The sequence below is a fragment of the Chenopodium album genome, chromosome 10 (genome assembly GCF_948465745.1).
Source record: "Chenopodium album chromosome 10, dcCheAlbu1.1, whole genome shotgun sequence".
Taxonomy (NCBI): domain Eukaryota; kingdom Viridiplantae; phylum Streptophyta; class Magnoliopsida; order Caryophyllales; family Amaranthaceae; genus Chenopodium; species Chenopodium album.
The window spans coordinates 18,202,733-18,346,911 of NC_137843.1; the positions used below are offsets into that span (position 1 = coordinate 18,202,733).

The 144,179-nt window shown below is 36.5% G+C and overlaps 3 protein-coding genes, 2 long non-coding RNA genes and 1 pseudogene across 6 annotated transcripts; 4 read left to right on the forward strand and 2 right to left on the reverse strand.

Annotated features, from left to right (window-relative positions):
• Nucleotides 1-8,403: 8,403 nt before the first annotated feature.
• LOC145563742 (uncharacterized) lies at nucleotides 8,404-33,877 on the forward strand. Its single transcript, XR_014094590.1, has 3 exons — nucleotides 8,404-8,629; nucleotides 8,718-8,780; nucleotides 33,752-33,877. It is a non-coding gene; the product is annotated as an uncharacterized LOC145563742 (long non-coding RNA).
• Nucleotides 33,878-38,353: 4,476 nt separating this feature from the next.
• Nucleotides 38,354-40,453, forward strand: LOC145564981 (uncharacterized). The gene has a single exon (XM_081625118.1). The coding sequence runs from the start codon at nucleotides 38,354-38,356 to the stop codon at nucleotides 40,451-40,453; it is 2,100 nt and encodes a 699-aa protein (XP_081481244.1).
• A 2,022-nt stretch (nucleotides 40,454-42,475) lies between these two features.
• LOC145564982 (uncharacterized) lies at nucleotides 42,476-43,797 on the forward strand. Its single transcript, XM_081625119.1, has 4 exons — nucleotides 42,476-43,000; nucleotides 43,051-43,193; nucleotides 43,288-43,646; nucleotides 43,760-43,797. The coding sequence occupies exons 1-4, from the start codon at nucleotides 42,476-42,478 to the stop codon at nucleotides 43,795-43,797; spliced, it is 1,065 nt and encodes a 354-aa protein (XP_081481245.1).
• An 18,126-nt stretch (nucleotides 43,798-61,923) lies between these two features.
• On the forward strand, nucleotides 61,924-75,438 carry LOC145562319 (valine--tRNA ligase, mitochondrial 1-like; annotated as a pseudogene). Its single transcript, XR_014094320.1, has 10 exons — nucleotides 61,924-62,581; nucleotides 62,681-62,851; nucleotides 63,682-63,881; nucleotides 65,238-65,640; nucleotides 66,415-66,666; nucleotides 66,773-67,272; nucleotides 67,435-67,541; nucleotides 73,063-73,162; nucleotides 74,236-74,381; nucleotides 75,119-75,438. The product of XR_014094320.1 is annotated as a valine--tRNA ligase, mitochondrial 1-like (transcript).
• LOC145562321 (uncharacterized) lies at nucleotides 68,403-69,243 on the reverse strand. Its single transcript, XR_014094321.1, has 3 exons — nucleotides 69,046-69,243; nucleotides 68,900-68,935; nucleotides 68,403-68,757 (listed from the first exon to the last, which is right to left on the reverse strand). It is a non-coding gene; the product is annotated as an uncharacterized LOC145562321 (long non-coding RNA).
• A 1,118-nt stretch (nucleotides 75,439-76,556) lies between the features above and the next one.
• Nucleotides 76,557-81,924, reverse strand: LOC145562322 (uncharacterized). The gene is made up of 6 exons (XM_081622554.1): nucleotides 81,786-81,924; nucleotides 80,991-81,156; nucleotides 80,763-80,897; nucleotides 80,505-80,612; nucleotides 77,192-77,263; nucleotides 76,557-77,004 (listed from the first exon to the last, which is right to left on the reverse strand). Exons 2-6 carry the CDS (start codon nucleotides 81,132-81,134, stop codon nucleotides 76,840-76,842), a joined length of 624 nt encoding a protein of 207 aa, XP_081478680.1. The 5' UTR covers nucleotides 81,135-81,156; nucleotides 81,786-81,924; the 3' UTR covers nucleotides 76,557-76,839.
• Between the last annotated feature and the right edge of the window lie 62,255 nt (nucleotides 81,925-144,179).

The window sequence follows — 144,179 nt, forward strand, 5'->3', positions numbered from 1 at the left end:
AAAAACAGGTCAAATCAAAAAGAACGGAGGAAATATCATTTAACAATCTAATAAACACGGCTATTTAACTTAATATCAACACATCGAGGCAAATGTTAGTCCCCTTGCAAACAATATGAAAAAGTCAAATACAGTACAATTTAAGGAAAGCAAAAACCACGTAACCCACTAATTGTTTGTCATTGATGATTTTTGAAGGTTTTTTTGTAATATTTCTAGAACGATTTCCTTAGAAATTGTTTAAATTAAAATTAATTCCTACTTTGGGTCTTTTAAAAACAAATTCCCTAATAGTGTCCACGTAGGATCGGGTTACTAATTTTTTCAAACATTTTTTAAGAAGTAAAACCACTAGTGGCAATAACGGTTTAAATAATAAAACCGCAATCAATATTAGCGCTTTTATCATTAAAACTGCAATCAACATTGGCGGTTTTTTAGTATGAAACTAGTGGGTAGCCCGAGCATTGCCCCGGGTTACTACTTTTACTTGCAACTGCTAATTTTTAAGAGCATCTAATAGTTTGTATGTAGTATGTCTCTTCAATACTTTGTAGTATATTATTATTTATTGTGCAAGGTTAAAGCATAATTGATAGTTAGCGTAGATGGTTAAATAATAACCTTTCTTCAAAGAGGTTAAGTGTGTTGAACCTTCTCTTTTCAATATAGTTAAAGTGACATGAAGTACTGTTGGTAGTGTGGGTGACATGGCATATTAAGGAATTGAGTGGATGATGTAGCATAATAAGGAGTTGAGTGAGTGACGTAGCATAGTGCGAAAGTCTACATGGCGTAGAGACGTTTTTAGGAACGTCTTTTGATATATTAGTATAAATTTGATTTCTTAATTGTTCTACTTTTGAGAATTTTTGTCAAGGTGTATTGCATTTTCAGTTGGTTCGGTACAGGGGTACAGTTGGCTACTAATGGCATCATGCCTTATTCATCCCAATTCCTTATCTTAATTTTTTATTGGTTAATCCGTTAATAGCTTGCTACATCATTATGCTTTCAGGTTTGGAAGATATTATATAAGTGGGAGGTGGGACTATCAAAAAGTGATAAAAGTTGCAGTAAGAACCGCTAATACTGATGTTGGTTTTACGAATACAACCGCTACCAACAATTGCGGTTGTAAAATATAAAACCGCTACCATCAATTGCGGTTATATATGCAAATCGCCATCAATAATTGCGGTTTTACACTGAACCAAAAAAAAAAATAAAGGTAAAACCCGATCCTACGTGGACACCATTCAAGGAATTTGTTTTTAAAACGACCCAAAGTAGGAATTAGTTTGGATTTAAACAGTTTCTAGGGAAATCTTTCAATATTTCTAAATGAATTTGAGTCTTACAATAGAAATTGGTGGTTAGCTTTTCAATTATGTCTCAAAGCCGCCCCTTTTTTCTTTTTCTCTCTTCTCTCTCCTCTCTCTTCTAGGTTTTTAGTTTTCTTGGCCTTTTAGGCCGAAAATTAGACTATTTTCGACCCTTTTTCTTTAATTCAATTTAGTTTTTTGTTTTGTTTTATGTTTTGGTTTGTTTGTTTTGTTCTCTCCATCTGTGAGAGTCTGTCCCAAATTTCTAGGTTTTTCCCAATTTTTTGGGGTTTTGAATCTCATCCATGGATGGGAATTTTATTTTTAGGCTTCTTATAATAATTGTGAAGGTGATTTGGATTCCTATGGGTTTGAGATTTGTCATCAACTGGTCGATCAAAACATCAGCGCAGATTGCGGAGGTCTTAACTTGGAAAAATGCAAAAACATCAAAAATCATTGATCGCGTCAAGCTTGAAGCGGTGGAGTATGAGCTATGTCAAATATGCAAATTAGTTATGATTTTGATTGTAAAAGTTATGATATTTCAGCTTATTTTCAGTTCAGTTAAGCTCCAATAAGTTCAGTTCTGTTCAGTTCAGTTCTTATCTTAATTTCCTTCTCTCATATAATATTCAATTCAGTTTAGTTCAATTCAGCTCCAATAAGTTCAGTTCAGTTCAGCTCAGTTCAGTCAATCAGAACAGACCCTAAGTTTAATAGTGTTGGTGAAAGATTAGGGAGATAATGGAGAAGCATAGTAAAAGAATTTGAAGGAGAAAGAAAATGAGAAAAATAATTTATGGAGTATAATTTTTTTTTTTTAAATATATATATAACTAGTATTTAGCACGGGTTAAACTTGTTAGTTAAATATATATTTAATAATTTGATTAAAGTTTTTTTGTTTTGTATGCATACAAAGAGATTTGAACCCACAACCTCATTGAATGAAAACAACATGTATTACCATCTTAGCTAGAAATAAATCATGTTCTATTAATTCACATTTATATATAAATACAAGAATTAGAATGTAGAATAAAAACAAAATGAATTGGGATAGGAGTGAATTGTAACGCTTCATTGATATTAGGGAAAAGGCATGATCAATATATTGGAAAATTGGGATAGAAGGAAAAAGAGGATAAAAACAACGTCTGATTGAATTTTTTGGGAAAAAAAAAGTTATTAAAAAAACCAAAAAAAAAAAAAATTAAAATGGGAAAAATAGGAAGAGGACAAGTGTCCTTCCAACTTCCATATTTTCTTTATGCATCCAAAAACATCATTAAGTATAATTAAACACTAATACTTTCAATGTGTTTCTTTTTTTTTTTTTTTTTTTTTTTTTTTGAAAACTAATACTTTCAATTTTGATTATAGTGTTATTTTGAGAATGCAAAGGAACATACAATCATTTGTACATAAGCAATCATCTAAAAAATCTTAAAATTATTAGAATTTCTTCTCACAAAATTGATGTAGCTACCATCCAATATTCACCTGCAAAACACACAAAAACCATAATCTATAGTCTATCTATAATCAATACTAAAGTAATTACCGCTGACATCGCCACTATACATGTGTCACCTTCTTATAAAAAAATTTCCCTCTAAACTATTTGTGACATCATTTTTTTTCTTTTTTTTTCTTTTTTTTTTTCCTTTTCAAAATAAAGCTAATATTTGAAAATTATTGATTAATTATACATTTTTCTAAAAGCTTTTATGACTAAAATGACTAATTACACAATTCATTAGTGATAGTAGAGTTTGGATTATTTTTCCCACTTTATTAATTCTTTAAATTTTCTATAATGAATCAAAAACGAATGCTAACATTATAAAAAATTTATTATAACAATGAAGTTAATTAGAATGTTTTTTTAGCTTAATTAATCTAACTAAAGGGATCGATCACAATTTAATATGTTTTACTTAAAATATTTATATTATACACATACAGGTAAGTTTTTAATTATTTAAACCGTGCATCGCACGGGATTAACCTAGCTAATAAATAAAAAAATAATCAGTAATTAGAAGAAACACCAGAATGAAAAACATAAATTTAAAATAAAAAATTAAATTGAGTACATCAAAGACAAATAGTATCTTGTAGAGTACAATATCTAGTAATGTAGAATGTAGAAATTCACTAGTGGTTCTAAAGTAGAGGTTTAAATTTATAGAAGGACACATCAAATATTTTATTAAATAGTATCTGTTTCTAAAAAATTAAATTGAGAACATCTATTTCTAAAAAATTAAATAGTATCCCGGGCTACACACTAGTGAATTTCTTAAAACGTTGTACATTACACTCTGTAGTCCTTATGTATGCATGTCATACATTATGTTAAGAAACTAGATTATCCCCGTGTGATGCATGGTAATAACAATAGATTTGATTGCAATATCATTGGATTAAGTATGGATCAAAATGAAAGATTTTAAATACATATTTAAAGTTTTTTGTCAAAAAAAAAATAATACATATTTAAAGATCATAGTATACAAAATGCATAAGCTTATACACAAAATAACAAAAATTGTTGTGAAATATTAAATCCAATCCAAAATAGTGCCGACTTTAAATTGTGAAACTATCCATGTAAAGATGTAATCCTTCATTGGAGACTCCTTAGAAGTTTAAATGTAATACAAACTTCAATCCTCCAACATTTTAAGATTTTTACACACAACCGACAACTAATGCAATATATAAAACCTTTATAAAAAAAATGGAATAAACAAATTCCAATTTGAGGAACCAAACCCAACCATCAATTATTCCGAAAAAAATTACTTATCTTCGTTACAAAGTAAATCATCATATCAAATGTTAATCGTATTAAAATAGTTCATATTATCACCCCTCCCCCCAAAAAAAATGATGATATATTGATATGTCTACAAATAAAAATGATTATATGTTTTATTATTAAAAAAAAACCCGTAAAATCAACTCGTATAACAACTCATTATGTTGTTTATTTCTATAATAGATAGAGCTTTAAAAATATATTAGAGCTTTAAAAACATCATATACACAATACACCAATGGTTACCCTTCCCTAGTCCCCCATCTCAAATTTCATTTACTTGCCACTTTTTCCATCTCAGGATGTCTAAAATGATTTCATTCATTATTCTTTTTCCTTATAAAACAAAACAATTATAGTATAAAAAAATAGGCAATGTAAATAACTAAATTCCAAATTTCAATAAACCCGGTTGAGAAATAGTTGTGAATCTCAACATAAAATGTTGATTCATAAAAAAATAGATAAATTAAAATAAGCAAAGAAGAAAACAATAAAAAGGAAAGGGAAAGATACCAATTTCAAGGTCAGGCCAAGGTTCATCTCCTCTATAATCTACAATTATCATTATCATCTATAAAATACAATTTATTTACTTGTAACTAATCTATAAATATACTAAAATAACAACCGCTGATGTCATCATTGCCTACGTGTCACTTTTTATTAAATTTTTTCCCTCCAAAATGCAAGGATGATGTCATATTTTTTTTCCTTTTTAAGCTACCCTATTTAACATTGCTTTGAAAATTATATTCCATTTGAATTTTAAAATTTTAAAATTTGGGTGTTTTACATATTATGCTATTTAGTTATTTACGAGTTGTTAACAATAGTTAATAATATAATTTAATTGAAATTTTCTAATTAAATATGGAAATTATGCATTTTTGGGAATTGTATATTCATATTTGATTAGAAATTAGTTAGGAAAACCGAGGAAGTAGTTATTTTCTTTCATTATGTGTTAAAAGTCTACAATTTAATTCTTATTTTAAAACCGTGCATTGCACGGGGTTAACCTAGTACAAAACATTTTGATTGCCTTCATGGATCCACCGTACCTTCAACAACAATTATCGTTGTTAAAGTCGTCCCATCACTTTGACAGTTTTACCCATAAAAATGGCAAAACTAATTTTCTTGAAGCTATAAATTAAATGAACAACCTACAAAATGTGTAATACTCTTTGTACTCCATAAAAGAAAATCATCAAAAGATTAAAAACTAATAAGAATGAATTTATAGAAAATAAAAAATAAATCATGTTTTCATTTTCGCAATGAGGAGATGGAAGAGAAAGGGGTAAGCCATAATGTAATACCCCGTATTTTTATATGTATTTTATTTAAAATAAGTATTTTGAGAAGTATTTAAATAAATTGAAATGTTTTATTTATAGTATTTTAATTATTTGTTTTAATAAGTTTAGAAATATTTTATAAAAGGAAAGTTTATTTAATTTATTTTTATTATTTAAATTGGGAATTTATTTAAGAAAGTTTTAGTTTAGTAAAGTTTTATTAGGAAAGGGATTAGGAAAGATTAAAAAGGGAAAGTTTAGAAAGAAGGGTTTCTAGAGAAAGGGTATAAATATTCAACACTTGAGGCAAATCAAACTTTGTCCAGAGTGGAGAAAACCCAAGGTAAACTCTCTCGCTTCTTATTTTTCTTTTTCTTTTTCTTTCTTTTTCCCCTTCCCCTTTCTTTCGACTTCACCACCACCGGCCACCACCAACACCGATGGGCCGCCGGCCACTAGCAGCACCAGCCGCCAACAGCAGGCAGCCACCGGCCTGCTGTCGGCTGCCCGGAATTTCGAACAAAAAAAAAATTATTCTTTTGTTTTAAAAATCAATTTAATTCTAGAACTAATTATTAAATATGAGTTTTGTGAATAAATTATGATGTTTGATTATAAGTAGCATGTAATTTAATTTTCAGATTTTAATTCTAATTTAAAAAGCCCTAATTTTGAAACCCTAGATTCATAAATTATTAATTATTGAAGGATTATGATATAGGATGGTTTAAACCTTTGATTTAAGTGTTTTAAAGCCTAATTACAACAAGTTTTCATTAAAATATAATGCTGAAATTTTTGGTAGTGCATTAAAAAATCAAGTTTTTTAAGGAATTTTAATTACCCATTAATTGGGATTAAAGTATGATGTTTTAAATATAATTTCAGCTTATTTTAATTAAATTATGAGGGGTTTAATAATAGTATATATTGCTGAAAATTCTTGTAGAGAGGATTTTAATACTCTTCTATGATTTTAAATTGTAGGAGACTTCGAAGTGAGTTATTTCTATTAGTCGTGGCGATATTAAGATTGGTACGTTCGCGTACTTAGCATAATTTTATTGATATAGTAGCATTCTAAATGCGTTTAATTGATTACAAGTAGTATCATGCTAGATTTGGAATGGAAATTATGATTTGGTTGTTATTGGTGATTGAATATTGAGGCATGAATTATTTGTGATGGATTAATGGTTGGAAATAATAGTTTGGAATATTGTATATGAACCACACTTTTATTTATGGCATGATAGAGAGCATGTTTAATTAAACTAAATGCTTAATTTGGTTTGGAATATCAAAAGAGAATTTTATTATGGTTCATATAATTTTTATTAATGCTTTAAGCATGAGAAAGGAGCTATGTAAGTGTCTATGTACACGAGGAATAAATTTTATGTTGGTGCCTTAGTGCACTTAAGGTGTTTTTAACACCGAGAGATAGGATTTGTGGCGCTTTATGCGTTTAAGGTGTCATTGACACCGAGGTAGATTTAAAAAGGGTTCAACATTAAATATTATGTGGTCACTAATTATTCAAGAATTGAATTGGTATGTTTGATTGTTTGAATAATTATTGTTGATTGAATGATTATGGTTTGAGAGTCATCACCAAGTTTAATAATATGTAAATAACATAAAGTGAAAGAGATTACATACCAAAACTCTTAGAACGTATATACCTTGAGTATGAACATATGGGGGGAGTTATGGGGTTTTATATTTAACCATAACTTCTACTGGAGTACAGGACGTTGTACATTCCTTTTATTATTATTATGCGCAAGAATTTCGCCACTTACGAGTGGTTATTGATGCTGGCACGGTTAGCTCCCGTGTCAGTAACCTCATTTATTGGGGGAGGTTAGTTGGGAAACCCGTTCGATGCGTAATCAACGCTAAACAAATTATGTAGTTGTCTAGTTGAGAAGTTTTGTAAAATGTTGTGTGCTTGAAAAACAGGTGCAACAAGGTAAGTTGTGTGCTGATAGGTAAATGCATGTTAGTGTATTAAATACGCTTATGTACTCAGCTTTGCTGATTGTGTGTTTGTTGGCCTTGTCTTTATCTTGGCCCTATGATGACCCATTTTTAATGGAGAGTAGTGGAAACAAGTGAGAGAAGCTTTTCAGGTGATGAAGCACATCCATGATGGGCATGAGTGAAGAGCGAATCATGCTAGTTTCCATAAGTATATGATGTGTTATTGCTTTATTTATATTATGATATTTCTATTGCGAGACTAACGTAAAATTTTAAGTTGAATTGATGTGGTTTAATTAAGGGCTTACAGTGGTTCCAAGGTGTAGGTTGATTTTATTTTACTTCGTTTGACTTTGGTTTTGACTTTACTTTCATTGGTTGACCTTTCAAGTTGACTTGTTTGAATGGTTTTGAAATTAGTCTTCCGCCGTGTGTCTTTGATAGTTGCCTTAGCCGTTTTCACGGTGGCGGTAATATCTTAGATGTTCCTATCTAAAGTTTTAAACAGGGCAAAACAGGTATTTTAAAAGAAAGGAATTTCTAGGGTGTTACACATAAGATGCTGAACAAAATAGATTGATTTCAATAATAGAGAGAGAAGAAGAGCCATGGAAATCATGGATTAAATAGCAGACCGTATTTGATGATGAGATTATTTTTTTTACAATAGAGAGAGTAAATTATGCTTCATTTGTTACGGAGTACTGTAGTTTGATATTGGAGAAGGTGTTGGCTTAGGTCGCACAATACAAAGTTATCTATAATATAATTGCAGAGTCAGTGAATGAGGAGCCTCTAAAACCCCCATTCTTGATTCTCATGCATTCCTGCCTATACATCTAATCCCTCCCATCCTATCTAATTTAAATTTCAAAAAAAAAAAAAAAATCGCTCTAAAAAATAGCCTAGAACAGTTTCCTTCAAAAAAAAATAAATAAAATAAATAAAACCACGAACAGTTTATTCATGTCACTGTCTTCCTCTCTCATTCTCCCAACAATGGGTAACTGAAAAAATACTTGCCAACCATCTCCATTTCATCAATTGTTGGTGCGTCATCAGCCACCATTGTGCCTCCTGACTAAATCTGGTGATTTTCAAGTTGAAGGTCCCTCCTCCTGTATTTTTGTCAGTCCTGTCGAAACTGCCATCCCGAAAACCCTTGAAGCTCTCTTAATCGCCAGGTATCATCAGTTCATCACTATATATTGAAACATTGAAATTCATGGTTTTTAATCTTAATTTAAATTTGGGTTTATGTTGAATAAATAGGCGAAAGATTCGTGTTACTGTGGGAAATCGTTGACAATGGATGATATGTTTGATAGAGTTCAGGTAATTTGTTTAAAACTTAAAATGCTATCTATTCTTTTTTCATGAACCAATTTTGTTGCTTTGGTTTTAAATTGAAATTCCAAATAATTAATGATAAATTTGTGTTATTGGATGGTGGAACAATTGAAATTGAGGTGATGTTCTACCGATTCTATCTCAATTTGTGGGTAATTTGACACTTTGCTTTTCAACATCCAATATCAAATCATTTTTTAATGTTATACATATTCCTCTATATTTGGGATTTTTTTTTGTAAGTCCTCTTTTTCAGATGCAAGGAGATGGTAATGGAGGCTGTAATTAAGGATGAAAGAGTGGTAGTCCTGGCTGTTGCGGTGCAAAGAGTGAAAGAGGGTCCTTAGGCAGAGGCGCTTGCTGCGCAGCTCGAGATTGATCTTGCTAGAGCTGGGATACCATAGTGTGGAATTAGAATGTGACACTATGGAATTTTTAAGTGATACTTGCTCTAAGTCTCTAATGATTAGGGGGGAACTCCTATGTCCCTGATTGTGGATGACATTAAAGAGGTAAAGGGGTATTTGCTCATATTGCTTGCAATCACATTAAAAGGTGAGGCTCTACGAAAATGTTGCTGCACACTTTATGACTAGAGTTTCCCCTGTAGATGAAATTGAACATAGCTTTTTTGGGTCCTATCCGCAAGGTTTGATGAGCTTGGTGGAAATTGACAATTTGTAATTGTTCATTAATAATTAATAGAATTCCCATCTTTCTCTAGGGGAAAAAAAAGATTGAAATAGATGAATTCTCCTTTCATTTGAACTTGAATTCAGGTTTTAGTGACCTTCTCCAATTGTGAGACTTAAGGGAGTTTCTTTAGGAGAGAGAGAGTATTTTTTGCAAAGGATACCAATAAGTTGGTATCTAAATTTGGCAACTCCAAAAGAAAGTTGCTAAGTATAAATACTCAACTTTGAGTCTCATTTAACAAAAAGTGTGGGCCCTTATCAATATTATAATATTTTTTGTAATTTATTTAAGTTTTAATTTTATTTTTTCCTAAAAAAACTTATAATATGATTTGGTGGACCATAAATTGAAAGTGACATTAGTATACTTTAGAAAGTCTCACCATTGGAAATTAGACTTCACATGCGTTGCTAAATTAAGAAGTGGGTTGGGCGTCACCATTGGAGGTAAAAAAAAAAACTGTAGGGAATATTTCAAGCATCCCACACTTGAGCCCCACTGTGATCATACACTTAAGCATAGTGGCGTCTAAAGGGAAGGAAGCTAGAGCAAAAGAGTCGCCAACAAGTTTTAGGAACTTGTAAACCGTTCACAGGGTGAAGGTTACACCCCTTCACGATCCATGAGATCGCTAACTCCATAGGTCTGGAACCATGACTGGATATTCGGGGATGAAGGTACAAATCCAACCTAAAAGAGATTGAACCTGCCCTAAATAGGCCTCTACTTTATCCTTCTCGTATTGATGTACGCTTTCTGACTAACATACAATCAATAGGTTAACCCTAAACCTGTTTAGTCTATGTTGGTTGAATTTTAATGCACAAACAAAACTATTATTGGCGATCATTTGAATTATAATCATATTAGCCTAAACAAAATTATTAATTATCTTATTAAGCATGATTACAAGTACAAATTCCCTTTAAACCTGCAAGAGAGGGCGTGATCAAGCAATAACAACAATATATATCAAGCAACAATAACAATCATCATCTTCATAATAATATTCTCAATAAACCATAATAATAATAGCAAGATCCTAGGCATGATACTAACAAGATTAATAACAAATCCTAGCATGTCACTAAGCGTTAAAGATTAAAGCTTTATTCCTAGCATGATACTAACATGACATAAAGAAAAGAAATAGGAAGCATCATAAACATTCATAATATCAGAAATATTAGTTAACCCTAAACATGATACTAGGAAGCAATAAAACATCCTAACATGATACTAGGAATTAACAAAATAATCTAAGCATGATTTCTATAACAATTAAACTACTTACTTGGATGCCTCGTATCTCTTTCTAATAACAAAATACACGCGTTAGTAACTTCAAGGAAAATAATAAACAAACAATTAAATCAAATAATTGAAATAGAGATTTGGGACCAAACCCTAAGAAATTATAAACCTTTTACGTCTAGGGAGAAGGCAACTTCGAATTTGGCTAGGTGTGTCTAGAACTAATGTATGTGGAATTTTGTAAAAGGGAAGGTTTAGAAAAAGAATAGAGAGAAGAAGCTTCTAGCTTTAGAGAGAGAATAGAGAGATGATGATTGTGAATTGTTGATTATTATTATTGATGATGGAAAACAGGGAGATACGACCCCTATTTATAGAAAAATAGTCCGGAAACGATAGAAAATACTTCAAGTTCTATACGGAATAAAACTGGCATCTGTCGCTTCAGCGCCAGGCGACAGGATTAGCGCCAGGCGACAGATGTTAGCGCCAGGCGACAGACTATGTAGTTTGACGCTAATTAAAAGATAAAACGCGCTTGTACGCGGAATCCTCTTCTTAATATGATTAAGCAGCAAATTCCGTGTTTATCAAATTAAAATCAGGTTTATCATAAAACACTTATTTTATTCCAAATAAAACTCTTTAAAATATAATTATCAATCCTAACTCCATTAGAATTTAAAAGAACCTTCTAAATATTCTAGAAGATTAAAATCAATCCTAATAACTTTAGGAATAATAATTAATAGGCCCTCCTCTAAATCATTGGGCCGCATATAAAATTCATTTCGGGCCCAATTTAATATTTAGGCCATAACTTCCTCATCACTCATCGGAATTGGGCTTATATTATATCGCAGGAAAGCTCTTTTCGACCCAATCTAACTACACTATTATTGGACCCTTTTCATGGACCAAACTAAATTGGACTGACTATTTTTATAAATAGAGTAAGAAAAGAAATGTTTTCAAAAACAGAAAGAAAGATATTTTAATAAAAACAACCTTATCACTAGACTTTCCACACTTTCACTTCGTTCGATAATCAAATGACGTGAAAGGTATTCATCATTGGGTTTGATTTTTGGGAGACACATTTGGGTGTCTACAACAACTTATTTTGTATTTCAATACTCAAAGTTGAGTCTCACCATTGGAGATGTTATAGTGTTGTATTTTATGGAGTACTCCTTAGTAAATAAAGTATACCCCGTTTTTGATTTAGAAGCATGCTTTTTATGAGAGAAGGAAATTAGGAGCTGAAATGAACTGAATAGAACTGATTGGAGTTGAACTGAACTAAACTGAACTGAATTGATTGGAGCTGAACTGAATTGAACTGAAATTAAGCCGAAGTGAACAGGCCCTTAGTTAAATTTGACCCATTTGTTAATGATGTAGTTTGACCCTAAACATACAACTGTACATAATATAACAGAATTTGTGATTCCAAATCAAAGACATTGTGACTACTACAAAAAAATGTACTCAATTCATTTCTATTACTATATATTTTTTTCTTGTTATAATAAAAACTTTTTTAAAATAAATAAAAATAAAAAAGCAATAGGAGTACTATTATTAATCATACAATAAAAGAATTTTTCTTAAAATATAACACTACCCATTTTATTTTGTTGTCCTAATTAATAGTCCATCAAATTAATTTGGGAGGGAGCCCAGTTTTCTCAAAGAAACATGGGTGTTTATTACAGTGGCAATTTTCGTAAATAATAATTTGATGAAAACCTTGCCACGTCATGCTAGTTGATTCAATTATTGAAAAATAAAGGGAAACAAATTTTTTTTTATATTTTCTCGTCAATTTACGGCGTTACACCTGATTTAGACGGAGATATAACGATAAATTGGAAAAAAATGTCAGTATTGTCCATAACTTCAATTCCAGCTCAAACATCGATACTTCCAAAGCTCATACACCATGAAAATGAAGTTCTTATCCTATGATAATTCTGACCATGTAATCGCAAGGTGTAAGGCCAGGTCCATGACCTTGATTGATAACTGAATCGATTTTTCCTCCCATTGACGTGAATGCATGCATATTATTATAAGATCTTATGTTCTCCGAAAAAATTCCTTCTTTTAGGGTCCTTGTTCTTTAAAAATCCACTAAGTAGTGGTGATAGTTCTTTTGGTAGAGGTAATTTCACTTTTCCTTGCATACAACACTTTGAGTATTTTGGATTTGTTGAGTTTCGATGCTTCTCTAATCTTTTCTCATACCAAAATATTGCACCACAAAATTGACAAGTTTATGTCGGGTCTCCAATGTCCCAATATTATGATCAAACATAAAACAACGCAACATTTTAGTGGTGAAATTATTTTCTTAATAAGCTCCACAAATTACAAATAGCTTATAAATAATTTTTTTTTTCTTTTCAGAATTATTGGTGTTTAGCATTATAATTTTATAAGCTGAAGAAAGATAAAATCATAGCAGCACCAATAAATATACATAAGAGAAATCAACCTAAACTCTGTTATTTTTATAAATTATAGTAACATACCTTAATTTTCTTGAGTATCGTTGTGAAAATGTATATTATCCGGTGTCGAATCAGAGTGAATATCACCTGTTATTAAAATAAGTTCTATAAAAATTATAAAGCATAAAATTCATACATCTTAATCGTTCATAATTATGGACTTGCCAAAATGTAAATTTGTGTCCAGGTTTGATATGTTGCTTTTGAACTTTTTGGATACTTGTTCATAAGAATTGATTTCTTTTCCCGACGTTTGATCGGCAAACTTTGTCTTGGTTTGAGCATTACCACATAATTGGGATGTTTTCTTTTCTCCGTTTTGGTTATGAACATGCTTTGCTTTAGCAATAATGAATAGCTAATTGGTTAGATTGAATTCTCATACATGAAAAATATTTAGTAGGCAAAGGAATATCTATAGAGTATTAATACTATGCGTTATATTGTACAAGTATGTTTTTTCCAGGAAAAAATTGAATACATGGCTCAAAAGCTATCAAAAATCCAATCAAGTATAGACATGTTTAAAGCAACATCAGTCATTTTTTTTTCATATAGAGTAGTGTAGAGTGCTAATTAAATGATAGATGATAAGAACTAAAAAAACTGTTGTACAGTTAAAATACAAAGTGAATAAACCTGACCATTTGTAATGTCACCCATGGGGATTATATAACCAATGTTGGATGAATTTGATCCTCCACAACTTTTTAATTGTGTTTACTCTATGTTACATGTTTTCATATATACCCAAATCAAGTTTGACAAATTTTTAATTCAAATAAAAGATAAACACGTCTCAATGGAAAATGATACATTACCAAGATCATTAGTTCTCTTTTGTTGGGGCTTTTCCATGATAATAGCTTTTCTCTTTTGTCTTGCAAGCTTTGTAAAGTTTGGGATGGCTCCAAGTATTGATCTATTACAAATAAACAAACAATATATTTTAATGGTGATAAGAATAAATAATGTCATTAGCTTGTTAAATTAGATATATAAGTATATATATCGAGACAAATTTGGATAAACCTAACCATTTTGAATGTCTCTCGCAGGATATCTACTCCCAATGTTGAATGAATTTGATCCTCTTAGACATTCTCCTTGATTTTGCTCTGTGTTCCATACATCCATATATATTTGAATAAGGTTTCACATATTTTTAATACAAGTAAAAAAATGATTAATTGAAAAACGATAAATTACCGAGTTCATTAGTTTTCTGTCGTTGACGTTTCTCTATGAGAATAGCCTTTCTCATAAGTCTTGCAAACTTTGTGAAATATGGCTCCATGTGTAGATCTATCATAAACAAACAAACTTTGTGAAATATGGTTCCAAGTAAATTAGTATGTTTTATTTTAAATTATTTCATTAAAAGAACAAACATACCATGTATCTTAAGAAGCTAATATTGAGTTTAAAATGATTAGAAATCTCATATGCATCTTCATGAGTTATTCAATTTTTTTTAAGGTATGAAATAATTAAAATTTCTTTTCTATAAAGAATCAATAACAGTATGTATATAATTTCATACTTTATATGGATGCATCCCAATTTGTATAGTGAATATAAAATTTTTAACAGCTATCTACTTTACAATTTCTACCATATAATATTATAGATATTACATACATTTATATCATTGCATATTTATTAACTTAAGTGAAATATTTTAATTAAAATCCTCTACTGTTTATAATGTATGAATATTATATATTTTTTTCCGTATGAATATTTCTATAATGTGGATTGACAACTTACAAGGGGAGTACTAATAGATCTATTTACCATTTAAATTTTAAATCGTTTACCTTTATATAAACATTTGTAGGAAAGTTGCTCACAAACTTTGTTAGCTTTCTTAGCTTTAATTTCTTATTTGTAGCCTAAGTTTGGTGTAACTTTGTTAGCTTTCTTATTTTGCTCACAAAGTGAAGCTATTGTTCGTAAGAAACTTAACTAATTAATATATCTTTCTATATGATCAAAAAATTCATACAATAATTTATTTCTGCGTAAACAAAGTTGACAATAATATCAGCGTACATGAAATAGTGTTAGGGTAACTTTTAGCTAATTAGTGTAATTTTTTTGAGTAACTTTAAACCTGATTAATACGATTTTGTTAATAGGTAATGGAATAAATTTTGTAAAGGTAATATAAGTACTTGAACTTTTAATGTACCCCACTTGCTTTATGGTTTTAGTTGACACGTTTCTTTTTGGGTAACTTTTATATCTTGTTTTTTTAGTGTAACCCACTTGCGTTATCATTCTCTTTCCTCTCCTTTATATGTGTGCCTAAATTAAACGTGTCAATTAAATATAAAAGGAGGAAGTATGATTTTGTTAAATAGGTAATGGGCTTAGTTTTGTAAGGATAATATAAGTACGTAAACTAAGATTTGGCACATAGTAATAATGACAATATCCCTTCAATTTATTATTCAATGTAATAAACAATAATGACACAAAGTCTACTCTTAAAAAAAAAAAAATAAAGTACTCAACTTCAATAATTAAAATATTCTAATAGATTTGCCACATAGCAAATTTAAGCTTCATTACTCGTCTCACTTGTCATCCTTTTCTATCACTTAGTCATACATGGTAAATTTTTTAATTATATCTTCAGAAAATATATACAGTACTTACAAGATATATATGTATTCTTAGTTTATTAGTAAGAGAATGTTAGAATATAAGATAATTATATTCTGTATTTATGTATATCGCTTAGTTTGTTAAGTAAATATTCTTGTGCATAATTGTAGCTAATCAGATTAGTTTGTTAAAGAGCAACGGAAAGAAGAAAGAGGTGGGGAAGAAGATAGGCAAATTGTTAGGGATTTTAGGATCTAAAATAAAATAATACCATGAAAGAGTTTGAATCCTTGCCTTCTCATTAGGAACGTATGGATTATATACAAATTACAAGAGCATAATTAGCCTAAACTTAAGGAAACTGATTATAGCTAATATTATGCACAAGAATATTTACTTAACAAAACTAAGCGACATACATAAATACGGAATATAATTATCTTATATTCTAACAGAGAAGATATATTTTCAAATATTTATATATTGAGTATTAAAAAAAAAAAAAAAAAAAAAAAACTTAGACAAGGACACGTGGCAGCAATGGAACTAGTGTACCTTATTTTAGTATAGTATATAGATATAGATATGTACTCCGGGCGATGCACCGGGTTCCCTCCGCAAGATATATTTTTGTATTTTAAAAATCCTTGCATTAATTGACTACTTATAAAATAATTATAAAGTTATAATTATATTCTCAAATGCATATCACTAATGTATAAATCTATCCACGTTTGAAACATTTGTTGCTTTAAATGTTCATAATTGGATGAATGATTTAATGTTTCATTGACATTTAACAATTTGAACTCCTAGACTTTATTTAAATTCCTTTGTTCAAAATTAAGTCTTCGACTCCTATATTTTTAGATTTTTTTTTTGAAAGATGATTACCTATTTAGATACATATAGATATTTTTTTTTATATATCTATTTGCCAAATTTTAAAACATAATTCGGGTGAAAACAATGAGACCTTCGAACTGGTCCTTTCTAGTGGGCTGAAGACTGAACTTGGTCCAAGTGATGGCTGTGCCGAGGGTTTCCTGCACAGCAAACACACGTAAGCTGACCTCGAGGGTTGTGCCGAGGAAGGCCCCTCCAATGCCGAAGTCAGTACAGTGTTTTTAAAGAGAGAAAGCTATGCAAGAGTATTAATTGATTGAGACTTGAAGTGAATGAATGTAGAGAGATAATATTGATGGCTTTTATACCTTTGCATAATAGGAGAAATGGGCCTTGAGCCAAGTGAGCTTGCCATGTTGACTGGGCCTTTGACCTGACTTGACATGGATTGGAGAGCTAAACTTTGACCTTGGGCTTTGTAATTGAATCATTTATGGACTGGCCCAATTAGAGTAAATTGGACCCAAACAACTTGCCTCCCAGACCCGATTTGGAAGCATGACCGGTCGGGTTTCAACTTGCAAAATGGAGGAAAGTAAATGATTTAATTAAACAATTTGAATTTGGCAGTTATTAGTGAAATAGCGGCTGTTTAAAGAGTGATTAAGGAAGTTGGAAGGTTTAGTAGGAAGTTAATTGGAGGGAGTGTGTTTAACGGTTACTTTAAGGTGAGTTAGTGGGGGTTTTTAGAGGAGCGGACTACTAGAATTCCATTTCTGGAAATTTAAGCCACTTATCCCACTCTCTCTCCTCATTTCCTTATAAACCACACTCAAACTCGCGCAACCATCGTTACCCGATTTCCAATTTCCGTTTAATCTCTGAGATTTAGACCTCGAAACAAAAATTCGTTGCTCTGAACTTGTAGATCGGCAAATTCCGTTTCAGATAAAGGTAATTTTCTTCGAAATTTCTTTGGTTTTCTTTGATTTTTAGAGTACCCTTCTTTTTCCCGATTTTCACGAATTCTCCTGGTACGAGCATTTGTCCAAGAAGTCCGCTAGAGCTTGAGCCTTGATGGCTGCTCTTCGCTGGTAGCTGATGCTGAACCCTGTGAGCTCGAAGGCCCACTTCGCTAGCCTACCAGATTTTTCTACTTCGCTGAGGACTTTTTCCAGTAGTTGATCAGTTAGGACCACTATTTGATGGCAATCAAAGTATAGCCTCAGCTTCCGAGCGGCTACTACTACTGCATATGCAACTTTTTCGAGTAGGGGGTAGCGAGTCTCGGCATCCGTCAGAGTGTGGCTGACGAAATAGATCGGCTGCTGAACTTTTTCTTCTTCCCTTAGCAACACTGCGCTTATAGTGACTGGGCTGATCGCCACGTATAAGTACATAGTTTCTCCTTCGGCTGGACGAGCCAGTGTCGGGAATTGAGCTAGATGCTCCTGAAGCTGCTTGAAGGCTTCTATTTGCTCATCTTCCCAGATGAGCTCTTTTGTTTTTGGGAGCTTCAGCGCTTTGAAGAAGGGCAACCCTTTGTCCGAGGCTCTAGAGATGAACCTAAACAAGGCGACCATTCTCCCGGTGAGCCGTTGAACATCCCTCTTTATTTTCGGCTTGGGAAGATTGAGTGTTGCTTGCACTTTGGCGGGATTGGCATCAATCCCTCTTTTGCTGACCATGAAGCCAAGAAACTTTCCTGACTTCACGATGAACACACACTTCTTCGGATTCAGCTTCATTTGGTGCTTTCTTAAGGTGGCGAAGGTTTCGGCCAGGTCCGTGACATGGTCTTTGTCCTCTTTGCTTTTAACGAAGAATCGTCAATGTAGACTTCCATGTTACGACTTTTTTGCTCGGCGAAGACCTGATCTACCAGCCTTTGATATGTTGCCCCCGCATTTTTCAATCTGAAGGGCATCATTTTGTAATTGTACACCCCGGCGTTCGTAACGAATGCCGTTTTTTCTCGGTCGTCAAGGTGCATGAAGATCTAATAGTACCCCGAGAATGCGTCCATGAAACTAAGTAGAGCATGCCCACTTATCGAGTCGACTAGCTGATCGATCCTCGGTAGGGGTTAAAAGTCCTTCGAAGGTTTTATTTAGGTCCGTGAAGTCAACGCACATTCTCCAGGTGCCATTAGCCTTCTGAACCATCACCAGATTAGCCAACCACTTTGAATATTGATAGGGTTCGATGAAACCTGCGTCCAACAACTTTTTAACCTCGACTGCGATGTCTCAGTTTAGTTCCACTTCTTTTGCTTAACAGGCCGACAGGTAGGGTCGACGTTAAGCTTGTGAGAGATGAGGTTCGGGTTTATCCCGGGCATGTCTGCTGCCGAGAAAGCAAACACGTCTCTGTTGTTCCGAAGGAGTTGGATGAGCTTCACCCGGACATTCGGATCGAGATCCAGCCCGATGGTGACGCATTTTTAAGAGTCTCCTTCGGTCAACTCTATTTATTCAGTCTGCCGATCTAGCTCCATTGCCTCGCAGCCGAATTCTTCGCAATCAGGACTGCTGTCAATATGAGCAGGTCTCCTAGACTTTGGCTGGTTTTCTGAGTCTTTCGGCTCAGATCAGGGACCAACTTTCACTTTCCCTAGAGATTTTTCTTTTGCCGAGGTTCCTTGGGCTGAAGTACTTAGGCCTTTCAGCTTCTTTGCACTTCGTTCCATTTATTTTTCTTTCTCCTCCTCATCCTCGTCATTGTCAGGATGACTCGTGGATGGCTTGAGGTAGTTGCATTAGGCTTGGGAGTTTTGATTGTCAGTCCTTTTCCCTTTGCTATTTTCTTGGATTATGTTTTGGCTTTAACATTAAACTATTATACCATAGCTAGGTGGTTTAAAACAAGTATAAATTATTACAAACCAAAACTTAACATAAAACTTAAACCAAAAGTATATTAAGTGACGACAAGGAAAAATAGTCTTATTCTATGATACATCCTCACTCGAACCAACCCTTCTTACCAACCTACAAAATTAAATAGGAAACACAAGGAGAAACTCCAAAATCAGATAAACTGAGTAATTACGACTCCATCTCGTAAAATAAATAATTTTGTTTTGAAAACATTTTTGTACGTGAAATAATAAAATAAATTAATATAATCAAGTTAAGCACTCGCACAGGTAACAAATGACATAACCATGCAAATTTACTTATAACTTATATTTAAGAAAGGGAAAAAGAACGCTAGTAGGCCGAGACTAATCTCAGAGTAACCACCTACTTACAAGGGTTGTGCATCACCCTGTGTTGGCCAAGTATATGTCAACATAATGTCCCTAGTGTGCACACCCCTCACTAATCTAATGGGTAACCGCAATTTACTGTACACCAAAAGTATTAGGAGGAAGACTCATGAAAGGTAATCGATAGAAAGTGTAGTACTAAACCTACTAGAAGCCTATTGGGTATCCACATATGTGCACTAATAGAACAACATCTAGTAAGGCAACCTGTTCTTCACCCTTTTGGGGGTTTCATTTCCCTTCTTAAAATTATTATATTTTAAATTCTTGTAAATAAACACTTAGTCATAAAATTCACATATAATCCAAGATTATACTTATAAAAAAAATTATAATGCCCAAATCACTTTTAGAAGAAATCAAATATCATCGTATATTGTATAAAATCGTCGTATCAAACATCATATTCGAAACAACATACCCAAAGTATCAATACCAAAAAGAAATCAATATTATCATAAACGTATATAGTAGTAGTAGCTAGTAAAAGTGTTGTCATTCACTTTAATGAAAACCATTTATAAAGTTTATAGAATAAACTACATATATACTCATAATTTATTCATAGAACACGTCGTCTACCACATAATCGCATCAAAATGGTTTCCTAACGGGATTCTAAGTTCTTGATGGACATCGAAAATTACCTTGATAGCACATAATTTTGTCCTACTAATTTTCCGAGCAATCACCTATGTAGCCTTCGTCTATCAACAAGCGGATATATATAAAAAAAAACCTAAGTTAGTATGACCAATATATTAACTCGATCTTGTACACAATCTTAATGCAAAGGTAAGGAAAAGTAGGATGATAATAATAATAATAATAATAATAATAATAATAATAATAATAATAAAATAAAATAAAAAGAAGAAGGAAACAAGTACTGCGTACAAGTTTCCAAAACCAAAGAAAAAGAAAGAACAAAAATAGAAAAAAAAAACAAAAGAGGAGCTTTTATATTCCATTTTCACGAAAAAAAAAAACAAAGCACTTAACACAAAGGTTTTTTTTTTGTTTTTTTGTTTTTTTTTTTTTTTTTTTAACAAAATAAAAAGATACATAATCAAATCCCATGAAAACTTTAAGTTGCAGAATTAATTGAGGAAGAAGAGGAGTATGGAGAAAGAATTAGAAGAACAATAACAATAGCTTCAACAATAGATATGGCGACCTTGTAGAATTACGGCTCCAATAGTGACCTTTTCCTTAATTAATTAATCTTTTATTTATTCGAATTTTAGGCTTAGAGTAGGAAGGACTGATAGATTCTTACCAAGAATACGAGATCAGAACCCAGAATTTGGAGAAATTGAAAGTTTGATGTTGATGATAGAATAGGGGAGTATATATATATCAATGTAGAGGGGTTAGTGAAGAGTTTAGATTTAATGCTTGCTGATTTGGTACATTGTAACTGATGAATGTAAAGAGTCATTCATTCATAGGGGTGATTGAATTGTTAACCATCACTTGATGAGGGGAATAGCAAAGGTTGAGGATGATGACCGTAAATTTTTTTTTCCCTAATTAACTCACTCTTCCTTTTTTTTTTTATTTTAATAATAAGAGTTAAAAACATGTAAGAGATAATAGTAATAAAATCAGCTTAAGAAATAACTTCAAAGGCAAAGATAATAGTACTATTGATAGTAATTATGTCGTATGAAATGTCTTGTTATGAACATAATATATATATATGTAAATAATTTTTAAAATAATATACGTATATATATTTATAAAATTACGGGGTATTACATGTACTCCCCCTTAAAAACAAAGTTCGTCCTCGAACTTTACTGTTAGTTAATAACTTTAACTAGAACTCATAACAATAACGTGGGTAAAATGTTAGTAAAAGAAAGTATAGGATGTTAGTGTCGCATACTACCCCCCTCAAAGAAAAAGTTTCGTCCTCGAAACTTGACATACCTCACGAAATAGCTCAGGGTAACGCTTTCTCATGTCATCCTCAGCTTCCCAAGTTGCCTCCTCAGAAACTTGATTTGACCATAGGACCTTAACTAGCTTGACCACTTTGTTACGGGTACCTCTTGTCTTAGTGTCAAGGATTTTAATTGGATGCTCTTCAAAAGATAAGGTCCCATCTAACTCTATTGATTCAGGTTGAATAAACATGGGTAGGGTCATGAACATATTTTCGGAGTTGGGATACATGAAAAACGTTATGGACATTTGATAACTCCATAGGTAACGCTAATCGATAGACCACCTCTCCCACTCGTTCTAGTACCTCATACGGGCCAATATACCGTGGACTTAGCTTCCCTTTCCTCCCAAATCGCATGACCCCCTTTGTTGGTGAGACTTTTAGTAAAACTTTTTCTCCAACTTCAAATTCTAACACCCTTCTACTCTGATCTGCATATGATTTCTGTCGGTCTTGGGCTACTTTCATGTTTTCTTGAATGAGTCGCACTTGTTTCATAGTGTCTTCAATCATTTCCGGCCCTAAGGTCAATGATTCATTTATGTCACTCCAGCACAATGGGCTCCTACACTTCCTCCAAAGCTTAATAAGGTGCCATCCCTATACTAGCATGGTAGATGTTGTTATATGAGAATTCTATCATAGGAATATGCTTATCCCACGATCCACCAAAATCCATCACACATGCCCTTAACATATCTTCGAGAGTCTGAATTGTTCTCTCTGTTTGACCGTCAGTGGCAAGATGAAATGCAATACTAAACTTGAGTAAAGTCCCAAATGCCTCTTGAAGCTTTGCCGAAAAATTAGACAAAAATCTCGAATCCCTATCAGATACAATATCTTTAGGAACTCCATGCAGACGGACTATTTCCCTCACATAAGCATCTGCCAATTGTTGCAAACTCCAAGTATCCTTCATGGCTATAAATCTAGCTGTCTTAGTCAAACGATCCACTATAACCTATATGGTGTTCTTTGATGTCTTGGTAAGTGGTAATCCCATCACGAAATCCATGGAAATTGACTCCTATTTCCATCCAGGTACCTCCAAGGATTGTAATTTTCCTCTTGGTCTCATATGCTGAATCTTTACCTTCTGACAAGTCAAACACTTTGTAACAAAATCTGCTACTTCTCGCTTCATATTAGGCCACCAAAGTACTGCTTAAGATCCTTATAAAGCTTATCTCCTCCTGGGTGTACAAAATACGGTGTGTTGTGAGCCTCTTCTAAAATCTTTCGCTTTAGATTTTCATCCTTTGGGATACACAACCTTCCTTTGTACTTCACAGTTCCATTATCATCAATTACAAACTCAGTTGCTACCCCTTCTTCTTTCATTTTCTTCACCTTGGTCAACCATTCATCTGTTGTTTGTTTATCCCGAATTTCATCATATATGGTTGGTTCCACAGAGAGTGCATTCAGTTGGGCATCAACTTGTCCATGCTCTACTACTTCTAGGTTCAACTTCCAAAACTCCTCATAGAGCTCCTTGGTCAAAACCATCATGTTTACCGCATGGCTCGTCTTCCCACTCAAAGCATCAGCCACTTTGTTAGCTTTCCCTTCGTGATACAAGATCTCCAAATCATAGTCGTGTATAAACTCAAGCCATCTCCTTTGCCTCATGTTCAATTCCTGCTGTGTGAATATGTATCTTAAACTCTTATGGTCTGTGTAAACCTTACATCTCACACCATACAAGTAGTGTCGCCAGATTTTGAGAGCAAACACCACTGCTCCTAACTCCAAGTCATGAGTGGCATAATTTTGCTCATGTTTCACTACTACAAAATTGACCTTAGGTAACACCAAATGGTATCACTTTGAATGTTAGAACCTTAATTAATTTACAAGTAACACTTTTGTAACACATTGACATCATGTATCACTTGATTGTAACACATTGATATTAAGTAACACTTGATTGTAACACTTAGATATTAAGTAGCACTTGATTGTAACACATTGATATTAAGTAACACTTGATTGTAACACTTTGATATTAAGTAGCACTTTATTGTAACACTTTAATTTAAGGTACCACATGATTATAAACTATAATATTAGGAGTCATTATTAAACCGTAACACTATTATAATATAAATACTTTATAGCGATTGTAAGATTTATTTGTAATTAACATCGTACCACTAGTCCACTAGTAGAAAAACACAAATAAGCATTAAAAAAAAAAGAACATGTTCATAGGGGGAAGTGGGGAACCGGTACCCTTGTAAGTTAAGGGCAACGGTTTTCCCAAATCCCTAACCTGTAAAAGCCCCAACACCTAAATAAGGATTGCCTTTTTGTTACTCCCTTCGACCTTTTATTACATGCCTGTATTCCTTTTTTGGGTCATCAAAATTAAGTGTCTGTTTCTATTTATAGGTTGTACTTTTTTACAATATTATTATCTTTTTGATGATTTGTCATCCTTTTACTTTTTCTTTTTCTTTTTTGTACTTTAACATCAATTCCCAATACTTTCTCTCTCTTAATTCCCAACCACTTTTCTTTCTTTCTCTCTATCTCTATCTAACCCCACATGCATATTAATACTCTCAATTATTAGTTATAAGGAATCTTTAACTTTTTTAATTCCCGTGTAAAATGAGAAATAGGCATGTAATAAAAGGATAGAGGGAGTAATAAATTTCCTATCTACAGTGGTCGGACCTTTTTGCCCCTCAAATTGTTAAGACATTTCTAATCTACAGTTCTCGGACCTTTTTGACCCTCAAAAAGTGTAAATACAGCCCATTTTCTCGCTCCTAATCTCCTCCCTGAGCCATTGAGTTTTCAAGGTATACTGAGATTTATATCTCTTCTGATCCATTGGAGCGTGTTTCAAGTAGTCTCTCCTCATAAAGCATGCAAAGAACCAGCTTTTCCAATTGTATAATGGTTCTTGCCAATTCCCTTACCGTGTAAATTTTCCATTGAAGAGGCTTCACAACTTTAATCTCATAATCATTTCCCTTTAATTGCGGCTTCTGGGCTTTCTCTTCTCCATTGAAACGACTTTTGAGGTAAGGTTTTCTTTCTTGTAATTAATAATCGAATATCAATTTTAAAATCTAGGGTTTTTCAAAGTTTTCTTGTTAGTATAATCAATTTGCGGTTCTTCTAAACTATTAAACTATTGGTTATACTAACGACAGATTTTGTTGCTAAACTACTCTAATTCAGTTAATAATGTAGGAGTTTATAGGTACATATTGCGGAAACATGAATCATATACATATAGCACCTAATCCCAAGATCATGCATAACACATAAAAAATTAGAATGAATACCTTTGAAGCGTGATTCCACGTGCGATCGAGCAAGAATAAAGGGAGATAAAGAACCCCAAGCGTGATTCCTCTACTTGGTCCACGAGCACGGATCAAACCTCCACTAATGCTAGTTAGTCATGATCGAACACTTCAATCAACCTTTGACGGAGATGTGAGTCACGAGCACACCACGAACCACCCACGACACCACCACACGCGCCACCCAAGGAGGAGGGCCGTACGGACAGGGAGGAGAGAGAGAGGGCCGAATAGAAAGAGAGAGAATTAGGGTTTTTGGTCTTGGTTGCTTGATTCACAATTAACTGTTAATTGTTCTGTCATACAACCCTAGGCATGGATTATATTTATAGATCACATCTCTAAATAAATCCACGTCAAGCCCAAAACACATTAAGCCCTTCTAACTATTCTAGCCCAACAATCAATGTAGCATGTCATAAACTCATGAGACCCAATAATGGGCTTCTAACTTGTTTGACCCAATACTCTTGTGTGTGACCTCATAGGATCCATTCTATAAGGCTTTGGGTTACTCAACTAACCCAAAGATCAATTGTCATATCTAGCACCAAACATTGACGACCCTATAGAATGAACTAATTATCTCCATAATTGTGATCCTTGATATATCTAGTAATTGCACTTATCGAAGACATAACTCCTTCAATCTCCCACTTGTCTGAGACAAGTGCACAATATTCAAATTCCTTAAGTCAATGTGTGTCGATTTGATAATATGATTGCATCTCATGTCGTGATCATATCAATCTACAAATCTTTTCTTGAGAAACTGAGTTAGAATTACAAAACAAATGATTACTATGTAATCCATTTGAGCACGGCCATGCATTTTCTGAATTCTCCCTCCTCAAGGGGCCAAGATACATTCCTAATTAAATAGGTAGACTCAATCCAATCTTGCGGCAACCAAAGATCCCACTCAACTCATGAAGTAACCGGGAAACACACTTTATAATCTCCAGTTACGGGCAGACGTTTAAGTGTACTACTGTTAAATCAATCATTGAACGGAATCAGTGTTCCACTCATGTCAAAGGAATCCAATAATATATCCGGAAGCTCTATACTTGAGCTTCAAAGTAGGTCTATAGTTCGATCATGCATCATTCATGCATACCCATGTGATTGACCGAGCATCATCACTATGCCCCTATAGCCCATGAAACTACGCTATACAATCAATCTTACATGCTAGTCCATTTTAAAGAGATCATTTATGTCCACTTTAATGACTCCGGACTAGGAACTGGAATAATATATGGATTTTGTTCACCTATGGGGTTTCATTCACCAGGTCATTAACAAATTAACCTGATGAGCCCATCAATCCATAATTATTTTGGTCATTTTATTTATTATCATAAAACCATAATTAAAAAAGAGAAATGATGAATTTCTGATTAAACATAATTTTGCCAATGAATGTATTACATATGTAATAAGTTTTTCTCTAAAAACAAATACAACTTAAATTACATTATTAGCCTCAATCCAGTTGCATTAGCATGTTTCTCATGCTTAGGCAATGGAAGGGGTTTAGTAAGTGGATCAGCGATATTCTCATCCGTATGAACTTTGCACATCTTGACATTTCCTCTGCCAACGATTTCTCGAATGAGATGATACTTCCTCTCAACATGTTTGGATTTGAAGTGTGACCTAGGCTCCTTTGATTGAGCAATGGTGCCATTGCTGTCACAATACAACTCAATCCCTTTTTGAGCACTTGGTACAATGTCCATCTCAATAAGGAATTTCTTAATCCAAATAGCCTCCTTAGCTGCTTCAACAGCAGCTAAATACTTTGATTCTGTAGTAGAGTCTGCGACAGTGCTTTGCTTCGAACTCTTCCAACTCACTGCTCCTCCATTCAGACAAAAGATGTATCCAGGCTGGGATTTAAAATCATCTCTATCTGTTTGGAAACTCGCATCCGTATAACCTTTGACAACCAACTCATCTTCGCCGCCATATACTAGAAACATTCCTTTAGTCCTTCTCAAGTACTTAAGGATGTTCTTGGCAGCTGTCCAGTGTGCTTCTCCTGAATTCGCCTGAAATCTGCTACACATGCTTAGAGCATATGAAACATCCAGCCTTGTACATATCATAGCATACATGATTGACCCTATTGCCGAAGCATAAGGTTTATCAACAATACGTCTCATCTCTTCTGGCGTTTTAGGGCATTGAGATTTACTGAGCGTAATGCCATGAGACATGGGGAGAAATCCTCTCTTAGAGTCTTTCATTGAAAATTTGTCAAGAACCTTATCAACATAAGTCTCTTGAATCAATCCAATCATCCTTCGAGACTTGTCTCGATGGATCTTGATTCCCAGTATGTACTCGGCGTCACCCAAGTCTTTCATGGAGAAACAACTCTTCAACCATTCCTTGACTGACTCAAGCATTGGTATGTCGTTCCCCATGAGAAGTATGTCATGTACATACAAGACTAAGAAAACTATGCTGCTCCCACTGGACTTCTTGTATACACAAGGTTCCTCTTCGCTTTTGAGAAAACCAAAATGTTTGATTGCTTCATCAAAACGAAGGTTCCAACTCCTTGATGCTTGCTTCAATCCATAAATGGATTTCTGAAGATTGCATACCTTTCCAGGATTTTCTAGATCCTCAAAACCCTCAGGTTGTGTCATATACACTTCCTCCATCAAGAACCCATTCAAGAAGGCGGTTTTGACATCCATCTGCCAAATTTCGTAATCGAAAAATGCAGCAATCGCTAGAAGAATCCGAATGGACTTAAGCATTGCTACTGGAGAAAAGGTTTCATCATAGTCAATACCATGAATCTGTCTGTACCCTTTCGCAACCAGTCTTGCTTTATAGATGTAGGCATTTCCATCCTTGTCTGTTTTAATCTTGTAAACCCACTTGCAACCAATAGGCTTTACCCCATTAGGCAAGTCCACCAGGGTCCACACAACATTTTCAGACATCGATTCCATTTCAAATTTCATGGCCTCAAGCCATTCTTTTGAGTTGGGGCTCATCAAAGCTTGCTTGTAGGTTGTAGGTTCCTCATTCTCTAATAAGAAGATTTCAGAATCCTCAGTTAACAAAACTTCAACAAACTGTTTGTTTCTGATTCTGGCAGACCTATGTGGGGTAGGAGCAACAATAGAAATGTTCTCTTCAACTCTTTGAAGATTTTCGCAAGAATTAGATTCAAGTGGGACGATATGAGTCTCGCTAGTCGAATTAGCTTGCTCCAACGCATGATTATGCGCCCTCGCCTCTGATGTGGTGTTATCCACATCCATTTGTTGCTCGTCTCGAATTTCTTCGAGAACTACTTTACTCCCACTTGGCTTTCTAGAGAAGAATTCATTTTCTAGAAAGACACCATCACGAGCAACAAACACTTTGTCATCTTTGCGATTGTAGAAGTAATACCCTTTTGTTTCTTTGGGATAACCCACAAAGAAACATTTGTCTGATTTAGGGCCGAGTTTGTCACTTTGTAAACGTTTTACATAGACTTCATAACCCCAAACCTTGAGATAAGACAACTTTGGAACTTTTACAGTCCATAATTCATATGGTGTCTTCTCAACTGCTTTGGATGGGCTTTTGTTTAGTATGTTCGCAGCTGCTCCTAATGCATATCCCCAGAATGATATGTGAAGATCAGTAAAGCTCATTATGGACCGAACCATATCTAGTAAGGTCCTATTCCTCCTTTCTGACACACCATTCAACTGTGGTGTCCCTGGAGAAGTTAACTGTGAAAGAATTCCACAATTTATCAGATGTTCATCAAATTCTTGAGTCAAATATACACCACCACGATCAGATCGTAATGCTTTAATTGTTTTCCCAAGTTTTTTTTGTACCTCATTCTGGAATTCTTTGAACTTTTTAAAGGCTTTCAACTTCTGCTTCATTAAGTAAACATAACCAAATCTACTTAAATCATCAGTAAAAGTAATGAAGTATCTATATTGACCCCTAACTTTTGAACTCATTGGTCCACACACATCCGTATGTATGAGTCCCTAAAGGTCACCTGCTCTTTCACCTACACCCGTAAAAGGTGACTTAGTCATTTACCAAGCAAGCATGACTCACAATTTTCAAATGATTCATAATCAAATGTTGAAAGGAGTCCATCCTTATGTAATTTCTGGATGCGCTTTTGGTTAATATGTCCAAGCCTACAATGCCATAGGTAAGTTGGGTTTGATCCATCTGTTCTTTGCTTTTTATGATCTATGTTGTAGACATGAGTTGTATAATCTAAGACATACAAACCATTAATTAATTTAGCGTTAGCATATAACATATTCTCTTTAGAAATAAAACAACATTTGTCTCTTATTTCAAAAGAAAAACCTTCAGTATCTAAAACAGGAACTGAAATAATGTTTTTGGTAATAGTTGGAACATAATAACATTTATTAAGCACCAAAATAAGACCAGATGGAAGTCTCAAATGATAGTTTCCAATAGCAAGTGCAGCAACTTTTGCTCCATTTCCTACTCGAAGTGTGACTTCCCCTTTTTCTAACGTCCTACTCCCTCTAAGGCCCTGCATGTTATTAACAATGTGAGCACCACAACCGATATCGAATACCCAAGTTGAAGAATAAGTAAGATTAATTTCTACAACAAAAACATCAAGTAACTCCTTACCTTCTGTTTTCACTGGTGTATAATGGGGCACCCTGGTGTATGGCGAAGCCAATCACCACAATAGAAGCATTCGCTTTGTCTCCTTTTCAGGTACTCCTTAGCATGGTTGAGTAAAAGGTTGACTAATGTCACAGTCGAGCCTTCATCATTATGAGTGAGCCTGACTATATCAAATCCATCGTGGAGTGAGAACAAGATTATGTCATGCGCGGAGTCATCATCAAACGGTTTCCCAAGGACGTCCATCTGATTGAATAAATCAATCATTTCAGTGACATGGGTCCTTACTGACTGACCAGGCATGAGTTTCTTAGCCATTATCTTACAATGAACATTGTAAGCCTCATACCTTATGATGTCAGTCCAAGAGTAGTAAATCTGAGGGATCGAATTAACGACCTCTCTTACATTGTGGTCGTTGATGTTTCCACCTCCACTTCCTAATGCCCCAATGCCACCTCGACAGATGGCACGAAGACATTCCCACAAGTTGGTTAACTCATAGTGCCTGAACCTTCTTTTCAAACAATTTGGAATAGATTCTAAAATGAGATTCCTGACTTTCTCTGCATCCGAAACAATTTTCGCATGCCTTTCAGGATCATAACCTTTAGTATACTTGCCCTCAACAGGTATATATAAACGAGATTCAAGCTTTTGGCTTATGAGAACATTTCTCAACTCGTTCTCCCATTCCCCTGAAGTTTCTAAGATTCAACCTTAAATTTAGTTTCGTTGGCAAAATAGTGTTGTCATTATAGTTATTCATCTACAAACAAAAACAAAACGAGGCAAAGTTCATTAATTATGTTTAATAATTTTAAAGTACCATAAACGATTTAAATTGCTAACTTTAAAGCATTTATTCAATATTAAAATGATCCCTATTGAATTAAATGATTCCAAGACCCTTTATTTGTGTAATAATTGACTGGACTTTGGCCCTACCATCAACCATTACATTTTAAAGGTGAGTAAACTCTTTACTGATTACAACTCTTGTAATTCTTGGTTGAATAATTACTCATCACATGTTAAATTATTACCCTTGCTTCAAGGTTCTAAACTCTTTAGGTAACCTTGTTGAGTATAACCAATTAAAATGTAAAACTTGATTTACCCCAACTTTCCCAAGATATAATATGACACCTACCTTTGGCATGACCCATCATAAATATCAAAGGTTTCATCGGGTTTTCAATTGGAAAAGCAACCTCAATATTATCGGGACCTAGATTTATTATGTTGTGATTATTTAATGAACACTAACGCATCATCAATCAACATAAAATAAATCTAACATGCATAATCTACTAATGCATAAGTAAAACATGACATAGTATGACCCCTTAATCCTAAGAAAACTAATAAAGCAGAAAAATGCTCCCACTTGAATCTTCATGGATCTCATCCATCTTATTCCTTTGGGCCTCCACTCCATTGGCTTCTTAGATCAACTGCAACCTGTAATATTATTCTATTCTATCTACTACTTAAATAAAATAAAATAAAATTACAAAAATACTTAACAATACGTAGACCATATTTAGATTACAAAAATACGAAACGATGCGCAGATTGTATTTAGAATCTATGGGCCATACTAGTCTATATATAGCAATAAATAATATCATATATTATAAAGTGCCACATAATAAATCACTCATCATGCTTTCCTAAACTACAACATCGAATGATCATAATTAAGGAAACATGGCACAAAATATCTCATATTTTTAATTAATTAATTAATTACTGCAATTAGATAATATCATATATTATTTCTAACCAATCATAAAATATCATATATTTTATTTAAGGTAAGAGATAGAATAAAATCATATTTTAATTATGGAAGATAAATCATATTTATTTTCCATGGTTATCCTAACTAATTTAGGAGATTCTATCCTAATTTCTAGCCAATCACATAATTTTAAATCAATTATTATCCAAAATAATTATGGGATAATCTCATTAAATCAATCATTATCCAACTAGAATCTTTTGCTCCATAATTATCCAAACTTAACAAAAATAACAATTTTAATTTTGTTAATTATCTTTTCAAAATCAAAATTTATCCTTTTAATTTTAATTTCGAAATCTGATTTTCTTTTATTTAATTTTTTTTTGAAAACCGTGTTTTTTTGAAAATCGTGCACCAGCCACCGTGGTGTGGCCAGCCGAAGCCAGCCACGGTGGTCGTACACCGTGAGGTGTACGCTGTTTGCAGCGGTGCACAGCAGCAGCAGCAGTGCCGCGCAGCCCTTGCACGGTGCTGTTGTTGCTGCCCTCCCTGACACGCCTGCTGCCCCGCCCTCCCTCCGGACCACCTGCAGCGGCAGCCGCCGTGGCTGCGCCACCCAGCCGCGGTTACCGCTGCTTTAAAACCTTTTTTTTTAATTTAAATAAAAAACAAAACAATTTTGTAAAAATTAAATTAATCTTAATGTGGTCCAATTAATTTCAAAATTAAATCATATTCAATCTTGAAATTAGGGTTTTTCATGAAATTAATCCCCAATTTAATTTAACTCTTAAATTAAATAATTTGATCATGAAAAATTCATAATTTAGCATGAAATCAAATAGATTAAATTCTATAAACATATAACAATCAAATTAAAACCAAAACACAAATTTCACAAATTAGGGTTTAGGGTTTCGAATTTTCGCAAAATTAGGGTGGGGGGTTCGAATTTTTCGAGTGATTAAGGGGCAAAATTCGGATCTTTGATGGGTAATTTGGAGCAAATTAAACAACTTTTAATGATTCTATATTGTTAAATCACATTTAAAATAATAATTGACCCATAATTAAATTATTCTCCCTCCTAATTGAATTAAAATTATGGAATATCAAAGAATTAATATTCAATATATGTACATGCATAGGCTAACTGATACCACTGTAGGATTTTATAGGTACATATTGCGGAAACATGAATCATATACATATAGCACCTAATCCCAAGATCATGCATAACACATAAAGAATTAGAATGAATACCTTTGAAGCGTGATTCCACGTGCGATCGAGCAAGAATAAAGGGAGATAAAGAACCCCAAGCGTGATTCCTCTACTTGGTCCACGAGCACGGATCAAACCTCCACTAATGCTAGTTAGTCATGATCGAACACTTCAATCAACCTTTGACGGAGATGTGAGTCACGAGCACACCACGAACCACCCACGACACCACCACACGCGCCACCCAAGGAGGAGGGCCGTACGGACAGGGAGGAGAGAGAGAGGGCCGAATAGAAAGAGAGAGAATTAGGGTTTTTGGTCTTGGTTGCTTGATTCACAATTAACTGTTAATTGTTCTGTCATACAACCCTAGGCATGGATTATATTTATAGATCACATCTCTAAATAAATCCACGTCAAACCCAAAACACATTAAGCCCTTCTAACTATTCTAGCCCAACAATCAATGTAGCATGTCATAAACTCATGAGACCCAATAATGGGCTTCTAACTTGTTTGACCCAATACTCTTGTGTGTGACCTCATAGGATCCATTCTATAAGGCTTTGGGTTACTCAACTAACCCAAAGATCAATTGTCATATCTAGCACCAAACATTGACGACCCTATAGAATGAACTAATTATCTCCATAATTGTAATCCTTGATATATCTATTAATTGCACTTATCAACTCCTTCAAATAATTCTGGAATTCATTTCGAATTTGCATTTAAATGTTCATCATTTTGGTTGAAATTCCCGAAATTTGAAGCCCTAATTTGCTAATTTTCGAATTCTTATTCAATTTATTTGATTTTTGTTGCTATTTGATTTGATTTGCAGCCGTAAAAAGTAGAACAAAATGGTGTATCTAACGATGATTACTCGTGTAATGGATAGTCGTAATGTGAAAGATGCTGAATATTACAAGCAGCAAATCAAAGCTTTGTTCAAAAATCTTTCAAAAGGTCAGAATGATCCTTCTAGAATGTCTCATGAGAGTGGACCTTACATATTTCAGTATCCTTCATTTTTTTCCCAGCAATTTTTTATTGTTTACATGCAATGTGTGAAATTAAGTGCTATGTAGTTATGTAGATGTTAATTATGTTGGTCTGTTGTTTGTTAATTGTTAGCAATTGGAGAGAGGTGGCGGTCGGGGGTACGAGATTTTAGGATTCCCGTTGGTTTGATTTCAAAAAAGATGGCTATTCTATTTATTTCAGCTTTTTCTAAAGGTATTCTACAATAGAGTAATCAATAGTATTTACCTGCTTGATTGTTCAATGAAATTTTTTATAGGATTGCTTGTATAGTTGGTAATCTCTTATTTGTTTCTTTATTAGTGCACATTTTATTTTCCTCCTTAAACTACTTGTATATGTGATGCGGATTTTAGTCCGATTTTGTGTAGAATGCAACCACGATTGTGGTTTAATGACTTTGTGAATTATAGTGATGAAAAAGATGGTTATTATGGATGAAAGTACATGGATAGTACTCTAATTCTCACAAGAATAGAGGGTCTCTTCCTAGTCGCAACTAGAAGATGATCACGAGTCGCAACAAGTGATTTTTTTATTAACAATCAAACGAGCAGCGCTTAAAAAGGATTAATTCCCAAAATAAACTCTGAATTTTATTGCTGATTATGTGGCCTATTTATAGGCTTTACAAGGAAAACATAAAATAGATAGAATCCTAATCCTATTAGGTTTAGGAAAACTAATTATGCTCTAACTTGAATTCCTAGTAACCCATATTAAACTAACTACATTAAAAAAAAAAACTAATTAAGGAATCCTGAGGTGCTTAAAACAAGAAAAACCCTTTCAAGTGAAAGGTAAAAACTTGTAAGCAAAAATCTATCTAAAGAAACATTAAAAACTATCAAGAAAGGAAATCTTGGATGCTCCCGCATCAATATGAAGTAATATGTTCACTAATATTTAATGCTTATTTAATCCTTGCCCATTTTTCAGTACTTTTGTGCTATCCAATTTTTTTTTTTTTTTTTTTTTTTTTTTTTTTTGTTCTTTTGGATTGTGTTAGCCTATCTCATTTGACTTCAGAACTGACTTTACTGGTTGAAGCTTGCATATTAGAAAGATTTGAAGAGTGGTTTATTGTTCTTTCATAGCATTCTTCCTAGTGGTGGTTAGAGTGGTTATAGTTTTAGTTAGGTTCAAAGCCAACAAATGACATTTTGTAATTTGTTCATTCTGAAAATTCTTGTGGCACCCTTTGGAGTGGTAAATAAATCTATATTCTAGCCCATGTTTAGTTATAAATGACTGTTTTTCTGATAGTGAATTGTGGCTCCCAGGTCCCAACTTTCTCCATGCTTCCCAATATTGATATACAGTGATGAATTAATATTATTCTAAAATTACTAAAGCGGAAGCCTAGGGTTGGTTATGAGATTACTAAGGCTTTCTTCAATTGAAGCATTCTGATTGTGTGATCCCTTTTCATAGTTAAAGCTTCTTATAATAGCTCACTAGTAGCTGGAGTCCTGAACCTCATGGAAAATATTTTTAGTGCATCATTCTCAATGTAGCTTAATGGTTAATCTATTTCAGTTCAATCACTTAAATATTTCTACATCCCACGTCCAGATTCATTTGCTAATAGTTTCAAAGGTAGCTAGGATATGGAATCTACTCAAATTTGTTTGCTGCATAAAAAAGTAATAAAGAAGATATTGTAGAGTCATTAATGAATCTATATTGAAAGCCTAGCTTATTTGTACCGAGAACACGCTAAAATATCAGAATTACTGAAATCACACTAGAATTAGCAATGTAATTTTGAAAACTTTCTAGCTCTTGACAAGTTTGTACTTGGTATATCTGCAACATAACTAAACTGAAATACTCTGCTAGGGGTCTGATATTCTGATTATCTTCCAAATTTGTTTGTCACCAATAATATGTTTGTCACCAATAATGTTCAACTGACTGTTTGTCTTGTGTGTTCTTTGTAGGAATCAATATTTAGATGGCAGATTATAACTTAGACAAGCAAGGATAGAAGAAAATAGAACAAGAATGAAGGATTTGGAGGTTATATCCATGGCTTATGAAATGAAACAGTCAATGAAGTGATCAAAACAAACAAAAAAGAAAAAGTAAAGAATGTGCTAAAGATACTAACAAGTATACACCTAATGAAGAGGGTGAACTAAACCACTCAAGATTGGAGCTGTCAATTGTTACTGCTAAAGATGTCTGTGCTGAGTGGAATTTCAGGTAACTAATTATTTCTTATATTAATTAACCGAATGTAATTTTTTTTTTTTTTATATGTATATACAAGTATAATCAAATAATTATCTAATAATTAATAGTATATTTTAATGGGGTGAGTAAGAAATAGATCAAAGAAAGGAAAATGGGGTACATTTGGAATGTTCTAATGGATTAAATTTTTTGGGTTTTGTTGTAGGTTTCGTGTATGGTTGAAGTATGTACCAGGAATTAGCTTCAAAATGATATAATGGACGACTTTTTCCCTCTCTTCTTTAAGGTTGGGATATTTACATTGTTTTGCTTATTAATCAACTTCAGTAATGATCTGTTCGAGTCTCATGGCGGGTCAATCATTCTCGCACAGGTAAAGATTAGTGAAGTCAACACTTAGTATCACTACCATTTGCTATGGATGTCAATTTAATGCATCAAGTTTTGATAAAATTTATACTTGCCCATTTTTTAAAATTTAACACCATGTCTCTAGGTTGAGAATGAATATGGGAGACTAAGTGTGATACTTGGATAAGATCATAAGAATGCAATAACTACAGGAATTGGGATGCAAACATGGTTCAGATTACTGATACAGGGGTTCCCTAGACCATGTGCAAGGACGATGATACTTCGAATCCTCTGGTAAGGGCATTCTTGCAATCAGAATCATTGATAGTTGGTCTGGCTTACCACATTGTGTTTTATGTTGTAAAAGCATGCCAAGTTATGTTCAAGAATGACTAATTGTAAAATATCTAAGTTTACTGCTACACGTTCTCAATGAGTTTTTGTGTGTTGCTTGCTAAGGCAGATAAACACTAGCAATGGTTTCTACTACGATAAATTTACACCTAACAGACCTTTTAAGCCTAAGCTTTTGACTGAGGCTTAGACTGGCTAAATGGCTAGTATCTCTATTAATTCTTCGCATTTGAACATGTACCGTATGCTGAGAATTTTGATGAGGTTATTCTCTGTTTATACTATCTTGAGCAGGTTTATCAAGCTGGCTTTTTCTGTTGCAAGGTTCATACTACAGACAGGGCGATTCTTTGTAAACTACTTTTATAGAGTAATTTCCTATAGTCCAATAATTTTCCTATCCTAAATGAAACTATTCTAATAAATATCATGTCAAACAGTACGATGGTGGGACAAACTTCTGGAGAACAGCTGGAGGTCCATTTATCACTACTTCTTACGAATATGATGCTCCTCTTGATAAATATGGTAAGAATTGAAGAACTTTAATATACATAGAGTAGTTTGTAAAAGACCTTTGGATATTTACATTGTTTTGCTTATTAATATCCTTATATGTACAATCTACTAAGAAGGGGATAGGAGAATATAAATGTAACTTCTTTTTTGCTTATGGGTTTGATCAAGCAGCAAAAATATGGTCACCTAAAGGAACTTCAATTCATAAGGCAATTAAGCTATGTGGATCAGCATTGGTTTCGTCTAATCTTGTAGTTATTAAATTAGGAGAATATTAACAGGTTTCACCTCCTCCTACAACAACTAGAAAACTTATTCTTTTTGTTTTATATACTGCTTATACTGATATAAAGTAATAAAGTGTTAGTGCAGAATTTTTATGACGCGTCAGGAGAGCACGAGCGTCGATGGAAGGCGTCATTAAGATAGCAACTGACGTCCCGACGATTCAGGGATTCGTTTGACCAAGTATATAAAGATTATACACAAGACCAGTCAAGGTAGCCGTTGCTTCTATCTCCAGTCAATGCTAGCTAACTGATTCCCTAGAATCAAGGGAAGATAATCTTGAAGCTCCAACGGATGAATCACCAGGATCAAATCATTAGTCACTATATATACAGAGTTTTGTAGCTTAGAAGGGACAGTCCTTTTACACAGCATATCATTCTTTACGCTCAAAAATACATTGTAACCTCCAAATATTCATAGTGAAATCGGTGGATCTCTCCCACCCGCAGTTTTTCCCGCTTCATTGGGTTTTCTGCGTCAACAAAATATCGTTGTGTTTTGTCCTTATATTTTCTTATTTGATTAATTATAGCTTAATTGGTCTAGCCGTCGACGTCCCAGCCTAACGTCGTCCCTTGACGATTTTTGGCATTAACAATTTGGCGCCCACCGTGGGGCCGGCGACTAGATTCCCTTCGTAAAATCTTAAAAATCTACCCTATCAACTCAAAGCCCTTCCACCAACATGGTTTCCTCAGGAGACGTGACATTGGAGCAGTTGATGCAAGAGGTCCGCAGAACTCAGGAAGAACTCGCAAAGCAAAAGGCCGAAAACGAGCGTTTGGCATCTGAAAGCCAGAGAACCGTGGACTCCCTGCGCAAAGAGTTAGAGTCCGTCAAGAGCAAGGCCCCGAAAAAGCGCCACAACATTCATGACATCTCTTCCATGATGAACCTGGATTCGGAAGATGACGCCGGCGATGAAGACGATGACAGGGATAAAGGAGAGGATGACCGCACCTTCAACGAGGAAAGAGAAGCCTACCCAACAGCCCAGAAGCTGAAGCAGATAGAGGCCCAGAACGCCAAGCTGCTGCGACTGTTGAAGAAGCTGCCAGGAGCACCGGTCCCAACCGTGACGGAAGAGCCAGATGGTTATGCTGCGTCGCCGTTCGTGGATGAGATATCCATGGCCGACATCCCTCGAAGATTGAACATCCCTCCGCCAGCAAAGCTCTATGACGGAAGCACCTGCCCATTGGAGCACGTCAATCATTACAAGCAGCGGATGTGGCAATACTCCATCCCACGCGATATGCTCGAGCCTGTCCTCTGCAAATCATTTGGAGCAACCCTTACTGGCCCTGCTTTAGAATGGATGTGTGATTTAAAAAGAGGATCTATTACTAATTTCCAAACTTTGTGTAACAGGTTCTATTCAAAATTCAACAACAGCTGCAAGGTAGAGAAGCAGACCAGGGATCTATACCGCGTCGTGCAGCACAGTGGGGAAACAATCAAATCCTACTTCGGACGCTTCAATAAAGAGATGATCGGAATCAAGAATTATGACGTCCGCACAGCCATCGAAGCCTTCAAGAGGGGGCTATTCCCTGAGTCAGAGTTGTACAAAGAGTTAACCAAATATCCGTGCACGTCATTCGAAGAGGTCAGAACAAGGGCTTTAGCTCAGATGCGTTTGGAAGATGATCTCGCCGCCAGGAAAGGCGTCAACAGCCTCAATAGCCTCAACCCGTCCAACAACGACAAGGTCGGCAGAAGACCCTCCAATCCTAAGAAAAGCTGGCATCGAAAGCCCTACGATAGGCCCAGTCAGGTAAATAATGTCGATGATTTTGATAATGCTAACCCTGCGCTGTTAGATGAAAATGACAAGTCAGACGTCGAATCATTCCCCGACGTAGCAGAATATGGCTTTTGTGTCGACATTGGGGGAGTGGTGAACGCCCTCCATTCGTTAGGATCTGCAGCCAGGTGGCCCAGAAAGAGCGACAAGCCTGAAGAAGAGAAAGACAAGACTAAGTGGTGCGACTACCACAGCGATCATGGTCACAGGACCGAGGACTGCAACGGTCTGAGACGCGAAGTGGCTTATCTATTGAAGAAAGGTTACCTGAAGGAGCTGCTGGGCAAAGGCAAATCAACCAAAAAAGACGTGACTGACCAGCAACCCCCAAAGGGGCCGACCATTACTAAGGTAATTCATGTAATCTCTGGTGGATCAGATATATGTGGACTAACGTACTCCGCAGCTAAAAAGGCAGCCAGGAAAGACGTGTCTGAAGAGTCAATCCCCGAAGACGTCAGATCCAACCAAGACAAAGCCTTGGAAGCCATGACCATCTCATTCGACGACTGCGACCTTGGAGAGCGCCGCGAAGAGCATCATGATGGACTGGTCGTCTCTCTAACCATAGGAAATCGCTTGCTTAAAAGGGTCCTGGTTGATGGAGGAAGCTCGGCAAACGTCCTCTTCAAAAGTACGCTGGAAGATATGGGCATAGACGCAAGGGACGTGGTCAGGAGATCTACGGTACTGGTAGGTTTTAGCGGTGAAGCACTTAATACTAGTGGAGAAATTGTTTTGCCTACTTTTGCAGGAGGGATCAACCTTCAAACCAAGTTCAACGTGGTAGATTGCCCATCAGCATACTACGCCATCATTGGGCGCCCATGGATTCACAAGATGAAAGCCGTCCCCTCAACCTATCATCAGAGTTTAAAGTTCCCTACAAGATGGGGAGTCCAAGAGATCAAAGGAGAGCCCAAGGAAGCCAGAATTTGCTACAGCTCTACGTTGAAGCCAAGCAAAAGGACGGCGTAGCAATTACAGCATGGACCAGCGTCAGACGAACCAGATGAGCAATCCATTGATGAAGTAGCGCTGGATCCTAACAAACCCGAGCAAACCGTCAGAATTGGGGCTTCTTTGGACCCAGGTATGAGAGAAAACCTCATTTCATTTCTTAAAACTAACGCAGACTGTTTTGCTTGGACACATGAGGACATGACAGGTATAAGTCCCGACGTCATATCACACAAGTTGAACGTTGATCCAAATCACCGTCCAGTAAAGCAGAAGCGTAGGAAATTTGCATCAGAGAGAAACCAGATCATTAATGAAGAGGTGCAAAAGCTAATCGAAACTGGGAAAATCAGAGAAGTGAAATACCCCGACTGGCTGGCAAACGTCGTCATGGTAAGCAAGAAGAACGGCAAGTGGAGGGTTTGCATCGACTTCACCGACCTCAATAAAGCATGTCCCAAAGATCCGTTCCCTCTGCCGCATATCGATGCAATGGTCGACGCCACAGCAGGACATGAGCTACTAACGTTCATGGACGCCTATTCTGGATACAATCAGATATTAATGCATCCGGAAGACCAGGAGAAGACAGCATTCATGACGGATAAAGGTATATATTGTTATAAGGTTATGCCCTTTGGACTAAAGAATGCAGGTGCAACATATCAAAGGCTCGTAAACAAGATGTTCAAAGACCAGCTAAGTGATACGATGGAAGTCTACATCGACGATATGCTGGTCAAGTCCAAGAAGGCGTCAGACCACATCTCCCACCTCAAGCAATCCTTCGACATCCTACGTCAGTATGGTATGAAACCCAACCCTACTAAATGTTCGTTTGGAGTGTCTGCAGGTAAATTTTTAGGGTACATTGTGACGCAACGAGGAATTAAAGCAAGTCCTGATCAAATCAAAGCCATAATCAACATCCAATCCCCGAGGAACGTCAAAGAAACACAAAAGCTAACAGGACGCGTCGCGGCTCTGATCCGCTTCATATCCAAGTCTTCAGATAAATGCCATCTGTTCTACGACGTCCTCAGGAAAAACAAAGGGTTTGAGTGGACCGAGCAGCACGAAAAAGCTTTGCAGGACTTGAAATCCTACATGATGACTCCACCGTTGCTGTCCAAGCCAAAACCTAATGAGACGCTGGAGCTATACTTGGCCGTCAGTCCAATAGCAGTCAGCGCCGTACTCGCAAGAGAGGACCAGGGGCAGCAACTGCCTATATATTACATAAGTAAGTCTCTGCTCGACGCGGAGACCAGGTATTCTTCCTTAGAAAAACTCATACTTGCTTTATATACGGCAGTCAAAAAGCTGCGTCATTATTTTGAAGCTCACCCAGTGGTGGTGAGGACTAACTTCCCCATCAAGTCTGTGTTGCGTAGACCAGAATTAACAGGTAGACTCGGCAAATGGAGTATATATCTCAGCACATACAACATCACATATCAGCCTAGAACAGCTATAAAGTCCCAAGCGTTAGCCGATTTTGTGGCGGACTTCAGCCCAGAACTTGAGACGTCAGCAAAGAAAGAGCTGGAATAAATCAACAACGTCAACCAACAATCAACGTGGACCATGTTTTGTGACGGATCGTCTAATCAGCGTGGAGCAGGGTTAGGAGTTGTGCTAAAGTCGCCACAGGGGGAGTTAATAGTGCAATCCATTAGCTGTGATTTCAAGGCAACAAATAATGAAGCAGAATACGAAGCCTTAATAGCAGGAATGAAGGTAGCACAAGACTTACGAGCCACAGGTTTCAACGTCTTCAGTGATTCGCTACTGATCGCCAGCCAGCTAAATGGGGAATTCGCCGCAAAAGACTCCAAGATGATGGCATACCTCGAAAAAGCAAGAACCATAGCAAAAACATTCAACCCATTTTCCATCAAACAAGTCCCCAGAGATAAAAATACCCAGGCCGACGCCTTAGCCAACCTAGGCTCAGCCCTCAGAAAATCACCCATCTCAAGCATACCCCTTGTGCATTTGACGACACCATCGATCGACACCACTACAGCGCCAGACGTCATGGAGATAACGACCGCAGATAACTGGACGACGCCTATAGTAAAATACCTAAAAGATGACGTCCTTCCTGACGATCCCCTTGAAGCAAGGAAGATAAGGTATAAAGCGTCCCGATATACTATTTTACATAACGTGTTGTTTAAAGTGTCTTCGACAGGACTCCTCCAACGATGTTTAGTGGGCGACGAACAATGGGAAGCGTTGCAAGAGCACCATGATGGAGAATGCGGAAGTCATGCAGGAGCAAGAGGATTGGCGACCAAATTACTCAGAGTAGGCTACTTTTGGCCAACCCTGAGAAAAGACGCAGAGAAGTACGTCTCCAAATGTGACAGTTGCCAGCGTCATGCAGGGATGTCACACCAACCCCCAGAAGAGCTGCATCCTACACTGTGTCCCTTGCCATTCATGAAGTGGGGGATGGACATCGTAGGCAAATTACCTCAAGCTCCAGGGCAAAAGGTCTTCATGTTAGCCATGACCGATTACTTCTCGAAATGGATCGAGGCTGATTCATTCACCCAGGTACGCGACAAAGAAGTGATATCTTTTATATGGCGTAACATTATATGCAGGTTTGGCATCCCATCCGAGATTATGTGCGACAACGGGTCTCAGTTCATCAGCGACAAAACAAGGAGATTTTGCGAGAAATGGAACATCAAGCTGTGCACGTCCACTCCCAGATATCCACAAGCCAATGGACAAGCAGAATCAAGTAACAAGACCATCATCGTGTCATTAAAGAAAAGGTTGAAATAAGCTAAGGGGAAATGGGCAGAAGAACTACCCTCCGTTTTATGGGCAAACAGGACTACCCCAAGGACGTCAACAGGTCAAACACCCTTCTCCTTGGTGTATGGATGTGAATCAGTACTCCCATCAGAAGTCCGCATTCCAAAAGCAAGATACGGCCTCATGACGACAGAGCAAAATGACGAAGAAATGATCACGAATCTGGATTCCAGTGAAGAGCTACGAGAAGCAGCGTTCATAAGAATGGCAGCACAACAACAAGTGGTAGCAAGATGTTTCAACAAAAAGGTCAAGGCAAAAGTCTTCAGAATCGGCGATTGGGTATTAAGGAGAGTCTTCCAGAACACCAAAAATCCCACAGATGGCAAGCTTGGTCCAGCATGGGAAGGGCCTTACCAAATCGTCAACATCGCAGGTAAGGGGGCATACAGACTCGTGTCCAAAGAAGGTAAAATTGTTCCAAGAAGCTGGAACGCCACGTATTTAAAAAGTTATCATTTTTAAATTCATTATCTATTTTAAATTTAGTCACCATATTTCTCTTTCTATTACGGATACTGACTTAAGCATCGGAGGGCCGTTGGCAAAAACGCCAACGGCCAAGTCTAACGTCTGTTTTGCAGAAGCACACCAAGTTGGACCCCATGACACGTAGGTCGAACGCAGAGTGCGCAATCAAGCCAAGACAATGGAATCCTCGTCAGACATTGAAAGCATAGGCTGTAACGCCAGTGGCCTTGACGCCAGAATCGGCCTTAGTCGCCAGTGGCCTTGACGCCAGAATCGGCCTTAGTCGCCAGTGGCTTCAACGCCAGAATTCAACTAGGCTTTCATGCCCAGAAAAACATTAGAAAAAGCTTTGTAACTGTTTAAAGTATTCATTTACAACATTCTCTTTTGCAATAATTTTCATCATAATGTAAGCATGACCAACGTTGTAAAAGCAAGAGACTTTGAATTTTTAGCAAATATGTCAAATAAAATGTTACAGGAAAGCAAATAGTTCAAAGTACAAACCGCCAGGAAAAAGGCGTCCAAAATACAAAGACAGCAAAAGTTCACAAACGCAGAAAAAACAAGTCTAGCATAACATCAAAAGAAAGGGACACCAGCAGTCAGGCGTCCTGAGCATGTTCCTCCGTGTCCTGGCCCTGCCCAGTAGCCTCGACAGGAGTCCCCATGGGAACGTCAAATGCGTCCACAGCAGTGATAGGCATGGATTCAGCAGTAGACTTGGCGTCCTCAGCATCCTTCTCTGACTCCGACGCAAGATCTGCTTCAGTGCCCAAATTCTGGAGGAAGACGTTCACCTCTCTCTGGGCATCCTCCTTTGTCAAACGTCTAGCCAGGAAGTGCCTTAACACCTTGGCCCGACCAGTCAGCATATCCAGGCACTTGGAATCTTTGGCGTCCTCCTGGGCATCGATCAACTGTCTCTCCAGATCGGCAGTACCCTTGGTCAGGTCAGCCACTTTCTTGTTTAGTTCTTTGACGTCATTGTTCAGTTTGGCAATCTCTTGGTTTTTCTCTCCAAGAACTGTTTGTGCAGCTTCCAGGGAACGCTTAGCCTTAGCCAATTCCTCGCCGCTAGTACGAGCCTCTCCTCTAGCCGCGGTAAGCGCCGTCTTAACGTTGCGCATCTCTTTCTCACTTGAGATAAAGTGACCCCTAATAGCCAGCAGATCTTGAAAAGACTGCAACAACAAGATCGACGTCGAAAGCATATCAGAGATTATACTAAGTACAAAAAGAGAGAGTGAAAAAGAAATCAATGTCCTTACGTTCAATTGCAGGTCGATAGCTTCACTCACTATCTCCGGAGGAGAAAATTGACTCAAACGCTTCGCATAACCAGGGAAAAACAATTTCTCTGTAGTAGGCCACAACGACGCAGCATTAGGTTCTCCAGATAAGAAACTGGCTGGAACCCTAACTTCATAACCTTCTTCTTTGACTTGTTTCTCCTTGGCAGCAGAACTAGAACGGACAGGAGGAATCTTCTTATCCACAGGTTTCTTTTCAACAGGCTTCCTCTCAGACTTTTGCTCAGGAACTTTGAAGTCAAGAGGCTTGGTGTCCAAGACGACGTCAGTAGAAGACGTCAACTTTCTCTTCTTCTTCATAGCTCTCTCTACCATCTCGTTGTGAGAGAGGGACACAACCTTACTTTTCGAAGAATGAGCTGCATCTACGAAGAAAAAAGCAAAAATCAAGAAAAACGGAGAAATTCATTAAAGGAGCAAGGTGAAACAAGACGTCGCCTGAAACCATGGCTGTAGTCTCGTCAAGGACTTTCACGTCTTCTTCAGAGTTCGAGGGAAAGTGTTCTGCAGTTTCTGCACCAGAACTAGGGAACGTCCTGTCCTTCAAGGGAAATTTCAAGAAAGCCTTTACTTTACTATCACTCCTATCCCCAGCAACTACGGCGTTCACGTCGATCACTGCAAAAAGAAGCATATAAGAAAAGGTGTCAACATCAAATACCAACAAACGACGAAGATAGAGCGAAGTATACCTCCGCCACGCCATCCAGTCCTCATTCATTGAGCGTCTCCCCCAAGAGTTTCCTTGTCAACGAATACATAACGCGTCTTCCACCCCCGGTCATTTGCGTTCACTTTCCCGACCAAGGGAGAACGACCGCGTCGCACGTGAAGAGTACATCTGTTAGAAGCTTAGACATGAATCTTATATACATGAGCCAAGTCAGAGAGATCGAAAGGATCTTCCCAACCTTCAGTCATCTTCGCAATCACCTGAGCAACCCTCCAGACCAGAGGCATTACCTGCCCTGGGCTCAAGTCGAGCACCTCCATGAAAGAACGAGTTAAGGCATTAAACTGGAAATTGAACCCCAGTTTAAAAGGATACTCATAAAAGACAACGTGACCATCGGGACAGTCTTCAGGGCGCTTATCATTAGGCGGAATCATGATCAAAGCACTCTCAGGGAAGCCCGCCATGGATGCGAAAGCTGGAAGTTCTTCTTCAGTAATCGTGCTTGCAGGATTCTCATGCGTCGTCATAGTATCAATAGGTAAAACCCTAGATTTCTCCAAAATTCTAAGTGAAAACCTAGATCTAGAGCTACCCCCCTTCATCTCAAAGTAAAAATTAAAGAAATCAAAAGAATAGAGTCAAGGAAATTACCTGAGTGAAGAAGAACGGACCACAACGGGAAAATTCGGAAAATCGCACCGGAGTTCTTCAAATTTGAGGAGCGTTTGAAATTTTTTGAAAATTCAGAAGTAAACTAAGAAATCAATTTCTCAATTGATCAGCATTTATAGCGAGTAGTTGGCAGTTATCTCCAAAGAGAAAATGGGGAAATGTGCGGCGACGTGGGAGTTAAAGAAAACGGACAAGAAGAATTAACGGTCAGAAAATTCAAGGATAGTGCGTTGAGTTGGCAATGTAAGATTATTTCTTCGAATCTCGAGGAATCCAAAGTAAACAATCAGGGGCAAATTGTTAGTGCATAATTTTTATGACGCGTCAGGAGAGCACGAGCGTCGATGGAAGGCGTCATTAAGATAGCAACTGACGTCCCGACGATTCAGGGATTCGTTTGACCAAGTATATAAAGATTATACACAAGACCAGTCAAGGTAGCCGTTGCTTCTATCTCCAGTCAATGCTAGCTAACTGATTCCCTAGAATCAAGGGAAGATAATCTTGAAGCTCCAACGGATGAATCACCAGGATCAAATCATTAGTCACTATATATACAGAGTTTTGTAGCTTAGAAGGGACAGTCCTTTTACACAGCATATCATTCTTTACGCTCAAAAATACATTGTAACCTCCAAATATTCATAGTGAAATCGGTGGATCTCTCCCACCCGCAGTTTTTCCCGCTTCATTGGGTTTTCTACGTCAACAAAATATCGTTGTGTTTTGTCCTTATATTTTCTTATTTGATTAATTATAGCTTAATTGGTCTAGCCGTCGACGTCCCAGCCTAACGTCGTCCCTTGACGATTTTTGGCATTAACATAAAGTATAAGCTCTATATATTTTTTCAAGCTCATGTATTTCCTTGGAAAAAGGAAGTTGTGCAGCTTTTCTTTCAAACTATGATAGAGAATGTGGTGTGAGAGTTCCTTTCAATGACAAACGCAACACCATGCCTCTCTGCTGGTCCAATAGCATTCTTCCATATTAGGATTAAATGGATCAAGATGAAGGATTGGATCTACTTGGATAAACGGTCTTTTTTTTCCCGGGATCATATCAAAAAGTGTGGAGTTGTCTATTATTATAGTTGAAGTTGTCACTGTCATTGTTACTGCTGCTTACCGGTGTCACTGTTGTCTATTGTTGTTATCGTTGCCACTACTGTCTACTGGTCTTGAGCTGCTGCATTTACTGCTAGTTGGTGTATTGTTTCTGCTTTTACTGCTAGCTAGCTGTTATTATTGCGCCCGCTGCTGTTAGTTTGTAACTACGCTAACTATTTTTCGGAATTTGATAGTCTAGAGACCTAAGTTGATTTTGTTTTTGTTTTGATTATTAGATTGTTTAGCCAAACAAAAAAAATAGTGATTATGGATGTTTGTTTGTAAGGATTATGAAATGATTTTAATTCAAATTATTTTCTATTGTTTGTGTTAAATTTACATTCGTGGTTAAAAACTTGTACGAAGTATATTTTAAATAATAAAGATGAGCATGGACCGTGTCGGCACGCGAGCGGCACGGTCTCGGCACGGCGGCCCACCTATGGGCCGTGGGCCGTGCCATGAACAAAAATCTGGGAATCGACACGGGCACGGCACGAGGCACGACGGGTGGCACGGTGGCCGGTCCGTGGGTCGGCACGCCGGCACGACACGTGGCACGGCCGGGCACGACACTCGTAATTTTTTTTTATTATATGTATTGTTGTTTGTTTTTTTGCTAAATTAATAGAATTATTTATATAAACTTAAACATAATTAGATAAATAATTTATATAACCTTAATTAAAATAAAGTTGTTCAAAACAAAATATATTAACATTAACATAAACATAAATTAATAACATTATTTATATAAAATTAAGTTGTACTAATATATATATATACAAATTAAGTTGTATTATTTATTAAATATTAAAAAAAAAAAGTGGCACTGTCTGGCCCACGGCACGGCCCGCCAGGCACGTGGGTCGTGCCGTGCCGTGGGCTGGGGTGTGCCAAATTTAGGCACGGCCCGTTGCCCATCTTTATTAAATAATAATAATAATAATAATAATAATTTTAAATGTTACTTATTAATAAATAAAGTGTTACAGTAGTTTGAAAAAAGTGATACATGATGTCGAATAAAGTGCTATTATATGTTAAAAGATGATTGAAAAATGTTACCTAATAATCAAAAAGTTGTTACATTAGCTCACAAAAGTGATACAAAAAGTCGGATAAAGTGTTACTATATCATTGAAAAATGTTACTAAAGATAAGTAAGTGTTACATAAGAAATAAAAAGTAACACTTTAAAAATGATACTTATAATGTAAAAAGTGTTACATAAGAAGGTTAATAGGAACACTTTTAAAAGTGTTACTATACATTACCTAAAATATTACATAAGACCTTAGGTAACATGGGCGGATGTATCACCCACTAAACTGTTACCTATTATCTATAATTACACTTTTACCACTTTATATAACACTTTTTGGGTGTTACTTGAGGTTAATTATGTACTAGTGTTTCTTGAGTGGCCTCGATGCATAAGCTACAACCTTCTCATGTTGCATAAGTACACACCCTAAACCGTTCTTTGAATCGTCATTGTATACTTCAAAGCCTTCAATCCTCGAGGGAAGAGTCAAAATCGGGGCCAAGGTAAGTCTCCTTTTCAGCTCTTGAAAGGATTGTTCACACTTGTCATCCCATTGGAATCGAGTTGTTTTTTTCATCAGATTTGTTGATGGTTGAGCTATTCTTAAAAAAATCCTTAACAAATCTTCTATAATAGCCAGCAACACCCAAGAAACTCCTTACTTCAGTCACATTCGTGGGTCGAGGCCAATCAGTCACCGCTCGAATCTTAGCTGGATCCATAGAAACGCCTTCTTTTGAAATCACATGGGCCAAAAATGCTACCTTCTCAAGCCAAAATTCACACTTGGAGAACTTGGCATACAACCTTTTCTCTCGCAATATCTCCAACACCCTTCGCAAATGACCCTCATGCTCCTCCTTGTCTTTTGAATGCACCAAAATATCATTAATGAATACAACTACGATACTATGCAAATACGGCTGGAATGTTCTATTCATAAGGTTCATGAATGCCTCTGGCGCATTAGTGAGTCCAAAGGGCATGATTGTGGACTTATAATGGCCATATCTTGTACGAAAAGTTGTCTTGGGTATGTCTTCCTCCGCCATACTCAGCTGATGATATCATGACCTTAAGTCAATCTTTGAAAAGACACCAGCACCTTTAAGCTGATCAAACAAATCCTCAATTCTCGGCAAGGGGTACTTGTTCTTTATTGTTACATTGTTCAATTCACGATAAACAATGCATAACCTTAAGGTACCATCCTTCTTTCGTACAAAAAGTACAGGTGCTCCCCATGGTGAGACACTTGGCCTTATGTAGTCCTTTTCAAGCAATTATTCCAATTGTACCTTAAGCTCTCTCATCTCCGCAGGTGCCATTTGATATGGAGCCTTGGAAATTGGTCCAGTTCCAGGTACCAAGTCTATCTTGAAGTCCATCTCCCTAACTGGTGGCATCCCGGGGATTTCGTCTAAAAATACATCTTAGAAATCTCTTACCACTGGAATCTGCTCTATCGTTTTCTCCTCTATACTCACATCGTCGACATTACATAGATAAATAGGGTAGCCTTTTCTTACATAAGAGTGGAAAGTCATGGTAGAGACAATACTGATTCCAGGTTTGGAAACTACTCCTTGGTATGAGATCCTATTCCCTCTTGGGCCCCGAAGTGATTTTTTTTGGTTATGGAACTCAATCTTAGCCTTGTACTTACCAAGCCAATCCATCCCCATAATGACATCAAAGTCAGACAAGTTAAACTGAATAAGGTTTGTAGGTAACTCGATTCCAGCTATGTTTATTGGGATGTCCTCAAAAAGAGACCTACAAGGTACAACTTCTCCCGAGGGTATGACTATGTTGGCTTGACACGAAGATGTGGGTTTCAATCCAATTTTATTCACAAACGAAGTAGCTATAAAAAAATGGGATGCTCCAGAATAAAAAAGCAAATAGGCAAGTTTAGAATTAACGAGGAAAGTACCCGTCACAACATTGCCGCTGTTGTTGGCTTCATTCTGATTCATAACATAGATTCTTTCGTTGCTAATCCTTCCATTTCCATTGTTCTGACCATTATTTTTGCCTCCAGCATTGACCATTATTGTTCTTCCGTCCTACTAATTTTCCGAGCGATCACCTATGTAGCCTCCGTCTATCAACAAGCTGATATATATAAAAAAAACCTAAGTTAGTATGACCAATATATTAAATCGATCTTGTACACAATCTTAATGCAAAGGTAAGGAAAAGTAGGATGATAATAAAAATAATAATAATAATAAAATAAAATAAAAAGAAGAAGGAAACAAGTACTGCGTACAAGTTCCCAAAACCAAAGAAAAAAAAAACAAAAATAGAAAAAAAAAACAAAATAGGAGCTTTTATATTCCATTTTCACGAAAAAAAAACAGAGCACTTAACCCAAAGTTTTTTTTTTTTTTTTTTAACAAAATAAAAAGATACATAATCAAATCTCATGTAAACTTTAAGTTGCAGAATTAATTGAGGAAGAAGAGGAGTATGGAGAAAGAATTAGAAGAACAATAACAATAGCTTCAACAATGGATATGGCGACCTCGCAAAATTACGGCTCCAATGGCGACCTTTTCCTTAATTAATTAATTTTTTTATTCGAATTTTAGGCTGAAAGTAGGAAGGACTGATAGATTCTTACCAAGAATACGAGATCAGAACCCAGAATTTGGAGAAATTGAAAGTTTGATGTTGATGATAAAATAGGGGAGTATATATATATATATATATATATATATATATATATATATATATATATATATATATATATATATATATATATATATATATATATATATATATATCAATGTAGAGGGGTTAGTGAAGAGTTTAGAGTTAATGCTTGCTGATTTGGTACATTGTAACTGATGAATGTAAAGAGTCATTCATTCATAGGGGTGATTGAATTGTTAACCATCACTTGATGAGGGGAATAACAAAGGTTGAGGATGATGACCGTAATTCCCCCCCCCCTCCCCCAATTAACTCACTCTTCCCTTTTTTTTCAATAATTAGAGTTAAAAACATGTAAGAGATAATAGTAATAAAATCATCTTAAGAAATAACTTCAAAGGCAAAGATAATAGTACTATTGATAGTAATTATGTCGTATAAAATGTCTTGTTATGTACACAAAATATATATATGTAAATAATTTTTAAATATATACATATGTGTGTGTGTGTGTGTGTGTATATATATATATATATATATATATATATATATATATATATATATATATATATATATATATATATATATATATACGGGGTATTACATCGGCACCGGAGACTAAGGTGTTCGGATGTCAGCATTGTTTACTTGATGGGTCAGTGCCCTCAAGTGGCGTTTTCGCTCTCTTCGAGAATTGGTCCCTCCGGAAATGACATAGATTGGCGGATGAGGATCCTTATCCTGCAGTTTGTTGTTTTTCCGGGGGAAATCCAGCTCTTGCCGAGAATCTTTCTCGACTTTCTCAGCTTTCTTCTCCTCACAGTGATTCGTGAAGTATTTCTTCAAGTAACCTTTTCAGACCATATCCTCGATCTGATCTTTCAGTTAGACACAGTCTTTGGTGTGGTGTCCCGGTGACTCGTGGAACTCACACCATCGGTCCTTGTATTTTTGTTGATACCACTGTGGAAGTGGCCTCGGCTTTTTGTTGATACGTGTCACGTTGTAGATCTTGGCACGTGGAAGGATGAGAGGGGTATATGACTCGTATCTACCCGCGTACGGGGTAGACTTGTCTTTCTTTGGCTCAGAGGCTAAAGACGGTTCTGAGGCTTTCGCCTTCCCTTTCTTCTTGCCTTGGCCTTTAGATTGCTGTTTTTTTTTTATTTTCCCAGCCCCAGATTGAGGCTGAGATTTGGTTTTGTTCCATTCTTCGGATCGGATGAATTTATTCGAGGTGTCCAAAGCTTCCTCCAAGGTTTGCGGGGTATGCATGACCATGAAGTCCAGGAACTTGTTTCCAGCTCATAGCCCGTTTTGCAGAGCGAAAATGGCTAGTCCTTGGTCCAGACTTGTGATTCTGGACGACTCGTTGCTGAAGCGAGTCAGATAGTCTTGGAGGCTCTTGTCCTCCACTTGCTGCAGACCCATGAGTTCTGCCGTTGTCTTCTCTCGGCGGTTTGCCGTAGAGAATTTGCTCTTGAACTTGTTGGAGAGGTCCTTCCAACCGGTTATCGAGCCTCCACTTGCTGCAGACCCATGAGTTTTGGAATGGAGAGTTGGTGGGGACCATGACGGCCTTTCCCTTTCACTTAGCCGTTGGGACCTCGCTCCTCCCTCTTAGAGAGGTTGAAGTGGTTTTCGTCCTCGGCTGAGACGATTTAGGACGGGGGTCGGTTCCCTCTAGGAAGGAGAGGCGGCTATGCACGCTCAACTCCCTTACGCCAAGGCGTTCGTGGACGCTTCGGCGAGCAGGTTCATTCTACGGTGAGGCAGAGTTGCTGCTTTTATAGCTGCGGGAGCTTGGCTGGGAAGACTCCCCGAAGAACTGCGGGTTTCTTTTTCTCTCCCTTTCAGTCCTCCAAGTATCTTCCTCCCATTTGCTCCCCAACTCTTTGAAGGATGGAGGTCTTCCCTCCCCCTCTTGACCGGTTCTCCTCCTCAGATGCCTCGGAGGAAGGGGAGAATGATTGCGAGGCGGCGGGAGATTGCCTGCTTGGGCCTTCATAACCTCCATAAGGACAGCTACGGCTCTCGCTACTTCCTCCGTTGAGGGTCCCGTTTGAGGGGTCCTCGGATGAGAACGAGAATAGACGCTTCGAGGCGGGCTGTTGGCATCATATCCACTCGGATGGTAGGAACCGGTCTGTTGTCGTGAGTGATTGGACGGAGATGGTGATTCTCCGAAGGAGCTCTCTCCGAGCTGACCCTCTCAGAGGAGTGTCTACTCGGTGAGGGAGATGGAGATGGTGACGATATAGAGAGGGGTCCTCTCCCCGAAACCATCGGGTTCCTCCTCAAAGAGGAAGGGCCACTATTGTTGGCGTTTTTACCATTCTTACGATTCTTAGCCATGATACTAAGAGAGTGTAGAACGATTGAGATTAGCTTGTTTTTTGAAAGTCTTCCCCACAGACGACGCCAAATTATTTCGGGTGAAAACAATGGGACCTTCGGACAGGTCCTTTTTAGTGGGCTGAAAACTGAACTCGGTCCAAGTGATGATTGGGCCGAGGGTTTCCTGCACAGTAAACACACGTAAACTGGCCTCGGGGGTTGTGCCGAGGAAGGCCCCTCCGATGTCGAAGTCAGTACAGTGTTTTTAGAGAGAGAAAGCTATGCAAGAGTATTAATTGCTTGTGGCTTGAAGTGAATGAATGTAGAGAGATAAGATTGATGGCTTTTATACCTTTGCATAATAGGAGATATGGGCCTTGAGTCAAGTGGGCTTGCCACGTTGACTGGACCTTTGACCTGACTTGGCATGGATTGGAGAGTTGAAGTTTGATCTTGGGCTTTGTAATTGAATCATTTATGGACTGGTCCAATTGGAGTAAATTGGACCCAAACAAAACATATTATTGATACAAACATATATTGTTATATAAGAAGTGTATATCCCTTTTAATTTAGGGTATATTGACCTAAGATACCATTGATTTTTGTAATAGTGCAATATATATATATTATAAAAATAAATACTTTGTACTATATATGAGAAAAATATTTATGTTGTTCAAATTTTCTATTCATGGATTAATAATTGACTATCATAATTGTAAAATAAAAAATGTGGTACTACTCCTTTTTAAATAAACCTCACATCAATCTATTTCATGTAGTTTTCTCGTATGAATATATTCTTATATTAGTTGGATTAAAATAAATAAACTTATGTATGATCATTTCTTAGGTTAATACTTCGTAACTCAATAGAAAGTGCCTACTTTTTGTACATATGTAACATATCTTATTATTGCTATAGATCATATACGAAATTCTCTCTTTAATTAATTCTGCTCGATTAATAAGATCTAACGTCCTTTAAAAAATATCCAACCCAATTCTCATAATAGTATCTAAAAATTTGTTGCTATAATCCTTTTTTTTTTTTTGGAAAGGTATTGCTATAATTCTTATTGTACTTCAACCTACTAATTGAGTAATTGTACATAAGAAGTATACTAAAATATACCCTTATACCACTAAACTTATGTCTAATTCCACCAATTTTTATTTTTCATTTTGTTTTGAGGAAAATTTTCATTTACTCACCTATGTCATAATTTAGGAAACTTATGGGCTAAAAATAGATTTATTGAAAGTTATAATATATATATATATATATATATATATATATATATATATATATATATATATATATATATATATATATATATATATATATATAAAGTATTTTATTGAAAATAAAACTCTAAACCAACAATTTTATCCTAATAATTTATCCAAATTTTATCGAAAATAAAACTCTAAACTAATTTTTTTATCTTACAAAATCTATCTCTAATAATTAATTGCCTACGTGGCTGTCGCTGTCTAGTGGCCTGACTACGAGACCAACTCCAATTGAATTATAACTTTCAATAATCCTCTTATAAATTTTGTTTCAAAAAAAATAAAGATAATTTATTATTTTATGTCATATTGGTTTTTCAAAAAAAATCAAGTGCTTAAGCCACGATATAAAAACTATTTCAGCCATTATATATATATATGTAAAGTTGTACAATAAGATTTTTTTTTTTAAAAAAAAAAGGTTACAATAAGTCAAGCCACGATACAACAATACTTAAGCCACATGATTAGCCAAGGAATTAAATATTCCAACTTTTCGTAAGTGTAGTGTCGGTAACAACTAACCATACATGGCTACGAGAGATTTGAGCCAAAAAGGAGGTTTCATGCAAATAGGGTTTATAATTTGAATGTTGATTTTTTTAGCAAAGCTTAGAATAATTTGTGAGTTAGGGCCTTAAGGGTACCTACATATGTGCCAATATCAATAAACAAGCCGGATATCGCCCGGGCACAAAACTAGTAATTTAATAATTATATCTTAATGATTTTTTAATTTTTTGATGAATATATCTTAATGATTTATAAGTTATACTCGTATTGTTTTTAACTTTTTGTATAAATACCTTACATAGCCGCGTCAATTATGGTTCTTGCCTCTAAAAAAAAAAAAAAAAAAAAAAAAAAAAAAAAAAAAAAAACAAACTCCGTAACAAAGTTATCTATACTAGTCTATACTAGTCTATACTAGTATTTAAAAACAAAAACCATGAACCCTATAATGCCACATGTACATTTCATTTTTTTTTTCTCCAATGCCACATGTCACCTTATTTAATCTTTTTTTTTTTTAAATATCTTTTCTCATATGAAAAAAAAAACTTTAATTCAATACATATATGAATGATTGAATGTTGTTTGGTTCACTTTCCTCCAGTTTAATGTCTACTACAATTACATTCAATTTTCACCTCTTCTTCTCCTCTATAAACTATTCATTTGTCAATAATATATTAAAAAATAATTATTTATATAGTATACCTATACATAAACCGTGCGTTGCACGGGCCAGAAGGCTAGTTACTATTTGATACGAAGTATTTTTTAAAATTTGCAGTATGTTTAAAATTTACTTGAAAAACTTCTCACATTTCTTTCTTAATTAGCTATAATCAATACCTGTATAGAAATATATATAATATAAAATCCATCATTTACTCCGTATTATTTACATAGGTTGAAATATTACAGTCCTTCTCTAAGGACTTTCCTAATCTTAAACATGTAAGAGTAAATTATTTCTATTATGATGATTTTTTTTTTTTTCTTTCTAAATTTCAGTTTCCATCCGCGGCTTAGTCAACTAATCAATTTCTGTTCCACAAATTTGTTTAGTGAAAGCTTTATTTTAAAGCTTTATTTGGGTTCACATTTGTACGTTTTTTGCCTACGAGTATAAATATTGATGTTTTTTTGGGTTGTTCTTAATCACTAATCAATTCGATTAATTTTGCTTTTACGCAGCAATTTATATGGAGGAAAAAACTTGCTCAGTCTTTAACGCTTGCACTACCCAGGTTTAATTATTGCTCCTAAGCTAATAATAATAATAATAATAATAATAATAATTACACTTTTCTTTTATTGGTTACGTTTTGATTTTTTATATCATTATGGGTAAGTTTTGTTTGATTTGTCTTGGTGAGTACTTTATTAAATTTTTTACATCTATCAATCACCAATCAATACTAATATACTAAAGTAATCCCCAGCCCTAATTTCAAAATACAGGTGTCGAGTATGTATTAAAAAATTTCCTGCCAAAAAGCTTTTTTTTATTATATTTTTTTTCTCTTTTTTGTTCATGAAAATTAATAACATAGCTGATTAAAAAAAATATATATATGCAACCAACTTAAATAAATAAATTTTTTTTTTTATATTCTCTTGAATCTTTAAGTACTCTACATTATCGTATCTAATCTATAATAACAAAAAAAAAAAAAAAAAAAAAATATGCAAACAACTTAAATAATAAAATATTTTTTTTTATATTCTCTTGAATTTTTAAGTACTCTACATTACCGTATCTAATCTATAATAACTACATGAAACCCGTGCGATGCATGGTTTGTTTGAATTTTTACAATAATTTTTTTTTTATATATATTTATGTGTTAAAATTTGTTATATATTTAGATAAAATTCCTGATATCAAAAGATAATATTTTATATTTAATTAATTTAAAATGGGAAATCTCATTCGTCAATTTTGCTTACGTGTCATTTAAATTATTTAATTCTAAAAGAAATTAATAATCTCGTATTTAATTGGGTACCATAAAAATTTATTATCCTACATGGCGCGCTGAAAAAATTAAATCTACGTAACTCTCTAAAAACTCGGGAAAAAACTCCCCTTTATATATATATACAAGTATTAGATTTGATAACATAAATTTATTCTTCTCAAACTTATAGTAATTTGTAAAACACAAATTCTAATATGTGGTTGGCCACACCCTGTGGCCATACATCACAGGGATTACTTCGTTAGTATAATAGGGGTTATTTAATGAGTGATAAAGGGGTTATTCGATCGTTGTTATAGGGGTTACTCAGTATTTTAGGGATTACTCAATCAATGTTATAAAGATTACAACGTGGCCCGCTACATACAAGACGCGCTATTTATAAAAATAATTTGTTTTCTTGTGAATATCAAGAACTAGTTAACTATTACTACTTCATGTGTATTGATACTAGTTTATTGGAATTTTGATTTTTGTTTGTTTTATTTTGATGCATGGTTGTTTTCTGTTTAATTTTTCAGTTGCTAAGTAATTGCTGGGATTTGAATTATTGATTTATTGAATGATAATTTGCTGGATGCTAAAGTACCTCTTTCGGCCGAAGAGCTGGAGAGGAAGAAGAGAAAAGAAGAGAAGGTTTGTAGTACTTGGATATTGGATTTATTGGTCAAGTTTATTACAGTATGTTAGTTATTAATTTTCCCGGAAAATGAAACTTTTATGAAGGGTATTTCCCATTAGGCCATCTATCATTATTGGAATCAATCATGGGAAATTCTATTTTTATTTTTGATGCCGAGGATACGAACATGACGCAATTGTATTGAAGAATTGGTCATTATTGTGATCCTTCATTGTGGTATGATGCTAATATGCAATGATTTTTTATCTTGTTGCAGGCAAAAGAAAAAGAATTGAAGAAACAGAAGGCAGCGCTCAAAGCAGAAGCTGCAAAACTTCAGGTATACACTTCTATTGTAGTTTCACCAGCTTGTATTTATGCATGATACAAAATTGTTTCATAATATGATATATGGAGTAAATTGATGACTTCCAAGGGACTAGATATAATTTTGTACATGATTGTGGCAATTTATCAGGCTAACTCATTTGTTCCTTTAATACAAATTGTTAGACACAACAAGCAAGCAACATTTCTAAGAAAACTGAAAGAAAGAATTTAAAGAAGGATGTAGAGGAAGAGGATCCTGTGAATTTTTTGGATCCAGAGACTTCACTTGGTGAGAAGAAGCGGCTTTCGCCTTTGATTGCAAAGGAGTATTCTCCTGCTGCAGTGGAAAAATTGTAAGTAACAGTTTTTGTAAGCTTCTAGCCTTCAACAGAATTAGATTCACTTCTTGCACTGACACCCGTTTGTGAATTGTTGGTGCAGATGGTATAATTGGTGGGAAAATTCTGGCTTTTTCATGGCAGAATCTAATAGCTCAAAACCACCTTTTGTGATTGTGAGTGCTCTTTAACTGGCATACTGAACTATTGGTAGTGTCTTGTAGATTTGGAATGGCATTAATCCATTTATGATCTGCTGCATGCTGGGTGCATATGTACATCAGTACATGCTTGCCTTTTTTTTGTTCCAAATAGGAAAATTCTGCATCTTTGATCAAAGAGTTGCTTATAGAGTTACAGTACTTGTTTCCAACATGCAATGAAAATTTCGTTGAAAGAACCATTAAGGCCTCACAAGATATTTACACCCATCATTCTTGAGAGTTTTTCTCTCTTGGGCTCGTTAAAATCCCCAATTAAGGATTGGTCTTTGTTTAAATTGGTGAAAATTGATGTGCTGCCCTTGTTTTTGCAATACACAATAGTTATTGCTTATATTCCATATTCCTATGTATATCATTTGCTTTATTTTCTAGTGTTCCTTTTTATTTTATCTTTCAAATAACATTATGTTTAAGCTAGATGGTTAATTTACGTAAATGGATGCCTGATATTGCAATATACTTTATCTCCTATTCTTGCTCAAATTTGTCAAGTAGTTTAATAACAAAAGAAAAGGGAGAGGAAAAGAGAAAGTCTGGGCTTTCCTTTAATGAAATTTGTACCTTGGAGAGAGGGAGGGAGGGAGAGAGAGTTATTTGGCCCCATGGTTATTCAGTTGTGTGAATAGGTTGATTATTCACTACCTAACAAATGCCATGTCTAGATTTTTGAATTAACGGTATTGGCCATAACGGTTACTTGTTTGATCTTCTCCAATTATGCTTCCAGCAGTAGATTGGCTAGATATATCGCACTCAATTGCGAATCTTCGCAACTCCACCCGTGAATTAATTTGTGAAACCGAATCATAGAACTTAGATGAGGGGTTGTGGGGGGGGGGGGGGGGGGGGGGGGGAGGGGCAATGGTGAGTGAATCTTGTCTGTGCTCACTTCATGAATCTCAGTGTTTTGTTGGTGGTGTTACTGCTCAATTAATTAGCTCCTTTAGGCATACCAACCAGCACGGATTTTTTTATTTTTTATTATTATTTTTTAAATCTTTTTTAAGGAAAACTTAACTTTGGATCATTATTGATTTCTTTTTGCACTTTGCAGGTTCTTCCACCACCAATTGTGACGGGGGCACTTCATATTGGTCATGCTCTTACTGGTGCAATTGAGGTTTAGAATCTATTTTTTTTAGGGCTTTTCTATAGACGCTTGTCATGGACTCATGTTAGTGTTTTGTTAATGGAGGGAGTAACCTGATTGTATGCAGGACACAATTATTCGCTGGCGGAGAATGTCTGGCTACAATACATTGTGGGTTCCTGGAATGGATCATGCTGGGATAGCAACACAGGTCACATTTGACATTTGGGATGTTGTCTTTCTGTTTGATAGTTTCTCAATTATTCACTTGGAAGTGGTTGCCTGTTTTGTTTTTGAAATTACTTAGATAAGAAACTTGCCCCAAATTGTCTGTCTCCTTTATAATGGTCTTTGACTGTTGCTGCTGAATATCTTATATGAAATTTGAGGATAGCTGTAATCCTTGAAATTTTCTTATTAGCAGAAAGTATTTAGGATTGCTATTTTAAATTATAGAATGTTGACATAAGGTCAAATTTGTTTCTTTTGTTCTTTTGTAACAAAAGGTTTGGAATTGGAAAAATGAGTATGGTGGCAAAATCTTGAAGCAGCAACGTTGCCTTGGTGCTTCCATGGATTGGTCCAGGGAGGTGCGGATCTCCTTTTAGGCATTGCAATTGTTGTACGTTGTCTGTTCAAATTTGTTTTGTTTTTTCTCATCTGCAGTGTTTCACAATGGATGAGAAACGATCAAAGGCAGTAACAGAAGCATTTGCGAGGCTCTACAATGAAGGTCTTATTTATAGGTGTGTTTGACTTCACTTGGTAGCTATGGTGCAAGGCTGGCTCCTCATCTTGGTTGATAAGTGGTGATTGTTGTTTCTAGCTTTAACACGATTTGTTTCTGGCTTAAAAACTAGCCTTGATGCAGGAACTAGGAAGTGCTGAAATTGTTTCCCCATTAAATGAGTTGAAACTGGGAAGTCTTTCTCAATATGGAATTTGAAGCAAAATTATAAGCTATAATTGTCTACTGGGTGTACATTAGATAATGAATTTGTTAATTAAGAAGTGGTTGATAGCTGGACGTTGAAGAGATTGAATCCACAGGAAACCATTTTGTTAAAGACATATGTGATACAGTGGGAGGGAGCTATTAATTCTCAGAACAGATGGATGCTAACTTCCTTGGATCATGGTAGCGGTTGGGCCAAATAAAATCAATTGGCATAAAACTGAATTCCTCTTTGTTACATTGGTGTAAAAGTTGACAATTGTGACAAATGAATATAAAATTTAGGTTTAATTGACAAATGAGTATAAAATGTAAATTCATGTGACATTTAACCCTATCTTAAATTCAGTGCTTGTCCATGGTTTAATGCTAACATATCCAGGTAAATGTATCCTGAGTTGGGTTGTTGTGTGTTCATCTTATTATTTGACACTGATGTAATAAGATCTAAATAGTACAAACTAACTTTTTCAAGATTTGATAAGTGCAGTTTTGAGTTTTAACCCTGATTCTTTAGGTGTTGGATATTGTTGGTTTCATGATTTTGTTTGGTTACGTATTGCCTTAACAAGTTTCTTGTACTTTTTTTTTTTATAAATCTTCTGATATATTGTTATCCCAGCCTTCCCAGGTTTTGTTGGTGCATTCTACCTTGGAAATAAGCTTTTTTCTCCTATTCATTATATTCTATTTTCTTTCGATAATTACTTCAAGGTAAAAATTAAATTGCTTTTTTTAAAAAAATATGCTAACATCTGGGAAATCAAACTCTCTTTAGGCCAGCTAAAAACCAGTTACCACAAAAGTCTGGTACATTATTCAAACTGATTAATTAGATTTTGTTTGGCAACTAAATTTAACTTTCTTGGCTTGGGATTATTGTTCCTATACATGTTTAATCTCCTCCTCCTCCTCTTGCTATCCTTTTGAAGATCCTGTAGCTTGCATCCTGTTATCCCCACATATTTTTCCCAAATCTATTACTTGGCTGCTGAAGATGTCTGGACATGTATACATATTTTGACAACTCAGATAGCTTTTCACCAATCATTCTTGCTTGTGTTGAGTGTTGATAATATTAATGGATTAAATCTAAAACTTGTACAGGGTATTTCACTCATTTTGAAATTTACCCACGAATGAATCTTGCCTGTTTATTTTTATCTTTTCTTTCTATCCCCCCCCCCCCCCCCCCCCCCAACTTATATTCATTCTTGGCTGTAATCGACTTGCAGGGATCTTCGATTGGTAAACTGGGATTGTGTGTTAAGAACTGCAATATCTGATATTGAGGTATGCTTTCTCATGACTGATGTAAATATTGGATATGTAAATATCTGCCAGTTTCTGAAAGATGTTTGGTGTTTGTAGGTGGACTATGTTGATCTGAAAGGAAGAGAGTTTAGAAAAGTTCCTGGATATGAAGATCTAGTTGAATTTGGTGTCTTGACATCATTTGCGTATCCATTAGAAGATAACCTTGGTGAGATTGTTGTTGCCACTACTAGAGTAGAAACAATGTTGGGCGATACAGCAATTTCTGTACATCCAGATGATACCAGGTACAAGCATTTGCATGGCAAAAAGGCCATACATCCTTTCAATGGAAGAAGGATCCCAATTGTTTGTGATGCAATACTTGTTGATCCAGCATTTGGGACTGGTGCTGTCAAGGTCTGAAAGCTTTTGCATCTAAAGTTATCTACCTTCCACTCCCACCCTCTAAATTCTTTGAATTTGAATGCTATATCTCCCAGTCTTGCTGTCTTGCAGATCACACCTGCCCATGATCCTAATGATTTTGAAGTAGGGAAACGTCATCAGCTGGAGTTCATCAACATTTTCACAGATGATGGGAGCATAAACAGCAATGGGAGCCCAGAGTTTGCAGGGATGCCAAGATTCAAAGCTCGTGTAGCAGTAACTAAAGCATTGGAAGAAAAGGTATCATTTCTATAATCTATTACCTGCTTATTGTGGCTAATTCTGTTGAATTGTTGTTGTCTGGGCATTAATTTGGGGGAGGTTTGTCTTATCTTGATGCCTAGTGAGCACTTTGCACAGTCTGCAAGTTTTTTCTAGAACTGGGCCTGATGTCTTAAATCCATATCTTTGGACCAATGGTCTAAAAATAAATATGTTCATCTTCACAAACTGATTTTAATGAATTATTGTAGTTTGCTTAGCTACCTAGCTTACTATAAGGGTGATATCATATCCTCTTCTTTAGAGTCTTTTCAAGAGAGTGACACGTAATAGTTGGTTTGCATTCTAATTATTTTTTGTAGCATTGTGGTTATATTGCTTCATATTTAAACTAAAATTGCTGTCCAAATCCTAAGTTTTATACAATCTTATCTCGCTAAGCTATTTTGACAGTTAGAAGTTTAGAACATGGTTATATGTTTTCTTACTCATTTAAATTTTCAATCATCTTTTTGTGATTTTGTAGCATTGTGGTTATATTGCTTCATATTTAAACTAAAATTGCTGTCCAAATCCTAAGTTCTATACAATCTTATCTCGCTAAGCTATTTTGACAGTTAGAAGTTTAGAACATGGTTTATGTTTTCTTACTCATTTAAATTTTCAATCATCTTTTTGCGATCTTTTTGAATCCTCTTTCATCCCCTTAAGTTTTCTCAGCACATTCAGTTAGCTTTACTATCCTGTCTAGTATTATTTGGCGTCTTCTTGCATTTATTGCACTTGATTATTTGTTAAATTTGGTACGAATCTACAAATTGCTGATCTTAGATGTCTATGTATATTAGGGATTATATTGGGGATCTAAGGATAATGAGATGCGTCTTGGCATTTGTTCAAGAAGTAATGATGTTGTGGAACCATTAATAAAGCCACAATGGTATGTCAACTGCAACACTATGGCCAAGGATGCTCTTGATGCCGTGATGGATGATAAAAATAGGAAAATTGAGATTATTCCAAAAGACTATACAGCTGATTGGAAAAGGTATGCAAATTTTTCATCCTCTGAGATATTTGTTGTGTTTGTGTCAAGATTATAAATGCTAACAAGAGTTCTTGCTTTTGGAAGCTAGTAGTGCCATTTTTTCAAACTAGTGACTGCAGTTTTTATTTATTTATTTATTTATTTTTTTTTTTTGTTTCCTTTGTGCATTGTTCTCATTAAATTTTATATGCTTTATGATTTACGTAACATTCACTTTTTCTACATCAGAGTTAGATGGTTAATAATCTGGTAAAAGTTATCTCTAGTTCTATCTGTCTCAACTTCAGCAAAAAAATAAAAAAAATTTTGCCTAAAAATATACAGTTCCTTTATGCTTTTTACTTGCTACACTTTCCTTTTAGAAAAATGTCTTTATCACTTGCAACATTAAGTAACATAGGAGCCTAGGAGGTGATCTCGTTTGCGCCTAAGTGGCGAGTAGGATGAGACTGAAATTATATTACAACTATGTGCAAGTAATGTTTGTTATCTTCTTAAATGATGTTGTATAAAAGTGTAATGATTTCCTAATTTTTCCTGCTTTCCAAGTCCAGAGATGAGACTCTTAATACGTTTACGTCATGTATGACATATTATCTCAAATTTTATATTAAAACCTATGAGTGCCAAATATGTGCTGATGGCCTTGATGCTCTGATTAGCACCTAATTAATTTCATGTCATGGAAGACTTACATCTCCTAGTAAGTGGGAGCTATGCGTTTATGCTGTAACATACATATGATACTCTATGTGCTTTTAAATCAGCCTTTACGAAAGTGAATATATTCCCTATTTTGTCATTGTGTTAGTCATATGGACAATTGTGTCCTTATTTTTATACCCTTCGAAACTTAAAATAATGTTCTGAAGTCTTCTTAGGGTCATCCATCCATGATCTATATGGTGTGATGGGGCTTGTCTGGAAACTATCAAGTCTAGATGGAGTATAGGGAAATTGTCATGAAATTTTTAGTTATGATGATATTATGAGTTATAACTACTTTTGACAATGTAGGGCTTGTACCAAACTAGGTGATGAACCAATAATTGTTATAATGATGTCTTCTAATGGTTATATGTTAGTTACACTGTTAATTATTGTGATCCTCCCACCATTCAAATATTATCTTCCCAAGTGATAAACATCAGATACCTTATTCCTTGATATGATAGACTTTGGAAACTACACAAAGTGCAGTAGCTGTCATCATATATTCATAATGTTGCTGCTGCTGCTGTTGCCCTTACTCCTACCTCGTCAATTTTCAAATTTGTTTTTGTATGTTGTGTTTTTATTGCCTTTACGGGGTTTCTGGTGTCTATGTTTCTTAATGGATTAAGTCAAATATTACAGATGGCTTGAAAATATTCGAGACTGTTGCATCTCAAGGCAGCTTTGGTGGGGCCATCATATACCTGCTTGGTATGTCACTTTGGAGAACGACCAACTAAAGGATTTGGGTGCTTATAATGACCATTGGGTAGTTTGTCGAAGTGAGGAAGAGGCACAAACTGAGGCAACCAGAAGGTTTGCTGGACAGAAGTTTCATATAACTCAAGATCCTGACGTCCTGGATACCTGGTTTTCCTTTGGTCTTTTCCCATTGTCTGTTTTGGGATGGCCAGATGAGACAGATGATTTAAAGAATTTCTATCCAACTTCAATTCTTGAAACTGGGCATGACATCCTTTTTTTCTGGGTTGCTCGGATGGTGATGTTGGGGATGAAGCTTGGAGGTGATGTGCTTTTTAGAAAGGTAAACCTGGTTGCTCTTGCCATGCATATTTGCTAGTGATGCTAAATATTAATAGCTGCACATGCTAATGATTTTCCTTTTTGTTTAATATATAAGATAGAACAAAACTTTGTGCTACTTGTATTTGGTGTGCTTTGCATCTTTTTCCTGAAAGTGTATTGAAATATAAAGTTTTTCACTATAGTTACTGCAATTATCTTTGTCATGAATTCACTTGGGCTATTTACACTATAGTCACTGCATTTATCTTTGTCATGAATTCATTTAGGCTATTTACACTATTGTCACTGCATTTATCTGTCATGAATTCTACAAGACTTGTGATTGTTCTAGTGCTCCACTTAATATGATAAGGTTACTAAGATGTGAATAAAGAAAGGAAATAATTGAAAGTGGTAAGGTGGATAACAGAATTTTTTTGAGAGATAATTGGCTTCTAATAGAACTTTTTTGTAATTCAATAACAACACTTCTTTTTGAAACTTAAGTCGTTGCATTTTGGATGATATATGTAATAAATCGGTTCATGTGAAATTGTGAATCTATAGTATTGTGAGAAATGCCATCTATCTTTGTTAAGACGATTTCTTCTTTTGGACTTAATGGCTGAGCTTGTGTTGAGTGTATTGTTGCTTTGTCAAGATATGGAGTCTATACAAGTCTTATGTGGTGGAAATGTTCTGTACTGACCAATAGCGGATTGACTACTCGCTGATTGATTGTTCGATTTATATATAATTCTAGCTTTATCAATGTTACAGGAACTTTTTGCAGGTCTATCTTCATCCAATGATCCGTGATGCACATGGGCGTAAGATGTCAAAATCATTGGGAAATGTTGTGGACCCTCTTGAGGTTATAAATGGGATATCACTGGAGGATCTTCAGAAGAGGCTGGAGGAAGGAAACTTGGATTCCAGTGAGCTTTCCAGAGCAAAAGATGTGCAAAAGAGAGACTTTCCTGATTGCATTCCAGAATGTGGTGCTGATGCTCTCCGCTTTGCACTTGTTTCATATACTGCTCAGGTCTGTGCATAAGGTCATATGCTATTTGAGTGATTAAAATACTTTGTTTGAAAGCGGAATTTTGATTATTTTTTATTTACTGATATAATATTTTTATTTTTTGAAGTCTGATAAAATAAATTTAGATATTAAACGGTTGTTGGGTATCGTGAATTTTGCAATAAGCTGTGGAATGCTATGAGGGTTTTTATGAGCAAAATGGGAGATGATTACTCTCCTCCAGCCAGTATAAATGTTAACCTCATGCCATTCAGTTGCCAGTGGATACTCTCTGTTCTGAACAAGGCTGTTGCTAAAACTGTCTCATCCCTTGAGGCATCTGAGTTCTCTGACGCTGCAACTGCAGTGTACTCGTGGTGACAACTCCATCTCTGCGACGTTTTTATAGAAGTAATCAAACCCTATTTTTCCAGCAATGAGGAGTCATTTGCATCTTCAAGAGGTTATGCTCGGGATGCATTATGGGTATGCCTTGATAATGGCCTTCGTTTGCTACATCCATTTATGCAATTCGTCACAGAAGAGCTATGGCAGAGACTTCCTCAACCGAAAGACGTTAAAAGGAAAGAATCTATTGTGATAAGCGAGTATCCTTCTGTCATACAGGTAAGTTCTGGTTATTATCTGGCTTTCTAGTTTGGTCCTAACTAGTTGCATCATTTTTTACCTGCAAGTATGTTTTAATAATCAGTTCCTTTTTGTCTATGACTGAATTTCTGTGACTGGTTTTATAATGAGCTTGCTTCTTATGCAACACAAATATTACAGTCCTGGAACAATGAAAGTGTGGAGTGTGACATGGAGCTGATTGAATCCGCTGCAAAATCTCTTAGGGGTCTTAAATCGTTATTGCCTGCTGAGGAAATACGTGAAAAGTAAGTGATTTAAGCCACTTTTGTGCTTTTTCTTTTTTCCTCTTGTTGATGAATTAGTGTTCATATAAGTTGTCTGCCACTCCTTTTTTTGGTAATTACTAGAAGATTTGAGGAATATCTTAAAGATTTCTTATATGATGGCAATCTAATTTGAATATCATAAATGTTCTTGCAGTGTGGATATGTCTTAATTTGCGTGTATGATTCACCATGTTATTTCTAATATTTTTGGGTCTTAAGTTTGTAATTCTCATAGAGACTATTTTCTTTCCAACCTTCCTTTGTTCATTTTTCCCCTATCCTTTTTGCAACCACATCAAAATCATATAAAAAAAGTTGCTCTATTCTATACTGTAATGGATGCCATATGGCATCCCTGTTAGGTTCCACTTCATCCCCTTGCACTGCAATATCCTTTTGCTTGTTGCTGGTAGGTACCGTATACTCCAATGGTTGAGAACTCTTCCCCTTCCCAATTCTCTCTATTATAAACCCTTAATGTTTCCTTAGATCGCACTCCCCTTCCCAATTCTCTCTATTTATAAACCCTTGTCTTCTAACAAACTCCCCTTCGAGCTCTCCAGTTCCTTTCCTAATCCTCAGCATACCCCACATGATATGGTAGTCGCAGTCGCAAGAAATTGGTTATTCTTGGAAAAATAAGTTACATAATTAGTATTTTATATATGGCAGTAATTTATCACCTGTATCTATCATGCTTATCTCTAATGAATACTCACAAAGTTGCAGTGGAAAGACCAATTTTTAATCAGGTTTAATGGATTTTAGGCCAAAAAATATGATATTCCTCTATCTAGAATTCTGCTAGTGTAGTTGTTGTCCAGCCCTTTGAGGGTTTCATATAGTGTGTATAAACTAAAGACTTGGGTTGCACAAGTTAACCTCATTTGTACTCCATCGGTTCCCTTTTGCTCTTCCCATTTTGAATCTGGGAGAAAGTTAAGAAAGTGGGAGCTAAGGGAGAGATAAAACAATAAAATATTTAGATTCCACCTTTTACATTTAATGTTGGACCACAACTTCCCAAAAAAAAAAAAATCTAACAATAATTAAATATTAAACAGGAGTATTAGAATCTACATTCTTGGTTGCTTAAGTTGTTTAGCATCACACTTAGAAACCACCATCTCTGGCGGTTTATTCTCTTCTGATCATGTTTTCGTCGACCTTGGCGAAGTGGTTCACCATATTCATCCTTGAAAACAGATAATCCAAGAAAAAAAAATAAACATTGTCAGCCCGTATTGTGACTAAATTCAAAAGGATGAAGATAAAATATAAAAAATTTAAAAAGTAATAATAATTTTGAAAATTAAAGAGATCGTCCAGAAAATTACCAAACAAAAGGAACCCAATAGATATGTAGAAGCTAACTGATAGACACGAAGGATGCAGATAAGACTAAATTCGGAGGGATGAAGAAAAAATATAAAAAGGTAAAAAAAAAAAAAATTGAAAATCAAAGAATCGTCCAGAAAATTACCAAACAAAAGGAACCCAATAGATATGTAGAAGCTAGCTGATCAACACAAAGGATAGGTACGTAGTTTTTCCACCTTCTAATGGCCGCCATATAAGCTTCATCAGCCGTTTATGTACTTTGGAGGAGCGAAACAGGGAGATAAGATACATAAGAATGATTTACTTGAAAAAAAGTGAGATAAGATTGGAAAATGGTGGATATGAGGTGAATGGGAAGATTTAGAATTTATAAATGGGGGTTAGGGAGCGGAATAAATTAGGGATACAATTGAAATCAGATAAGTGTGATGTTGAGCCCATGAGAAAACCCACATGTGAGTGGTGTGTTGTCCCACATTAGTTGAATGTATAAGTGTGGGTTTGTATTGGGATGTGTATCCCACATTGGAGAAACAATAAAATTGTGTCCACTTTATAAGGTTAAGGGGCTAATCCCCTCATTGCCATATGGTTTTGAGGTTGCAACCTCCTTGGTAGTATAAAGTGGACAGTTGTGACGGGTGTGGCCCGAGCCCGTTTATCATGGTATCAGAGCCAGGTTTGGTTTGTGTTGTGATCTGGGCCAATATTATGGATAACTCACATGTGAGGGAGAGTGTTGAGCCCATGAGAAAACCCACGTATGAGTGGTGTGTTGTCCCACATTAGTTAAGTGTATATGATGCGAGAGTATGGACAATACTTTTGGGCCATATTGACTAATGTTGACTTGATTAAGATCGGAAAATATTTGAGCTCGATTTGAATTATTTAGATGATTTTCCTCATATGTGGGATGTGACTTAGGTTGTATTTATTTAAGTTATTATCTTGTGATTAATCCTAGCCTTTTATTTTGTATGCTTTAGATTTAATGAGGTTTAGGGTTTTATTTCATGTACTGGTGCCTCCTTATAAATGGAGTTACTTTATAATGTAAAAACTTAGACTTGTTTTTTATTATTGAAATTATGAGAATTTTTCTCTTCTTTGAGTTCTTTGTGATCTCTCCTTTGTGGTAAAATCTCAATCTTTTTCAAACTTTGTGATTGATTAGATTGAAACCCTTGTTTCTCTAGACTTTGTAACTAGTGAATCAAGTTATTTTGCTAGATAATCTTACTTGGTGTTGATTATTTTAGCTTGTTCTCTTAGATCTTGATCCAAGATCATATCTTTATTTTTCTTGCACTAAAAAACTCACAAAAAAATCATCAAAAATAGATCTTTGTTCTTCTTTTCATATCAATTTGGTATCAAGAGCCAAAGGTTATTAACCTTTTGATCCAACCAAAAAAAAAAAAAAAGAAAGCCACATTGTTGCTGTTCGTAAAAATCAAACCCAGAAATTGTGAGCTTTTTGCTGCTGTGTTCATACTCCAATTAACACCACCTCTATTATCATTTATCACCACCATTTCATCATTTTCATCATCATCTCATTATCATCATCCCTTCCCACCAATCTTACAATCCAATTTTCTCTTCTATTGCTGGGAAATTCAACTTTCTAGGCCAGCCCGTCAAGTATTTCCGGCGAGAAAACATCATCAAATCACCATTTCCTTTCAATTTTCACCTAGAAATTGAAGACCCCCCACACAAATTTAACGCATTCATCCATTTTCGAGCAAGCCCGAGTTCCGTTTTTTCGAGCACCGCCCATTAGGCCGCTTTCGACGGTGTTATTTGAAGCACCACCACTGCCGTCAACCTGGGTGGTTGCCAGTCAAGCACCCAACTTAGTTCGGTTTTTTATCAGGCTTAATTCGGGTTTCTATTGGCCTATTGGGCCGCATTTGAGTTTGTTCTTTGTAGAACAGAGATTGTTGATATATTTTAGTAAGATTCAACCTAGTTGTTGTGGTTGAGCAAGCTCGATATTAAGGGTGAGGATCCATAGCTTCGGGTGCCGTAATAGCGGGCTCTAACAGGTAGAGCGGGCGCTCCAAGACACTAACTGGACGCTACACTTTGGTATTGTCGTGCTATATTTCAGCTTTGTTTGGGTTGAGAAATTAAATTTGTGTTACATATTATTATGTTATTTTTGATGAAAGTTTGCTGATTATTGAATTGAGCAATTTCTTTTTCAATCTCTTTAATTGGTAAAAAATATTTGGTGATATTTAGGTGAATCATGACTGAAATTTAATAGTACTATACATTGTTGTTTGTCGAGATGTTGCAAGTAGTTGGTATGAACAATTATGAGGTTGGATTAGATTTGTTCATAGAAAGGGATGATCTTGGTTGATAATCAAGTTGATTTTATTGGACCCCCAATTTATGATGAAGAGAAGGACCTCAAGCTAGATTATGCTCCACCTCATGAGACATCATACGCTCCATCTCACATTCCTCCATTTGATGATCCTTATTATTCAATTGGATTAAGTGTCTCCAAAAGGAGATATGATTTTATTTTTATGATTGGTTTTATAAACAATGTTGTCCACTCTTGCTTGGGAAAGTGGGACAAAATTGCTCATAAGATTGATAATAAAATCATTATTTGTGTTAGTACTTCTCCTTGGTTGTGCTTTGTTTCTTGTGAGGGACAATTATGTAGGAGGATTAAGAGTAAGATTGGACTTGCCGAAGGTGCATATAGCTTTGTGGAAGTCTCTTTGGTTCTTATTATTTCACTCTTGGATTTGTTGTTTGGGTGTTTGATCCGAGAGTTTCGTTGATGATGCTTCTTGGTTACGAGTGATGTTTATTTGCTTTCAATAAATGGCATCTCCATTCGTTTGATCATGTCAGCTCGATGTTACCTCTAGGAATTGAGGACAATTCCTTTTGAAGAGGAGGAGTTTGATGCGAAAGTATGGACAATACTTTTGGGCCATATTGACTAATGTTGACTTGATTAAGATCAGAAAATATTTGAGCTCGATTTGAATTATTTAGATGATTTTCCTCGTATGTGGGATGTGACTTAGGTTGTATTTATTTCAGTTATTATCTTTAATTAATCCTAGCCTTTTATTTTGTATGCTTTAGATTTAATGAGGTTTAGGGTTTTATTTCATGTACTGGTGCCTCCTTGTAAATGGAATTACTTTATGATGTAAAAACTTAGACTTGTTTTTTATTATTGAAATTATGAGAATTTTTCTCTTCTTTGAGTTCTTTGTGATCTCTCCTTTGTGGTAAAATCTCAATCTTTTTCAAACTTCGTGATTGATTAGATTGAAACCCTTGTTTCTCTAGACTTTGTGAATAGTGAATCAAGTTATTTTGCTAGATAATCTTACTTGGTGTTGATTATTTTAGCTTGTTCTCTTAGATCTTGATCCAAGATCATATCTTTATTTTTCTTGCACTAAAAAACTCACAAAAAAATCATCAAAAATAGATCTTTGTTCTTCTTTTCATATATAGGTGAGGGTTTGTATTGGGATGTATATCCCATATTGAAGAAACAAGAAAGTTGTGTCCATTTTATAAGGCTAAGGGGCTACTCCCCTCATTGTCATATGGTTTTGAGGTGGAACCTCCTTGGTAGTATAAAGTGGACAGTTGTGACGGGTGTGGCGCAAGGCCCGTTTATCATTCGATGACTCTGATGAGGATATTTTGGGGATTATAATTTATCAAAAGTAGTGAAGATTCAATTTGGGAAGAAAATATAGGACTTTCTAGTCAGGAAATGGGAAGAACAAAAGGGAACGGAGAGAGTAGTAAAATTCAGGTACATAACAACAGGTAATTCTGAAATAATATGTTGCTCTAGAGTCCATATTCTAGTGATATGATGTCTGAATTTTTTATATCACTTTTGGTTGATATTAGAACTGTAGATTGATGGTTTTTTGTTATCTGTTTGACTTATTATTTATACAACCTGTACTTATGAATGAGTTTTACGTCATGCATTGGGAATGTTATGTCTTCTGGTATGTTCTTCAGTTAATATGTTGGATTTTCTCGCTCACTTTTAAATACTGTACTGTACATTGCAATATTTTTGCAAATTTGTAATCATCTTGCTCTTTCATTTGTTACTGATAGTGTAAATTTGTATTTTTAACAGGAGACCAGCTTTTGCTGTTTGCTTAAATGAAGAAGTTGCAAAAATTATTCGGAGTCACGAGTTAGAAATTTTAGCTCGTGCTAATTTGTCATCATTAAAGGTGTGTAAATGTGTAATGCTTTGATGGATAACCATCCTAGTCCTAGTCAAATGCTGGCTTGAGTTTTCAACATATGTTTGGCTATGTGCTTCGTTGTGTTTCCTGATTGACTCTTTTCGTTCCCTTTTGTGAAATTAAATGTGTTTAAAAAGTGTTAATTGCCTTTTTTCTTTTGTATTATTATTACTACTACTACTACTACTACTACTACTACTACTACTACTACTATCGTTTAATCTGGAGAATGGAAGGGTTACTAGTATTACTGCTATGGACTAGTAGGTCCAACCGAATCTATATCAAAGGACACACTACTGTTGGATCATTTAAGATGCAGATGGCATCCTCATGGCTCACTGTAAGAAGATAGCTTCTTATAAAGTTCAGGAGGTCTTGACCTAATTTATACAATTTCATGGATTAGCTTAGCCCCTTGACTAGACCAGTTGGAATGCTTGTTTCCCGTGGTAATGGATATACTTGGCTGGGTTTATATCTCCAATGTTTATATTATGTTGGAGGACCAAATGCTTTTATGGTGGCCTCATCATCTTGTTCCTTGACTGGTAAGTCCAGTCTATTTCAAGATACTGTGAGGCACCCAGTGTTAGTGGTTTTGCATTTGGTCCTTTGACATTATGTCATCCCATGTCAATGTCTTCTGAGCCTGTAATCACTAATCAGAAACATCTTATCTCCTATTTTAAGACTAGGACCGGACATAATCTGTATATTACTTAGAGAATGATGTTAATGCTGGACTGCTGGTCATAGCAATCGAAAGGATTGCTTCCAGTCCTAGAAAGATTATGCTTCTTTTTGGGGTTATGTGCTTTACTCTGAGCTGTTTGATTTTATTTTGCTGACAGTTGGACCTGTCTGATGTTTAACTCAGTATATACACTCTTAAATTTTGTTCATTTGACACTTTCAACTGTTTCAAGCATTACCATGCTTGGGCTAAATGCCTCGTCTTCCTTTTTGCAACTTTTCAGTATTTTTATTTTATTTTATATGCTGAGTTGTTCTCCTTTTGGTTATAACAAGTTCATCTTATAACTTGTATTTCACAGATTGTGAATGAGAATGATGCTGCTTTTGCTGGATGTTCACTAGATGTTGTAAACGCATATCTCCATGTTCATCTGAAACTTAAAGGAACAATTAATGCAGAAGTAGAGCGTGAGAAGTTGAGGAAGAAGATAGAGGAAACAAAGAGGTGAGTGTGCACTTGATAACACTTTTAAATGTTCCATCTTTTGGTTATATAGCTCATTCTGTTTTTCTATTACTCACAATTTATTCCCTTCGTACAACATTTGGTTTTTCACAAATTCTGTGTAAAGAGTATAGTAGATGTAAACCCAAAATTTTAAATGAGAAATATAAATCGTAATAGAGACTGAGGAATGGAGCTGGAACTGATTAGGATTTTGTGACTAGTGTTGCATGTGTTTGAGGTTTAAATTGCAACACCTCTAAAATACCACTGTGAGAACAAATTAACTTGATAGAGTAACTTTCTGGTCCCAACTTTTGTTTTTTTGTTCAGGGAATCAGGGTTTAGGACCTTCAACCGTTTTTCACCGTTTGGGACCTCATCTTGGATTTTCATTGTTAGGGGCTTTATTTATTCCCCTTTGAAGACTACAAAACAATGTTCTTAACCTACTTCCTCGTTTACAGTTTGTCACCCATCTTTTCTCTCCTTAATCGTCACTACGTGCGTCTGTGCCACCACCAGGACCAACAGTGATCCAGTATTTAAGATAAATTTTGTTGGCTGAATGATGAATTTGTTGAGTCTTTAACTAACATGATGTATTGATATATGCATGTCTATTAAAATTTGTTTCTTATAATTAAATTATGCTTATTTATTCTGTGATTAATTAATATTGTTAAAATATGATAGCTTGCCAAAAATGATTATTTAAACCTAATTATAATGTACAGGCAAAAAGAATCATTGGAAAAAATGATGGATGCTTCTGGATACAAAGAGAAGATTCGTCCTCAAATTCACGAGGAGTACATGGAAAAGCTTACCAAACTTATGCAAGAGGTCTTGTCTCTTGAAAAAGCGAGCGAGCACCTTGGAAAAGATATTGCTGCGCAAGCAGCCATGGAGTAAAAAGATTAAGGTTTTGATTTCAGATACAAATTACGTAACACGCAAATCTAAGAACTATAGAGATTTCTCTTTATTCTTCTAATCATTGCTTTAGACTAACATGATTACATGAAATTTTTGTATCAAGAACATTATGAAGGTTTTGGTGTTATTGATAGTGTAAAATCACGATGTCTTACTGTGATTGTAGTGTACAGTTTTTGGAAATGTACAACTAAAAAATTTTGATAGCTTTTTCTCCTTGTGAAATGAACTCATTGGAAACTTGCAGTTAATGTTATTAGACCTTGTGAACGTTAACTGTTATTAATCCCTAACCTTTTTCAACTTCTTTACTTTAAGGCTCAGCTTATTTTGGTGAAAAATATATTCATGAAAATTTTATTTTCCTTAATTTCTCCAAAACTACAAAGTATTTTCCTTTTGTAAAGAAGGTATGATGCATTTTCTTATTACTTCTCTATATTTTCTCTAATTCTCTGTATCCTTCCACTTTCTTTTACTTTTGTTTTCCTTTTTCTCTATTAATATTTCTATAATCAAATAAAGGAAAACATATTTCACAATCACAAAGGAAAACATATTTCACAATCATATTTTCCAATGAAAATTATTTAGTAGAAAATGATTTTTATGAAAAATGTATGCAATAAAAACAAATAGAGTTTAAATATTACAGTATACTTGAGCTAATGATATATTTATCATAATTGTCAATTTTATTTTATTATTTTCATTTTAGCAACACTCAAAATTATTGCTCTAGGATTGTAAATTTTCTCAAGAAACTGGTAAATAGCCAATTAATGTCTTTAACCTTTAGATGAAGTCGTTGTCAAAATAAATAAATAAATAAATAAATTAAAAAAAAAAAATCCCTTTAGATGAAGTAAACCACCCACAAGGCCACAACATATGTATAAATAGCTTTCTGCTCATCATTTAACAATTCAATAGTACATAAAAAGGTACACTATATCTGAAGAAACCAATTATAGTTGAGTTTATTCTTAACTCCTATTTTATTAATAAAAATTTAGGTTTTGTGTATTTAGTTTTTGAGTTATCAATATATAATATTGTTGTAATATGCACTCAATGAAATGCTGTTTGATTTTGTTTATATTTTGATGTTTTTATAATGTTGTATGATGTGACGAAAATTTTAAGATTAGAGTTTATAGGAATGCAAAATTTGTTATTAATCAATGTGATTTGAGAATGTTAAAGTGTTTTAACAAGAATGCAGCACTTTCATGATACTGAAACAAAATCATGACGCATCTTATTCAACAAAGCCATCAAGCCTTTTGATACTAAAAGCGCGACAGGAAAATTATTAATGAATACAAGCTTCATGGCCATCTACTAAAAATGAAGGATCAAAATAGGAAGAAAATTCCATCCAAAATCTGACTTCTTAGATGGCGTAAGTTACAACGAGACAGACAAAATCCCATAGCTTAAGTAAACTTGGAGAATAGAGTCTCTAAGCAAAGTATATTTGCCTCAATTGGATCTAAGCTAGGCATGGGAGATTGGATCACTTTCTTCTAATTTTGACTTTGAGACTCCACATAAGCTTCCCCTGGGGCATTGGGATGGACTTTGGTAGGCGGAGAGGTATCTCATGCTCCCCCAGTGATGACAAAGGATTAGGCATATACAAATTTTCAGGTTCGACTTGAACAGAAAGTTGCCTTGCCACCTGGAAAATTTGTGTTATGTCAACTTTAGATAAATTGTCTCCTATTGTGTGCATGTAACAGTTCCAGATTGGCAGATTCAATACATTATTCAGTTATTAGTATCCAATTATCAATCAATTTCAATGCAACAAAGATGGAATTGCATCCAGATATGAGTGAAGTATTAAGAAAAGAGTGAAATCTTACCTCAGCAATAATCTCGTCTTTTGTCACAGGTTCACGCAACTCATTGTCAACCTCAAAATATCTTCTTAAAACCTACAAAAAAAAAAAAAAAAAAAAAAACTTCCAGAATAATCACAATCACTTCTATGTTCAAACCTTCACAAATGATAGACACATTACTATGCTGATTAGGGGGGGAAAAAACATGAAACAGCAAGCTTAAATTATGAAGACAAAACTCAACCCTTACTGCGCAAATTCTGTTGAGTCATGAATCATATTCTTAAAACCAGTATTAGATCCAAGGTGAGTTGGGATAAGATCAATGTATCTGTCTCTAACCCTTTTTCAACCAGGATCAGTACCGATTGGGATTTGGGAGAACCAAACCACCTATATCTCCCATTCTACCCCATACCCCTGGAACTTTCTCCTTCTTTCTCCAGTCAATTTGGAAGAGTTGGAATGCCTAGCATTCAATAAAGTCAACATCACCTTTGACTCTTAGTTCAAACCTTCTTATTGGGCTGCTACAGAATGATTCTTCACTGAAGAAAACCACCCTGTAGACATAAAGCCCAACCCATTGGCCCATCCATCTGGTTCTACCCTCAGCTAAACTTCATTACAGTAAATGTAGATGCTTCTTTTTGCTACTCATCTACTCCTCTGAATTCCTGGTCCAAGAGTTCATTCATAAGCTATATTGCAACTCCCCCATTGGAAGCGGAATTAAATAGAAATATAAAGGGTCTATGGATAGGAGACAGCCAATGGGACCAATGCATAATCTCGTCTGATTGTTCCGAGGCTGTCAAGGAAATATCAGATTCTAACTACAATAAAAGAAGGCTAACAATATCACAATTCGCAGAGTGCCTGGATCACCTACCAGGAACCAGGATTGAATTTCTGGATCTAATTCAGTAGCAGATAGCCTGGCAAAGCAAGCTAAGAGTACTGCAGATCAGTTGCTCTATCAAAATATTTTGCAAACCCCTCCCTGGGCCTGTAAAAACTTTCTAATTAAGGATACACTTGGTAGTTGGTACTCAAACAATCGACATTGTACTGTGTATGCAGGCTGCCATCCCTTTACAGGAGACTTTTGATGGTTCTTAGAACAAGCTAGTTTTTTCTTCTTTTTTTTCAGAAAAAGAAAAACTCAATTTTTTGTTTCATGTATGCAATTTCCTGCATATGAGGGTGTCGAGGTGAGCCAAGCCCGTGTCCTCAGGAAGATGTCCTACATGTTTTCTCCCACGCAAGGGAATCTTTCCTTTGTGTAAACTTCTCACCAACTTTGTGATGGTGGGTACCTCACTATTCCTAGTCAAAAAGGACCATAAATGAAAACATTTGGACTTCCATTCACTAGTGAACTTGTGCAACCATTCACTAGTGAACTTGCGCACATATTTCTGGACAGGTTGAATAAAACGTAATCCGACCCTGAAATCATCGCCAATTCTCACCTTCTTTTACAAACTTCACTTGTAGCACCCACATTTTACATCAATGAAACTTAAAAAAAGGTATTACCCAGAGAGGGGTAAAACTTCAATGACATTCTGGTTTAGTGATTTACCATCAAACATTTATTCGAACTATATCTGGGAAATAAGGCCAACTACAGTTTCAGACTACAGAGTCAAAGTTCAAGGGTAGAGAAGTTTATTGCAGAGCAGCTTAGAGCTCATGATTAAACCTCTTCACTGCTGCAGATTTAATGGCAATTAAGCTACTGAACATAGTCAGTGAAACATTAACCAAGATGTAATCCTTCTAAAACTCAGTCAAAGCTCCACTGACATCAAGGATAGTAAGGAAATCCTCCAGTCCGACCAAAGAGCAAAGACTGCATGTAAACAAGGGTAGTGCTAGTGATAATATATGCTATCAGGAAGAGTTGCCAACTCTAATCAACTTTGGGGAAAAAGATGCAGCCAAAAACAACGATATTTCAAATGACAAACTATCATCGTCAAATTCCTCACAGGAACAAAAGACCCCTCCAAAAGACCCAAAAATTTCGAGAAACATATAAAAATGGTAAGAGTCATTATCACATTATCCTATATTTGGTAAATAGTCAGTACAACAGCAGCAGGCTGGCAAGAAGAGTGTTAATGGACAGTTATAAGGGGGAAAAAATTGCTAAATTGGCACTCCTCAACGAAATTTTGGCTGCATCACTATATCATACATGGAAATCAAGGAATATTTAAAGTTCAAATGATCAAAGGAACTTCCAATGATTACCAAAAAAAAAAAAAAAAAATAAAATAAAATAAAATAAAAAAAAGGATGGTTAAACAGGTAAATTGCAGATGCAATGGTATGGAGAAGATGAAGAGGCTTGTACAAGAGTTTAGTTGGTACCATAATTTTCTTCATAAGAATCATGACCGTATCAGCATTACACAGGGAAGGCTGAGTTTCCCTACCTAGATGGTACAATTTACTTCTTCTATTGATGCATTCAGGTTATGGTGTTTTCTCCTGTGAATTCCAAACCTTAAGCCTGCTGGGGTCCCAGAAATAACGGTTGTCATAATAAACAACCAAGGCCTGCTGCCCCAGCCTACCTAATCCAGCCAAAGTGTGATGTGTGCCAAAATCAGAGACCGGTGATGCTCATTTGCAGGCCCATTTAACCCCGGTGATGCATGCATTAACCCAAACAAGGTTAGGTTTCATACTACTATCAACTCCATGAACACATTTCACCATGAGTCAGGAGACTCAGGACCCCTTCCAAAGTAAAGTCTCCCAAAAAGGTTTCCTCACCAACCTGAATTCAATTATACACGTTCCTCTTTTCATATCCTGAATGCTATGAATATGTACTTCTGGTTAACTGAATATTTCAAGTATACTTTCCTACCTTGTACATGAACATGACACAATTTGATCAAAATATGAGGTAAACTTGATTTCGATCAAATTCTAATGTCCAAGCACAATTTAAATGCTAATAGACATCTAGTGTGATTTCAGAACTTGGTTAATTAGGGTTTAGCACAAGATATTGCTTCCTTAACTTAATTTCATAAGGTGCTGAAGACAAAATTGAAGTCAGGTGCCATAACAATTCCCTCCAAATGAATTTTGTAGTGTTATACTCATCATTGTTTTTGCTGAAGTAGAATATGACGACAAATTCAGTGTTTTTTGTTTCATGCATGCATTTTCTTTAAATAACTTAAAGAAGGAAAAATAAAACTGTTGAGTGGAAAAAAATAAATGCCATCACTCAAGCTCAGCGAAACACAACATAGTGAAATGTGGAGAATATGCCCCTTTAATAAAATTACATATACAAAACACTAACCACTGTTCCATTATCCAGCCGTTTTGCTGCAGCAATGTACTCTTTCATCAGATCCTGCTTACTTTCTTTCACCACCTTAACTTCTTCTTCTTCTAGAGGTTGGTAAATCTGATTTTCACAGGAATTGTTTCGCAAAATTAGACTGATAAAATAATTGGGAATCCAACTTTACATAGAGTTCATTTTAGCAGAGCACAACCATCAGTGCAAATAACTACGGAGTATTAAACAAATAATACATTGAAGTTAGCAAATTACCTTCCTCTGCTCCTTAACCAGATAGGCAAACTTGTCAATGTTTGGCACTGCAAGTAGCTTAGGCATAAGATAATTGCGGAAGTAACCGGGAGCAACCTTCACCGTCTCACCAGCTTTACCGAGCTTATCCATGTTCTGCATAATTTAAGTTAATTATAAACAAAACATCAACCATTGCAGCTAAACATAACATAAACAAACACATCTCTTGTAGGGTTCTCGACAAACCGTTGTAAGAATAACTTCCAATTTCCTATATCGGACTCCTTGACCTGTGAAAAACAAGGAAGGGAGATAACCATCTGATCTCTTAACGCCAGCATCTTGGCCAATTCGACGCAATATATTTCTCCCACATTGATAATATGCCATCTGAACCCAGTTCTACTCTCACCTTCATTTTCAGAAAGAACAACAATCAGAACAATTTGTAATTTCCCCAACTCTGAACACATTCAATTTCCTCAGAATAAAACCATAAATGGGTTTACTCCAGTTTGAAAATTTACCCGAATTTCATGAATAATATTTTTTTACACATACAATCCTCAGAATAAAACCATAAATGGGTTTACTCCAAGTTCGAAAATTTACCCGAATTTCATGAATAATATTATTTACATATACAATCCTCATAATAAAACCATACATGGGTTTACTCCAAGTTTGAAAATTTACCCGAAGTTCATAAATTAATATTATTCACACATACAAAATTGCCAATTAAGCTCAAGACCCACATAAAAACAATCAAAAAATGATCCTAATTCCAAACAATTCTTAAATTTCACCATTAATTAATCAAATTTAGGTATACACACAGGCTATATTACTGGGACAAATATCAAATTAAGCTCATTATTTCTTCTTTAGCAACAAAATCGAGTTTAGTAATTATAAACAATAGTTCAATAATCGGGTTTAGAAGAACCCTAAATTGAGTATACTGAGAAGTAAATTGACGACAATGCCTAGATTGTGAAGTTGATATTCGATGATTGCAAAAAGAAACCAACAACTTACCTCGGAAGCTGCTTCAATGGAAGATAGAAGTATCAGAAGGCGCCTAAATGGAGGATGTGGAGTGCGCTTCAATGGGAAAATGAGAGAGTGAAGAGGACAGAGTTATGTTTCTGGTAGGTTAGCTTAATTTCTTTTTAAATTTTTTTTAACTTAATTTATTAAACAAATAAACTGAACTAGTATTCGTGATCCCGGCATTGCCCTGATATGTTATCTTTAATATTTTAAGGAAAAATTGTCTGGAATAATCTCACCTCTGGGGTGTTTGTCTAAAATAATCACACATTTGGGTTGTTTTTAAGGAAAAATTGACAAGAATAATCTCAACTTTGCTCGATTCGCGCAAAATAATCTCAACTTTTAATTATTTTTTAATAATCCGAACTTAAATGTGAATTTGCTTTCAATGGTCCCAGGTGACCAATAAACTGTTGAATAGGTTATTTTTTAAAAAAAAAAGTTTAATACACACGTGTCATTACATGACAGATAGAAAATAAGTTTAATTTTTATTTTAATTTATATTATTGATTTCATTGTTTAATTAATTAACTTTATAGCTCACCCTACTCCTCTCTACCGCGGTGGCCATTCCACTGGTTGTTTAAGGTAAGCTTCCTGTTGGATTTTCTAGGTAGTTTTGAGTTGAATTTTAGGTTTTGGGGGCCGACGAATATGGGACGAGGGTCGTTCCAAGGAGGGAGGGTCGTTTATGTGATGGATCGGGGAAGGGGAAATGGGAGGAGGGTGCTAGGGCGACACGTCGGGGTGGGGGAATTTGGGGACTAGGGGTTTTTCTTTTGAAGGGGAAAGGGGTAAGGTGGCCGAGCTTCACCGACGGGGAAGGATAGTTTGCGCCGACGAGATCTTCTAGTCGAGGCGTGGGCCAGGTGCCGGCAGCCGAGATGGAGGTCAGGAGGTGGTGGCAGCGCTAGGTCTTTTTTTTTAATTTTTTAAAAATTCTTATAAAGTTTTTTTAATTAATTAATTAATTTTTTTACTTTTTAGTTATTTAAATTGTTTAATTTTTTTTCAATTAATTTTGTTTATTGTTTTTTACCATTTACGTCCTTACACATGTCAAGTGACTTGTTATAAGAAGTTTTATAACCAATTGAGACCCTTAGAAGCAAATTCATATTAAAGTTCGGATTATTAAAAAAAAAATCAAAAGTTGGGATTATTTTGAGTGAATCGAGCAAAGTTGGGATTATCCCTGTCAATTTTTCCTATTTTTAAATAGTCCGACATTTATACCAAATCTGCTCAAAATGGTCTGAACGGGTCATGTAACCTGTAATAACAAGATACCTGACACGTGGAGGCTTGTGATTGGTCAAAAAATAAAAATAAAGTAAAATTAAATTTTTAAAAAAAGTTAAATTTTTTAAAAGAAAAAAAAAACCACCCACTACCCACCTGCCCAAGCCACCGTCACAGCCGCCTGAGCCGGATCCCCTACCACGCCGCTCTGACCACCCAACCCCTAACCACATAGCCGCGACAGCGCTGGATCCCCCTCCCCTAAACCACCAACCCCTCTCTCACGAAAACCTAGGCAATTTTTAGGAAAGCCCAAGCAAAGCTCCGCAAGCCATAAAACCATCCCACACCCTCAAAAATCCCTCATCCTTCCCGATCCCAACCCTCTCCCCTTCCCCGGTCCCTTTTTCGGCTACCTCCCCTTCCCCATGCCCTAATTTTGGCCCCTATCCCCTTCAAACACCTCAATTTTGGCCTTTCTCCCCTTCCCATACCTTGATTTTAGTAATGGTTAATTGGTTATGGTGGTTTAGTGGCGATGGAAGAGGGTAGGAGATGGTCAACTAACGGCACCGGGGAGCTGGCGTATGGTCACTGTAAGGATGGCTGTTGTGGGCGGTGGTAGGGGTGGAGAGATGGCTGGGATTGCGTTGACCTGGGGTGTTGTATCAGCATTGTAATATTTTCAAATTTGGGAGTAGCCTATTTAATAGGCATTTTTCATGTTTTTCAAAGTGAATGAGATTACAGTAGCTTACTTATAATTTTTACTATCATTTTATGCACGCTTATTCTAACTTTTTTTTATCATGCCATAAAAAGTCATCATGAAAATAATTACATGAATTGAAAAGTATGCGAGTATACAAAGTAAAGTGTAATTTCTACATTAAAAAAAAAATACAAAGTTTGTAAAGGTGAGAATAATACTTGAGTGTACAAAGTTATATTTAACAATCTTGTCTGTTTTAAAGGCATCTTCATCAGTTAGTAAACCAACAATAATAACAAGAATTCCGACTGTAGATAGACTATTGACATGAGAAGTGGTTGATCAAGCGCGCTGTAGAGCCTGCAGCTCATTTGTTTTCAAAAAGCTCTCAATAAAGCAATTTGAGGAACCATAATTATCTATTAGAGTTTGTCATTAACTCCAATTGAACCTTAACAAAGCAACATGAGATTCACAAGTAAGCACAAGGTCTGAACTATTATTAGAGTTTGTCATTAACTCCAATTGAACCATAACACAACGAAATAGTAATGTTGAATAATTCAAAAGAAAAGAAATATTTCATATGACGGAAATAAATAAATGATAATTACCTCATCATTACTTGTTGCAGTGGAGATGAATCACATTCTACGACTCCAAGTCATCGCCGACTTTAATTTCATTAAGCAACTTTTCAGTTTAGTCACTCATAGAATTTTAAGTTTTGAATTCAAATCAACCATGTCACTTAAACTACAGTGACATTTCTCTAGAGCTAAATAAATGAAGAATTTATCGTTTTCTTACTACAGATACCCTGCAAGTTCATAATAATTTCGCAAGAACTGTTTTACAGCTACATGGCGAAGAGTTTTATAGAATAGTGAGCAAAAATGGAGGAGATAGACTAAAAGTGAGAAAGAAATATTAGGACGGAGTCTAATCAATTCTCCACATTCTAATTTAGAATATTAGATCACAGATCTTGCACACTAATTGTTCCTTTGTTTATGAATTTAATTCAAATACAACTTGATATATTCAACAAAGCATTATCTGAAAATTAGATAATGCTATAATCAATATATAAGTGCTATGTGATTCAATCAACATGAAACAAATTATGTTTAAATTATTTATAATTTAACAAATTAAGTATCTATATAAAATTGGGTTTTATTAGTTGACTTTTCTTCTTCTCATTTGAATAGGTATATTATCACGTTAGTTTAAAACTCAATTAATATTGCATTATAATTTATCCAAACTTGTCTTTTTTTTTTTAAAAAAAATATTCAAATATAATTGAGGATTAAAAGACAAAAGTAAATTACCTATTTTAATGGAGAATTATATTCAGAATTACTCTATATCAAAAGGATAAAGCGTTGAGACATGCGTAACCTTAACCATTATTCTTTTAGACCAAAAACATAGCACCAAGCCCACTCTAAGCCACAAGAAGTAACTAATTGCTAACCTCAACCCAAACATTTCAGTCTCTTTCTCCCTCTCCTGTGAGATTTGAGAGAACTCACGAGTTAGAATGTTAATCTCGTGAGATTTAAGAGTTTCTCGCGAGATCAAGATCGATAACTCACGAGTTTGTTCTTTTGGGCGATTATTCTGTTCTTCGAATTAGGTTATTTATTTTTTTATTTTTTGTATATGAAGTTAAAAACACCTTCAATTTGATGATTAGAAAAGTTGAAACTAATAGTGTACGAAGTTGGAACTACTCCCTTCGTCCTTTTATTTTAAAAGCTATTTGAGTTCTTTACGAGAATTAAGAAAGTTTATTGGGAATACAAATATGTATGTGGGGTTAGATAGAGATAGATAGAAAGAAAAAGTAGTTGAAAATTATATTGAATATATGGATAAAGAAAATGTTGGGAATTCATGTCAAAAGTATAAAATATAAAAAGAAAAAGGATGACAAATCATCGAAAAGATGGTAATATTGTCAAAAAGTACAATCTATAAAGAGAAATAAACTTGTAATTTTAGTTTATCTAAAAAAGAATAGAAACTTTTAATAGAAGGACGTATGAATTATTTTTTTTTCTTGTTTACTTTTTTTTTTTTTTTATTATTTTTTATTTTTTTTACGGTTTTCTCACCATATAGCCCTAAGTTTTAACATTATTCACCATATATTCACGGAAAATTTTAAATTCACCATATACCATTCAGTTCTCATATAAAACCTCACAATGCCGTTTTTGCTAACAGACGTTAGGTTATCGTTTAATGTATTTTACTAATTCACCATATACCCATTACTTGAAAAGTTATTTCACCATATATCCAAAAATTATAATGGCTAATTTTGCTCTGCAACTAGACTAGTCTTTTCTTTAGCGGCTTCATTTCTTGCTTCTACATGCTCTCATCTGCATGATTGAGTTTATCCATGCCTTCCCTGCTTTGAAATTCATAACCTAATCCAACATTTTGCTTACCATTTCCCTTACACCATTTGAAATTTTCACATGCATCACATTCATATTACAACCTTTGACGACTTTTTGTCGAGTCAGAGCTCCTTATTGCGAATTTCCTCTCTCATGAACATGCTTTGTTTGGCACTCTTATGTATGCTAATTCATAAGATGACGATGATGATTTCGAGTGTGTGGACATGTTTGCAAAGGAATTAGAAGTATGAAATGATGGTTAAATAATCCCTCAAGGAATGTGTTTTTATACATAATCTAATCATTACAAATCTCAACAACTACTTTTTTTTAAAAAAAAAAAAATTAATTAGCTGTTATAATTTTTGGGTATATGATGAAATAACTTTTCAAATAATGGGTATATGGTGAATTAGTAAAGTACCCTAAACGGCAGCCAACATCCGTTAGCAAAAAGGGCATTGTGAGGTATTGTACGATAACTGAAAGGTATATGGTGAATTTGAAAATTTTCGTTGGTATATGGTGAATAATGTTAAAACTTAGGGGTATATGGTGAAAAAACCGTTTTTTAATAACCCACTACCTTTTACCATCTCTATATCACAAATATGCTTAGGGGAATGATAAAGGAGATTGGGGAACCTTCTCACAATGCTTTTGTGCTTAGAAGAATTATCATATGTGTTAACAATTTCATTATATTGCTCTTGAACTTCTAAAAAAACATATAACTTTCTATATATATATAAAAAAAAAACTATAAGCTTGTTATAAAACTAAACATCTTGCTATGAAACTAAACATGAACAAAGCATATGACACAATCTGAGGGCTTCTTGAAAGCGACGCTTAGAAATTTATAAAATTGAATAGAAGTTATCACTAATGGGACAGATTTTAACATTTGTTATCTTAGTGATGTTGTATTATGTTCTTGATAATAGTCAGGTGACCCATACCTTAAGCCTAGCTGCAGACTACGTTAAGGCGACTCTCTCTCTCTCACCATATCTATTCATCTTATACATGGAAGGACTTATCAAGGCTGATGAGACTTTTAGAAGATAAAGACCTTCTTAAAGGATTTAAAATAGTTAAATACGCCAACTATTAAGCCACATGATATCTGCGAATCGGAAGACTCCAATTTTCCATCAATGGGAATGTTGTCTGTTATAGGTTAATTTGTACGTACAACCAAATCACTACATACACACAAGAACGGTCAACCTTGAAGTTCACGATCTTTCTATTGAGGGAAGTTGGAGATTATTCCTCTACTAAGAAATATTTCCTGCTTTCAAGGAACTACCATCAGAATATCAAGAAAAGTATTGCTTGGTTCCTACAATCAAGGAATTATGATTTTGCTGTTTAAGGAAGCGGTTGAATAAACCAAGGAATAGCCGCTTGAAATATCTCACAACAACAATACTATAATAAAGAGTCTATAAGGGAACATCCAGAACAAATTACTCCCATGAAGGACCATTCCATCCCTCACTCATAAAACCCGCGATAAAATTACATATTGCTTCTCTCGAGCAAAACTGCAAAAATCTACTTTCTTCCATTCACTTCTTCCATGAAACACCCATGATAAGCTTTATCCACTAAGTAGTTCTTTGCTATTGGGAGTATAGTGTAACCTTTATGATACCCCATTTCATACTCAAGTAATCATTATCATACCTCCACAGTATATCCACTATTATAATTCATACTAGGTTAAAATCCCATGCAATGCATGGTTGTTAAATAAAATTTTGACAATAATATTACAATATATAAAGTATGTAAAAGATATTCAAAGATATTTCATTTGGCTATATATGAAATATGATTGTCAAATTGGAAAGAAAATATCATAAGGTATAAATAGTTTACTTAAAGATTTTGCAAAAAAAAAAAAAAAAACAAATAAATAAAATAAATAAATAAATAAATAAAAGCGAAAAAGGCGGGAAATTTTTCACAAGGTTACGACAAAAGTCATGAAAGGATTTGCTTTTAGTACAGGTTAATAGATAGATAATCAAATCTACTATAGTTAAATGGAAAATTTGTCCAAAACAATACCACCTTTCACTCATCTTCCAATAATGGAACCACCTTTATTTTATTTCAAAATAGAACCACCTTTATTTTATTTCAAAATAGAAACACCTTTCAGCCCACTTTTCTATAAATGGAACAGGTTACGGGTAACCGGCTAATAAGTGAGCTTGTAGGTGAAAGTCAAGGCTTAACTTCCATTCCCCCCTAAGGAAGCCAAAGGGGCATTAATTACTCCCAACTACTTCCCTTTTCCCTCTTCAATTTCATTTCCCTCCCTTTCACACTCTCTCTCCTCTTTCATTTCCCTCCTCTGTATACTCCGCCATTAGAGTATACCCAATGGATGACCCAAAATTCTTGGTCATGGATTATTTATATAAATTCTTCTCTTTCCACTCATCCATGACCAAGTCACATTACCAACCATGACCAAAGACTCTCAATGGTTGCCCAAAATAAATTTGGTCATGATTTTCTCTCTCCTACTTTTACCATACCCCACCATATATTCTCTCTCTTTTATCCCACCATATAATTTAAAATTGTTGTTAAAAAAATAATAATTCCTATAATTGTTACACATAATTAAAATTTAAAATGCTTAATGATAAATATAATTATACACTAATTATAATCAATGATGTATTATTGAAGCGCAAATTTAAAAAACATGGACACTTAATTTAAAACCTCATTAAGTAATAATAATACACGATAGTACTTTAAAGCATGTTGTGAATATGCTTGACACTCATAGGAAATGAGAATTGACGTAATACGATTAAGGACAAATAAAGTAGGGAGCCGCCAACAAGTTTTTAAGGAACTTGTAAACCGTTCACGGATCACAAAAGGCAACCACGAACAAGGGACAACGATAGGAAACAACGATTGACCCGTGAAGGTTACACCCCATTCATAATCCATGAGATTACTAATTCCATATGGTTCGGAACCATGAAAGAAGGATCGGGGATGATGGTACGAAGTGAGTCATGGAGTCACATTCGCCCGTATTGGCCTCTACTCGATTCTTATAGTGAAAAGTGATTCCTGCGATCTCAAAGGCATACAAACAAAAATTCAATTTGCTCCAAACTATTATTAAGCTAAATTGGTTGAATATTAATGCAACATATAATTCTAAAATATTGTGATCACTTGATTTAATAACAAGATTAAAAAGGAACCTAAACCGGTTGTCCAAATTATCTTATTAGGCGTGATTTTCATTTACATATTCCCTTTAAACATGCAATATGGTGATCATAAAAAATAATAAAAATCAACATTAATATTGGAAGCAACTTAACAATAACAACGTTAGTCAAATCGAATAATAAATTAACCTAATCATGATACTAGCAATATTAAAATAAAATAAGTAATTAAATTAATTAATTACTCACATTCCGCGCGTTCCTTTAAATTGCTACATCATGAATAAATTGTTAGTAACTTCAATAAAAAATATAAATCAAATGAAAATTAAATTAAATAAATGTAGATTTGAATTGGTCCAAACCCTCAGTTATTTGTACCTTTCACACCTTGGTTTAGGGACGGAACCTCGGGTTAAGTATGGACTCCTTGGAGTGCTTAAGGGAAGAATGGTGTAATTAGGAATATAGGTTTAAGGCTTAGAATAGGAGAGAGAGAGAAGAGAATGATTTTTGGTGTAAAAGAGAGAAAGAGAGAAGGATTTGATGCCCCAAACTGCAGAAAGGAGGGGGGTATTTATAGGGAAAATGAGTAGAGGGAACACACGGAACCCTAAAAAGATAAAAACCCTAAAAAATAACACCGCGACACGGCAGAGAACACCGCGACTTGGTGCCAGGCACCGTCAGACGGGGGAAAATCCCGTGACGCGGGGAAAATTGGAGTGTCGCGGGACATATTTGACCTACGGGAACTGAAAACGCGTGAAGGGTTTATGCGGAAAAGACACGAGAAAATTATGTGACACGACACACGTACCGTAACACGGCAGTGTCCATCGTGGCACGTTATAGTACACCGTGCCACGGTAAAAAAAAAGTGCGTGGAAATTACACGGAACAGCCCCGTGTCACTGACTGGGCACCGTGAGACGGGAAATTGTACCGTGACGCGGTGCAAAATCCGTGGCACGGCAATATTCCCATGACACGGTGGATTAAAAACATGGAAAAACGCACCGTGACACGTTGTAAATTACCGTGTCACGGCACAAGGCACCGTGCCACGTCATCAGGCGCCGTGACACGGTGCTTTTACACAGTGCGCGGTAATTCCAGTTTTTTACCCGTTTTTAAAATCATCATAACTTTTGATCTATAACTCAAAATAAGGCATATAATATATCATTGGAAAGCTTATCAAGTATAATTTCCAAACAAATTAGAATCAGGTAAAAAGAATTTCTATATTTTATGATATGGCCGTTTTAGTGGAAGGGTGTCGGTTTTGGGCCGAGTTTAGTGTTTTGCTCATATCTTTTTCGTTATAGCTCGGAATTGGGCTTATGATATATGGTTGGAAATCTTATTTCAAGGCCTATCCAAACAAATAATAATTGGATCAAAATTATAAGAACAAAAAAATCAGTTTCTCTCGATTTTGCGACGTGGACACGAAAAGTGGATAACAAGTTATGGTTTAGGGAAATGAGCTAGGAAATGGATTGGTTTATGAAATGCATTGGATAGAACATGGATTCAAGGACTCCAAAGATTAAATACTCAACCCGACCAATAATGGCGGTGAAAGGTGTTCATTATCGGGTTTGGTTTTGGGGAGACATTTTTAGGTGTCTATAGAAGCCCCCACTTTGACTGAGTTTGTAGAAACGTCAGTTTCGAAAACGATAGTCAAAGTAGTCGATAGGGATGGAGAATTATTTAAGACGTTCTGCGATCCTAAATCACTCTGTATACGCCGATACATGTAGAAAAGTGTTAGTTCCGCAGATAAAAGAGTAAAGGGTTAGAATGCTTATCTGACACCAGTGTATCGGTGACAAATGTGTTTGGTAGATTCCTATGCTTGAAGGAATCCACTGGATGGCGTTTTGTTGAAATACTTTCTATGCCTGAGGAAAGTCGACTGATGAGTTTGGTAGCTTTCTAAGCCTGGAGAAACCTACAGGATGATACTTTCCATGCTTGAGGAAAGTCGACATATGAATTTGGTGTTTTTCTATGCTTGAAGAACCCCACCGATAATACTTTCCATGCTTGAGGAAAGCCGACAAAGGAATTTGGCGGTTTTCTATGCTTGAAGAAACCCACCGATAATACTTTCCATGCTTGAGGAAAGTCGACGGATGATTTGGGCAGCTTTCTGTGCTTGAAGAAATCCACCGGATGACACTTTCCATGCTTGAGGAAAGTCGACAGATGATTTTGGCAGGTTTCTATGCTTGAAGAAATCCACCGGATAATACTTTCCATGCTTGAGAAAAGTCGACAGATGATGAGATTGCAAGTCTCTGTGTATCGATAACCTTGCGTCGTGAATCGTCTTCGCTTGGGAGATAATGAGAATGGTTCGCTTGTCCCCGAACGTGGGTTGTAGATGGTTCGCTTGTCCCCGAACGTGGGCTATAGATGGTCCGCTTGTCCCCGGACATGGGTTGTAGATGGTTCGCTTGTCCTCGAACATGGGATGTAAATGGTCCGCTTATCCCCGGACGTGGGCTGTAATTGAGACCTGCAAAATAAAATTTGCCAAGGGACTCGTATAGACTATGATTAACTTGACTAACTGACTTGACCAAGTTTGACTTGACACGACATGACATGTATATAACTTGTGGTTGTGTGTGTATATGGTGTGTGTGCAGACACAAGCAACAGAAAATTTTCCGTCATTTTTGTCTTGAGACGAGTGGAAGGTACCGACTTTCTCTCGAAAAATAAAGACGTGAAAAATGAAGTTTTGTTTTCGAACTTCCCTCGATAAAAAAAAAATTTGAAAAAGTTTTTGAATTTCCCCAAAAGAAAAGACATGAAAAAGGGAAGAAGTTTTGAACTTCCTCGTTGAGCAAGACAAAAATGAATCGCATGAGTTAAATTGCTTGTCTTGAAAATAATGTATGCATGATGCATGTTCTTAGGCCAGGAGGCTAAGGAAAATTATATCATGTGACACGATAGATGAATGAACTTAGGTCATGGAGCTAAGCGTCATATATGGTGTAAAGAAGCGATCTTGAACGTTACTTAGGTCTGGAAGCTAAGCACGTATATAGATGAAGTGATTGATGAGTGTTGCATAATGAATGTTGCTTAAGTCAAGGAGCTAAGCACGATATACTTTGTATGATTAAAAATCATTGATATATAAATGTTGCTCAGCACATTATGCGATGCGTGAAACAATGAACATTGCTCAGGTCAGGAAGCTAAGCAAGTATACAATGTTTCTTGTCCTGAAAGACGATGAAACATGCACAGTGTTGAAACAAGATTCCATGATAAAGGGTTCTTAAAGGGAAGGATGATATGGATATGGATGTGTGAGTGAAGTGTGTGAATGTGATACTAAGGCTGGCTGTAAAGGTTATGGTGATGGAAATAGATGTGAGAAGAGTCGAAATGGTGACTCTTTAGGCTAGGTAGGCTAAATGATGTGGGTTCAAGCCCCCAAGTCTAGCTCTATATGGATAGGGTCATAGGGGTAAGCATTGGATATTCTTCAATTCGATCATGCACATGAATGTGAATGTGGCCGCACCTCGATGTGAGGTTGCCTACGTATCCGTTAAGAATCAGGTCGAACGTAGCTCTAACTGAACTTTGCACAAGTGTATGTACACCTCAAAGAGGTCTTTCAAGGGTTGTAATGGTTAAGCTGATGGTTTAAAGAAGAAAAGGGTACAAGGCCTAAGACCCGAGAGAATCTCCAAGATGTGTAATTGTGAATTTGAAAATTTTGAATTTTGCAAGTTTATTTTCATTTTTTTTTAAAATTTTTTTTAATTTTTTTTTTATTTTATTCTTTTGAATCAATGTAGGCAATCTCAGATCATGCACTCCATCACTCACTTAGCATTCATGTTTCTCAGGCACGGTACCAAGCCCTCGATAAGAGACGCAATTCGAGACGTGTTCGTATCAAAGACATTGGAACACTTGCCTTTAGACATTGTTTTATTGTTGCTTTGCTGCCATTTTTTTTTTACTTGCTTTTTGAATGTTATACAATTACACATCTTCCAATCCCAGGGTTAAGTGAATGTGGGTTGAAGAAATGAAGGCCAAACGTTAGACGAGGCTTAAAGTTGTTGATGAAGAAATGGAATATGATTGAACGGTTAACAAGGAATGACAGGGTTGCAAAGGTGACTCAAGTCATTGGTGTACCTTGTGTTTAATTCGGTAATTGATTTTGATTTTTTTAATTATTTTTTATTTTTTATTTTTTATTTTTTTTATGAATGAATGAAAAATGCTATAAAGGAAATTTGCTCATTTTATTAATGGAAAAGGTGAACGAAACACATGAAACATATAAAAATTCGAAATGGAAAACCTATGCTAGACATGAGTGGGGGAATGGAGATGGATGATAAAGAGAAAAAAAAAGAAATCATGAAATCTTGTACGAAGGATTTGCTGTGCGCCTTGTGTTCATTACTTCTTGCCGCCTGGAGGGACAGGAAGTTTGTTTGCATCCACCAAGTCTTGAATGACGTCCTTCAAATTCCAACATTGCTTCGTAGTGTGGCCCCTTCCTTGATGGTACTTGCAATGAGCATTGGGATTCCATTTGACGCTCCTTTCTTCAGGTTTTGGCTCTGGAAATGGCCCAATAGGTGTGATTAAGCCTTGACCGTAAAGGCGATCAAAGGCCGCATCATAAGTCATTCCTAAAGGAGTGTAAATTCTTTTCTTCTTGGGCAATGGAGCATCAAGAGCTAACACTTCATTGAGATCAACTTGGCTTATATTGTTGGTAGTATTTTCATGCTTAGAAGACGAAGAAGAAGGATGGTCGTTCTTCTTGTTTTTCCAAGTGTTATTATTGTTACTACCAGCAGTCTTTATTAGCTCATCCTCGATATTGATGCCGATGTCGTATACAGCTTCAAAAGTGTTCAGTGGAAGAAATTTGAGATGTTCCCTATACTTGTGAGTCAGAATTTGAATAAAGAGGCGAACCATCTCTCTTTCTTTGGGAGGATCTACCAAGAGTGAAGCCGTTTCCCTCCACCTGTTCAGATAAGCGGTGAAGCCATCATTCTCTTTCTGTTTGAGAATGGAGAGTTCACGTTCAGAAGTTTTAGTTTGAATATTACACTTGTAACGATTCATGAAACTGTCGATGACATCTTGCCAAGTCGTAGTACGCTTGGCATCTAGGGAATAAAACCATTGTTGGAAAGCATGTTCTAAGGAGAGAGGGAACACCGTAGGGAAGAGTGTTACGTCCAATCCCTTAAGAGCCATGGTTGCAGAGAACGCCTTCAAATGGAATATTGGATTGTCAGTAGGTTTGAACTTTGGAATATCAGCAGTGGAGAACTTTTCAGGGAGCCTATCTTTCATATCTAAAGGAGTGGGAGGCTGTTCCACATAAGTGAAATCCTCAGAAATCTTACTCATTTTTTCCCTCAATTTGTCAAGGGTAGAAACAGTGACCTTGTTTTGTTCCATGGTATTAGCCCTAGTGGTAAGGGTTTCCATCATGGCAGACAGTGCCTCGATGGATTTGTTGATGTTCTCAATATCTTCCTTAGTGGCCATTGAAAGGTGATAATTAATGTGGAGATGGCGAAGTTCTCTTTGAACGCCTCTTGGATTTAAGAGATTGTTGCGGTAATGACTCAAACCATATTAATCTACCCTTGCTCCTTGACCAAGTATTGTGAAATAAAACAATTCACTTAATTGTTTGACTCATTGCTCAAGATAAGAAAGGAAGAGAAAAAATAAACATTTGAAAATAGGTGACAAAAACTCCACTCATTTTTTTATTATGACGAAAAAAAAGGTGCATGAACCTAGTATACGATCATAAACGACCTGGTGCACGACTCGAGTCGGAACATAAAGAAAGTGTGTGGACTATACTTGACTCGGGAGTGATTAAGTGATGTTATAAGACTCGTGGTATGATCGTATGGCTAGACATCATGTGAACAGTAACCAAAATGATTGACACACGGACCAAAATTAGCACGAAAGACCAAAATAGGGGCTGACTGGACTTAAACTTGGGCACCGTGTCGCGGCGCAACTGTCGTGTCACAGCAAACCTGCACCGTGGCGCGATACAGGCCGCCGTGACACGGTACTGATTGCCGTGACACGGCGTTTTTTGCCGTGTCACGGTAATCAGTTCCAGTTTTTTTTTTTTCAATTTTAGAGTTTGTGCTAATTACGAAGTGAGTACGTCCATTGGCAATTATTAGTCATAAAATAATCCACCATAGACAAAGAAAGATCGTTAAGGTTAGGATGAAAACGACCAAATATACACACATAGGACACGTAGGCACAATGATGCAAAGAATAGTTCGCAACCTAAGGTCCAGTTCTATATTCCACTATGGTCAGGTTTTATTTGGTGTCAAAAGGGTACCATGGTTAAGAGTTTGGACGCGTTAGCAAGGCAACCTCCCTTGAGGGTGTATGCCAACAAGCGGCTCCGCGAGTTTGAACTCGACTCTATGGTTTGGGTGGATTTAATAACTCGGATGAACCCTTATTGCCAGGAGCGTTTTTGGGTTGATAGAGCTTAAATCCCCTGGGGCTAAGACGTATGTAGAACACACACGTTTTTTCAGAAAAACCGAAGGAAGTTGACTGTGAGAAGAGAAAATAAGCCACTGGACTGATTTAAGGACTGCCGTGACATGGCAAAGTGCACCGTGTCACGGTGCTGCTTATCGTGTGACGGTGTACGGCAACGTGACACGGTAGTATCTGCCGTGGCGCGACAGTTAGAAAATCTGACTGGTGCCCTGTTTTCCTTCGTTCGCAATCAAGTTATTCAATTTTTCCTACGGGACAGACCTAAATGCGACGTTAAAACGTCTATGCTTATGCAAAAATGCCAACTTAATCACAGGAATATTTTTCAAGAATCTTTCAAGTCTCATCCACTCATCTTAATTAAATACCGATCACTCAAATCGATAAATAACCAAGAATCCTCCCCAGTGGAGTCGCCAAATTGTAGGCGTCGCTCGAAGTGCGCCTACTTTAAAGAATGTTGTGAATATGCTTGACACTCATAGGAAGTGGAAATTGACGTAATACGATTAAGGACAAATAAAGTAGGGAGCCGCCAACAAGTTTTTAAGGAACTTATAAACCGTTCACGGATCACAAAAGGCAACCACGAATAAGGGACAACGATAGGCAACAACGATTGACCCGTGAAGGTTACACCCCATTCATAATCCATGAGATTACTAACTCCATATGGTTCGGAGGGGATTATGGTACGAAGTGAGTCATGGAGTCACATTCGCCCGTATTGGCCTCTACTCGATTCTTATAGTGAAAAGTGATTCCTGCGATCTCAAAGGCATACAAACAAAAATTCAATTTGCTCCAAACTATTATTAAGCTAAATTGGTTGAATATTAATGCAACATATAATTCTAAAATATTGTGATCACTTGATTTAATAACAAGATTAAAAAGGAACCTAAACCGGTTGTCCAAATTATCTTATTAGGCGTGATTTTCAATTATATATTCCCTTTAAACATGCAATATGGTGATCATAAAAAATAATAAAAATCAACATTAATATTGGAAGCAACTTAACAATAATAGCGTTAGTCAAATCGAATAATAAATTAACCTAATCATGATACTAGCAATATTAAAATAAAATAAGTAATTAAATTAATTAATTACTCACATTCCGCGTGTTCCTTTAAATTGCTACATCATGAATAAATTGTTAGTAACTTCAATAAAAAATATAAATCAAATGAAAATTAAATAAAATAAATGTAGATTTGAATTGGTCCAAACCCTCAGTTATTTGTACCTTTCACGCCTTGGTTTAAGGACAGAACCTCGGGTTAAGTATGGACTTCTTGGAGTGCTTAAGGGAAGAATGGTATAATTAGGAATATAGGTTTAAGGCTTAGAATAGGAGAGAGAGAGAGAAGAGAATGATTTTTGGTGTAAAAGAGAGAAAGAGAGAAGGATTTGATGTCCCGAACTGCAGAAAGGAGGGGGGTATTTATAGGGAAAATGAGTAAAGGGAACACACGGAACCCTAAAAAGATAAAAACCCTAAAAAATAACACCGCGACACGGCAGAGAACACCGCGACACGGTGCCAGGCACCGTCAGACGGGGGAAAATCCCGTGACGCGGGGAAAATTAGAGTGACGCGGGACATATTTGATCTACGGGAAGTGAAAACGCGTGAAGGGTTTATGCAAAAAAGACACGAGAAAATTCTGTGACACGGCACACGTACCGTGACACGGCAGTGTCCATCGTGGCACGGTATAGTACACCGTGCCACGGTAAAAAAAGTGCGCGGAAATTACACGGAACAGCCCCGTGTCACTGACTGGGCACCGTGAGACGGGAAATTGTACCGTGACGCGGTGCAAAATCCCATGACGCGGCAATATTCCCGTGACACGGTGGATTAAAAACATGGGAAAACGCACCGTGACACTTTGTAAATTACCGTGTCACGGCACCAGGCACCGTGCCACGTCATCAGGCGCCGTGACACGATGCTTTTACACCGTGCGCAGCAATTCCAGTGTTTTACCCGTTTTTAAAATCATCATGACTTTTGATCTGTAACTCGGAATAAGGCATATAATATATCATTGGAAATCTTATCAAGTCTACTTTCAAAACCAATTAGAATCAGGTAAAAATAATTTTTAGATTTTAAGATATGGATGTTTTAGTGGAAGGGTGTCGGGTTTGGGCCGAGTTTAGTGTTTTGCTCATATCTTTTTCGTTATAGTTCGGAATTGGGCTTATGATATATGGTTGGAAATATTATTTCAAGGCCTATCCAGCCAAATAATAATTGGATCAAAATTATAAGACCAAAAAAATCAGTTTCTCTCGGTTTTGCGATGTGGACACGAAATGTGGATAACAAGTGTTATGGTTTAGGGAAATGAGCTAGGAAATGGATTGGTTTATGAAATTTATTGGATAGAAAATGGATTCAAGCACTCCAAATATTAAATACTCAACCCGACCAATAATGGCGGTGAAAGGTGTTCATCATCGGGTTTGGTTTTGGGGAGACATTTTTAGGTGTCTACAGAACCAGAATACTAGAGGTTTTGTGAAGGGAATGAGTTTGAGGATGATGAATAGGATGAGGATCATGTGGTAGATGTTAAGATAAAGACTAAGCAGTCTAGTGATTTCAGTCTAGATGACATAGATCTGGAAGTTGAGGATGATGAATAGGTTGAGGAGCTTGAGGGGACTGATTTTATTGACCCTGAGTCTGATAACAGTGATGCTGAGGTCATTGAAGCTAGAGATAGAGTGAAAAATTGAAACTCAAAGATAATTGAAGTAGCTTTTGCAGTTGTAAAAAGAAGCTAGTCAGGGGAAGCTTGGTGAGAAGCCAGTAGAGAAGCAAGGTGGTGTAACAAGTGATTATGAGGAGAGTGATAAAGATATACATACACCAACTGCTAGTGAGGATGAATTAGAGGGAGTTAATAGGGCTCAAAAGGGAGAGTTAATTAGGGGAGACATTGACTTCACAAAGTTCAGCTGGAAAGTGGGTCAAAGGTTTGCAAACATATATGAGTTTAAGGAGGTTGTTAGCAAGTATGCTGTCATGCAAGGAAGAGACCTAAGGTATGTAATTAGCAACAAAGACAAGCAAAAATTGGGAATTAAGTGTCTTGGTAAATGCCCTTTCTATCTTTATTGTTATGTGCACTCAAGGGATGCAACTTGGTTGATGAAGAGAGTTGTAGATTGTCATACATGCCACAGAAACATGAACAAGAACAGACAACTTAAGAGCACTTGGGTGGCTAAGCAACTTCTTGAGTTGTTCAAAGCAAGGCCACATTGGCTAGCAAAGGAGATAGTAGAAACAATTAGAATAGGTTACAAGGTAATTGTCACCCCAAATTTTGCATACAAATTCAAATACCATGCTCATAGGATGTTGCACGGATCAATGAAAGAGCATTACATGAAACTTGAGAGGTACATTAAGGCAATACAGCTGGCAAGCCCAGAAACTGCAGTTGAGTTGGTGGTTGATCCACATCCTAACTCATCCAACCTAGTTTTTAAGAGGATATTCACTTGTTTTGATGGAGTAAAAGAGAGTTGGAAAACAGGCTGCAGAAGAGTGATTTGTGTAGATGCTTAACATATGAATTTATATTAATATTTCATTTTTGGGTACAATCTCTGTATAAAAGTTTATAATAAAATAAACTAAGTCCTCTAATTCTATTCCGCAGCTTAACGATGACACATGTGTGACACCTGTAGGTTAACGTTTGATGACGTCGACTTGAGTTTGAACATAGGGTAAAATGATGTCAACATGTATTCAAGGGTTTTGTTTTAATACACCTAAACGAGGGCTTATGAAGCTTAATCCCATTCAAATGTGTTTGAGTGTATATGAACAAGTCAGCACAAGTTTGATGTGCTTGTTGACTTCCTTCAGAGAGAATTCCGTTTGAGTTTTATGAGCTTTTGGAATAATGATTTTTGGATCTCTTCAACTGATGGAGGAATGGTGTATTTATAAGAGATGAAACCTCTTGAGTGAACTTAGTAGGTTTGGGCTTGGCCCATTTAATGAGTTAGAAGATTTTTAACCCGGTCCATTTGATTTATTTTATAACCCGAATTGTATTTGATTAATTCGGATTAATTATTTGGGTGGCCAAAAAATAATTAAAATGGATCATTAACATGATAAAATAACCCAAATTAATTTATTTAATTTAATGTACGACACTCATAAAATTTCCGTGTCTACAAATTGCCCCCTCGAGACTATGTCACATACACGATTTGAAGTGTTTGGCGTGACAAGGTCTCGACCCTTTTGCTTGACTTGGGAGTCACTAGTACTTAGTATTTTTTTTAAGTACTGGGTTTGATTTATGGGAATTCTTGAGTACCAAGGTTAGACTCCCAATTGCACTAGGTTTTAATCTTCTGCAAGATTGTTGTCCACCGTAACTTATAAATAAGGAATTTAGCCCTTTTATTTCTTCATCAAAGTAGACAAACAAGTCTTGCATCTTCCCTAATTTTGCTCTTCACATGTTAGCAGCATTACTACAAACTCCGCAGACATATGCATGCTTAATCCACCATTAATGATATTTTTTTAATTGCTTTGTTTTCTTGTGAACTTTAACAATTAACTTGAATTCCTTACAAATCCTCAGGTAGACTTGTAATCAAGAAAACTTGGGCGTTTCTTCGTCAATCACGATCGTAATACTTTGACGAACAAGGTCATACTTTGCTTCTTACCTACATTACTGCTCTTCAAGAATCACCAATAGCAAAGGTAATTAGTACTTGACTTGCGCCTCCTTTTCTGATACGTAAGTAATTAAATTTGTATAAAAAATAATAAGTTACGAGCATTGATTAATTACTCTATCCAATTTGCAACCTTTAATTGGTATCGATTCCAAGTATTCGTCAAATCCCCAATTTTGATTTCCATTGTGGTTCGTAGCAGAGTTGATAATTTGTGTGTTGCAGCACATCAATCGTCAACGATAATAGGTAATTAATACCTAACTTTTGCTTTTCCTATTTTAATTAATCAACTCTTGTCAATACGGGTCAACCATGAATAATACACCATGATTTTGCAGCTATAAAAGCATAAGGGTTTGGAGTTTTCTGGCTTTGAAGCAATTGGGTTTTCAAGGAATCTTGAAGAAGCCAAACACACTCACTCTCAGTAAGTATTCACAATTGACTTTTCCAATTTTTTTTCCTAAAAGCAATTTTGTCTTATGTCGGAACTTTGTGATCATCAATCATTAATTATCAATTGTTTGTTGCGTGATTTTGCTATTTCTTGATTCTTGCTGCAATTTGATGCCATTCTTTTAGCATAAAAATTGTCGACTAATACCCAATATCTTGAGAATAGTTGTACTGTGTTAATTTCATGTCACTTGTAACACTACCTATATATATATATATAAAATATATAGATTTATTTTTTTTGTATGGTATATTTGTTCTTTGTGATGTTGTCATATGATAGATTCGCAAAGTAGCCATATGTTGTCACCCATGTCACGAAGCGTCAAGACCCTTTGGTATGAACCCATCGGGGATGTCAAGTCATGTATGCCAGTCGTTATGAACTTGACATCTTAAGACTAAGCGGATGACTTGAAGATTTGAAGTTGCCCTTGTCGCGATGAGTCATGACCCTTTGTTATGAAATCATCGGAGACGTCAAGTCATGTATGTCAGTCGTTATGAACTTGGCGTCTTTAAGACAGGTCTGATAACTTGAAGACTTGAGTCGTCCATATCGCGGTGGGTCAGGACTCTTTGTTATGAACCCATTGGAGATGTCAAGTCATGTATGCCAGTCGTTGTGAACTTAACATCTTAAAACTGGCCTACTTGAAATTCCAATGTGATCTGATAGCTTGAAGAGTTGAGCCGCCCATGTCGTGATGGGTCAGGACTTTGTTATGAACACATCGGAGATGTCAAGTAATGAATGATATTTGTTATGAACTTGACATCTTAAGACTGACCTACTCAAAATTCCAATGCGAGATTGATTTCATGATATACTCATTATACATGTGCCATGTCAAACACCTTAACGATTTTTTTTTAGACTTGGATCATGGACATGGTGCACGTGGAATTCAATGAAGGCTCTCGATGCTATCTTTCCCTCGTTGACCAAGAAGATGACAACCTTAAGACTGACACGTGTCTACAAATTTGACGATCATTGCGACTGCCTAACGGTGTGCAAACAAATATTGTAAGCAAAATTTTCGTAATGACATGTCTGTCGAAATTGCCAATGTCTCTGACAACACAAAAGTTTGCAAGCTCCAAGACACCCTTCAAAGAAGACCTGCAACAGACAACTTACTTCCCATATTAGGTCGTTCCATTATTGAAGGGTCCGTGAGATAGGGATCCGCTGTTTTAAACATGTATGGTGAATCATACTTCATCCTAGGCTATCAAGAGTGGACTGAGGATGTTCTGTGTCGCTCTAGGGAACTTCAATAATGGAACCAAAGACGAGGACAACAAGAGGTACATTGTGAAGGCTTGTGAGCATTTGTTTGTTGCTTATCATCGCCTTTACAAAGAATCGGGTTCAAAGAGAGAGGTTTCAGCCAAAAAATGGATCAAATTTTGGTACCAGAAGAAAATTCACTATACCGCACCTCCAAAGAGGACAAGATATCTCTCGACTCCTCCGCAATCTACACATGACCCTGACGGAACGTTACCCGACGTACCTATGTCGTGGAAAAATGATGAGTTATCCATGTTTGAGCGTTTAGGCCTTCCCAGCAACAATAGAAGGGGAACAGCCAATGCTGATGCTTTCTTATCTTATTGGTTATGTGCATTTGTACTTTCGTAGTGTGATAGTAGATCAATAAGACCCGCGACGTTTGAGATCGCAACCTTAATGTCTTGTGGTAAACCGTTCAGCATGGCGATTCCTGTACTTGGAAGCATTTATCATGGTCTGAACAACATTTCGAGGTCTCCTAAACCTTCTTATTCTGGCTCGTTCTTCCCGGCTCATTACTTATACATTTCGCTCATATACTATTTCGGATCTCATCACAATCTGGATCTGGCTCTCCCAGGCCCTATTATGACTATATTCTCGGGTTCTCAAAGTTCAAAGCATTCTAAGGATAGAGAAGCACAGGATCTGATACATGAAGGGACCACAACAAAGGTTGAATGTACTGTGCCAAACAAGAACAAGAACATCACTTTGTTTGATGATGGGAAGCTTAGGCCTCATCAATTTGGTTATCTTATTTCCCTTCGCTCTAGCTATATTCCTATACGCTCTGGTGATAAAATTTACATAGAGCCATACAATCCTCATCGATTTAGTAGATAGTTTGGGTTTTGTCAAGATGTTCCCGGTATGCTTACCCGTGCCATGGATGATCGTCAGTCTGTAAGCTACTATGAAGCTCTTTGATATTGGAACTTGATTTTGTTTCGCAGCAGTCAATCTCGGGTGTTGACACCCTACCTTTCACTAAATTGGCGTGATCTTGTAACTCAGGATTTTCGGTCTTGGTGGTCTAAAGTGGCAGTTGATGACCTTAGAGACAAGATTGACGTCCTTTGCTCAATTACTGAAGTTGATCCCAACAAGTCCAGGAAGAGCCAGGAACATGCTAGTGACACAAGTGCTCCTCAACCTAAGACCAACGATGGTAGTAAAAGGAATCATGAGCCTCTATCCAAGAAAGGCAACTCAAAATCAATGACAGCTAGAGATATTATCCAAGGGTGAAGTTCTAGAGATGGAGAATCTAAGGTCAACTACAAGCATAAGTGTAGGGAATATTTCAAGCCATCCCACACTTGAGCCCCATTGTGATCATACACTTAAGCATGGTGGCGTCCAAAGGGAAGAAAGCTATAGCAAAAGAGTCGCCAACAAGTTTTAGGAACTTGTAAACCGTTCACAGGGTGAAGGTTACACCCCTTAATGATCCATGAGATCGTCAACTCCAAAAGGTCTTGAACCAATAGGGTTCGGGGATGAAGGTACAAATCCAACCTAAAAGAGATTGAACCTACCCTAATAATAGGCCTCAACTTCATCCTTCTCGTATTAATATGCGCTTTCTGACTAACATGCAAACATTAGATTAACCCTAAACATGTTTATCTATGTTGGTTGAATTTAATGCACAAATAAAACTATTATTGGCGATCACTTGAATTATAATCATATTAACCCTAAACAAGATTGTTAATTATCTTATTAAGCGTGATTACAAGTACAAATTCCCTTTAAACATGCATAAAAGGCGTGATCAAGCAATAACAATAAATAACATTAAGCAACATAATAATTATCATAATAATCATAACCATAACAATTATAATCATGTTAATAATAAAGCTATAAATATAATAGCAAGATCCTAGGCATGATACTAACAAGATTAATAACAAATCCTAGCATGTCACTAAGCAATAAAGATCAAAGTTTTAACCCTAACATGGTACTAACATGATATTAGAAAAGAGTAAAAGGCACCCTAAACATGATACTAGAAAGCAATAATAACATCCTAACATGATGCTAGGAATTAAACAAATTTAAACATGCTTTCTACAAGAATAGAGCAATAAGATTACATACTTTGATGCCTCGTACCTCTTTCTAATAACAAAATACACGCGTTAGTAACTTCAAGGAAAATAATAAAATCAAAGAATTAAATTAAATAATTAAAATAGAGATTTGGGACCAAACCCTCAGAAATTATAACCTTTCACGTCTAGGGCAAAGGCAATTTCGAACTTGGCTAGGTGCTTTTAGATCTTGTGTATGCGGAATTGTGTTTGTGAAAAGCTAGAGAGATGAGAGCTTAGAGAGAATTTAGAGAATATATTGATTGTTGATTGTAGATTGTTAAAAACGAAGGTTCAGGACCCTATTGATAAGGAATAAAACTCCACGCTGTCGCCGCAAAACCAAACTTGTCGCTTGGCGACAAGCTCTGTCGCGTGGCGTCAAGACTTGTCGCGTAGCGACAGGTCTGTCGTTTGGCGACAACCTGGATTCCTACGCGCTTTCAAACACGGAGTCCAGTTATTAATCAAAATTGACTCATAAAGTCCGTATGAAAACTGAAATCATATTTTTCATAAAATAATATTTTATTCCAAGTAAAACTTATCAAAATATAATTATTAATTCTAATTTTATTAGGACTTAAAAGAACCTTTTAGAGAATTCTAGAAGACTATAATTAATTCTAATAACTTTAGGAATAATAATTAACATTGGGGCCTCCCCTAGATCATCGGGCCGCATGTAAAGATCAAACCGGGCCCAATTTAGCATTTTGGCCATAACTTCCTCATTATTCATCGGAATTGGGCTTATAATATGTCGTTAGAAAGCTTTTTGCAAGCCCCATCCAACTACACTATTATTGGACCCTTGTCGTGGACCAAACTAAATTGGATTGGCTATTTTCATAAAATAGAGTTGTTTTTCGAAAACAGAAAGAAAGAATTTTTAATTAAAACTAACCGCAACACCTGACCTTGCACACTTTCACTTCGTTCGATTATCATTCGACGCAAAAGGTATTCATTACTGGTTTGGTTTTGGGGAGACACAAATGGGTGTCTACAGAAGCCCCCACTTTGACTGAGTTTGGAGAAACGCAAGTTATGAAAACGAAAGTCAAAGTATCGATAGGGACGGAGAATGATTCCGAACGTTCTGCGATCCCAAATCATTCTTGTAACGCCGATACCTGCAAACTAGCGTTAGTTAAACAGATAAAAGAGTTAAGAAACGTGTATCTTGCACCGTCGAGCACACGTCTCTTAAGGTAACCGATTTGTTGCATTTTGTTTTGACGACCTTCCACAAGCTAGAGAACGTCATCTCTCCTGAAGACTGCTACGCTTGTAACTGCCTCCAATTTCCGCTATGATAATCTTCCGCAAGCCAGGGAATACTGTCGAAGATTGCTTCGCTTGAAACGATCCTCTTCCGCTTTGTGACCATCTTCCACATCTTAGGGAACACGATCGAAGATAACTCCGCTTGAAATCACCTTTAGTTGCGGTGATAATATTCCGAAGAAAATTATCGAAGACCAACACTTATCGATCTTTTAAAGTTCGCTTGAACTTTGCTTCCTCTATGCTAGTACGTCGGCGCTTTTGCTGCTTGTGAACCATTACGTCGGTGCTTTTGCTGTTTATGAATCATTACGTCGGTGCTTTTGCTAGCGCCAGCCCCTGTTTTGTCTGAAGAGGCAGCGGTATGCTTTACTTTTTATTTTTCATTGGGTAGCCCCTAAGTGAATTCTAATCATTTGAATTTTATTTTGTCAGGCTGGGCCTAGGGAGTTCGTCCCTCCGAGGATGTCTATCCGTTACCAGGGTATGTTCCGACCGATTGAGGAGATGATTCCTCCAGCCCCCGAGTATCAACGTTTTATGGAGCGCTCCATTCCTCGTCACCAGACTCGGGTGAGCTTATCTATTTTCTTGCTTTTGTATTTGTTCTGTATTATTACTGACTTTATTCCTTTGACAGTTTTCTCGCAAGGTGGTGACAGCTATGGCGAGGTGAATAGACACCTTTCGCAGCCAGCTCGTGAGGTTACGGAACCGAGCTACCTGTCGGGAGAACGACGTTGAGGAGGTATCTCTCTTGTCTTTCTTTTGTGTCACCTTTTATTATATTATTTACTTGGTATCTGACTTGATTTACCTTTGCAAGGATAGCCTATTCCTTCACCCCGCACTCGGTCGAGACCCGAGGCTAGGAGAGACCCGAGGCGTCGCCGCACTTCTGCTGGCGGCCGAGGTGGCCGGTTTGAGGCTACTCCAACCGAGGACTCGGTTTCTTCGCCTGAGGATGTCTTTTCTGGGTCGACGGGCCAAGGAGGCGTGACATCGACTCCTTCGATGGGTGGTGGGACGTACAAGGTTGGCTCGTCGTCGCAGCAGCCCTTGTAGCCTCAGCCGTTGTCGATTGATTATCGGGGTGAGCCTAGGTGGACTGGCCCTGAACTGAGGTTTCCGTCGACTGGCGGGTCAGGGGATTGTGAGGGGCATACACCCCGGACTACAACGTTCTTTGAAATGATGGGCGTACCTCATCATCTACGGCCTCCGGCACCATAGTTTGTACCTGTGCTTATTTATTTATTTGACTTCATAGGACTTTGTCCGTTGTATTATATGACTCACATATTAGACATATTGTATATACAAACTTTTTATATTAAGCCTGTTTTATCTTTGCATTTTATTTTTCATTTTATGTGCATGTGAGTGTGTGCAATTGTGACTTAATTTTTGCGCAAAAATTTCCGTCATTTTTATTATCAATGGAGGGTATCCGACTTTCTCCCCCAAAAGAAAAAAATGAAAAATAAAATGATTTCGACTAAAAATAAGCCTAAGCTCAATTTAATCAAAAGAAAAGGATCGGATTTGTATATAGGGGTATTGAATAACGGGGTGTAATGTGCAAAATCAAAGTCGAATCGAAGTTAGAAAAACGCGGTTTGTATAACGCGTAATTGTTGCTGGCTTAGACGCGTTGTTGCCACACGTTTCCTTTGTCGCCACGCGACTGTCATTGTCGCCACGCGATAAACTTGTCGTTTGGCGACAGACTTATTTTTCCAAATCCTTTTAGAATTCGAAATCTGCCAAAAATTGTTTATAAATAGCCCCCGAATATGACGATTTCTGTATAATTCGAACAGATTAACAGTTAATTGGATTCAAAAATTAATCATGGCTTTAATTAAGAAGAGCTTTTGTGATTTCACTCGTGAGTGGTGTCGTTCTTTAACTGCTAAGGAGAGAAAAGAACTTGACTTTTTCCATATGGGGGGTATTTATGGCATAAAGGGGGTAGATCTTGATATAGACTTTATTCATACCGCCTTAGAATATTGGGATCCTAATACTCATTGCTTTAGATTAGGCTATGATGAAATTTGCCCTTTACCGGAAGAGTTTGGTGCCATTCTAGGCTTTCCTTCATTAAATCTTGCGGTAATGCCTAGGGTGAGTGAGTATTATTACAAAGATTATGAACGTTTCCTTGACCTTAGGGGTAAAGATCTAAAAAACATAGTGCATGGTAATAATGTTGATTTAAAAGAATTTGCACGTTTTTATTTTGATAGACCACGCTCTGAATCTTTTCATGTTTATAGGAGAAGAGCTTTCCTCTTTTGCATGCTTAGCCAATATCTTCTTACTAGTGGTAAAAATAATGATGGTCAATCAATTATAATATCTGTGCTAGAACAAATTGAATCTGGGAGAAATCCAATGCCATTAATCGTTGGAGAGACTATGCTTAGGGCCTGTTCTCTTACGTTGAAATTCAGTTCAGTTCAGTTCAGTTCAGCTGAGTTCAGTTCAGTTCAGTTCTATTCAGCTCAATTCAGTTCAGTTCAGTTCAGTTCAGTTCAGCTCCTAATTTCCTTCTCTTATAAAATATTCATTTCAGTTTAGTTTAGTTCAGTTCAGTTCAGTTCAGTTCAGCTGAGTTTAGTTCAGTTCAGTTCAGTTCAGTTCAGTTCAGCTGAGTTCAGTTCAGTTCAGCTGAGTTCAGTCAATGAGAACAGGCCCTTAGTCTTGATGAATTGAAAAAGAATCCAGAAGCACCTCTTCGAGGCTCTCTAATTTTATTACAGGTAGAAAAATAATATTCTTAATTACAGAAATTAAAAACATATTTTTGTATAGCAATACTAATTATGTGCATTGATTTTTACAGATGTGGCTCATGGAGAGACTTGAATTAATTAGTCCTCCTGATAATATTGACAAATATACCCCCAATTGCTTTGTTCGGCGAAAGAAACGTTTCTCCTTGAAGATGGGTCGCCGTGAGTGGGGCAAAGTTTTTGCCTGTTGTGACTTCCCCATTAAATGGGTCGTTCCCTGGTGGAAGCTTGAAAAGATGATTGGTTGTAATACCCAACCCTTTCGCCGTCTTCCTAGTTTGTCAAAATTGACCTTTTATTATCCCTGTAGAGTAAAGAGGCAATATGGGATTGCGCAAACCATTCCTTCGGGAGATCTTCGTCGCCCTTATGAATTCCCCGTTTCACAAGAAGTTGAAAAATTTGACAAGTATTGGTGTGCTAGGCCTTTATGGGAAGTGATTACCCAAAAGGTTCCACCTTCTTTGTCCAATGATGTGAAGCAATGGTTAATTGGTAGATCTCAAAAAGATCAAACCAAAGTAGAGAAGACCAACGTGAACACTCGCCTTGGTGACAAGAAATTTCCTGCTAAGGAACACCTAGGTGAAAGAGTTGAGTTGAAGACTCCTGTGATGCCTAAGAAGAAGAGTGCTAATAAAGAAAAAGGGAAAAGAAAGGTGGACTCCACAGAAAAGAAGGTTTGGGTAGAGAAAAAGCATGGAGTTTTAGCGGTGGGAGAGACTATCCATACTAAAATCGAATGTAGATCCTCTAATGGATGTCTCTTAGCAAACGTGATGGATGAAAAGGAACATTCTGACAAGAATTGGAAAGGATTAAGAATGAAAAGAAAGATTAGAGCATTGCTTTTCCTTTTATTTTCAGACAATTTAAGTTAATTTTAATTTTTTAAGCTTTATTTAAATTCCATCAATAATGTAATTCTTTATTTATTAATGCAATTTCAGCTTTTTAATTAAATTAACTTTACATTTGATTATTTAAAGCAATAAAAACAACTTAAAATATTTTTTTCCGAAAAAATTTCTTCAAGTACGGAAGTCGAAAAAATTTCCAGAATGCACCAAAGTTGTCCAGATGTCCGCAGAAAATTGGCGCTGCTCATACGAGTCTGTCGCCGGACTTTTCCACTTGTCGCCTGGCGACACACTTGTCGTTTGGCAACAAGGTCTCTCTTTTTTTTTTAATTTAAGTTTATGCTTTTGTCGATGCTGGGACACGAAATTCTTAATAATTAAAGTGGCCGCACCCTTTAAAGGGTTGCCTACGTATCCTTTCCTAAGGAATCGGGCCAAACATAGGTCTCTTGAGTGTCCTACCACTACAAAAATCAGGTCATTTAGCTACAGGTCGAATCCGTTGCTAAGTTTCACTTATCCGTCGCTAGATTTAGTTAGCAACGGATTTAGCAACGGAATCATTCCGTTGTTAAAAGGCTTGTCGCTAAATGAGCTTAGCGACAGAAACCATGTATAACCGTAGCTGATTTAGAGACGGAATATTTTCCGTTTCAAATTCTGTTGCAAAGACTTAGAAACGGAAATAAAACTTCCATCGCTAACTTTAGCAACGGAAATAAATAATCCGTTTCTAAATCTAGCTACAGAAATATATAATCCGTTGCTAAACTTAGCAACGGAAATATATAATCCGTTTCTAAATCTAGCTACAGAAATATATAATCCGTTGCTAAACTTAGCAACGGAAATATATAATCCGTTTCTAAAATTAGCAACGGAAATATGTAATCCGTCTCTAACATTAGAAACGGAAATATATAATCCGTCGCTTCTATTCTTTTTTGGGTTTTTTTTTTTATTATTATAAATTTCCAATCATCACTTTATTAAATGGTCACGTGACATTTATATGCACTGTAACTTTGAATGTTAAAACAAAAGAAGAATTTATACCAAAACAATGATCTGAACAAATATTTAAAAGGCCAAGCTCATAATTTCGTATGTAGCTTGAAGGAAAGAGCTTGTTAGAATTGTAACTGAAATACAAAAGAAGCCCTCAAAATATGCCTACCTAACTTGAACCTATTTAGTGCCATATATAATTACAAAATATGCTACCTAGCTTGAACCTTCTTTAGAAGCATGTCAAATAATATAATAACTTACTAACTACACATGCATGTACAAAAAGTCATGTTAATCAACTATAGTATTGATCATCCATCAGTTGGGGAAGATGTAGATGTAGGAGTGACTGAGATTTTGTTGTTTTGTAAAAGCATTTGCACTTGCTGTTCAAGGGCCTTCAAAATGTTTTGAGTATCCGCAATACTTTTTTTAGTTTCGACTAGGCTCTCTTTTGTTGCATCAAGCTCTTTCTTTTGTTCTGCATTCTCCGTAACGAGGTCGATAAACTTGTTCTCCAACTCCATTGCATGTTGCATTCTTGATTTCTTTACCCTCTTTACTTCAGTTCCTGGTCTTTCATAGTATGAGTCAGCAGCTGCTCCCAAACCAAATAATCTTCCCTTCTCATTCCACCCACCTGTAGCCTCAAGGAACAACTCGTCTTCTGTTTTTCTATTCTCACTTTCACATTCAAGGTTGGCAACTTTTTTACTTGAAAATTCATTCTGGAAAAATAAAGAAAAACAAAACTTACATGAACTTCACATATACAACTGACATAGTGAATAAGAGGTTAAAGTAGCCTCATTAAGTAATGACTACAAATTTAGGCAGCACCTCCCCTAAAAATGAAGCTAATTTTCTATCACCTGAATGTTAACCTATTTTAAATCATTCCAAGCAAAAAAATATTCATCAAGCTAATTTCCAATAATATGTTCTGTACATTACATAGAAAGTAAATGCATGGATAAGGCAATATCCATCAATCCAATTTTCTATAACTTGTTTTCATTTTAACCTGTTTCAAAATTAATCATATCAAGCATTAAAAAAAATTAATAGTTACTTACAATGTAAATCCATGGATATGACAATATTCATCATGCTTGGTTCTCGGATACACAAAGACATCAAATAAAGCTTGGTTTTAAGATGCTAAAATTTATTAGTTAGGAGTAGAGAACAATACTCACCCACACCATTTCTGCCTTGGCATTAACAAATTGACCTCCGCTATCAGCATGACATTCGTAATAAAGTTCAACAGCAGTTGGCTTACGTTTTAGTTTCTTTTCCTGTTCATATATTAACACCAACATTAGCATTAGCATTGCATATATAACTAATAAGGAGATATAAAATCAGATATATATAGATCTTATCTTAACTTAACATGATGTTTTAACAATTCAAATTATAATTTTAGGCATGGAAAAATCAGTACCAATTTCAACCTCACTTCTTCAGTAGATATAGATCCTTGTCGATGGTGTATTTTTTGGTTTCCGATGCCCATTCGATTTTTTGAACATTGCTTTGACTTCTATTGGAAATCTTCTTTAGATCTCATTTGAATCATTTGCTCCCTTATCGTAGGAGGGCACCATTGTGCATTATAGTCAGGTTCTGTGCAAATCTTTGACACCATATCAGTAATACGCCTACTGCATTTTGATTTCCAACCCTTCTTAACTTGCACAGCTATTGATGGATCCCATGAAAACTCTTGCTACAGTTAAATAAGAAAAATCAACCAAAGGTAATTTAAATTACAATTATTGATTACAGCTTCCAAATGACAAAGTAAGCAAAAAGAAACTAAGACAAAAACCTTATAAAAGACAAACCTTGAAAGCATTCCACCATCTCTGTTGTACATCTAGTGGAGTCATACCCCAATTGCAATATGGTCCCTTAAAGTATGCCTTATATGATGTCTCAGATACTTTATCAACCACATCACGATGGGTAAACCTATTTAAAGTTGAATATTAAAATAATCTCATTGAAAGTAATATAAAATAAATTAAGTGTATAGAACTTTATTTGTTATAATTATATGCAACTCACCATAATCCATTAGGATGCAACACTGAATCAACCTTTTCCGGATTACCTGTCTCATCAGATACATTTGTATTACTATTATTATGCAGTGAATCAACTTGGTCTATCTGAGGCTCCTGGTGAGCTGTTGTCTGAGTCATAGAATTAGGCACCTCAGCCTGGTTAAGTACGACATTTGATACATTGTTCATGGGTGCTTGCGTGGCTGCTCCAACGTTAGACATTTGATTTTGTGTGCTGGTAGTTGTGTGGGGCTGGGTATTTGAAATTAGAGTGGGTATACTATTAACAGGCATCTCATGACTCAACTCTTCAGCCATAGTGTAGGGAGTTGCTATCCCTGTATTACGATAGCCTGGAGGTCGAATGATTGCACCTCTTCCGTTCAAACCACCTCTACGTCTATAAGCCATCTGCACATTTAATATAGAAACAAACATACATACATAATAACAGCTCATTAAAATTATATGTAATATGCAAGAAAAAAAAACATATATGATAATAATCCAATTAGATATCAATGGACTCAAGATTAAGTTTAAATTAATAAGCATATTAGACAACAAGTTAAATTAAAATAAGATAGTTTAAATTTCTAGTTTGTCATTAGTTTAATTTTCAACATCTTCATCTTCATCATTTTCTCCATCAGTAAATTCTTCTTCCTCTTCTTCTTCTTCTTCCTCTTCTTCCTCCTCCTCCTCTTCTTCTTTTTCATATTCCTCTTCTTCTCCTTCTTGCTGCTCAACCTCATCAATCTCATCTTGCTCAACTTCACAAAGTGATGGAGGATTATGAATGTCCAGCTCTTGAAATGCCAACTCATCTAATGGGGCATCAATGATTCCTCTAGGTTTGACATTAAAGACATGTAGCCATGGATTCCTCTCTTTTTTCATAGTTGGATTTGGTGCAAAATACACTTGATCCACCTGATAAGCCAACACAAATGGATCATACTTTGGGTACTTTTTCAGGTGATTGACCTCTACAATTTTATATTTTTCATGCACCCGAGTACCTTGTCTAGGATCAACCCAATCACATTTGAACAAAACTGTTTTATAACTCCTTTTAGCACCAATGTAAACTACTTCGATTATTTCTTGAAGAGTCCCAAAATAATCATTCCCCTCCACACTTTTCACACAAACACCAAAGTTTGCGATTGATTTATCCTTACCATAGTTGAATGTGTGAAATTGGTAGCCATTAATGTGGTACTTATCAAATTTTCGTACCCTTGTCGATGGACCGATTGCTAATGAATAAATGATGTCATCATTTGTGCCCATATCCAATACCTAAAAAATAAACACAGTATGAAATTATTCATTTAAATAACCAATAAATATTTTATCTTAAGACATGATTTTATTGACTTACATGTTCTTTGAACCAATCTGAAAATTGTTGATCATAATTGGTCCAAACATCTTCTACATGTAAGCAACCATAAGTTCTCATCACATGCTCTTCAAACAAACTATAAAATTTCTTGTATTAGTTAATAAAAGTAAGAATATAATCTAAGGCTCAGATACCTAACTAAAATTAAAGCCATGCCTTTCAAAATTAGAGAGCAGCTCACAATTGCCAAGGACATAGCGATGGGCAACATTGTAGTCCTTTTCTGTAAGATAACCAAATTGACCTTCTGATGGACTATAACCAGTGCTACAGTTGAAAACTTCAGGTAGATCTTTACCAATAGGTTCCTCATCAACATTAAGATTCAATCTTAGACTGCCCACTTTTGTGTTAACATGATCTTCAAAATAGTCGGAACAAAGGTAGAGATCTCCTCTAATAAGTAGGCATTACATATAGAAGCCTCAACTCGAGCTTTGTTTCCCACCTTTTTTTTAAGATGGTATAAAAACCTACATAAACCATAACACATAGAAGCCTTGCCTTCGTCAATACATTTAAAATTTGTCGGTGAGACTAGTTTTTTTTTTTTTTAAAAAAAAAGGTTCGATAATTTACCTCTCAAAAGGATACATCCACCTATATTGAACGGGCCCTCCAACTTTTGCTTCGTATGGCAAATAGATAGGAAGATGCTCCATAGAGTTGAAGAAACTTGGAGGAAATATTTTCTCCAACTTACAAAGAATTTCAGGTATATTTTTTTCTAACCGAATCATATCTTCTATTTTTACAGAAGATGAACAAATATCCCTGAAAAATTGGCTCAACTCAGTGAGAGCATTCCACACATTAACAGGCAGCAAGTCCTTGAAAGAAATTGGAAGTAAACGTTGCATAAGGACATGACAGTCATGACTTTTCATGCCAAAAAGTTTGTACTCCTTGGTGTCTATGCATCTACTCAAATTAGATGTATATCCATCAGGCAATTTCAACCCTTCCAACCATTCACAAAAAGCCTTTCTCTTCTCTTTAGACAGGACGTACGGAGCAGTTGGCATATTAGTCTCATCAATAGCATCATCAGGAACTTCTAACTTTCTCCGTTTGCAAAATTTCTTCAAATCTTTCCTAGCTTTCAAGTTATCCTTTGTCTTTTTCTTGTCATTCATCACAGTATGAAACACATTATCAAACACATTTTTTTCAATGTGCATGACATCAAGATTGTGGCGAATTAAAAGTTTGCTCCAATATGGGAGTTGCCAAAACATACTTTGTTTATTCCAATTATGAGGAACTCCCAAGCCTTTAAGAAGGCTTAAGAATTGAGAATGTTCGCATTCTCCTGTTCTTGGCAGCTTTGAAACACGTTCCCATACTTCTTCACCACTTAATCTTGGTGGGACAGGAGAATACTCAGCTTTATTTTTACGAAAAGCACTTTTATTTCGCCGAAAAGGATGATCTTCTGGTAGGAATGGGCGATGGCAATCAAACCAGGTTTGCTTCTTTCCATTTGTGAGGGTAAAAGCCTTAGTGTGCTCCATGCAATATGGACATGCCAACTTTCCAGCAGTACTCCAACCAGACAACATACCATATGCCGGAAAGTCACTAATAGTCCAATGTAACATAGCCCTCATTTGAAAGTTTTGCTTTTTTGAGACATCGTAAGTTGAAACCCCTTCCTCCCATAAAAGCTTCAACTCATCGATAAGAGGTTGTAAGAAGATATCTAGATTCCCTTTAGGACTCTTTGGACCTGGAATGATCAAACTTAAGAATGTGAAAGGCTTTTTCATACATAACCATGGTGGCAAGTTATAAGGAGTTAACATAACCGGCCAACATGAATATTGCCGACCTGACTTTCCAAAAGGAGAAAACCCATCCGTGCAAAGCCCAAGTCGAACATTTCGTGGCTCTGCGGAAAAAGGTGGAAAACACTTATCAAAGTGTTTCCATGCTTCACCGTCACAAGGATGAGACATGACACCTTCCACACGAGGATTTTCCACATGCCATCTCATTTGCTCTGCTGTAGACTTTGTTGCATATAATCTTTGCAACCTCGGAGCAATGGGAAGGTAGAACAACACTTTTCTAGGACTTTTTTTGCTTTTTGATCTCGAAGTCTTGTAGCGATTTACTTTACAAGTCAGACATTTTTCAAGATCACTATTCTCCTTCCAAAATAACATACACCCATTAGGACATACATCTATCTTATGGTGAGGTAGCTCTAGCCCATCAAGTAATTTTCGAGTTCTATAAAAGGTCTCGGTCATGTTATTAACTTCTGGACAAATATCATTGATCAACGACGCAACACAATCGATGGCTTTGTGCGGCATGTTGTACTCGCATTTCAAGTTAGTTATCCTTGTAGCAACGGATAACATAGACAATTTACAGCCATCATATAAGGGTTTCTCAACAGCTTTGAGCATGTTAATGAACTTTTTGAACTCGGGAATTGGTTCTTCGACATCAGATGATCCTTCTGATGCATGCTCCAACTCCAACTGGTAATTAGGTCCAAATGCATCTAAAACCATGCTCTTATATGGGTTTGATACTTCTTCGGTTGAAGCGTAACTACTATGTGGAATGTTAATTTCGAAGTCATCTTCTCCGTGAAAAGTCCATCTGTGGTAATTAGGACGGAACCCATTTTGATAGAGATGGAATTTTACTTCATCGGGATTCATATAAGGAACATTACGACATTTTGCACATGGACACTTCAATAGTCCATCAATCATGACATTGTCTTGCTTACAAGCAAATTCAATAAACTCGTCGACTTTTTTTGCATAGGTGGAACTGAAAAATTTCCCATTAACCCTTTCATACATCCATTCACGATCTATTATTGTCCTCATCATCCTCCCTTTGATCACTATATATAATTGTTTTTTTAGCATTCTTAAATACAATTCTACATACGTTAATAATCACTATATATATACATATATTTATAAAGAAAAAAAAAGCAATACTAAACAAAACAAATAATGCATACATGTTTTACAAATACATACTAGTTATCTTCATTTAATAGTTCTTAGTTACTTAAAAGAGAAATTTTTATAACATTTAACCCAAACAAACGTCAATTTACCCTTTACTCATTAAATTAGAAACGAAAATATATATGTCTAATAGTGTTCTCATTATGAACAATTCACTAAATTTTCTAATACTAGTGCTCACCCCACAAAATTAAATCATTTATAATTTCACTTTGATAATGTAGAGTACTCCAATAATGTTCATACTCTCATTCTGAAGAATTCACTAAATTGTGGACTTAATTAAGATAACTATCATACATATTATTATCAAACTAAAGAAGAAATACTCATCAGTGCAAGTTTTCTCAAATGGGTATAAATGGTAGCCATGATCTAATCAAACCCACAAACTAATTCTATCCCAAAAACACACCAACACCCAAGAAAATTCACCGCCAAAACACAAACAAACAAAAATCCATTAAAAAAAAAGAGAAAAGAAATTCACCTTAGCTTGTAAAAGAAAGAACAATTTTATGACGTTTATCACTAGGTACTTTATTCTTTCAGTTTTAAATTTTCTAGATCTATTACAAAGACTTCATAATTCAAACAAAAAAATTAAAAGGGGGAAATTAAGCTCAGTAAGACATCAATAACAAAAAAAAAATTCAACAAAAATGTATGTAATACTTGAAAAACAAGATTTACAGTTGTAAATTGTAATTCCCAATCATAAAAATGATAAATAAAAACACAATTTTCAAATTAAAGAAAACTCTAGAACAAAATTACATGTATACTTTAAACAAGCTTTAGACTTACCTTCAAGCAGAGATGTCTTCAACCACAAACCACAGCCGAGAACTTCACTGTCGTCGTCGTCGCCGTCGCCGACCACAAACCACAGCAAAGATGGAAAATTTTGGAGTGAAGAGTTTTTGGGGTGAGTTTTTAGGTTTACAGAGAAAAAGAAGGTGAGGCGGAAATTTTAAGGCGGGGTTATTAAAATGTTCAGCGCCAATGTTTCTAAAAATTGCTGACTTTTGTTTTTAAGAAACCCAACTTTTGTAAATAAAAAAAAAGAAATTTGATTTAAGCGACAGAAAGTATAAATCTGTCGCTGCTTTAGCGACGGAAAATTTGAATTTGTCGCTAGACTTATCTACGGAAATTAATTTTCCGTCGGTGACTTGATTTAGCAAAGGATTTTTATTTTCTGTCGCTACATTAGAAACGGAAATAATTCTGTTGCTGAATTTCCGTAGCTAAAATGACTTATTTTTGTAGTGTACTCAAGTGATTATGGGTAGTACTCATCTCTCTAGCTTTTCACAATCACTTGAGTGTCAAAACTGCCTCCAATTTCGTTCCGCTGTCATAATCTTCAGCAAGCCAGGGAACACTATCGAAGATTGCTTCGCTTGAAACGATCCTCTTCGGCTTTGTGACCATCTTCCACATCTTAGGGAACACAATCGAAGGTAACTCCGCTTGAAATCACCTTCAGTTGTCGTGATAATATTCCGAAGAAAACTATCAAAGATCAACGCCTGTCGATCCTTAATGCTGCTTGAATTTTGCTGTTGATGCTTTGGGTGATGACAATCTTTTTTTCTTCAGGAACAGTTCTCGACACGACTCTTGTATGATGTATGACAATCCGATTTAGGGAAACTTGTCAATGCCACGTAACAATCCATCCTTGGAAATATTGCTACGATGAAGCGACAATCCGTATCTCGGAAAATTTGCCAAAATCCAATTTTGGGAAAAGTTGCCAATGCTTCGTAACAATCTGTCATAAGAACTTTGCTACGATCGACAATCCACATCTTGGAATATAACTCTTGAAAGCAATCTACCTTGGAAATTTGCCAATATTATGCGACAATCCTTTTGGGAAAATATTTCCACAATTGACAATCTGCGTCTTGGAACATTTGCAAAAAAGAGTCGACCGACAATCCACTTCGGGAAAATTTACCACTTACTGAAATGAATGACAATCCACGTTTGAGGAACCTTTGCCGAAATTTATGATGAGTAGGGACCTACGACAATCTTTTGGGAAATTTTGCCATAGGGAACTATGTGTATGACAATCCAATCTTGAAAAACTTGCCAAAGATGACAATCTGAACTTGGAAAAAATTGCCAAACAGAGAAGGAGCACGACAATCCACGCTTGGAAACTTTGCCAGAGATGACAATCCGAACTTGGAAAAAATTGTCGAAGATTTTATGAATATATGACAATCCGAACTTGGAAAAACTTGCCAAATAGAGAAGGAGTACGACAATCCATGCTTGGAAACATTGCCGAAGGGATGACAATCCAATCCTGGAAAAATTTTCGTATAAGAAGATGCGCGATAATCCATATTTGGAAATATTGTCAGTTACGGATGACAATCCAATCTTGGAAAAATTATCGTATAAGTGCTTGCTTTTGAACCGATGCCTTGGTGCTTGTAATGAGCCAATGCTTAGGCGCTTAAGCTAAGTGAGACGATCGTCGTCAGGTCAATCACTTACTGCGATTGTAATCGAGCCGACTACTAATCATGTCAATTTGCTTATAGGGGCTAACTAGCGTACCAAGAAACCCGAAATTGCTGTATGAGATCCGCATAATTTAACATGGGGCCATGCATTGCGTCGCCGCACTGGCGCCTGCTGGAAGACTCTGGCGCCGCGCTTTTCTTCTGTTGTCTGACGCTGGAGTCAGGTTTTCATTTGCGGTTTTTCGAAAAAATCCGAGAATGTTCTTGCTCACTGGAATGTACCTGCATTTATATTTTGGATTATAGGACTTTGCTTATCTTTCTTTAGGGCTGACCTAAGACTTAGTATTGCTTGACTCGACGTGTAACTTGATGTACTCAAATCGACTCGTGTGCGTAGACTTAACTCGATGTGATAACACGACATGACTCAATGTGTACATGACTCGTGTGTGCATTGTAATGTGATCGTGCGACTCGAAAAAGAAAAAATTTCCGTCATTTTTGTGGAGGGTACCGACTTTCTCCCGAAAAAGAAAGACGCAAAAAAAGAAAGAAGCGAAGTTTTTGATGGTGCATGTTGAATGAGCTTAATCCGTTAACGTTGTCTCTCACAGTACAAGGATTGTAACATCTTAGACTATCCTGGTTGACTCGATAATGAAAGTATTTAGGTAACTTAGGCGCGGAGGCTAAATACTTCATACTTTGTGATGCAATGATGAGTGATGAGTGATTTTGTTATGACAAAGTATGCTCCAACGTTGTGTTAAGATTTCATGACGAATGGTTCCTAAGGGAAAGACTATTTGGTCATGTATCTGTGTAGTGTGTGAAAGTGACACTATAGTTAGGCCGCAAGGGCTAAGTGTGTGGAAAAATATTTTGAAAAGAGTCAAATGGTGGGGACTCTTAGGCTGGGTAGGCTAAAAATGTAAGGATCAAGCCCCCAAGTCTAGCTCTAAGTGGAAAAGGATGAGCATTGGAAATTCTTAGATATGATCAATTATGAACGTAAATGTGAATGCATTTTAATTACGGCCGCATCCCAATGTGAGGTTGCCTACGTATTCGCTAGGAATCAGGCCAAACGTAGCTCTAGCCGAACCTCGTACAAGTGTGTATACCTCAAAAAGGTCTTTTAAGGGTTGTAATGTGGTTAGGTTAAAGGTTTGAAGAAGAAGGGGATAAAGGCTCAACACCCTAGGTAAGCCCCCAAGGTGTACAACCTTGCTTTTGAATCTTTGTATTTTTATGCTTGAGTGTTTTAACTCTTTTTTCTTTTTTTTCCTTTTGCATTTTTTTTATTTTTATAAGAGTGGGAAATCCCGATCATGCGGTCTATCACTCACTTGGCATTCATGTTTCTCAGGAACGGTACCGGGCACTCGATAAGAAACGTAATCTGAGACGTGTTCATATCAAAGACATGTTCATGTCAAAAACATTGGAACACTTGCCCTTTTGTACACTTTTATTGTTTCTATTTTGCTATTTTAATCTTTTGAAGTCACTCAAGCTTTCATGAAATTGAAAATTGCATAAGTTGCACACCATCCCATCCCAAGGTTAGGTAGATATGGGTTGAAAAATGAAAGGTGTATCGTTAGACGAGGCTCAAAGTGGTTTATCAAAAAAGGATTGCATATTTGAAGGGTGAAAGGCGATATGATGTGGCTACAAGGGGTGCCTCAAATCATTGGTATATCTTGTGCTTAGTTTGACAGGGATTTTTTTTTAATGCAATGTAATGAAATGATCATATGCAAGAAAATAAATGCTTATTTTATTATAGGGAAAAAGAAAAAAAAAACCTACAAAATAAATCTAAGGAAAGGTGCCTATGCTAGACTTATTAGGGAAAGGAAAAAATGAAAAAGAAAATAGAGAAAGAGGTCATGAAATCTTGTCGTTGACGTTCGCCTTTTGTCTTGTGTCGTTTGCTTCAACATCACCCAATCTTCTCGCTAGCTAGAGGTAATGGGATCTTGTTTGCTTCTATGAGATCTTGAATGAGATTTTGAAACCTGTAGCATTCATCGGTGGTATGACCATTTCCTTTATGGTACTTGCAATAGGAATTAGGATCCCATCTTGAAGATCGCTTTTCTGGCGTTGGATCCTCGGTAGGGCCAATGGGTTTGATTAATCCTCGATCGTAGAGACGATCGAAAGCAGCATCGTAGGTCATTCCAATGGGTGTGAACTCTCTCCTGGGTTTCTTTTTATATCCTTGATTATCCATAGCTAAGACACCGTTATTGTCAAAGGTGATAACATAGTTACTAGAGTGGACGTTTCCAGAAGAAGAAGGATTGTCGTTCTTCTTTCCTTTCCAGCCACTGTGGTTACTATTGTTAGTAGCTTTTTGCTTTGCGAGGTTATCTTCGATTTCAATACCGATATCGTAGACGGCCTTGAAAGTATTCAAATTATGTTGATACTTTAAATGTTTTGAATACTTCTCTTAGAGGTTCTTGATAAACATCCTCACAGATTCTTTTTCGGAGGGCACCTCAATCATCTTAGCGGAAGTTTCCCTCCACTTATAAAGAAAGAAGTAAAGCCTTCATTCTCTTTTTGTCTTAGCATCTCAAGTTGTCTATAATCGGTTTCAACTTGAATGTTACATTTATATCTATCAATGAAAGCGTTTACAATAGCATCCCAAGTAGAGGTTTTCTCTTTATCAAGAGAAAAGTACCATTGCTGACAAACAGTTTCTAAAGATAGAGAAAACACAGAATGAAAAGCTTTCTTATCTATTCCCTTAATATTCATTACAGTTTCAAAGGCTCTTAAATGAAAATAAGGGTTATCCATTGCCTTGAATTTCGGGATGTCGTTGGCATTGAACTTCTGCGGAAGAAGATCCTTGTCCATCGAGACCCCTTGTGAGCTAATGCCCTGGAATCTATAGTCATTGGATAATCTGCTTAAACTTTCTTGCATGAGCTCCATTTGTTGTTGTCTTACAGGGTCATTGATTTGAAGAGTCAGATTCCTCAACATTTCAGCCATGTTAGCCACTTGTCCCTTGAGTTCGTTGACTTCTTCCTGACTTGCCATTATCTTCTTAGCTTTCCTTTTTCAACCGATTGGCCTATCAAAAAGTTCGAACTTGAATAAAGGTGTTGTCTTTGATTAATCGTCCTTCTCTCCTTGACCAAGTACTGTAGAAAGGGAAATTAAGGGATATTCATTGTTAATTATTTGACTCAACTCTATTCAATATGCAATAGATGGAAGAAGGTAGGAAGAATGAATATTGTGATATGGGGAAAGCATGTAGAGAATGGAAAGATGATGTAGATGGAGAGATATGAAAAAATTAGGAATAGAATGTATCCCCAACTCGAATGACGAAAAAAACCGACTCATGCATGAACCTAAGACATGGTCATGGTGACTATATAAAGTGTGTGCTAACACTAGTGAGCGTATGCGACATGTTAAGGCTCTTGTGTAAGACCATGTGGCTAGACTATGTGACTAGACTCAATTAAGGACTTAACAAAGGTACTGTTTATTAATAAAATAATCGAACTGATTAGCAAACTGTTTAATTCGGACTCGTCGTGATGACTCGAGTAAGAATCTGGACTGTCGCCGGAACAACAGAACTATCGCCACAGTTTGAAGCCTGTCGCCAAACGACAAATTTGTCGCCAGGCGACAAACAGTAAACTGCGGCGCCACAGCCCAAACTTCTGCTCCATTGCTGGAACATTAATCTGGGACTGTTTCCAGTAAGTTTACTCTAAGGGGACATGCCTACAGTCGTACTAAGTCATATTGATTACTTTATTAGTCTTTAATTAGTCAAATTAATTAATTAATTAATTAATTAGTTAGACAAAGTCCTTTTTAGTCATTAATAAGTTTATTTAGACTTAAACACAAGTCAAACAAACGGTTAGCACATATAGGGTATGCACAAGCAAAGAATGCACAAATTGTTCAAATAGTCACAATATGATGCAATGAGTTTGCAACCTAACCATGGCTCTAGTTCTCTAAAGTTCAAGGATATGGGTTAGTCAAAGAGGGTCCATGGTTATGAGTCCGGATGCATCGTGCGGAAGCCTTACCTTTGGAAGAGTTGACGCGTATGGATGGGACCCCGCAAGTTAAAAAACTTGCTTCCACGGTTTGGTGGATTCACAAACTCGGATGTACCCGTCGTTGCCAGGAGCGTTCGATTGGGTAGATGGAGCGTGAACCCCCAGAGGGTTATGTCCATATGTAGAACACATATGGGTTCCAGAAAAGAGATAAAAACTCAATCAGGAAGTAGAATCGAGCCAACAATGCTAGAAATGGTCAAAACAAGAAGGCATAGTTCTGGCTCGGTATTGGAAGAACTTGGCGCCAGACTACAGGGAATGTCGCCGCAAAAGTACACCTGTCGCCAGGCGACAGAAGCACTTTACAGGCGACGAGCCCTGTTTTCTAGACGCTAGTTCCCACATGCCTCAGCATGTATCTACGTTCTTAGAATTTTCCAGATTTTGCAGTATTATTTCAATTCTAGTTGTGAAAGATATTTCTCAAGTTTCCTACGTGTAAAAATCCTATGTTTTTGACTCATTTCGGATGGTCTATACAATAAGGACCTTTTTTTACGCATATGACAATAATGCTAATCAAAATTACGCACATGAAATACTTAGAACTTTTCGAGTCTCATCCACTCATTCTAAATCATTGCCGAAATAAATTTCAGGAATCAAAATAGAAATCCTCCCCGGTGGAGTCGCCAAAAACTGTAGGGAATATTTCAAGCCATTAACCCCAAGCTTGAACCCCACTATGATCATACACTTAAGTATGGTGGCGTCCAAAGGGAAGGAAGCTAGAGCAAAAGAGTCTCCAACAAGTTTTAGGAACTTGTAAACCGTTCACAAGGTGAAGATTACACCCCTTAACGATCCATGAGATCGTCAACTCCAAAAGGTCTTGAACCAAATAGGGTTCGGGGATGAAGGTACAAATCCAACCTAAAAGAGATTGAACCTGCCCTAATAATAGGCCTCTACTTCATCCTTCTCGTATTCATGTGCGCTTTCTGACTAACATGCAAACATTAGATTAATCCTAAACCATTTATCTATGTTGGTTGAATTTAATGCACAAATAAAACTATTATTGGCGATCACTTGAATTATAATCATATTAACCCTAAACAAGATTATTAATTATCTTATTAAGCGTGATTACAAGTACAAATTCCCTTTAAACATGCATAAAAGACGTGATCAAGCAATAACAATAAATAACATCAAGCAACATAATAATTATCATAATAATCATAACCATAACAATTATAATCATGTTAATAATAAAGCTATAAATATAATAGCAAGATCCTAGGCATGATACTAACAAGATTAATAACAAATCCTAGCATGACACTAAGCAATAAAGATCAAAGCTTTAACCTTAACATGGTACTAACATGATATTAGAAAAGAGTAAAAGGCACCCTAAACATGATACTAGAAAGCAATAATAACATCCTAACATAGTACTAGGAATTAAACAAATTTAAACATGCTTTCTACAAGAATAGAGCAATAAGATTACATACTTTGATGCCTCGTACCTCTTTCTAATAACAAAATACACGCGTTAGTAACTTCAAGGAAAATATAAAATCAAACAATTAAATTAAATAATTGAAATAGAGATTTGGGACCAACCCTCAGAAATTATAACCTTTCACGTCTAGGGCGAAGGCAACTTTGAACTTGGCTAGGTGTTTCTAGATCTCGTGTGTGCGGAATTTTGTTTGTGAAAAGCTAAAGAGATGAGAGCTTAAAGAAATAGATGATTGATTCCTGATGATTGTAGATTGATTGTTGAATGTTTGATGATTGTGGATGAATAAAAACAGAGGTTCAGGACCCTATTTATAAGAAAACAGTCCGGAAATAGGTAGAATTTGATAAGGAATAAAACTCCACGCTGTCGCGCAAAACCAACTTGTCGCTTGGCGACAAGATCTGTCGCGTGGCGACAAGGCTTGTCGCGTAGCGACGGGCCTGTCGTTTGGCGACAGCTTGGATTCCTACGCGCTTTCAAACACGGAGTCCACTTATCAATCAAAATTGACTCGTAAAGTCCGTATGAAAACTGAAATCGTATTTTTCATAAAATAATATTTTATTCCAAGTAAAACTTATCAAAATATAATTATTAATTCTAATTTTATTAGGAGTTAAAAGAACCTCCTAGAGAATTCTAGAAGACCATAATTAATTCTAATAACTTTAGGAATAATAATTAACGTTGAGCCCTCCCCTAGATCATCGGGCCGCATGTAAAGATCAAACCGGGCCCAGTTCAGTATTTTGGCCATAACTTCCTCATTATTCATCGGAATTGGGCTTATAAAATATCGTCGAAAATCTCTTTGCAAGCCCCATCCAACTACACTATTATTGGACCCTTGTCTTGGACCAAACTAAACTGGATTGCCTATTTTCATAAAATAGAGTTGTTTTTCGAAAACAGAAAGAAAGAATTTTTAATAAAACTAACCGCAACACCTGACCTTTCACACTTTCACTTCGTTCGATTATCATTCGACGGAAAAGGTATTCATCACTGGGTTTGGTTTTGGGGAGACACAAATGGGTGTCTACAGAAGCCCCCACTTTGACTGAGTTTGGAGAAACGCAAGTTTTGAAAACGAAAGTTAAAGTATCGATAGGGACGGAGAATGATTCAGAACGTTCTGCGATCCCAAATAATTCTTGTAACGCCGATACCTGCAAACTAGCGTTAGTTAAACAGATAAAAGAGTTAAGAAACGCGTATCTTGCACCGTCGAGCACACGTCTCTGAGGGTAACCGATTTGTTGCATTTTATTTTGACGACCTTCCACAAGCTAGAGAACGCCATCCCGCCTGAAGACTGCTACGCTTGTAACTGCCTCCAATTTCCGTTGTGATAATCTTTCGCAAGCCAGGGAACACTATCAAAGATTGCTTCGCTTGAAACGATCCTCTTCCGCTTTGTGACCATCTTCCACATCTTAGGAAACACGATCGAAGGTAACTCCGCTTGAAATCACCTTTAGTTGCGGTGATAATATTCCGAAGAAAATTATCGAAGATCAACGCCTGTCGATCCTTAATGCTGCTTGAATTTTGCTGTTGATGCTATGGGTGATGACAATCCTTTTTTCTTCAGGAACAGTTGTCAACACGACTCTTGTATGATGTATGACAATCCGATTTAGGGAAAGTTGTCAATGCCATGTAATAATCCATCCTTGGAAATCCGATTTAGAGAATTCTAGAAGACCATAATTAATTCTAATAACTTTAGGAATAATAATTAACGTTGGGCCCTCCCCTAGATCATCGGGCCGCATGGAAAGAACAAACCGGGCCCAGTTTAGTATTTTGAACCAAATAGGGTTCGGGGATGAAGGTACAAATCCAACCTAAAAGAGATTGAACCTGCCCTAATAATAGGCCTCTACTTCATCCTTCTCGTATTCATGTGCGCTTTCTGACTAACATGCAAACATTAGATTAATCCTAAACCATTTATCTATGTTGGTTGAATTTAATGCACAAATAAAACTATTATTGGTGATCACTTGAATTATAATCATATTAACCCTAAACAAGATTATTAATTATCTTATTAAGCGTGATTACAAGTACAAATTCCCTTTAAACATGCATAAAAGGCGTGATCAAGCAATAACAATAAATAACATCAAGCAACATAATAATTATCATAATAATCATAACCATAACAATTATAATCATGTTAATAATAAAGCTATAAATATAATAGCAAGATCCTAGGCATGATACTAACAAGATTAATAACAAATCCTAGCATGTCACTAAGCAATAAAGATCAAAGCTTTAACCCTAACATGGTACTAACATGATATTAGAAAAGAGTAAAAGGCACCCTAAACATGATACTAGAAAGCAATAATAACATCCTAACATGATGCTAGGAATTAAACAAATTTAAATATGCTTTCTACAAGAATAGAGCAATAAGATTACATACTTTGATGCCTCGTACCTCTTTCTAATAACAAAATACACGCGTTAGTAACTTCAAGGAAAATAATAACCTTTCACGTCTAGGGCGAAGGCAACTTCGAACTTATAACCTTTCACGTCTAGGGCGAAGGCAACTTCGAACTTGGCTAGGTGCTTCTAGATCTTGTGTATGCGGAATTGTGTTTGTGAAAAGCTAGAGAGATGAGAGCTTAGAGAGAATTTAGAGAATATATTGATTGTTGATTGTAGATTGTTAAAAACGATGGTTCAGGACCCTATTTATAAGAAAACAGTCCGGAAATAGGTAGAATTTGATAAGGAATAAAACTCCACGCTGTCGCCGCAAAACCAAACTTGTCGCTTGGCGACAAGCTCTGTCGCGTGGCGTCAAGACTTGTCGCGTAGCGACAGGTCTGTCGTTTGGCGACAACCTGGATTCCTACGCGCTTTTCAATACGGAGTCCAGTTATTAATCAAAATTGACTCGTAAAGTCCGTATGAAAATTGAAATCGTATTTTTCATAAAATAATATTTTATTCCAAGTAAAACTTATCAAAATATAATTATTAATTCTAATTTTATTAGGACTTAAAAGAACCTTTTAGAGAATTCTAGAAGACTATAATTAATTCTAATAACTTTATGAATAATAATTAACATTGGGCCCTCCCCTAGATCATCGGGCCGCATGTAAAGATCAAACCGTGCCCAGTTTAGCATTTTGTCCATAACTTCCTCATTATTCATCGGAATTGGGCTTATAATATATCGTTGGAAAGCTTTTTGCAAGCCCCATCCAACTACACTATTATTGGACCCTTGTCGTGGACCAAACTAAACTGAATTGGCTATTTTCATAAAATAGAGTTGTTTTTCGAAAACAGAAAGAAAGAATTTTTAATTAAAACTAACCGCAACACCTTACCTTGCATACTTTCACTTCGTTCGATTATCATTCGACGCAAAAGGTATTCATCACTGGGTTTGGTTTTGGGGAGACACAAATGGGTGTCTACAATAAGCGTAGGGGTAAGCGGCAGTTAGATATTGTTGATGTAGAAGATGACACTCTAAACAATGTGGGCTCCTTTGGTGATCTTCAAGATTTTCCTATTGTTCCCACTGACATCCCACTTGTAAGTATTGACACCCTTTTTTTTTTTGAATTTATTTATTATTATTTTTTTATACCTGTACCGAGACCAACAGCTGGCAAGAGGAAGGGAATAAGGATCTCCACGGATAAAGTTCGTGACAATTCTCCCAATTTACAAAGGAAGGAAATACAGTCTCCCACTCAAAGCTTACAATCAGTAGATGGTCCTCATTCTCTTGAGCTTGCCTCCAAGGCTTTAGAGGTTCAATAGTCAGTTGCTGATGACTGTACAACTTCATCTCAACGTGTTTATGCTCCTACTACGTCTGCAAACACGTTTTGACCAGGCCCCTTTTCTTGTACTATTTTTGTGTATGCAATAAAACAGATAGGCGCTCAATACTTGGCAATGTTGCAAGCATCACCTTATTCGGAGGTACACAAAAGGTTTAAAGAAGCTTCCATGGTGTATCGAGGTATACAAAACCTCAAGGGTGATCCGGCTCCGCTGAAGCATAAAGTTGAGTCTTATGTTTGTTTAGTCAAATCTTACCTTGCTTTGGAGTAGGCTCCAGCGAAACGACAAAGATCTGAACAACTAACAAGAGACATACTTGTTCAATTTGAGGTTCTCAAGCAAGCGGAGTCCAACCTTGATAATGAGTAGAAAAGGCAAGAGAAATTGAAGGAACAAGATGCCTTAGTCATAAAAAGAGTAAAAGACCTTGAAGCTGAATTGACGAAAGCTTGCGAAGAGAAGAATTGTCTGACGGATGACTTAGTGACTAGCAAAGGATCTATCACATCAATTGAAGAACAAATGAAGGCTGTGAAGCAAACTTTGGATGACTTACAGGCAAATATTATTCTGAGTGCTGATGAGATATTTGAATTGGAGCAACATAAAGTTCAACTTCAAGAGCTAGCTCGAATTGAAGCGCTTCAGTCAATGCTCAAACCTTTGAGTGGATGGGTTAAGAATAGACTACCCTCTTTTTTTTGTCATGGTTTAGTAGCTAAACAACACTTTTTTTTTGACATTCTTTTTCATTTTAATCTTGACATTATTTTATTCATCTCTATCATATGAATTTGTTTCATTATTATTTCGTCGTACACAGTTTATATTCTTGCGGGCTAGGAGTAAAGATTTTTTTTTTTGTTTAGCCGTACACAATTTATACTCTTGCGGGCCAGGAGTAGTACAATGATGGTAACTTTTTTTTTTTTTGATATGGCTGCACTCGATTTTTTTTTTCAAGCTGCCTACGTACTTGCTAAATAAACAAGTTATCGCGCAAGATCAAGCCAACGTAGTTCAAACAATGCAGTTTTTTTTTTGGTGAGCAATTTATCCTCTTACTTTGGAGTTTACAAGGCTTTCACTTCATGAATAGTAACGCTTTAAAAACTTGTCATTAATTGAACCTACACGCAACCCCTCAGCATCAACAATTTTGTATGCTCCATTAGTGTAGACTTCTCGTACCACATAAGGACCATCCCATTTTGATGTAAACTTACTTTCAGTTTTGCAGCTTCTTAATCTTCTCATCTCTGATTTTTTGTTCAACCTCTAACATAATAGGTACCTTCTCTAACAATTTCATCTGCTGCTCCTCCAAATAATCAATGTGCTCATTCAACCATTTAAAAAATTCACATTGTGTATCCTACAAAAAACGCAACACAATATATCAAATCTTATTATCTAATCAAATTGTTCAATATATAAATAATTAATAATTAACCTTACACTAATTAAATTACAAAACTTACTGCCCACAAAGGACAACCATATAACTTCATTCCCATATCAAGCCTATTTCTCATAGTCTTCATAAGGGCTTCCTTTCCACAATCACACCGAATTTTTGAAGTTACAACCCTTTTATTATTCGAAGAAGAACCTGAAGTGTAGGAATTTCCCTTTCTTGAAGCCATTTTCATGGATTTCACAAATTCAGAGGAGAGTGACACAGGGGAAGGAGAAGAACGGAGAGAACTGAGAGGAAAGGAGGGATAAATTAGAAGAAAAGGTAAAATAACCTAACGGTCATATGCCACCACTTTACCTTCACAAACTGGTTACCCCTAAAGTTGTTCCATTTATAGAAAAGTGGGGTGAAAGGTGGTTCTATTTTGAAATAAAATAAAGGTGGTTCTATTTTGAAATAAAATAAAGGTGGTTCCATTATTGGAAGATAAGTGAAAGGTGGTATTATTCTGGGCAAATTTTCCTAGTTTAATCCTATCAATCTTCTCAAATACAACTACAAATATATGCTTCTACAAACAAATGATACACCAAATACCTTATTCGACATGCCTATATGTTGTGGTAAGACTCAATCTCACATTTACTCTCCCTCTCTTAAAGATTATTATTATTATTATTATTATTATTATTATTATATATTTCTTTGCATTTATAATTCGTTTTTCTATTCGTTTATGTTATTCTTTCATAACCTGTTTTCTTGGGCTTCCCTATAAGATAATTGATTACCAATAATATTGCTCCTTTTAATTTCATATTTAATCTTTTTCATGATTTTCGATTTTTTTTTTTTTTGTAGATTTGTTTTCTCAAAAACTCGCACTCTTCATTTATATAATGTAATGTAATAATTAATTCATTTTCATATATGAGTAATTCATTGAATTTTATTTATATTTAAATCCTTATTTTTATGTATTCCCCTTAATCTTGTGATACTAGGTATGCTATTTGCAAGAAGTGGCTTGAGTTGTTCATATCAGATGATTTGAACTATTGGAAATCAATTGAAAGTAGTTATCAAAATTTAGAAATTTCAAATTCACCATATATTTTTTTAAAAATATAATAAACATCAAGTGGCTTGTAATATTTTGAGATTTAGATTTATTTTTGAGATTTGTAATATTTTTGGTTTGAACAATTATCAATTGATCAACTTATCACATTTAAGATTTTGGTTTCACCATGCTCTAATGGTTTGAAATTTTTTTGGTACTGAATGGGATGTTTGGTCTCCTTCCATGATCTTCCACCTCTCTGCGGGCTGAGTTGCTCGGGTTACTCAGACTTGAGTTTTTCAAAATCAACTCTCCTCCTCCTACATGAATCGATCTCCCCCCCCCCCCCGGAGAGCTTTTATGTCATTGTGTCTGAGTGGTGGTCCTACTAATCCTTTTGAGCATTGTCTACTTTTTGATGGTGCCTGGAATTGTCATGATAATAGTGCAGGGGCATGGTGGATTTTTAGGGAGATTTATTCGGATAGGGTGCTAGGAGGTAGTGCTAGGGCCAGTCAAACTATGTCTGCTCTTCAGGCGAAGCTTTAGGCTTGCTTGTGGGCTCTTAGGGGAGTTGCTCGTTAGGGTTACCTTCGCCTTCTCATCTATATGGATTGCACTGCTTTGGTGTCCTTGTTCCGCCACTCTGGTTCGGAAGATATTTCCTGTGCTTGGCTAGTTCAGGATATAAAGGAAATTCTCTCTCAACTTTCTGCTTGTAGGATATGTAAGGTCCCTAGAGGATGAGTTACTCCCGCGCACTAGCTGGTTGTGCGCGCTCAACACGACATTTCCTTTATTGGTCTTTTTAGGTTTTTTGTTTGTTTTGTTTGTTTGTAGTGGTCTTTGTAAAAAAAAGGGGTGATACACAAAAAGACCCAATCAAATAACGAGCTAAGTTAGTGTTACCCATTTAATAAACATGTTGTGTTCGGTGATTCTAACTTGTTTATTACATGGGTCGTGTGTCGTATTTAGGCCATGTTCTTTAGTGCTGCTCTGCTCTGCTCTGTTGAGTCCTGCTTTACTCTTCTCTGCTATTCTGAAATCTGCTCTACTTTGCTCTGCTCTGCTCCAATCTGCACTGTTCTGCTTAAAAATAATACTTAATATTGAATTATTATAATAATAATAATAATTAATATTGAATAATTATAATGATAATTAATATTTAATATTTAAAAATAATAATAATAAATAATTAATATTTAATAATAATAATAATTAATATTGAATTATATAATAACAATTGTTTGGGGCAAAAATTACCCCAGCACATGGACCAATCCCATGGTGACACGTGGCCCAATCAGAAGGCGGCACATGTCACTATAGGAAGAAGCCACGTATGCAACCCTATTTAAGAGCACCTAAATAAGAGAGAAAAAGGGCTTCCTTACATCAGGAGGCCCAAATCCCGAGAAAGCCGCAAAACGATGCTTCCCAAGGACACGTGTCCCTACCTGATTGTGCCGCCAGTCAATAAACGTCATTCTAGGGTACAAACCCTAAAAAGCTCAGATCCCCACCCCTATAAATACCCCAATCATTTATGATGGGAGGGGTGGATGAAGATAGCATTTAATAGAGCATAAAACAGCTCCAACTTCTCTCTACTTTCTCTTTCTAGCCTTTCCGATTTCAGGTTACAAACCGTTGGAGGCGAATATTCCGTCACTGGAATATTCGTGTTTTGCAGGTGTCCGAGTCTACTTGTCAGAAGAACACGACCAAAGTTCGAGGAAATCACAAAATCACCCGAAACATTTGGCGCCGTTTGTGGGGACTCTCGTCTGTTATGGCAATAGATGGTCAGACACCAAACACAGGTTCTGCTCCTGGTGAGGACGGACATATAGAGGATATAGCTGCAACAATCAATTCTAGTGACCCTCTGATCGCCTCGTTTCATGAGGCCGAGGATCCTCCAGTTACTGCTGGTTCACTTAAGCATGCCTTGAGCAAGCTCCGAAAGGACCTTGAGGGTAAGATGCCTTCTTCCTCTAGGCAGCAGCCCAGGAGGGGAGGAGAGGGCACTCACAAGAAGACCCAGAGCAAGGCAACAAACGCCGAAGATGCTGGAAATACCCCTTTTAGACGACTTGGAAGATTTCCTAGGGTGCCACAGACAAATCTGTCTAGGTTCCTGGAGGAAACACAATCGGCTGGGGGCAGACCAAACAGCCTCGTAAGGAAGAGCCTGAGTCGTCTCGACGTTGGAAGGACGCAAGGGAATACATTCGGCACAAACAACGGGAACGAGCAGCCTACTCGGACACTGCCTCTACTCCCACAATGCCGGATGAATTCTCAGACCCCTCTTTTTCCAAACATACCAGCTCGGCCAGGTTCAGCAGAAGCCAAGCTCATCATACTCAAACTCCTATTCCAGCTGCTCAGCCGTTTCAATATCAGACCCCATAGAATCTTAATGCATTTTTGCCACCTAACCCTCCTGTCTTTGGACAGTACGGGCAATATGGCCAGTCGTTCGACCAAGCAGCTTACTTGGCCGGACCGTCTGCACAGCTTCAGCCAATTAATTGGCAAATACGTTAATTAAATCTCGGTGATAAGCCACCTCTGTTTTCTTAGGAAATTCTCAACTCCCCTCAACCAGCAAAGGTTAAGAGAGTACTTGTGGGTGCCTATAATGGTACAAGCAACCCGGAAGAGCACGTCACTTCGTATCGAAATCTGATGTATTTGCAAAGTGTGGATGATGCCACATGGTGCAGGTGCTTCCCGACCACCCTTAAGGGCGTGGCGTAGGACTGGTTCAACAGTCTGCCAGCCGGATACATCAATTGTTTTACCACTCTCAGTCTATTGTTTGTTGGAAACTTCTCATACAACATTCCCTCAAGAAAGACCAGCTTGAACCTAGCAACAATCGTTCAAGGAAAGAATGAAGGACTGCGTTCGTACGTCTAGAGTTTCAATCAAGAAAAAGCCCAAATTCATAACTTGCCGAATGAAATGGCCTATTCAGAATTTCTCTAGGGGTTAAGGCATAATGGTTTCAAGTTTGATTTAGTCAAGTAAAAGATTCGGACATACGCAGGCGTACTGCGGGAGACCGAAGCCTACATCGAGGCATCTGACTTTTGTTCGCTTACCAAAGAAGAACAGCCGGCTAAGGGGGCTGAGAAGAAAAAACCTTCTCAACAAGACTCGACCGGAAAGAAAAAAGAAGGAAACAAGTGGAAGGAAGCCTGGGTGGCTGACACTCAACAGCCAAAATTAAAGAAGGTCAAGATGTACGAACCACAATACGAGTTCAATAAGGATTGATACTCAATCCTGATGGAAATCAAAGATAAATTTGAGTTCGAGAAGCCCCAACCACTGAGAGGTTCAGCCCAGTACTGCAACAAGAACAAATATTGTCATTACCATAAGGACGTGGGACATGACACCAATGAATGCATTAACTTGAAAAGATTGCTTGATAAACTGGTCGAAAAGGGCATGTCGAATTCGTACGTCTTGAAGTCAAAATTCACGTACACTCGGACAGACAACAAATTCGAGAAGAAAAAGTAAGCTAATAGAGAAGATGATGGAAACAGCACTAACTCTGGTTTTGTGGCCGTTATATCAGGCGGCTTTGCCGCAGGCGGCCCTACCATAAAGGGAATTAAGTAGGACGCTTAGAAGTTGGGGAATGTGATGCACGCCGAGGGGGTGAAGGACGAGCCCTTCTCAAAAGTGATGGTCTGCGAGGAAGATCGAGGCGAGATAAGAGCCCCTCACAATGACCCCATGGTATTCATCATGAAGGTGGCTAATATGAAGGTTGGTCGGGTGCTAGTTGATACGGGCAACTCGTCCGACATAGTCAGCCTAGGATGTTTGAAAATTTTGAAGTTTCTAGAAGATGCCCTCTAGGATATCTCCCATTCGCTTGTTGGGTTTGGTGGGAACATCATACACCCGGTAGGACGGATTGATTTACCTGTCCGATTTGGGAAAAAAGGACAAGGAACGAACATGGTCGTCCGCTTCCTAGTGGTTAAAGAGCTTACAGGCTACAATGCCATTATCGGCCGTCCGACTTTAACAGCAGCCAAAGCAGTAATCGTACCCCACTTAATGCTAATGAAGTTTGAGAGGACGGACGAAAAAATTGTACCATTCATGGTAACCAAAAAATGGCTAAGGAATGCAATCAGTTGGCTGTGAAGCCAACAGCTAAGGGACGACAACGGTCGTCCGAGCCAAATTCCCAAGAAGGGTTACTCCAAACACATCAGGTTGGCCAAAAGCGCATCAAGAAAGAGCAAGCATTGCAGCTAATGGTCGTCGGCCGGCCAGAAGAGTTAAGGCCGCAGCCGGCTGGCGACCATACGAACATAGTGCTTGATCCAGATCAACCTGATCGAACGGTCAAGGTGGGCACTAAGGCCATGGGCTTGCTAGGAGACGACCTGATAAAGCTGTTAAGAGAATTCAAGGATGTTTTTGCATTTGAGGTTCATGAGATGCCGGGCATAGATCAAAGTCTAGCCGTCCATACGTTGGCGATAAATCCAATGATGAAACCTGTTCGACAGAAAAAGAGAAATCATGGAGTAGAGAGAAATCAGGCGGCCGTAGCAGAAGTTAAAAAGCTGCTGGATGCGGTTTCATTCGGCAATGCTACTACCCTGATTGGGTAGCAAATATAGTTCTGGTGAAGTAGCTGAATGGAACATGGAGAATGTGCGTGGACTACACAGACCTCAACAAGGCGTGTCCAAAGGATAGCTTTCCCTTGCCTAAAATCGACCGACTGGTATGCCGTGATGAGCTTTATGAACGCATACTCCGGATTCCACTAGATCCCCTTCTGGGAAAAAGACCAAGAGAAAACGACATTCGTGACCGAGCAGGGTCTGTACTGCTACAAAGTAATGCCATTCGACCTTAAGAATGCCCCAGCCACTTTTCAGAGACTTGTCAATACTGTGTTTAGAGATCAAATTGGCCGGAACATGGAGGCATACATTGATGACATGATTGTCAAATCAAAGCTGCCAGCCGACCATCTAAATGATCTTCGAGAAACGTTCACCGAACTCAAGCGGCATAAGGTGATGTTAAATCCAAAGAAATGTGTCTTTGGTGTTGAGTCCGGGAAGTTTCTCGATTTCTAATTGATCAACGCGGCATTGAGGCCAACCCTGAAAAAATCCAAGTGGTCTTAGATATGAAGTCACCAAGGACAATCAAAGAAGTGCAAAGACTGACCGGCTGCTTAGCAGCGCTTGACCGAATTCTGTCTAGGTCAGGGGATAAATGCCGATATTTTTTTCAAACAATCAAGAAAAAAGCTATGTTCGAGTGGACCGAAGAGGCCGAGGAAGCCTTTGTGCAATTAAAGAACCATCCTCATACACTTCCTCGGCTCGTCAGCCCGCTCAAAGATGAGAAGCTATACATGTACCTTGCTATTTCAGGTCATTCTCTAAGTGTCGTCCTCCTTGCAGAAAGGGACGACCATCGGATCCTTGTGTACTTTATCATCCATGTCTTGCACAATGCTGAGCTGAGGTATCCACCCATTGAAAAATTTGGACTGGCATTATTCATGGCGTCAAAAAAGATAAGGCCATACTTTCTTGCCCATTCAATTAGTGGTCTACACGGACCAACAATTGAAGAAGTTGTTCACAACATTGGAGGCCAATGGCCGAATGCTTAAGTGGACCTTGGAACTAAGAGGTTTTGACATAACGTTCGAGCCCAAAAGGCAATTAAGGGGCAGGCCTTTGAAGCAGTGGTTGGTTGCTTCCTCTTAGACCTTGGGTTAGGAGTGGCCAACTGAAAGAAAACAACACGAAGTTAGGAAGGGTTAAGATGGAGCGTCCGAGCACATGTGTAAGGAAAGTCCTTTCTAGAGTTTCAAGATGGACGAAGGGCTAAAATGAAAATGTTCGTGTTAAAGCTGGAAGGACTCTACTCCCAACATACCAGTTCGGAAAAAAAAAACGAGTAGGCCGCATGCCGACATAAAAACCGGATCCCTGAGCCAGCTGGACAAGGGAATCTAGTTTTTAGGCAAGGCCACCGATTTGCCGCCCCTAGTTACCCTCTTGACTCCAAAATAGTCAAGTTGGTATGCATAGTCCGGATGGACGGGTGGTTTAAACAGAAGATTTTGCCCTTGGCCAAGCTGAATGGGGGCAGCATTGAACCTATTCATCCGCAAGTTGAATTCTGTGTCCTTATTCTTAATGCGGTAGAATCGGTTCTTCCAGTCTCGCCATTTGGACACTCGGCCCATCACCACCATGTAGTCCTTGGTGGTGCCTAAGATAAACCAACCGTCCGTCCCTTTGTCCAGACGGACCATGGAATGCATCTCGCAGAAAACTGGGACATCCAGCTTGAAGCCTTGCCTAATGCACGTCACCAGGTACCCGAAGATGTTCAACCAGCTGTTCGGCATCAACTGGAAGAGGGAAATGTTGTACTCGTCCAGGAGCTCCCGGACGAATGGATGAAGGGGGAAGCGGAGTCCCACCTCGAGAGAAGCGCGGTACACGCTGAAGGCATGCCTACGCGGCCGCTCATCCTCCTAGGCGGCCACAGAATGGGAACTCTTAGGAGCCTTGAGCTCATAACCTTCCCCCAGCATAAAAAAGTTCTTAAAGTCCTCCAGCCCATCATTGAGAAAGCCCAGGGCCGTGTCTCCAATCGGACAGGAGTACGGATCCTTAAAATTGTCCGCATTGGCCTCCTCATCAGCCTCCTCGACCTTTGGGTTCTCCACTCCTTGATTCTCCGCCTCCCCTTCATTAGGGTGGGGGCGGCCCCAAATTCCGAGGACAGCACGGTGTCCAGCGCAGCAGCCTCGGTCGAGCTCCTAGTTTTAGAGCCCTAACCGCCTTCGGAGATAAAAGCTCCCTCCGAAACTAAGGGCCCTTTGCCCTTATCCTTCTTCCTAGTGTCCGCCTGATTTCCAGGAGGAGGAGCGCTGCGAGATGGCAGGTTGTTCGGTTTAGTAATTACAATGCCAGTTCTAAGCCTGGCCGACCTTGTAGATTGTGGAAGGGGTTATTTCGGAATTCGAGCGGACGCTCCAATGTCTGCCTGAGAAGAATAAGGAGGTTCTTTCAGAGACTGCAACTCGGCCAGGTCTATGATCGAGTTGGCAAATTGGTAAAAGCGAAGGCCAGGAGCTTGTTCGGACGCTTCCCTGCCTGAGGGGATGCCTTGCCTCTGGCGTTCCTCGAATGAGACGGTCACTTCGACCGCAGAACATTCGCTGCCACTAACCGTGGCAGTGTTTTTGTTTGTGTTTGTGGTGGTGGCTATCTCCCCGTCCGTGTTATTTTGATTGCGGGGGACTCTAAGGTTTACCAGACTGTCGTCTGGGTTTCTTTCGACGTACTTGTCGTATGTCTACATCGTCCGGGCCATTTTCGACTACATAGACAGAGAAGAATAGGTGGATAAGAGTTGGTACACACTAGAAATGGACCCACTCCATGAAGGAGACAGCCCGTCTCCGTCCACTCTAGACTCCTCAGTCCTAGGTGAACAGCCGGCCTCATGATGAGAAACGGACGAAGCCGAGTGTTGAGCCAGGTTTAAACAAAAAGAAAAACTAAGGCAAGTAAAAAAGAAAAGTAAGAAGAACATTCGACCTACCTCTGTACGTGTAGAAAACTCTGGAAATCCTTGAAAGTCTTGGAAGTTGACCGGAAAACTCAAAGTTTGTGATCGGAAAGTTCAATCGTACGCTGGAGCTCTTGAAGATTCAGGGAAGAAGTCACTTTCTCTCTCTAAAAGCTCTGACTTCTCTCTAAAATTCTCTTAGTTCCAATGTAAGAAAATGAAGTCAAACACCCCATATTTATAGGCAAATTTATGGGGACAAAATGGTAAATCTACCTTTCCCGCTTAAAAATTCAAATGGTTAATTTTTGAAAAAAGTTAACCTAGAATTCGAATAGGCAAAAAACGTTCTTCCGTCACTTTAAACTAAAGAGAAGAGAAACGGGTTGACATCACGACAAAATAGACGGACAGGTCAGCCGAATCTAAACCGTTGTCCCGAAATCCCAGGCAACAGGTGTCCTTTCTAAAAAGGTAGTCGACCTGCTGCGTCCGACTAACCTCCGGACCCAAGAAGTGTCCAAATAGAGGGATTACAAGCAGACAAGACCAAGCGTCCGGCCCAAAGGAGAAATCTCCCAATGAAACGAATGGTAACGTCCGCATACCAACGCGATGCTCAAAACTCTATGAATACTCGGACATGACCAGGCGAGTAGAAAAATCAGAGGAGGCGGCCCATAAAGTACGAGCCACCCCCACTAAGGGGCAAATGTTTGGGGCAAAAATCACCCAGCACGTGGACCAATCCCATGGTGACACGTGGCCCAATCAGAAGGCGACACATGTCACTATAGGAAGAAGCCACGTATGCAACCCTATTTAAAAGCACCTAAATAAGAGAGAAAAAAGGGCATCCTTACATCAAGAAGCCCAAATCCCCAGAAAGCCGCAAAACAGTGCTTCCCAAGGATACGTGTCCCTACCTGATTGTGCCGCCAATCAGAAAACGTCATTCTAGGGTACAAACCCTAAAAAGCTCAGATCCCCACTATAATACCCCGTATTTTTATACGTATTTTATTTAAAATAAGTATTTTGAGAAGTATTTAATTACATTGAAATGTTTTATTTAAATTATTTTAATTATTCATTTTAATAAGTTTAAAAATATTTTATAAAAGGAAAGTTTATTTAATTAATTATTTTATTTAAGTTGGGATTTAATTTAAGAAAGTTTTATTTTAGTAAATTTTTATTAGGGAAGGGATTAGGAAAGATTAAAAAAGGAAAGTTTAGGGAGAAGGGTTTCTAGAGAAGGGGTATAAATAATCAACACTTGAGGCAAATCAAACTTTTCCTAGAGTGGAGAAAACCCAAGGTAAACTTCTCTCCCTTTTCTCTTTATTTTTCTTTTTCTTTTTCTTTCTCTTTTTCCCCCTTCCCCTTTTGGGCTCCCCCTCACCGCCGACCACCAGCAGCATCAGCCGCCGGTAGCAGGCAGCCACCGGCGCTGGCAGCAGGCGTGGTGGCTGCCGCTGCCACCCCAACCCCCCCCCCCCTTTTCAAACAAAAAAAAATTAAAACTTTGTTTTAAAAACTAGTTTAATCCTAGATCTAATTATTAATTATGAGTTTTGTGATTTGATTTTTGATGTTTGATTATGAGTATTATGTAAATTAATTTTCAGATTTTATTTTTAATTGAAAAGCCCCAATTTTTGAAACCCTAGGTTCTTGAATTATTAATTATTGAAGGATTATGATATATAATGGTTTAAACCTTTGATTAAAGTGTTTTAAGGCTAAATTATAGTAAGTTTTCATTAAAATATAATGCTGGAATTTTAGGTAGTGCATTGAAAATCAAGTTTCTTTAAGGAATTTCAATTACCCATTAATTGGGATTAAAGTATGATGTTTTAAATATAATTTCAGCTTATTTTAATTAAATTATGAGGGGTTTTATAATAGTATATATTGCTGGAAATTTGTGTAGAGAGGATTTTAATACTCTTCTATGATTTTAAATTGTAGGAGATTTCGAAGTGAGTGATTTCTATTAATTGTGGCGATATTAAGATCGTATTCAAGGTACGTTCGCGTACTTAGCATAATTTTATTGATGTAGTAGCATGTTAAATGTGTTTAATTGATTACAAGTAGTATCATGCTAGATTTGGAATGGAAATTATGATTTGGATGTTATTGGTGATTGAATTATGAAGCATGATTTATTTGTGATGGATTAATGGATGGAAAATTATAGTTTGGAATATTGTTTATGAACCACATATTTATTTATGGCATGATAGAGAGCATGTTTAATTAAACTAAATGTTTAATTTGGTTTGGAATATTAAAAGAGAATTTTATTATGGTTCATATAATTTTTATTGATGCTTTAAGCATGGGAAATGAGCTATCTAAGTATCTTTGTACACGAGAAATAAATTATATGTTGGTGCCTTAGTGCACTTAAGGTGTTTTTAACACAGAGGGATAGGATTTGTGGCGATTTATGCGTTTAAGGTGTCATTGGCACCGAGGTAGAATTAAAAAGGGTTCAACATTAAATATTATGTGGTCACTAATTATTCAAGAATTAAATTGGTATGTTTGATTGTTTGAATAATTATTGTTGATTGAATGATTATGGTTTGAGAGTCATCACCAAGTTTAATAATATGTAAATAACGTAAAGTGAAAGAGATTACGCACCAAAACTCTTGGAACGTATATACCTTGAGTATGAACATATGGGGGGAGTTATGTGACTTTATATTTGATCATAACTTCTACTGGAGTATAGGACACTGTACATTCCTTTTATTATTATTATGCGCAGGAATTCCGCCACTTACGGGTGGTTATTGATGCTGGCACGGTTAGCTCCCGTGTAAGTAACCTCAATTTATTTGGGGGAGGTTAGTGGGAAACTCGTTCGATGCATAATCAACACTAAATAATTATGTAGTTGTCTAGTGAGAAGTTTTGTTGAATGTTGTATGCTTGAAAAACAGGTGCAATAAGGTAAGTTGTGTGTTGATAGGTAATTGCATGTTAGTGTGTGTAGACACCCAAATGTGTCTCCCCAAAACCAAACCCAGTGATGAATATCTTTCGCGTCGAATCATGATCGAATGAGGTGAAATTGTGGAAAGTCTAATGTTGTGGTTAGTTTTTATTAAAAATCTTTCTTTCTGTTTTCAAAAACCTGCTCTATTTTTATGAAAATAGCCAATCCAGTTTATTTTTGTCCATGACAAGGGTCTAATAATGGTGTATTTGGATTGGGCTCGAAAAGAGCTTTCCAGCAATATATTATAAGCCCAATTCCGATGAATAATGAGGAAGTTATGGCCAAAATACTAAACTGGGCCCGGTTTGGTTCTTATATGTGGCCCAATGATCTAGAGGAGGATCTATTATGAATTATCATTCCTAATGCAATTAGGATTGATTATAGTCTTCTAGAATTTTCTAGGAGGTTCTTTTGAATCCTAAAGGGATTAGGATTGATAATTATGTTTTATGAGTTTTATTTGGAATAAAAGAAGTGTTTTAAATGAAACTACGATTTTACTCTTCATACGGATTTTACGACTTGATTTTATCGAAATATAGATTCCGCGTTGAAAACGCGTGGAAAACCTTCTGCATCGCCAAGCGACAGAAGCGTGTTTTATTCCTTTTCGAACTTTGATTCGTTTCTATCAATTCCGGACTATTTTCTTATAAATAGGGTCCCTAGACCTCCGTTTTCAATCAACTCTACAATCAACAATCATCTCTGTTTATTCTCTCTCTAAAAGCTAGAAGCTTTCTCTCTCTCTATTCTTTTTCTAAACCTTCCCTCTCACAAAATTCCACATTCATTGGTTCTAGACACACCTAGCTAAGTTCGAAGTTGCCTTCACCCTAGACGTGAAAGGTTATAATTTCTGAGGGTTTGGTCCCAAATCTCTATTTCAATTATATAATTTAATTGTTTGATTTATTATTTTCCTTGAAGTTACTAACGCGTGTATTTTGTTATTAGAAAGAGGCACGAGGCATCAAAGTATGTAGTCTTATTGCTCTATTCTTGTAGAAAGCATGTTTATTATTTATTCCTAGCATCATGTTAGGATATTATTATTGCTTTCTAGTATCATGTTTAGGGTGCTTCCTATGCTTTCTAATATCATATCAATATCATGTTAGTGTCATGCTAGGAATAAAGCTTTGATCTTCATTGTTTAGTGACATGCTAGGGTTTGTTATTAATCTTGTTAGTATCATGCCTAGGATCTTGCTATTATTATGCTTTAACATGATTATTTTAATTATGATTGTTATTATGATTATGATTATAATTATGATGATTGTTATTATGTTGCTTGATATTTATTATTATTGTTGTTGCTTGATCACGCCCTCTCTTGCAGGATTAAAGGGAATTTGTACTTGTAATCACGCTTAATAAGATAATTAATAATCTAGTTTAGGTTAATTTGATTATAATTCAAGTGATCGCCAATAATAGTTTTGTTTGTGCATTAATATTCAACCAACATAGATAAACAGGTTTAGGGTAATCCTATTGATTGTATGTTAGTTAGAAAGCGCACATGAATACGAGAAGAATAAAGTAGAGGCCTATTTTTAGGGCAGGTTCAATCTCTTTTAGGTAAGATTCGTACCTTCATCCCCGAACACCAGTCATGGTTCCAGACCTATTGAAGTTAACGATCTCCTAGATCATTAAGGGGTGTAACCTTCACCCTGTGAACGGTTTACAAGTTCCTAAAACTTGTTGGCGACTCTTTTGCTCTAGGTTCCTTCCCTTTGGACGCCACCATGCTTAAGTGTATGATCACAGTGGGGCTCAAGTGTGGGGTAATGCTTGAAATATTCCCTACAGTGTGTTAATTACGCTTATGTACTCAGCTTTGCTAATTGTGTGTTTTGTGTGTTTGTTGGCCTTGTCTTTATCTTGGCCCTATGATGACCCATTTTTAATGGAGAGTAGTGGAAACAAGTAGAGAGAAGTTTTTCAGGTGATGAAGCATATTCATGAATGGGCATGAGTGAAGAGCGAATCATGCTACTTTCTATAAGTATATGATGTGTTTATTGATTTAATTATTTATGATATTATTATTATACATGCCTAATGCAAAAGTTTTGAAGTTGGTTTGGTTT

What these genes read in the sequence shown, in the direction of transcription:
- LOC145564981 (XM_081625118.1), top strand. Translation starts at nt 38,354, where the DNA reads ATGGTTTCCTCAGGAGACGTGACATTGGAGCAGTTGATGCAAGAGGTC.
- LOC145564982 (XM_081625119.1), top strand. Translation starts at nt 42,476, where the DNA reads ATGGAGATAACGACCGCAGATAACTGGACGACGCCTATAGTAAAATAC. An exon ending in CAATGGACAAGCAGAATCAA is followed by an intron (nt 43,194 to 43,287) that starts GTAACAAGACCA and finishes ATGGGCAAACAG; the next exon opens with GACTACCCCAAGGACGTCAA. An exon ending in CCAAATCGTCAACATCGCAG is followed by an intron (nt 43,647 to 43,759) that starts GTAAGGGGGCAT and finishes TTTTAAATTTAG; the next exon opens with TCACCATATTTCTCTTTCTA.
- LOC145562322 (XM_081622554.1), bottom strand. Translation starts at nt 81,134, where the DNA reads ATGGCATATTATCAATGTGGGAGAAATATATTGCGTCGAATTGGCCAA. An exon ending in TGGAAGTTATTCTTACAACG is followed by an intron (nt 80,898 to 80,990) that starts GTTTGTCGAGAA and finishes TAAATTATGCAG; the next exon opens with AACATGGATAAGCTCGGTAA. An exon ending in GGCTGGATAATGGAACAGTG is followed by an intron (nt 77,264 to 80,504) that starts GTTAGTGTTTTG and finishes TTTTTTTTGTAG; the next exon opens with GTTTTAAGAAGATATTTTGA.